The sequence below is a fragment of the Panthera uncia genome, assembly GCF_023721935.1.
Source record: "Panthera uncia isolate 11264 chromosome B2 unlocalized genomic scaffold, Puncia_PCG_1.0 HiC_scaffold_24, whole genome shotgun sequence".
NCBI classification, from domain to species: Eukaryota; Metazoa; Chordata; class Mammalia; order Carnivora; family Felidae; genus Panthera; species Panthera uncia.
In genome coordinates, this window is record NW_026057580.1 from 27,520,253 (window position 1) to 27,664,431 (window position 144,179).

Below are 144,179 nucleotides of genomic sequence, written 5' to 3' on the forward strand. Positions count from 1 at the left end.
TTTAATATATGAAATTTACTGTCAAATTGGTTTCCATACAACACCCAGTGCTCATCCCAAAAGGTGCCCTCCTCAATACCCATCACCCACCCTGCCCTCCCTCCCACCCCCCATCAACCCTCAATTTGTTCTCAGTTTTTAACAGTCTCTTATGCTTTGGCTCTCTCCCACTCTACCCTCTTTTTTTTTTTTTTTTTTTCCTTCCCCTCCCCCATGGGTTTCTGTTATGTTTCTCAGGATCCACATAAGAGTGAAACCATATGGTATCTGTCTTTCTCTGTATGGCTTATTTCACTTAGCATCACACTCTCCAGTTCCATCCATGTTGCTACAAAAGGCCATATTTCATTTTTTCTCATTGCCACGTAGTATTCCATTGTGTATATAAACCACAATTTCTTTATCCATTCATCAGTTGATGGACATTTAGGCTCTTTCCATAATTTGGCTATTGTTGAGAGTGCCGCTATAAACATTGGGGTACAGGTGCCCCTATGCATCAGTACTCCTGTATCCCTTGGATAAATTCCTAGCAGTGCTATTGCTGGGTCATAGGGTAGGTCTATTTTTAATTTTCTGAGGAACCTCCACACTGCTTTCCAGAGTGGCTGCACCAATTTGCATTCCCACCAACAGTGCAAGAGGGTTCCCGTTTCTCCACATCCTCTCCAGCATCTATAGTCTCCTGATTTCTTCATTTTGGCCACTCTGACTGGTGTGAGGTGATATCTGAGTGTGGTTTTGATTTGTGTTTCCCTGATAAGGAGCGACGTTGAGCATCTTTTCATGTGCCTGTTGGCCATCCGGATGTCTTCTTTAGAGAAGTGTCTATTCATGTTTTCTGCCCATTTCTTCACTGGGTTATTTATTTTTCGGGTGTGGAGTTTGATGAGCTCTTTATAGATTTTGGATACTAGCCCTTTGTCCGATGTGTCATTTGCAAATATCTTTTCCCATTCCGTTGGTTGCCTTTTAGTTTTGTTGGTTGTTTCCTTTGCTGTGCAGAAGCTTTTTATCTTCATAAGGTCCCAGTAATTCACTTTTGCTTTTAATTCCCTTGCCTTTGGGGATGTGCCGAGTAAGAGATCGCTACGGCTGAGGTCAGAGAGGTCTTTTCCTGCTTTCTCCTCTAAGGTTTTGATGGTTTCCTGTCTCACATTCAGGTCCTTTATCCATTTTGAGTTTATTTTTGTGAATGGTGTGAGAAAGTGGTCTAATTTCAACCTTCTGCATGTTGCTGTCCAGTTCTCCCAGCACCATTTGTTAAAGAGACTGTCTTTTTTCCATTGGATGTTCTTTCCTGCTTTGTCAAAGATGAGTTGGCCATACGTTTGTGGGTCTAGTTCTGGGGTTTCTATTCTATTCCATTGGTCTATGTGTCTGTTTTTATGCCAATACCATGCTGTCTTGATGATGACAGCTTTGTAGTAGAGGCTAAAGTCTGGGATTGTGATGCCTCCTGATTTGGTCTTCTTCTTCAAAATTACTTTGGCTATTCGGGGCCTTTTGTGGTTCCATATGAATTTTAGGATTGCTTGTTCTCGTTTCGAGAAGAATGCTGGTGCAATTTTGATTGGGATTGCATTGAATGTGTAGATAGCTTTGGGTAGTATTGACATTTTGACAATATTTATTCTTCCAATCCATGAGCATGGAATGTCTTTCCATTTCTTTATATCTTCTTCAATTACCTGCATAAGCTTTCTATAGTTTTCAGCATACAGATCTTTTACATCTTTGGTTAGATTTATTCCTAGGTATTTTATGCTTCTTGGTGCAATTGTGAATGGGATCAGTTTCTTCATTTGTCTTTCTGTTGCTTCATTGTTAGTGTATAAGAATGCAACTGATTTCTGCACATTGATTTTGTATCCTGCAACTTTGCTGAATTCATGTATCAGTTCTAGCAGACTTTTGGTGGAGTCTATCGGATTTTCCATGTATAATATCATGTCATCTGCAAAAAGCGAAAGCTTGACTTCGTCTTTGCCAATTTTGATGCCTTTGATTTCCTTTTGTTGTCTGATTGCTGATGCTAGAACTTCCAGCACTATATTAAACAACAGCGGTGACAGTGGGCATCCCTGTTGTGTTCCTGATCTCAGGGAAAAAGCTCTCAGTTTTTCCCCGTTGAGGATGATGTTAGCTGTGGGCTTTTCATAAATGACCTTTATGATCTTTAAGTATGTTCCTTCTATCCCGACTTTCTCAAGGGTTTTTATTAAGAAAGGGTGCTGGATTTTGTCAAAGGCCTTTTCTGCATCGATTGACAGGATCATATGGTTCTTCTCTTTTTTTTTGTTAATGTGATGTATCACGTTGATCGATTTGCGAATGTTGAACCAGCCCTGCATCCCAGGAATGAATCCCACTTGATCATGGTGAATAATTCTTTTTATATGCTGTTGAATTCGATTTGCTAGTATCTTATTAAGAATTTTTGCATCCATATTCATCAGGGATATTGGCCTGTAGTTCTCTTTTTTTACTGGGTCTCTGTCTGGTTTAGGAATCAAAGTAATACTGGCTTCATAGAATGAGTCTGGAAGTTTTCCTTCCCTTTCTATTTCTTGGAATAGCTTGAGAAGGATAGGTATTATCTCTGCTTTAAACGTCTGGTAGAACTCCCCTGGGAAGCCATCTGGTCCTGGACTCTTATTTGTTGGGAGATTTTTGATAACCGATTCAATTTCTTCGCTGGTTATGGGTCTGTTCAAGCTTTCTATTTCCTCCTGATTGAGTTTTGGAAGAGTGTGGGTGTTTAGAAATTTGTCCATTTCTTCCAGGTTGTCCAATTTGCTGGCATATAATTTTTCATAGTATTCCCTGATAATTGTTTGTATCTCTGAGGGATTGGTTGTAATCATTCCATTTTCATTCATGATTTTATCTATTTGGGTCATCTCCCTTTTCTTTTTGAGAAGCCTGGCTAGAGGTTTGTCAATTTTGTTTATTTTTTCAAAAAACCAACTCTTGGTTTCGTTGATCTGCTCTACGGTTTTTTTAGATTCTATATTGTTTATTTCTGCTCTGATCTTTATTATTTCTCTTCTTCTGCTGGGTTTAGGCTGCCTTTGCTGTTCTGCTTCTATTTCCTTTAGGTGTGCTGTTAGATTTTGTATTTGGGATTTTTCTTGTTTCTTGAGATAGGCCTGGATTGCAATGTATTTTCCTCTCAGGACTGCCTTTGCTGCATCCCAAAGCGTTTGGATTGTTGTATTTTCATTTTCGTTTGTTTCCATGTATATTTTAATTTCTTCTCTAATGGCCTGGTTGACCCACTCATTCGTTAGTAGGGTGTTCTTTAACCTCCATGCTTTTGGAGGTTTTCCAGACTTTTTCCTGTGGTTGATTTCAAGCTTCATAGCATTGTGGTCTGAAAGTATGCATGGTATAATTTCAATTCTTGTAAACTTATGAAGGGCTGTTTTGTGACCCAGTATATGATCTATCTTGGAGAATGTTCCATGTGCACTCGAGAAGAAAGTATATTCTGTTGCTTTGGGATGCAGAGTTCTAAATATATCTGTCAAGTCCATCTGATCCAATGTATCATTCAGGGCCCTTGTTTCTTTATTGACTGTGTGTCTAGATGATCTATCCATTTCTGTAAGTGGGGTGTTAAAGTCCCCTGCAATGACCACATTCTTATCAATAAGGTTGCTTATGTTTATGAGTAATTGTTTTATATATCTGGGGGCTCGGGTATTTGGCGCATAGACATTTATAATAGTTAGCTCTTCCTGGTGGATAGACCCTGTGATTATTATATAATGCCCTTCTTCATCTCTTGTTACAGCCTTTAATTTAAAGTCTAGTTTGTCTGATATAAGTATGGCTACTCCAGCTTTCTTTTGGCTTCCAGGAGCATGATAGATAGTTCTCCATCTCCTCACTCTCAATCTAAAGGTGTCCTCAGATCTAAAATGAGTCTCTTGTAGACAGCAAATAGATGGGTCTTGTTTTTTTATCCATTCTGATACCCTATGTCTTTTAGTTGGCGCATTTAATCCATTTACATTCAGTGTTATTATAGAAAGATATGGGTTTAGAGTCATTGTGATGTCTGTATGTTTTATGCTTGTAGTGATGTCTCTGGTACTTTGTCTCACAGGATCCCCCTTAGGATCTCTTGTAGGGCTGGTTTCGTGGTGACAAATTCCTTCAGTTTTTGTTTGTTTGGGAAGACCTTTATCTCTCCTTCTATTCTAAATGACAGACTTGCTGGATAAAGGATTCTCGGCTGCATATTTTTTCTGTTTAGCACACTGTAGATATCGTGCCAAGCCTTTCTGGCCTGCCAAGTTTCAAAGGAGAGATCAGTCACGAGTCTTATAGGTCTCCCTTTATAAGTGAGGGCACGTTTATCCCTTGCTGCTTTCAGAATTTTCTCTTTATCCTTGTATTTTGCCAGTTTCACTATGATATGTCGTGCAGAAGATCGATTCAAGTTACGTCTGAAGGGAGTTCTCTGTGCCTCTTGGATTTCAATGCCTTTTTCCTTCCCCAGTTCAGGGAAGTTCTCAGCTATAATTTGTTCAAGTACCCCTTCAGCACCTTTCCCTCTCTCTTCCTCCTCTGGGATACCAATTATGTGTATATTATTTTTTTTAGTGTATCACTTAGTTCTCTAATTTTCCCCTCATACTCCTGGATTTTTTTATCTCTCTTTCTTTCAGCTTCCTCTTTCCCCATAACTTTATCTTCTAGTTCACCTATTCTCTCCTCTGCCTCTTCAAGCCGAGCCATCGTGGATTCCATTTTGTTTTGCATTTCGTTTAAAGCGTTTTTCAACTCCTCGTGACTGTTCCTTAGTCCCTCGATCTTTGTGGCAAGAGATTCTCTGCTGTCCTGTATACTGTTTTCAAGCCCAGCGATTAATTTTATGACTATTATTCTAAATTCACTTTCTGTTATATTATTTAAATCCTTTTTGATCAGTTCATTAGCTGTTGTTATTTCCTGGAGATTCTTCTGAGGGGAATTCTTCCGTTTGGTCATTTTGGAGAGTCCCTTGCGTGGTGAGGACCTGCAGTGCACTTCCCCTGTGCTGTGGTGTATAACTGGAGTTAGTGGGCGGGGCCGCAGTCCGACCCGATGTCTGCCCCCAGCCCACTGCTGGGGCCACAGTCAGACTGGTGTGTGCCTTCTCTTCCCCTCTCCTAGGGGCGGGATTCACTGTGGGGTGGCGTGTCCCGTCTGGGCTACTTGCACACTGCCAGGCTTGTGTTGCTGGGGATCTGGCGTATTAGCTGGGGTGGGTAGGCAAGGTGCACGGGGGGTGGAGGGGCAGGCTTAGCTCGCTTCTCCTTAGGTGATCCACTCCAGGAGGAGCCCTGTGGCAGCGGGAGGGAGTCAGATCCGCTGCCGGAGGTTTGGCTCTGCAGAAGCACAGAGTTGGGTGTTTGCGCGGAGCGAGCAAGTTCCCTGGCAGGAACTGGTTCCCTTTGGGATTTTGGCTGGGGGATGGGCGGGGGAGATGGCGCTGGCGAGCGCCTTTGTTCCCCGCCAAGCTGAGCTCTGCCGTCCGGGGGCTCAGCAGCTCTCCCTCCCTTTGTCCTCCAGCCTTCCCCTTTCCGAGCAGAGCTGTTAACTTATGACCTCCCAGACGCTAAGTCGCGCTTGCTGTCGGAACACAGTCCGTCCGGCCCCTCCGCTTTTGCCAGCCAGACTCGGGGGCTCTGCTTGGCCGGCGAGCCGCCCCTCCGCCCCGGCTCCCTCCCGCCAGTCCGTGGAGCGCGCACCGCCTCGCCGCCCTTCCTACCCTCTTCCGTGGGCCTCTAGTCTGCGCTTGACTCCGGAGACTCCCTTCTGCTAATCCTCTGGCGGTTTTCTGGGTTCTTTAGGCAGGTGTAGGTGGAATCTAAGTGATCGGCAGGACGCGTTGTGAGCCCCGCGTCCTCCTACGCCGCCATCTTCCGGAACCTTAAAGTTAATTTTTAATCCTTCTTGGAAATCCTGCTTCCTAACCTTTCTTTAGCCATTATTCCACTGTTTGAAGGATGAAAAATAACAATACACAGAAAGAAGTCCCAGGGCCATAATATATACAATCCCCCTAAACTAAACTTGTTCTTCAAGTAGACAGTGGCTAAAATATTCAGATAAATATGCTAGCATTCCTTTTCCATATTCACCATCTATTCCATCTGAGTTTGCTTTTTGGGGGTGGAGTTAGCCAAATATTCTTTTATACCCCTGTATGGAGGGTCAATTGTTCCAGCATCATTTATTGAGTAGTCCACCTTTCCCCCACGGATTAATAATACCTCCTCTGTCATAAATCAAAATCCATGTATGCACAGGTCTGTTTTTAGATTCTTATTTCTTTTTTATTGGTCTTTTGCTTATCTAATTGATTGTAACAAGGACATGTTTTAATTATTCTAGATTTCTTTTTTTTTAATGTTTATTTATTTTTGAGAGAGAGACAGAGCGTGAGCAGGGGAGGGGCAGAGAGAGGAGGAGACACAAAATCCAAAGTAGGCTCCAGGCTTTGAACTGTCAGCACAGAGTCTGATGCGGGGCTCTAACTCACAAACTGCAAGATCAGGAGCTGAGCCAAAGTCGGACGCTTAACCAACTGAGCCACCCAGGCACCCCATAATTATTACAGATATCTTATAAGACTCGATAAATGGTAAGGGTACTCCTCCATATTCTTCAAAATTGTCCTGGTTCTTCTTGGCTTTTTCCATTTGAGTTTTAGACTGGGTTTTTCAGGTTCCATTGGAAGTACAATAAGAATTGCAATAACTTCACAGACTGATTTTAAAAAATCATCACCTCTATGATAAGAGGATTTTGGTATTGGTTAAGTATCTTTCTCATTTAAGTTTTTCTTAATTTGATTTATTTATTTTGAAAGAGAGAGTGCAAGCACAAGTGGGGAGATGGGCAGAGAGAGAGGGACAGAGAGAGAGAGAATAGAGAATCCCAAGCAGGATCTGCACTGTCAGCACAGAGCCCAACATGGGGCTTAATCTCATCATGACTTGAGCCGAAATCAAGAGTCAGACACTTAACTGAATGAACCACCAAGGCGCTGCCAGGATTTTTCTAACCTCTGAATCTACCTGGGCTTGGGACCCAACCTTCCTTAATTTGGTCTGCCAAGACCCTGACTGAACCTAGGCTCTGATAGAAGAATGAATTTTGAAAAGTCTCAAGTCCCAATAACTCTACCCAGACCCATCACCATTAGCAGTTAGTATTCTTGGCTGATAAAGTCCTTTCCTATCAAGAAGAATACACTTCATGGATTATATCACTCTTAAGAAATTCACATCCTCCTCCATGGGGAAGCCAAGGCTTGACAACCACACTTCTGTTTCCGCAATCAAGCTACTCATTTTCCACAAATGTGTTGCCACCAAATACCAGTAATACTGCCCAGAATAGCAAGTACTCCAATCTTCAGTCACCTTAAAATTAACTCAATATTTTTTTTAAGATTTTTTTTATTTTTAAGTAATCTCTACACCCTGTGCCTTGCTCAAACTCATGGATTTGAGGTCAAGAGTTATATGTTCTATTGACTGAGCCAGCCAGGCATCCCATGAGCTCAGTATTTTTTTTTTAAGTTTATTTATTTATTTTGAGAGAGAGCACAAGCAGGGAAGTGACATAGAGAGAGACAGAGAGAGAGAGAGAGAGAGAGAGAGAGAGAGAATCCCAAGCAGGCTCCACTCTCTGCCACCACTCACCACTATGAGATCATGACTTCAGCTGAAATCAATGGTTGGGCACTTAACCAACTGAGCCACCCAGGCACCCTGAGCTTGATATTTTTTAACTTGGGGGTCAAGTATAAAGCAAATTTTCCAACTAGCCCTCCTTTAACTGAGTTATGATTTGTGGTGATTAAATGTACTTACTTATTTGTTATGGTCTCCATAGATAAAAACTATTGGAAAAATCCTAACTCCAGTTTGCTATTATTAAGTGATTTTGAAAATTTAAGAAAATTTAATAATGAAAATTTAAGATGAAAATCATTTAAAAAGAAGTTGAAGAAAAAAAATAATTGAAGTAAAGCAGATTGGATGTCATCTTGAGGCCAATGCCCACAAAGGTATCCCAATAATACTGAAAAGAATCTGATGGTAAGCATAAATTAAATACATGAAATATTTTTTTATTTTGTTTTATTAAAAATAATTTTATGTTTATTTATTTTGGAAGGAGAGAGAGAGAGAGAGAGAATTTGAAGCAGGATCCAGGCTCTGAGCTGTCAGCAGAGTCAGACGTGGGGCTCAAACTTACAAATTGTGAGACCATGACGTAAGCCAAAGTTGGACACTTAACTGACTGAGCCATCCAGGAGCCCCGAAATATTTTTTGTTTTAATATTAATAGCCATAATGTGCTAAGTGCTCTTTACCTAATAGGTTAACTTTTATACTGCAATATAAGTTTATACAAAAAATCAATCCAATTGTAAAAGGAGTACACAATAACTGTGTTATTACTTTTGATTTGATTTATCTTAATCATATAAAACATAGGCATTATAAGGAGAAAATGCATTTGTATATACACATAGATGTATATACATATATGTAACATAAGACATAGTATAAAAAATAATATGTACATATAATTTATTTAGGAATATATATATTATATTTTTATATTGCAATCAGCAGCGTGGTTCAAATATTTGCTTACTTGTTTTAAGAAGTAAACAAACAAAAAACTAATACCTGAACATGAGTTTGCTGTCTTAACATTTTTTTTGGAAATGTTGGTTAAAGATTCCTACTCTCCAGATACACTGCTTTCAAATATGATTTTATAAATCTGGTAAGAAGCTTATTTAGGGGCACCTGGCTGGCTCAATCAGAAGAACATTCAACTCTTAATCTAGGAATCGTGAGTTCAGACCTCATGTTCGGTTTAGAGGTGACTTAAAAAAAAAAAAAAAAAAAGAGGCAGTTTCTCTTACACTGATTGCCTGAGTTGTGCTGTAAGAAGCAACAACCTCTCTTCTTCCCCTCTGCTATCTGCTCAGCAGCTGCAAAGCAGCAACTATGCATGAATGCATCTCAATCCACGCTGGCCAGGCTGGCATCGAGATTGGCAATGCCTGCTGGGAGCTCTATTGCTTGTAACATGGCATCCAGCCCAATGGTCAGATGCCAAGTGACAGGACCATTGGGAGAGGAGATGACTCTTTCAACACCTTCTTCAGTGAGACAGATGCTAGCAAGCATGTGTCCATGGCAGTGTTTGTAGACCTGGAACCCACAGCCATTGATGAAGTTTGCACTGGCAACTACCGCCAGCTCTTCCATTCTGAGCAGCTCATCACAGGCAAGGAAGATGCTGCCGATAACTATGCCTGAGGGCCCTGCACCATTGGCAAGGAGATCATTGACCTTGTCTTGGATCGAGTTCAGAAACTTGGCAACCAGTGCACAGGTCCTAGAGCTTCTGGGTTTTCCACAGCTTTGGAGGGGGAACTGGTTCTAGGTTCACCTCCCTGCTGATGGAACATCTCTCTGTCAATTATGGCAAGAAGTCCAAGCTGGGGTTCTCCATTTACCCAGCCCCCCCATGTTTCCACTGTTGTTGTTGAGCCCTACAACTCCGTTCTCACTACCCACACCACCTTGGAGCACTCTGATTCATGTCAGATAATGGGGCCACATCTATGACGTCTGTCGAATAAACCTTGATATTGAATGCCCAAAATACACTAACCTGAATAGGCTGGTAAGCCAAATTGTGTCCTCCATCACTGCTTCCCTCAGATTTGATGGAGCCCTGAATGTTGATCTGACAGAATTCCAGACCAACCTGGTGCCCTATCCCCGCATCTACTTCCCTCTGGCCACATATGCCCCTGTCATCTCGGCTGAGAAAGCCTACCATGAACAGCTTTCTGTAGCAGAGATCACCACCACCAAGACATGCTTTGAACCAGCCAACCAAATGGTGAAACGTGACCCTTGCTATGATAAATACGTGGCTTGCTGCCTGTGGTACTGTGGTGATGTGGTTCCCAAAGATGTCAATGCTGACATTGCCACTATCAAGACCAAGAGTACCACCCAGTTTGTGGACTGGTGACCCATTGACTTCAAAGTTGGCATTAATTACCAGCCGCCCACTGTGGTACCTGATAGAGACCTGGCCAAAGTAAAGTGAGTTGTGTACGTGCTGAACAACACCACAGCCCTTGCTGAGGCCTGGACTCCCCTAGACCAGAAGTTTGACCTAATATATGCCAAGCATGCCTTTGTTCACTGGTATGTGGGTGAGGGCATGGAGGAAGGAGAGTTTTCTGAGGCCCGTGAGGACATGGCTGCCCTTGAGAAGGATTATGAGAAGGTTGGTGTGGATTCTGTTGAAGGAAATGGTGTAGAAGAAGGAGAGGAATACTAAAATTAACAATGTCACAAGGTGCTGCTGTTACAGGGAAGCTTATTCTGTTTTGAATATTGGGAAGTTGTGCTCTGAACAGTTAATTTTTATGTAGCAGTGTATATTCTCATATCCAATTACTGACCTATGCTTTAAAACACAACACTTTGTTATAGATCCAAGCTGTCCATTTCTCTGATGAATTTGAATAAAGAATTCCCTGTCTTAAATGAAAAATAAAGAATGCTTATTTATTTTGAATTCATAAAATTATCTGCCCCAAATAGTGGTGTTAACTACATGAAGCATAAAATGACTTTGACTTGGTAAACATTTTGTCTTATTGCATATGTAGTTCATTACTTTTAAAAATTGTAACTATTTCCCTGTGCTATCACTAAACTGAAATTTTAGAGTGACAAATGTAAGGGGAATTAGGTAGAATAATTCCCCTTATAGGGATTGGAGCAGTTATTAGTTGTTACACAATATTATAGTATTTTTTAGTAACATTAACTTATAAAATTTTTGTCTTATAGCCTTCTACTTAAAATTCCTTTGGAATCACAGAAAATGAAAACAATGACGCAACGAATACAAAATGAAGGCTTGTGTTTAATTAAGGGATCTTCCTATTGTGCTTTTTTGGCCTTTGAAGAACACTGTATTACATTCTTTTAAAAAAAGAAAGCAAGAAGAAATGGAAGGGGAAGGAAAGAAAAGAAAAGAAATCTGGTATAGCACAAACTAATAATATTAGAAAAATAAGTAAGACCTGAATCTAACCTTGTCAGAACCCATTGTCTGCTGGGAGAGTAAGATAGCTAAAGCTTCACAATGAAAAGTGGTGAACGTGTTTTCCACTGCCATGGTAACCACAGATTTGGAGCCCAACCTCCAGAGAAAGTTCAGGAGGACATCCTTAACTTCTGATGCCAAAATTTTGGAATGTTTTTTTCCGAGTGAGCATGAGGAGAGCACTTTAATAAGTTTCAGCTATGCTCTCAATTTGTATGCTTTTGAACATTTAGGTTCCACTCGGTATTTTGTAATTATAGGTATAAAACCTTTTCATGTCCACTAAAACAGGTACTAGATTGAATGCAATTGAGAGTTAAGTGTTTTAAGCCAATTAACAAAGGTGTTTTTTTTTTTAAAGATTCTTTATTCTTTTGGTTTAATTATCTCAAGCTGAGATTGCAAAATAATTTCTGTAGTTGTAACTTACCAAATCTCAAATAGGACATTGATGCAATTAATAATGTTGCAATATCTTTTCTCTTCTAAATATATGGCATATACCTGGATTTTAGAGTTACAAAGTCTTGCATTTGGAGCCTTGCTTCATTACTAATAAGCTATTTAAACTGGAAGTTTATTTCATTTTAATTTTTTAAAGTTTATTTATTTATTTTGAGAAAGAGATACACAGAGAGAAAAACCTGGGGGAGGGGCAGAGACAGAGGAGAGGGAGAGAATCCCAAGTAGGGTCCCTCCACACTGTCAGTGCAGAGCCTGATGCGGGGCTCAAACTCACAAACTGTGAAATCATGACCTGAACTGAAACGGAGAGTCAGATGCTTAACCAACTGAGCCACCCAGGTGCCCCTGATCTGGAAGGTTATTAAACTCTATGAGTCTTAGTTTCTTCATCTCTAAACTAGGGATAATAGCAACTGTTTGTGCTTATTTCAGCACCTCAGACGTAGAAGGCACTGAATAAATCATTACAACCTGGTTGCCCTTTCCTTAAAGCTCATCCATAATTGAGTAGTCCAAGCAATGGTGTCTGGTTTTGAGGACCTAGAGTGTGATTTGCAAAATTTGTTTTTACTCTTCTTACAAACTAATAAGTTAGTATGTTACTGTTTTGTGGATCCTGGCCCAAAACACAAGACTAATGGATTAGAAAGAAAGGACTTTGTTCTTTACAGCACAGTAAGCTGCATGAGCTCTGGGTGGATGCTATGCATGCAGTGAGTTTCCACTGAGGCTGAGGAATACTGAGCATAAGGAATTCATCACTTTTATAGTAAGCAGTAAGCAAACCTACTCTTTGTCTGGGGGAGACATTACCTCATTCTTCAGGGTTACTCACTGCAAACACAACCCTGAGAAATGTCCCAGGGAAGGAACAGAAAGAGCCTTGCATTTCTGGCATACCCAGCAAGAATGTACATGGATGCTCAAGGCTCGTGGTGAATTGCCTGTCCACTCCTACCTACCTCATAGGTGAGATTGTTCTTTTTTTAAATATTTTTTAATGTTTATTTTTGAAAGAGGGAGAGTGAGAGAGAGAGAGAGAACAAGTGGGGGAGGGACAGAGAGAGAGAGGGAGACACAGAATCGGAAGCAGGCTCCTGGCTCTGAGCTGTCAACACAGAGCCCAATGCAGGGCTCAAATCCACGAACCGCGAGATCATGACCTGACCTGAAGTTGGACTCTCAACCGACTGAGCCACCCAGACGCCCTGAGATTGTTATTAAAATACAGATTGAGAGGGGCTTTGAGCTAATTTTTAAAAATTAGCAAATGTGACAACTCATAGAATTTAGCATGATACCTGACACAGTGTTTAAATGAATAAATTAATGAATAAGTGAGAAATATGCCCACGAAAATATAAGTATATGTATTAAGTTGGCTTTTGTTGTAATTTTATTTTAAAACTAAAATAAATGTTAAATGGATACAAACTTGTAAATTAAAGTAAAACTATGTATCTTGATTATGGCTGTATTTTATAAAACCATGAGATAGCCAGAGTCCTACTAGGAAATGTAGAAATCTATCTGTGAGAGATAATAACAGAAATAAAAGGGGACTTGGCTGTTTGAACAGATAAATGGCCAGAATTGACAACATCAAAGTAAATATATTCATAATTATTGAATTTGGTAATTATTGTTAACTGTCTTCAGCTATTTAAATTGTAATTTAGAGAAAGGAGTAAATACAATGAGTAACTGACCGAATATACGATATTAGAAAGTCCATAGGGCTACTCAAAACCCATAGGGCTACTCTACTAATCAGTTTTAACTCGGCGGAGCTACCTTACCTAGATATACTTTTTGGCTTTCACACCACACCACTTCTTTTTATTGTTTCAAAGCCAAGCTTCTATATCATAAGACAGCTGCTTAATTGAAACTCAAAATATCTTTGGACAACAATTCTTAACATGCTCTGATGAATTTCAGTTCTGCCTTTCTATAAAGTGCAAAATGTGGAGGGTATGCTCAATAGCTTTTGTCACCCTAAGAACAGCAGGGTATAAATTAAACAATCCATGCAGTGAGAGCAGACACTGCCCTCCACACTTAAAGTCCACACTTACAATTTCCAAAATCCTCTGAAATATTGAATGCAACTAATTGCACCATAAAATATGAAAGCTTTAACCACGTTTGAAAGGTAAAGAAAGTTGAGCCATTACCAGAAAGGAAATCTTACAGATAAGTGAGCAAAAACCTGCAAGGAGTCGAGTTCTTACTAGTCAGATCATCCTGAGTCTATTGCAGATGGGCACTAAGGCTACCTTCTCATGGTCTCTCTCTCTCTTCCTCTCCTCCCTTAAGATCCTTGTACAGTCCTTCACCCCTTCCCACCTTCTCCCTCCCCAGTCTCACCATCCTACGTCCTTTTCCCCATTCTCTGACTCAAAGTCCTTCTGATTCTGACAAACTAACTGAGCTAGAGAATGAGAAAAGAAAGTGAGGGTGGGAGGTTTGTGGGCACTACAGGCTATCAAACCCTACGCACAATGGAGAAGAGGGAAAATTGAATACCTTGAGATGAAAATCATGAAAACAACAAATCTTTCCCTTAATACAGAATCTAGTATTAGTCTACTAATTACTAATCTAGTAATTTTGCCAAAGAGTAGTATTTTTTTCTCCTACCTTGTTCTTTTTATAGTATCCCTGCTTTGGGTAAGCCACGTCTCCAGCAGAGTTGTGGGTAACTAGCCTGTCCTAGAAAAAGAATGGGAGGAAATAGAGTCTTTTGCCAAGAATACATGTTACTTTTGCACGTGGTTGGTTTATTAGCAGCATCACATAATATTTTCTTATCTCATAACTCATATTTGTCCACCCCAGTGATAGACCTTACCTTGATTTCTGAGTGTCATGGAGCACATAATGCAAACACAGCTGCTAAATTGCTCTCTTTATTATCTCCTGGATCATCTTTCCCTTACTTTTGATATCATACCCAATTTTTACCACCTGATGGTACTTATCAATTTCCCTCATATAAAAAAGGTATGTATACACACATCCTTCATATTCTCTGCTAGACTGTAAGCTAAGAACAAGTTGTATTTTTAATTTTTTATAAGCCCACCACTTGACATCTGATCAATATTAAGAACATATAAATAAAGAAATATTGGTTGAAAAAGAGGGTGAATAAACATTCTCTTTCTTTCTACAACTCTGTGATGACTGCTTTGGTTTCTCTTTCATTTGGCATCTTTAACTCTTTAGTAGTTTTACTGTATGGCTCTTGCTATAATGCCTCCATCATCTTAACTTTCTAAGGCTATGAGATCTTCTCTGTGCTACCTTTATAACTGCTGTGATATGATGACACACTTTCATAGCTTTGTACTATATTTTTAATGTCATCTCTTATGAACATAAAATGAATTCTATGCAGACACATGGCAGAAGAGGCCATTTACAAAAGAGCTCTATTTTGTTATTTGCAATCTTCCCAAGTATGACCATAGTTTAATACTTAAGTTGAGAGGAAGCTGTCTTTCAGTTATGAGACATTTTATTAAATGTGACTGAGTGGGAAGTTTGGGAGGAAGCGATGAGTTTAAATTTAAAGAAAAACTTATTATGCACTTATTAAGTAAATGTTTAAAACAGAAAATACTCTGCTGCTCTGCCCCCAGTCCTTCTAATAATTATCTTTATAGCTCCATAACTCTAAATAGTTCATTACTTCGAGATTTATCATCTTTGTTTAATATGCACTACATCTTGACCCCTAATACAAATTACTTATCATACTAATTTTCCCATCCATACCTTCTGCCAAATTAAGTTGTTGCTTTATTTCCATTATTGATCCACCATTACTAGGTAAACATGGGTAAGTTACTTAACCCTCTGTTGCCTCTGTTTTACTGACTCCCAAATAAAATCTGAGTACTTCATGTAATTGCTGTGGAAATTAAATGAGTTAATACATATGTAAAGAACTGTGTTTAGCACACAGTAAATATTATATAAGTAATGACTTCTTGTTGCTGTTTTCCTTCAAATGGTTACATTTATAATTAACATTATATTCTGAAATATTGACTTCTCATTCCATCAGTTTAGAAAATATATACTGGCTCCCTACTCAATGAGCTATTCTTGCATTTTACTCCATCTGGCCTCTGATTTTGCCCTTCCAAGTGTATAGGAATTAAAATAATTAATTTAATTAAATGTGTTAATTTAATCCAATAATTAATTCTGCTTTGTAACCAATTGAGGTTTCTGTGTTTTGTAAGGAATGATCTTAAAAATTGAACCCCTCCCCGCAAAAGACAGCATTTACATTATGGTAATGATGTGAACACTGTTTACTAAATAGTAAACTAGATGATATACATCTTTATAAGTCCAAAATCATTACCATGCACCAATCAAAAAATGATATTCCACACATTGATAAAATATTTCCTCTTCTCACATTCAATCATATATTCAAATCATTCCATATTTTAGTTTACTATATTTAAACTTGTTTTATTTTGTTTGGGGGGGGATTGTGATTCTGTTTTTTTTTTTCTTTTTGTTTTGTTTTGTTTTGTTTTTTTAGAGAGAGTGCAAGTGAGTGAGAGAGAAGGAGAGAATCTTTTTTTTTTTTTTTTAATGTTTATTTCTTAATTTTGAGAGATAGCATGCGTGCCTGAGCAGGGGAGGGTCAGAGAGAGAGAGGAAGAGAGAGAATCCCAAGCAGGCTCCACTGTCAGTGCAGAGCCCCACAGAGGGCTCAATTCCACAACCCTGGGATCATGCCCTGGGCAGAAACCAAGAATCAGCACTCAACCGACTGAGCCACCCAGGCACCCCTAAACCATTGTTTCTTTTTTTTTTTTTAATTTATTTTTTAAACATTTATTTATTTTTGAGACAGAGAGAGACAGAGCATGAACAGGGGAGGGTCGGAGAGAGGGAGACACAGAATCTGAAACAGGCTCCAGGCTCTGAGCTGTCAGCACAGAGCCCGACGCGGGGCTCGAACTCACAGACCGCGAGATCACGACCTGAGCCGAAGTCCGCCGCTTAACCGACTGAGCCACCCAGGCGCCCCTAAACCATTGTTTCTCATAAGGCTCTTACTTTTCACTGTTATTTCTAATTGCTTTCCTTTTGCCTTGCTGGTAAAAGAAACATAACCTTCCACTGTATGCTGTAGATTACCCACCTTGTACGTACTACTATCTGTTGTATTACTATCCCAGGAATCTTCTGATTTCCTGCTTCCATCTGGACAAACTTTGTCTTGATTTTCCTATGGCTTAGTTTCATTGTTTTAATGCTTTCCACATCTTTCACTTTATTCCTTGTTTTGCTAAAGTACATATTCAAGTAACGTCCTCAAAAAAAGATGATTGGGAGGTAAACTTCTGAGGTCTTGCATGTCTGAAAATGTATTCTTTGCCCTCATAATTGTCTGATAATTTAACTGGACATGAAATACTGAAATTTAACTGGACATAAAATACTGAGTCCAAAATCATTTCCCCCAGAAGTTTATAAACGTATTTCTTTATTATTTGCTCATATCCAGTGCTGCTAATTAGAAGACAGATCCCAGCTGGATACTCATTACTCTGTTAGTGAACCTGGATTTTCTTTGTGGAGGCTTTTAGAATTTTATCTTTCTTCTTGGTAAATTGAAATATAAAGAGGACATATGTGTATGTAATTATATATATAACTTTGTATTATATACATATTATATATTCTATACATAATATAGATTATATATAATATATATATTATATACATGTAGCTTACTCAATTCTTCATAGGTATTTTCTATTTAAAACTTTGTTTTCAGGGGCACCTGGGTGGCTTATTTGGTTGAGTGTCCATATTTTGATTTCGGCTCAGGTCATGATCTCAGTTTGTTAGATGGAGCTTTGAGTCCTGAGTGTTTGGTGCTGACAGCATGGAGCCTGATTGGAATTCTGTCTCTCGTCTCTTTCTCTCCTCTCTTTCTGTATGCCTCTCACCCTACTCACGCACACACTCTCTCTCTCTCAAAGTAAATTAGCATTTAAATAAATAAATAAAACAAAAACTTTGTTTTCAGTCCCCAAACATTTCTTTTCTTTTATAATTTCCTCCACCCTAATTCTTCAATTCTCTTTTTCAGAAATATAGGTTTGTCAAATGTTGGAGTTCTTGGAATGAGCCTCTAAATACCATCTTTCCATCTTTATCTTTTTCCTTCTCATTCTGGGAGACTTTCTTGCAGTCCTTCTACTGACTTTTTAAAAATAATTTTTTTTTCAAAAGTTTTTGTGTCTTCTGATTATTTTTCATAGTTTCTGGCATAGTCCATAGTAGTTTTATGAATAAAATATCATTTTGAAATTTTCAGAGAGTACAGACCCAATTTTTAAAATGTTTATTTGTTTGTTTATTTTGAGAAAGAGAGAGCACGCTCTCAAGTGGGTGGAGGGGGAAAGAGAGGAAGAGAGAGAGAGAGAGAGAGAGAATCCCAAGCAGGCTCCGAATGAGCCACCAGGCGCCCCCATACCCAAGTTTTATTAGTGTTATAGGTTCTCTATCACAAACTGGCTCTGTTTTTGCCAGCTTTTCTGTTTGTTTGTTTGTTTGTTTGTTCATCTTGCCCTTTTGCATTTAGACTGTTAATTTTCTTCATATTTCTGGGATATATATTTGTCCTTTTATATTTATAAAAGAGTAGATTGATTTATACACGCTTGCATGGGTTTCTACTGCTGTGTGCTGTTTCTCCAGTAGGCCTGACTAGTATATGCAGATGAGTTAAAGGTATTCGTTGGCCAACTTTATTTAGGCTTTTCACATAGAGAGCAAGAAGACAGTTTGGAGAACCACTAAAGAGTCAAGAGTGGGGAGGGGGTTACTTTGCTCTGGGATAGAACTCTTATACTAGAAGCCTTGGACCTCCTTAGGAAGTTCTTTAAATTTCTTTAGAAAACTGCCTCCACTCAGCCCTACTGGTAAATTCAGGGCTTTTAATTACTCTGTTCCTACAGGGAGAGTAAAGTCAGGACAAACTGAACAGCTATTTCAGAAGTGAACTTACAACTATCCTGACAGAACATGCCAATTCCACAACTAGAGCCTCTCTAGTTTCCACTGGAAAGTTCAGATTCCATCACACTATAGTTTTCTATTCCTTGTAAAGCTTCTCCAAGTATCATTTGTCAAGAAACTACCAAACATTTTCCATCTTTCAGAAGTTCATTGAAAACTCTGGTTAAGTAATCAACCACTTTCCCATTTTATTTACTGTTATGCATTTCTTTACTGTCATTTAGTTGATGATAATGGAGGGGGGGAGGAGCATTAAATAAGTGTAATCAGTCTATTATCTTTATTTACTCATTTTACAAATATTTACTGAGTGTATATCAGGTGTCAGTATTAACATAAAATTGGTTTGTTGGGCTGTAGATTTTCTCACTCTTGGAAGGCCATTTTTGGGGGAGCAAATCATTTTTAATTTTTTAAAAAAAATATACCAAAGAGTCATGCAATGCTGCCAGCATTGGATACAATCCTGGGCCACAAGTCCACACACTCCTTTGAGACTGGTTTTGCGACAGCAGAACCTTTCATTTTGTCTTTATGGTTTGCTATGAACTCCACATCCTTTTCAAAAAAAAAAAAAGAAACACACCATCTTTTCTCTGGTATGACTTTCATTGTTGAATTACCACTGTAAAATGTACCTTCTTTCTGAGGTCTAGTTTGCCTTTCTTCACTGTGGCTATCGCCATGTCACCCACACCAGCAGCAGGAAGTCTATTGAGTCATCCTTTGATCCCCTTCACAAAGATGATACACAGATTTTTGGCTCCTTTGTTGTCAGCACAGCTGATCACAGCTCCTACCAGAAGACCCAGGGAAATCTGGAACTTTGCACCCAAAGACCCATCATGTCCTTGCTTTGACATCTTGAATGCAGCCCAGGGGCATTTTTTCTTCTTATTTCATGTGTGTGAGACACAAAGAGTCCTGTAGCCTACCTCCTAACCACAGCTCCCTTGAAGAAAAACTCAATGGAGCTGATTAACTCTCTGTCTGAACCAGCTGCCAAACTCTCTCTCTCCCTTCTACCTTTCCTTTAGGTGTTTGTTACCTTTCTAAAACCCTGCCCTTCCTTTCCAGTCTGGCTTCCACATATTCTTAAAAATATGGAATAAATAGCAAGCTATTGAAAATAATTATTAGGCCAAATTTGAAGGAAAAAGCAAAAATCTACAGAGTTACTCTAAAAAGGAAGCTGCTTTTGGCCAAAAACATTTCCCAAGATCAAGAGTGAGAGTAGAATTTGACATTTTTATGGACTGCATGGCAGATAAATCCACCAGTTCTGGAACAAGGGTTTGGAGGTTGTGCTGTGCTCTAAAGGATCATCCCTGCAATAAACAGGGACTTCTTTCAAACTGAGAAAGAGCCCATGTAGAATTATAGCCCAGTCAGATTCCCTGGTAAGTCCAGAAAAAGTCAAGACATGAACTTGAGCAGGACTTATAACATGCCTGCACACAAATACTAATTTTTCTGGAAGAACATAACTTCAAAGTATTTTATTTTCAAACATAATGCCCAGGAACCATACGTAACCAAGCACCTCAAAAAATTAACTGCCATGAGCAAGAAGCAGATCCTCAGAGAATTCAGATATTGGAATTACCACATGGAGACTCTAAAAACATGATACTGACCATTTAAAGGAATGAATACAGAATCAAAGATATCTTCAGAGAGTAGAAAACTGTAAAAAGTGATACCTGGGGTTAGGTCAGTATGGAAGATAGGGCAGCCTTTTAGGACGAGACAAGTTCAGGGTCCCCATACTACTTCGCCATCTTAATTCCATCCTAGAGCAGCCTTTTAATCTTGAGAACCTAACAAGAGAGGTACTAGACCCCTAAGGGGCTTAGAAAATAATAGATATTAGCAAGAGCTGGCAGAATCTGAACACTTACTATATGTCAGATATTTTAGTCTGTTAGGGCTGCCAAAGCAAAATACCACAGATGGGGTGACTTAAACAACAGCAATTAATTTCCCACAGTCTGGAAGATGGAAATCCAGGATTAAGGTGTCAGCTGGATTGGTTTCTCCTAAGACCTCACTCCTTGGCTTGCAGATGTTTGCCTTCTGTCTGTGTCTTCACATGGCCTTTTCTTTGTGCTCTTGCATTTCTGGGGATTCTTCCTCTTCTTATAAAGACTCAGTCATAGTGGATTAGGGTCCCATCCTTATTACTTCATTTAACCTTAATTCTCTCTTTAAAGACCTTAATCAAATACAGTCCCATTGAAAGTTTGGGCTTCAATGTCTGAATTTTGTTAAGAGAAAATATTTGCTAACTTTAAGAAGAATGTTATATCAATTTTTAGCTAACAAATGTTAATTAAAAAGTGAATAATATGGGGTGTCTGGGTGGCTCAGTCAGTTCAGCGTCCAACTCTTTGTTTTGGTTTAGGTCAAGATCTCATGGTTTTTGAGTGCGAGTCCCTCATTGGGATCCACACTGACAGAGCAGAGCCTGCTTTAGATTCTTCCTCTCTCTTCTCTCTCTGTCCCTCACCCAATCGTGCTTTCTCTCTTACTCAAAATAAATAAATAAACTTTTAAAAATGTGAATAATAATAAATAATAAAGATTGCATTTTATCATCATCATAGTTGTAATCTTTGTAGAACTTTGGTAGAACCATTTGACATATTAGAATTCATAGCATCAAACAAAATAATCTTCAAGAATTGAATTTTACTTTTAGCTATTTAATTTGATTTATATTAAAAAATCTTTGAAGAAAAAAAACGCTTTGGAGAATTTTTTATTTCTGTGAGGCAGAATTAAACAGGATATTAATTTTGTCAACTCAGTTTTGGAGTTGCTTGTTTACAAACTATTCAAGCAAGATGGAATATCTGGTAGTACATATATAAAAGGCTGATGGAACCAAATAAAGCCTTTCTCATACTTTTCAGATTAAAATACAAGCATAGCAAGGTTTACTAACACCCACTAATTGCCTGTAGAAGAAGTTCATTTGCTGCTGAAGAAATAAAATGATGTTCCTGGAGAAGGCAAGCCTTTCTCACATGATACCTAGTGTAAAGATCCTCTTGTCATTTAACTCCAAGAAGATTCTGGAATTGGTATGCTTGTCATGAATGCTGAGAAGGAAATGGAAATTCAATGGTGATTCTGTTTTCCTTAAAACCAAATCCATTTCCATTGCCACAGTTTTAAATCCAAAGAATACAGACCAAATTTTTGTGGAAAGGAAGTAGTTCACAAAAATATATTTTTCAAATGTGTATCTGTAAAAGAAAACTTTTTTTAATTCACTTTTTATCCTAAAACTTTTCAAATACACATAAGAAAGAAACAGTAGAAGAAACCCTTTAGAACTGGTCACCTAAAATCTACAATTACTAGCATGTTACTACTCTTATCTAATCTCCATTCACTAACTTTTAAATCTATTTATATTTTCTAGAGTCTTTTAAATAAAATTCCAGGGGCTCCTGGCTAGCTCAGGAAGTAGAGCATGTGACTCTTTATCTCAAAGTCATGAGTTCAAGCCCCACACTGGGTGTGGAGCCCACTTAAAATAAATAAATAAATAAATAAATAAATAAATAAATAAATAAATTTCCAGATATCATATGGTTTCACCCATATGAATTTCCACATGTGTCTCTAAAAAATAAGGATTCTTTAAAAATACCAGTCAGTTGAGTGTCCAACTTCAGTTCAGGTCATGATCTCATGGTTTGTGGGTTCAAGCCCTGTATTGAGCTCTATGCTGACAGCTCAGAGCCTGGAGCCTGCCTCAGATTCTGTGTCTTCCTCTCTCTGCCCCTCCCCTGCTTGTATTCTCTTTCTCTAAAAAAGAAAAAAAATTATCATACTTATATTTTTAAATTTCATGAACACCCAGTATGTGTTCAATTTTCACCAATTACCTTAAAAGTCTTTTTTGTGGCTCAGTTATTAGTTTGTTCAACCATTTATTAGCTTGTTCAAATCAGAATCTAAATAAGGGGAAGCCTGGGTGACTCTGTTGGTTAAGCGTCCAACTCTTGATTTCTGCTCAGGTCATGATCTCATGGGTTCATGAGTTTGAACCCTTCATCAGGCTCTGCGCTGACAGCGTGGAAGCTGCTTGGGATTCTCTGTCTCCCTCTCTGCCCTTCCCGTGCTCTCTGTGTCTCTAAACAAACAAACAAATTAAAAAAATACAAACCTGTGACACTTAAGGTACCAACAAAAAACCACATTACCTGAAGATAGGTGCCAAAACTGTTTATGTTCTACTCCAGGCATGGAGGAATGCTCTTCTCCCCCTTCTACACCACACTTAGTCTTATGGATACCAAAGAAGCAGTGCTTTGTATCTTCACATTTTATGAACTCCTTCATTGAAAACAACTCCTTTGGCTTCTGCCTGTGGAAGCATTGGGACAGAATTATACTCTCCTTGGCTCATGAGACAATATACTGTTCAGACTCCACTCTTTTTGACCCCTGGCCTGGGGGATGTTGGAGTGGGGTGATTGTGGCACTGATGGGATAAAGACAGAGGAAAGCATGACTGTGAGACACAACAAAAATCCTTTTGTAGAGGCCAGTCTTTCTGCAAATCCATTCCTGGCATATTTAAGTCATCAAGTCATGGAATGTTTATTTTTTTTTTAAGTTTATTTGCTTATTTTGAGAGAGAGAGAGAGAGGAAGAGAGAGAGAGAGAGAACGAGTGGGAGAGGGGCAGAGAAAGAAGGAGAAGGAGAATCCTAAGCAGGCTCTGCACCAGCAGCATGGAGCCCAACGTGGGGCTTGGACTCACAGACTGTGAGTTCATGACCTGAGCCGAAACCAAGAGTCAGACGCTTAACTGAGCCACCAGGCGCCGCCATAGAAAATCTATTAAATTACTACTATGAGCCAAATATTGTGCTGAGGGCTAGGGATAAAGATTTGAGCAGTATATAGTCTCTGCTCTTTTGAAACCTACAATCCAGGATAGAGAAGGAACATTAAACATTTAGTAAACACATGCGTAATAAAATAATTACAAGTGGGCACAGTTAGAAAAAAGTTGAGGGGTGCCCAAGAGAAAATAATGGAGGGTCTGTGGTATAGGGAGTTAGAGGAGGTTTCCTGAAGTGATGTTTGAGCTATAACCAAAAAACTGTGTAGTTTCATGATTCCATTTACATGAAATGTCCAGAATAAAGAAATCTAGAGACAGAAAAATCAGATTAATGAAAGTGATTACTGGGTGCTTAGGACTGTGGGAGGATGGGAGTTCAGTGGTGATGGCTAAAAGATATGAGATGACTCTTTGAAATGATCTAAATCTTCTAAAACTGATTGTGGTATGGTATGCAACTGTGAATGTGCTAAAAACTATTGAATTGTATACTTTAAATGGGCTAATTGTGTGATATGTGAATTACATCTCAATAAACCTGTTACCAAAAAACAAAACAAAAAAAACACAAAACAGATCATGTCATTCCTTGCATAACAAATTCCCCAGTGGCATCTACTTTTGTTTGTAATACGTTCTAAATTCCCTGCTTTAGCCTACCAGGTTCGTGCCAATCTGTTGGCTTTCTGTCTTGCACCGTATGCTCTATTCACACTAGCCTTTTCTGTTTCTAGAGCATCCAAAATTCATTACTATCACAGTCTTGAATTAACATTTTTGTTCTCTAGAGCTCCTTAGTTGTGACCTCCTTAGTTGTCTGTTGTCACACAGTCTCATCCCCTTACTTTCTCTAGTCTTGTGAAATCGTTTTCCCTGGTCCCCCCTTCCAACTTTCCAATATGGGCTCTGAATTCCAACTTGGGATCAGTAAAGTTTTCGACATATTTCTTTTTTAATTTAAACAAATTATGTTTCTTAAATAATCTGTACACCCAGCATGGGGCTTCGACTCACAACTCCGAGATCAAGAGTTGCACGGTCTACCAACTAAGCCAACCAGGAGCTCCCCTCCCCTTTTTAAAAGTTTCCTACATATTTCCATTGATGGGACTACATGAGAGAAGTTTTCTCATAAAGCCTGGATGCTTCTAGCAAATGCTACACTTTCTTGAGGTTCTGTCTCTGTACACATCAAGTTGTTTATAATATCTTGTAACTCTGTTCTTCAGCAATAATTTTGATTCAAACATAAATTATAAACAAGTTATTAGCTTTTGGCGCTATAATTTGAAAAAGTTATAAATGGCCAACCTAGCCTAGGAATGTTAGGACTGGTCCCTACATGACTACATTTAGTCCCATAAGAAAGGTCTCTCAGACCTCATTCCAAGGCAGTCTTGCCTCATGGACCTATGTTCTGTTGTTGCTGTAATTTGCTGAGCTTCCTTTTGAACTTGCTTCTCCACTGATGGAGTGAGTGACATAGACTTAGTGCATCTTGGGAAACTGCAATGTACAGAAATGACTACCACCCCCTTCTTTATCTTGTGCTTGGTGTGTAGAGAGCTGTAAACCTTCCTGTGCTTTTGGGCTATGTACTTACCCTTTTGCCTTCCCACTGTGACCGGGCCTAGTGTAGGCAGCATAAAACTTAATCTTCTCTTAATCGCACCTGATGAATCTGGTTCTGTATGTACTCAGAGTACAAATAACAACTCTAGCAACTGGGAGATCAGTTTCTAATTGGTTGAAAGTTATAGTTAACTGCCTCTTAGCAGATACCTTTCACTGTCATTGACTTAACTGAAATTTGATATTCCCTGAGAACCTTATTTGCTCTGCAACCCTCCCAAGTAGAGGCTATATATTTTTCACACCCCTCTTACCTTAAACTAGGCTTTCCTTTCCTCAACTGCAGCTTCTTCTAGATCATTCATCTCTCTCCCTTCTAGGGAAACAAACAACAACAGACTGCTACCATTCTATCCCCCTCCTTGTTGTCATCATCTATCTCTTCCTAGTCTTTTCATGGTGGCTTTAGCTTCTAGCTCACCTTCTGCACTCATACCATCATATAATTTTCATGATGTCAGTTTTCATGTGAAGGACTCATTTAATACACTGAAGTCTCAAATCCTTGACACTCACTTTCACTTCACCTTAACTATTCATTTCTGTAGTCATATCTGAAAACTTGTCATCATCTAAAATTATACCACTTCCAAGAGACTTGATTTCAGAAATCCTCAATCTAGACACCAGCCTTGCTTTCCAAAACTTTACTTTACTATCCATAGTAACATAATTTTTCTATCTCACTCAGATGCCAAACTATTGAACCCCACTAGTTTCTCATTATCTATCATCTTCTTCTTGTCTTTATTTCCTGTGTCCCTGGTTTATAGTCCAAGGTCTGTCATTGTTATTATTCCCTAAAAATGATCTACAACTCATTGGTTCTCTCTTCTTCCACTGCACTTGTCTGGCAAAATCTCAACTCTAATTGAATCCAATTGTCCGTATTTTCAATGTGTATTGCTAAGCAGTAGACTGTTGCTGAGGGAAATCGCACAACTGGGCTAACTGGCTTCATTTTATCATCACAAACTTTAAATGACACCCAACACTACCCAAAACATCTCTTCCATTTTCCTTGGTAAGCTTTCTTTTCTACTCTTAGAGACATCAACTTCATTGCTTCTTCTTTCTCCTCAAATATTCCAATATGCCTCCTTTGCTTCCAATCAGTCCTCCATCACCTCATAACAGCAAACCAACACTTTTTTTAAGTTTATTTATTTATTTTGAGAGAGAGACAGAGAGTGCATGCACCACAGAGGGCAGAGAGAGGGAAAGAGAGAGAATCTCAAGCAGGCTCTGCACTGACAGTGGGGGTGGGAGGGTGGGATGGAGGTGGGATGAGGGGCTTGAACTCACAAACCTCGAGATCATGATCTGAGCTGAAACCAAGAGTCGGTGTCTTAACCGACTGAGCCACCCAGGAGCTCCACCAACCAACACTTTCAACTGTAGCCTTACCCACTCTTCCTTTCTTTAAAATGGGGAGCGTATCCTTATGCCTATATAAGGCCAATCTCCAGAAGTTCAGTGTTAGCACTCAAACCAGCAAACAAACTAAACCCTCATATACACAACTCTCCTTTGAGCAGATCTCTGTTGCCTCCTGCTCTTGCTCCGTTTCTAACTTAACAACAAAGCTTCTCAAATCAGCTGCTATACACTTATCACTGCTTCAATATCTATTTAGTGATCACTACTGTTTCTTCTTCTATTTCTATGGAGAGAGCTTTAGGGGAAAATCAGCTAGTTTTTAAATATCAGCTTGATACTATTCCTTTGTTTCTTATGTGGCATAGCCATCACGATGAATTATGCATCTTTTATTAGACACTGTGAGTCAAAACTGTTCTCAATTAACCTAAAATAAATTACAGAAAGAAATTTCCAGCAAAGCATGCCCTTTGTAGAACATAGTTATGAGAAGAGCAGCAGAAACTGTAGTGCTCAGGAGTGTTCAGTATGATTTGTGCTAATGCACATTGATGAAAGGTTTACATTTCAGTCTACCCAATGTTAGCTCTCAATGTCTTAGTGTGTGCAACAGCACTCAGAACATATGTAACTACATAAATATATCAATATCTATTAATGGGATGCTTTAAATATACTTTAAATATCTTTCAATATGCTTTAAATATCTCTAAAGAAAAACATTTCAGAATCAAGTAACATAAAAATCAGGGCTGTGTGGGACAACATTAACCAGAGAAGACAGACAATAAATGCGCTTACTGCTAGTGATACAGAAATGAAATGGTGTCTTGGTCCTCCAAGAGCTCAAATTCTAGGGGTGTCTGAGTAGCTCAGTGGGTTAAGTGTTGGATTCTTGATTTCAGCTCGGGTCATGATCTCATGGTTCATGAGATGGAACCCTGTATTGGGCTCTGTGCTGACAGTGTAGAGCCTGCTTGGGATTCTCACTCTCTCTCTCTCTCTCTCTGCCCCCTCGCCCTAAATAAATAAATAAACATTTAAAAAAAAAGCTCAAATTCTAATGGGAAAGACAGCAGCCTCATAAGTTCGATAGCAGAAGTGTGTACAGGATACAAAGAGGAGAGTGAAATATTCTGCTTTGGGAGGGAGACAATTAGGAAAGATTTTATGGAGGAGATATCTGAATAAGAGTTTGCCAGATAAGACTTTCCAGTAGAGGAAGCAGCATGTACAAAGGAATGGAAGCATGAGATTGCACCACAGAATTATGAGGAATTTGGTAGCTGGACTATAAGAAGCAAGAAAAAGATATTGGTGAATTGAGATGAGATCATGAATGATCTTATAAATCATGCTAAGAAGTTAAACATAGGATTGTATTTATTCAGGGGGGAACTTTGAAAGGTCACAAGCAGAGGAATAATGTTATTAAATTAGCCTTGACCTTTGAGAAAGATTACGTCCTGGCATGTGGTCAACAGATTGAAGGGAGACAAGATGGGAGATTATTTCCACAATTAAGTACAGAGGAGGGGAGATTCTGGAGATCTCTAGGGGGAAGAATGGATAGGATTTAGCACCAATCTATTCATTTGGTCATTCAAATAACTTAGTCACAACTTCAGAGGAAGTGTTCTAAATATCCAGAAGTTGTAAATAAAGTTTTACATATCCTTTAAAATGCTGCTATAGAGCTACATGATTAACTGGGAGGAATTTTTACTGTATATTGTTGATTTTTTAAAAGCAAACTTAAAGCAGTACATACATTAAAATCCCATTTGGTATACAAATCTTTGCATATTCAAACTTTTTTCTTTCTTTTGTTTTCTTTCCTTTCCTTTCCTTTTCTTTCCTTTTGTTTTCTTTTGTTTTCTTTTGTTTTCTTTTGTTTTCTTTTCTTTTCTTTTCTTTTCTTTATTTTTGAGAGAGAGAGAGAGAGAGAGAGAGAGAGAGGCAGAGAGACAGGGAGGCAGAATATCTGAAGCAGGTTCTGTGCTGAGACCCTGATGCGGAGCTGGAAATCAAGAACTATGAGATCATGACCTGAGCCGAAGTCAGTCAGTTAACTGACTAAGCCACCCAGGCACCCTCAACTTTTTATTTTCTTAAGATAAATTTCCAGAGGTTTAATTCTAGAGTCAGAGGATTAAAAGGTTAAAATACATATGGGGTGAGGTGCAGGTGTGTGTGTGCATATACATTATTATATAGAACAAAAGTCTGTAAGATATATACAATATGATTATTGAACTTGTAGATTGTTTTCAGTTTTATATTATGAGCATCCTTGTACATAAAATTTTAGAGTCCTGCTCTATTATTTCTTTATATGCAGCCCTAAGAACAGAAATTCTGCATCAAAAAATGTGCATATTTAAAGGCTTTTGATACATCTTACCAATTTTTCTCTAGAAAACTATCAATTTGTATTCTATTCTTAGTATATGACAGTTTATCCATGCCCACGTCAACACTAAATGATGACTTTCAAAATATTTTACCTATCTGCCTAATGATACATGGTATGGAGTTGATAATTTTCTGATACATTTATTAAAGATTTGTTTTCTGCTGAAGCCTTTTTTTTTTTTTTTTTTTTTTTTTTTTGAGAGAGAGAGTATGTGAGTGCACATGAGCGGGGGAGAGGCAGAGAGAGAGGGAGACAGAGGATCAAAAGCAGGTTCTGTGCTGATAGGAGACAGCCCACTGTGGGGCTCGAACTCACAAACAGTGAGATCATGACCTGAGCTGAAGTTGGACACTTCAAAAAAAATTTTTTTAATGTTTATTTATTTGCCATGTAGCAAATAATCCTCTTCTTATAGACTTGAGATGGCATCTTTACTACAGACAAAAATTTTATTTTTGTTTATTTTTCTGCTTCTTGACTTTTTTAACAGCTTTGTTGAGATGTAAATTCACATACCACACAATTAACCCATCTAAACTGTGCAATTTAATGGTTTTTGGTATACTCTATTATTAATTTTTTTAAACCATGGTAAAGCGTCTATAAAAACAGCCATTTTAACCATGTTTCAATCTACAATTCCGTGACATTAATTACATCCAGAATGTTGCATTATTTCTAAAACCTTTTCATCATCCAAATAGAAATCCTGTAACCATTAAACAGCAAATCCTCATTCCCCCTGTTCCTGGCCTTTCTATTTTGTTAATTTTTCTTTGTCTATTTTTCCTATTTTGTTAATTTTTGTGTATTTTTATTATGATAAATTTATATATTCTTATGCTTAAATTGAATGTCCACATCCCACTCCCGCACATTACTTTTTATTTTTAACTTCGCCGACTATATTAGCTTTTCCATTCTCTTAAATTAATTTAATTTTTAAAATTCTTTTTAATGTTTACTTATTTTTGAGAGAGAGATAAAGCACCAGTGGAGGAGGGACAGAGAGACAGAGAGGGAGAGAGGGAGACACAGAATCCGAAGCAGGCTCCAGGCTCTGAGCTGCTAGCACAGAGCCCCATGCGGGGCTTGAACTCAGGAACCACAAGATCATGACGTGAGTCGGAGTCGGATGCTTAACCAGCTGAGCCACCCAGGTGTCCCCTCTTAGATTAACTTTAATTTGCCAAATTATAAAAGGAATGGCAATACATTCATGGTTATTTTGAGGAGAATCGACATCTTCATTATATTGTTTTTCGCTACCTAGAACATACAATCTTTATTCAAGATTCTGTTTAAAAAAATAATAGTTTTACTGACATAAAATTTATATACCATACAATTCATCCATTCAAAGTGTACAATTTGATTGTTTTTAGGAGATTCACAGATAGGTGTGACCATTATGACAGTCAATTTGGGGACATTTTCATCACTTTGAAAAGAAACTCTACACCTTTACACATCATCCCTCTATCATCCATCCCTTCACCCCAGTTCTAAGTCCTAATCTACTTTCTGACTATAGATTTGCCTCATCTGAAAATAGGCAAATTTTACTTCATAAAATATATTTTGGGACTTGTTTGCCTATTCTGAAAATAAGGCAAATTTTATTTCATAAAATATATATTTTGGGACTGTATCTTTCAGGTAGCATAACGTTTTCAAGGTCTACCCATGCTACAGAACATTGGTACTTTATTCTTTTTTATTGCCATATCGTATACCGTTGTACGGCTATACCACATTTTATCTATTAATCAGTTGATGTACATTTATTTTGTTTCCACCTTTTGCTGTTACGAATTATGCTGCTTTGAACATTCATGTACAATATTTTGCATGGACATATGTTTTCATATCTCTTCGGTATACGTATAGGAGTGGAGTTGATGGATCATATGGTAGCTCTATGTTTAACAGTTTGAGGAACTGCCAGACTATTTTCTAAAGCAGCTGCATGATTTTACATTCCCACCAGCAGTATATGAGTGTTCTGATTTTCCATAGCCTCACCAATAATTGTTATTTTCTATCTTTTTTATCATAGACATCCTAGTATTTGTACAGTAGTGTCTTATTATGGTTTTGGTTTGTATTCCCCTAATGACTAATTAGGGAACTGAGCCTCTCATTTACTGGCTATTTGTATATCTGCTTTGAAGAAATGTGTATGTAGATCCTTTGCCCCCCTCCCCCGCTTTTTTTTAAAGTAAGTTCTATACTTAACGTGGGGCTTGAATTCATGACCCTGAGATCTAGAGTCACATACCCTACTGACTGAACCAGTCAGGTGCCTCATCCTTCTTTTTAAATTGGGTTGTCTTTTATTCAGTTTTAAGTGTTCTTTATATATGTACATTCTGGATACAAGTCCCTCATCAGATAATGTGATTCGCAAACATTTTTTCCCACTTTCTGAGTTGTCATTTCACTTTCCTGATTGTGCCCTTTGAAGCACGGAAGTTTTTAACTTCGATGAAATTCAATTTATCTATTTTTTTTTCTTCTGTTGTTTTTACTTTGGTGTCATATCTAATAATCCATTGCCAATTCTGAGATCATAAAGATTTACCCTTATGGTTTCTTTTAGGAGTTCTATAATTTTTACTCTTACATTTAGGTCTTTACTCCATTTTGAGTTAACTTTTGTATATGGTTTGAGGTAAGGGTCCAACTCCATTCTTTTGCATGCATCCATCATCCAGTTGGTCCGGTACATTTGCTGAAGAGACCATTCTTTCTCTTCATTGGATGATATTGGGATCTTTGTTCAAAATTAGTGGACCATGACACATGGGTTTATTTCTGGACTCTCAACTTTATTCCATTGGTTAATAACTCTATCCTATCTCATTAGCACACTATCTTGATTACTGTTGCTTTGTGGGTAAGTTTTAAAACTGGGAAATGTGTGTCCTCCAACTTTATTCTTCTTTTTCAAGATAATTTTGGTTATTCTAGGTCAGGTTTCCTTTTAAGTAAGGTTTTTCTTTTTCCTTATAGTGAAGAAATGCACAATTTTTTCTTGTTAGGCTGTTTAAGAGCTACATATTTTTGTTGGAATTTGTTTTCCCAACAAATTGTAACCAAGATTGCTGTTTATGGGAAACCTATTAATTTCTTTTAACTGATTTTTGAACAACTGGCCTAGTACTCAGGTAACTCCTTAATGCTAGTAGTCATTTAATTGATTCTGTTTGATATGCATTTATAGCGTATGCAAATAATAATCATTGTATCTTTTATTTTCTTATATCTATCTTTCATTTCTTCTCTGACCTTTCTGTATCAGCTAATATTGAATAATGGTAGTCATAGTCTCAGTCTTGCTCATCCCTAGCTTGAGTGGGGATGCTTCTAATATTTCACCATTTAGTTTGATGGATTCAGACAGCTATCACTGAGCTGCATCTTAAAAGGATTCAGAAGTGGGGCGCCTGGGTGGCTGAGTTGGTTGAGCCTCGGGCTGGACTCTCGGTTGCAGCTCATGTCAAGATCTTGTGATTTTGTGAGTTTGAGCCCTGTATCGGGCTCTGTGCTGAAAATGAGGAGCCTACCTGGGATTCTCTCTCTCTCCCTTTCTCTGCCCCTCCCTCACTCATGCTATCTCTGTCTCTCTGAAAATAAATAAATAAACTTAAAAAAAAAAAGGATTCAGAAGCAATCTAAAAGTGGTGGGAGGGTCTCTAGTGGTGTTTAGGGTCAGTTCAGAGGTAACAGCATGAGCAAAGACTTTAGGTTAAGAGGAAGTATGGATGTGTGTAGGAAACAGAAGTTAGATGTTGCTATGTCATAAATTTAAAAATCAGGGAATCGTGAGAAGAGAAGCTGAAGAGCTGGATAAGGACTAATCCCAAAGTGTCTTAATGGCTATATTAAGAGGTTTGGGTTTTATTCTTTTTATTTTGGAGAACCACAGAAAAATTTCAAGTAAGGAAGGGACATTGTCACCGAGGGACCTTATCACAAACACTTTCTTTGTTAAAAGAATTTTGAAGGGCTCCTGGGGGACTCAGTCTGTTAAGCATCTGACTCTTGATTTCTGCTTAGGTCATGATCTCATGGTTTGTGAGTTCAAGCCCTGTGTTGGGCTCTGCGCTGACAGTGTGGACACTGTTTGGGACTCTCTCTCTCTCCTCTCTTTCTGTCCCTCCCCTGCTCGTGCTTTCTCTCAAAATAAATAAACATTAAAAAAATAAAAGAATTTTGATTATTTCATTGATGCAATATGTCCAACCAGATAATGAAAGATTTGTAGCTCCAGAACCACACAGATACGCTAGAACTTTCTTGTCCTTGAGGGCATCTACTGTCAGAAATGCCTGGTCTCCACTCCAGGCCAGGTAAAGCATGAATACATGTCCTCTGTGCCCACCAGTGTCAAAGCACTGAATGACAGAATTGCTCCTTCCCTGTACCTTATAGTTGCTAAAGTCTGCATAGGTGCTTTTATGCCCTGTGCAGACCAGGTACATGGAAAACTTTTATTTTACTGTTTGACCCAGCCCCTCTAGGCACCCCCTGATCTCTGGTACGTTGTGCAAATTATTTACCCTGGATCAGGACATGCCCTTAGTTGGGAGCTATCTTTCTGGAGAAAGTAGGTAAAAAAACTGTGTGGGAAGGGAGCAAGCCTGACATAAGGAACAAGGTGTTCTGGGTTAAGCCTCTAAATTTCACAATGATCTTAGTAAAATGAATTCAGAATATTTTGATTCTACTGCTTTGATGTCATGTTTAAGAATAACACCATTTATATCTATTCAAACTAACGTGAAAGTGTGTCTGTGTATATAAAAAGTGTTTTCCAGAAAAAAAAGACATTAAGTATATTTGATATTTTTATTGATTTTCTATTTGCTGCAGTTAACATCCCACTTTTTTCATCTTTACTCCAGTGAACTGATACTGTAGGAACCAATGTTTCCATGATGACAAGCATTGTTCATATCAGACTTAACTTCCATACCAGCACTGTGAGCTGTCTTCCATGGCCCCACTCTCTGCCAGGCTCAATTTTCTTGGGTAAAGTTTTGCAGCATCCAAATTTTGTCAATTTTTCATTTTTCCACATGTTTTGTTTTGTTTTGGTTTGGTTTTGGTCAATTTACAATCCTATTGGTCAGTATTTGCCATTGTTAGTTGTCTTGTCTTGTTTTCTACCAAATTTAATTTTCCCGAGTTAATTTGGAGTTTTTAATGCTATCAATACAATCTGATTTTCCAATAGGTCTTTTAACTAAAACAATGTCCTGCATGCTGTGAGAGCCATTCTCAGTATTATTATGATGGTTCTTTCTTCTAGTAATCTTTTTATAGACTGGATAAAAGACAGATTGTGTTTATATCTGGAAACAAAAAGAAAAGATCATTAATGAACAAATGTGAACTGGGTTCTTGCCTGGTTCAAAATAATATGGTCAAAATTCACGCTTTGTGGTAAGCTTGTTGGCTTTTTTAGGATTAGAAATCTGTTTTGTAAATGTGACAAGCTTACCATTCCTGTACTTTTTCTTTTCTTTTTTTAAATATTTATTCATTTTTGAGAAAGTATGTATACAAGTGGGGGAGGAGCAGAGAGCAAGAGGGGGACAGAGGATCTGAAGCCAGCTCCACGAAAACAGCAGAGAGCGCCATGCAGGGCTTGAACTTGCAAACCACGATATCATGACCTGAGCCAAAGTTGGACATTCAACCGACTGAGCCACCCAGGCGCACCTGCTATAGTTTCTTTTAACCTTCATGTGTGTTTTTTTCACAAATTTACTAAAATTTCTTTAAGAAGATAAGTTTTCCCCAGGTCTTCCAAGGGAATTTTCCAAATAATGATTTTCTATTTGAGCTCTACTATATTAAATCCCTTAGGATTGGATTTTGTTCATAATCTTATTCTTTCCTAATGCTTTTTTCAAATTTCACATTGAGGTCCAGAAGAAGAGTAAAAATAAAGTTAAGGTTTATTTTAGCAATTCATCCCAGACATTCCAAGTGAGAAAAAAATTTTGATTACCCATTTCTATTTCCCTTTGTCAAAACAAAACAAAACAACAACATAAAAAAAGAGATTACAAAACCAAGTTTTGAGGGATCAATGAGTCAAGGCAGGGGATGGAATTCTAGGATTCCAGTAGAATTGGAACAATCTAAACTTCCTTTGTGGAAGAGCATTGGGTATTGGGAGTGCTCAAAATACCGGAAGACTGGAGAGAGTAAAGAACAGCTCATCACCACATGCCTGTAAGCTATTATTCTACTCTGCACAAATCTTACAATGTGGCCTAGGTTGGCATGAAGCTTAAATCAACAAGTAAAGGTTTCTGAAGAGCACAGCAGGTGCTGGCTATCATTCTTTAGTGGGTACTGTAATGTTCCTTGCCAAGAGAAGGCACAATCCCTGTCCTCAAAGGGGCTTGTTTTGGTTGGAGTGATGACTAACAACATTACCTCACAATGTTTATTAAGGGCTGAGATAGAAGTCAGCACAGACTGCTGTGGAAACATTAATCAAGACCAGTGGAGTTCAAAGGTTTTGGTCTCAGAACCTATATATATTCTTAAAAATTACTGAGGGACTTCTAAGAGCTTTTGTTTATGTGGGTTAGTTATTTACTATCGTAGGAATTAAACCTAAGAATAATAAAACACAAAATAACAAAATTCATTATATGTTATCATAAATAATTTATTATGAATTTTTTCCCAACAAAATTTAATGAGAAGAGTGGCATCACTTTACATTTTTGCACATTTCTTCAATGTCTGGCTTAATAGGTGGCTGGATTCTCATATCTCCTTCTGCATTTAATCAGCTGCTACATGTTTTGATTGAAGGAGATGAAGAAAATTTGTTAAAGAATTGACGCTCCTCTGAAAGGTCTAGGGAACCCTTCAGAGGATCCTCTTGCCATATTTTGGAATCTGTTGACTTCGACCAGGAATGATTCTTGTAGGCAACTTGAGTCCTGAAAAAGACCATCTATTTACAGAAAAGGCGAGAACGGAGGTGGTTAATGATGGGGCTGTTGTGTATAGCCAGCCGGGATTCTTGGGCAAGGGGCTCATGTACTCCCCTGTAGCCTACCATTCTTGAAAGCACACCCAATTAATGAAACGTATGGGGGGGGGCAGATTTGACTATCAATATTGCACTATGAAGCCTTAGTGCTCATTACAATCGAGAAAAATCTATCTGTGCCTCACCCCGCGAGCGAGGTAATAGCTCAAGGCCCTCAGGCGTGCCGCGCCCTGACAAGACTGGGAGCGGCGCGGAAGCGCAGCCGAGTGCTACAGCCCGGGCCCCGCGGAGGCGCGGCACTGGAGAGCCCACATTGCGCAGGCGCAGCGTGCAGGCCGCGGCCCCCGGAACGGTAAACAGTGGGGTCACGTGACGCGGCCCGGCTCCTGCCCCCGCGCCGCCGCCGCACGCCGATGGCTGCGGGGTCTCGCGCCGCCGCACGGTCCCCACGAGGCGAGCGACCCTCGGGCCCTGGGCGGCGGCGGCTGCTACGAGGATAAAAAGGGCGGCGCGGAAGCCAGGCTAGTGTCGTCAGCAGCAGCCGCTCGGCCCTGTGAGCAAAAGAGGCTGTGGCAGCGACGCCGACGTCCTGCGCGTACCCCCTCTCCTCGGCACCCACCGGGCCCCCTCCTCCTCGGCGGCGGCGGCGGCGGCGGCAGCGGCCACCATCTTCCTCTTGCTGCCAGTGGTAGCGCTCGTCTGGCGGAGCTGGGTGAGTTGCGGCTCTGGCCGCGGCCAGGGAGACGGGCAATTCTCCCCTCCCCCATCCCTTTCCACACGCACAGCGCCTCCGCGGGCCTCCCCGCCCCTCCCGCGGCGGACACTCCGCGCCTTTCTCCCGCGCAGCCGGGAAACCTCTCCGGCCTCTTGCGCAACGTCCCCGGCCTGCCCGGGCCGTGCCTCTGTCGCCCCGGACCGTTTGGATCGCGGGGTGGGAGGGAGCCGCGGCGGCGAGGTGGCCAGGCGGAGGGTCTGGACCGCGGCCTCTCCCCGGCTTCTGCTCCCGGGCCTTCCGCGGTGAGTGTGCCCCACTGCCGCCGTCGCGCGGGCGCGCAGGCCCGGAGGCACCGCGGGCGCTGCCAGGAAGGCCCGGCCCGCAGGCCCCCGGACCTGGTCCTTCGTACCTCTTCCCTCCAAGGGAGCGAGCTCGGCATCGAGCTTTGGGCCCTGCCGCGAGGCCGAACCCTGTCCCAGCTTTTGGAGAGGGGGGAGTTGGCGCTCTATCCATCCTCCTGCTACCGCGCGCTTTTGTGCTCGGGACCCAAACTGTCGACTCCTTTTGCTTAGTTTGAAAAAGGAAGCCTAGAATGTGGCTTTCGGAATAATATGAGTAATTTAATGAACCACTTGTCGATTCGTGCGTGTTAATGGTGCTAAATAACTGATCACCTGACACGGGGAGGGGGGCAGGGAGGAGGGAGAAAGAGAGAGAATGTTAGTACCGCGCATAGCCCTGTTTCCCCCTTCTTTCCCCCCAGCAATGTGTTGCCGGGTCCGATGACCTTTTCCCATCTTTGGATTTTTAAATGCCATTTTCTAGAGACTATGATTCGAGGTAGTTTGAATGCATGATTATTGGTGCTATTCAGGAATCATTTGCAGATTATGATCATGGATAATCATTAATGTAAGTGGTAACAGCACTTTGATATCTACCTTTACTAATCTTCATTACATGTAGAAACACTTAATTTGAAATGAGACATTGGTTATTGAGCCTTTCCCAAATACTACCTTATTTTAAGCCAAAAAAAAAAAAAAAAAAGATACAGTAAACTATTTAGGGAGTACTTAGTACATTGTTCTACTTAGTTACGATTTGGGGGTCGATTTTTGTTTTCCTTTTTACAAAACTGGTTGTTTGAGATCTTGCAAAACTACGCCTTCTTTACTCATTCATTTCCTACCATTTTTGGATTCTTGAATGAAGTGTTTGGGATTGTGAAAATGTTTTTAGATGTGTTTGTGGTAAAGAGACACGAGTCAAAAGAACCAAGAAGTCTTTGCAGGATTCTTCTGTTTTTGAATTTGTATCCTCATTCCAGAGCTCAAGAGGTGTTGTATAAAGATTATTCCGAATAGTAGTTTTTGCTACCACTCGACCTTTTTATTACTATTATTTTCTGTCCAGTTTTTCTGTTTATTTGCCCTATATTACGATAATGAATTTTTCCTCCATCATCATTATACCCATTACTATTTTAAAATACATACTCCATTTCCCCATGATAGTAACATAATTTCAGAGAGGACTTAGGAGCTATTATTGGTCTGATTGAGCCATACACAGTTCAATTAGTAACAGAAAGACTTCTCAACTGAACTGGGCTGCTTTTTAAGTATGCAGAATTACAACCATAGATTTTAAGCTTTATTTGATAGCTGTACTGTTAATTTGTCAAAAGGATAACAAGAGTTAGTTGATGGGACCAGTTTTCCTTTGTTCCTTGCATGCTTTATAGGTCCGTTTATTGAAGAACATGAAAACGTGATATACTGCTTTTGCATCCTTCGGGCAGGGCAGTGGACTTCCTTGTCTGTCACATTGAGTTAGTTATGCATTCTATGCTGTTGGGATGGACTTCACATAACTTTAGTTGATCCTTTGGTATACTCATCTGTTGCATGTTCAAATAAGTCAAATCTAAGAGAAGCAGTCTGTAAATGTAGGTGAAAGTTAGCATTAATTAAATGCAAATTTCAGGATAGAAAAGTGGAAAGAAAGTTGTCTCTATGTTCAAATCGTTTAAAACCATAGTATTAAAATTTAAATTGTATTCAGATTGGAATTAGTTAAGAAAGGTTGATAATCTTTGATTTATGTAATAGCTTATTAATAAAACTCTGTTGTTAAAAGTTGGAAGGCAACAAGGTGACAGTTGGATTACTGCAAAATTATCCTGAGTTTAGATTTTCACATAATACGTATTATACTTGGAAAAAACTGGTGAATGTTAATTATGCATACAATTCTTTTTTTTTTTTTTTTTTTTTTTTTAAGTACTGAAACATAATGGTTATCTTCCTTGGTAATATGGCATTGCCTTTTTAATACATTTTGCTTTCTTAAATGTGCACTTTTTTTGTTTTTGACACATAGCTCATGAAATCCTTTTTACTTAATTTTTGTCTGGAGATAAGGTCTTTTCTCCTCTTTAATGAGATAATGAGCTTCATTGATCAGTATCTCAGGTTTGTGGATTACCCATAACTACTTCACAGTGTCAGGAACTATTAGGGTTCTTGGAGTGCAGATTTCTATTTTCTTTCATCCACATTTCAGGAAATCTTTCTGATGAGGGCTGTTGGATTTCTTTCTTTTGTGGAGCAGTACATCTTGGGCTCTATTTCTCTTATTTTTTCTTGGAGCATCTCCGAGAATCCTGGAGTATGTTTTCAGAAGGATAGACATTTTATTTTTTAACTACAAATATGACTTGGCAAATTGTTAGACACTTACAGTATAGTTGCATGTTTGAGAAAGATACTCCCTTTTATTTGCTGCTCTTTGAATACTGGGAAAAGGTATTGAGGGTATTGGTTTGATTCAAAATATGTGAGACCCAGGGGCTGTTTTTATGCTCAAGAAACATTGTCTAGGTTGAGAAACAAGATTCAAAGACTCAAGATGTTAAATCATTATATTAAAGTAAAAAGATGATATTTCAAGAATTACAAAAGGCATTGTGTGAGAAATTGCCAAATGTGTAGACCGGACACTCACTCCTATGCATTGTGTGTTAATTTATATCATTAAAACAATTTTTTTTTAATGTTTATTTTTGAGAGAGGGAGTGCAAGCATGCATGGGGAAGGGGCAGAGAGAGGGAGACACAGAATCTGAAGCAGGTTCCAGGCTCTGAGCTGTCAGCACAGAGCCTAATGCAGGGCTTGAACTCAAGAACTACAAGATTATGACCTGAGCTGAAGCTGAAATGTTTAACCAACTGAGCTACCCAGGTGCCTTTAGATCATTTTTTAATGGTCAGGGAATTTTCATTTTTATGATCAGTTGTACAGTGAAGAGAAAGAATGAAGAGAAATAGTTTAATAAAAATTTCAAAATACTATCCAGAAGTTTTAATTAGTTTTAGCATGATCTAACTTTATTAGATGACGTTTTGAATGGCATAGTAGATTGTACAGAAAGGCTAAACTTAATGTTTTTTTGGTTCATTCATAATTTGTGCGAGTTGGCCATGTGAAAACATTCTAAAATTGTAGACTGTGAAAATAAATTGCAGAGTTTGTAGTCGATAACTTCCAAAATGATGTTTATACACACTGAGGATAGCCATTGTGTTTTTTATGTGTAGGGAGTAGCTAAGTGTGTATTTTCTAACTTATTTTGGAAGAAGGGTAGGCCACTTTCTTTTTAGTATTTTTAAGATTTTATTAATTATTAAGAACATAAAAATTAGTATGTGTTACACAAGAAGAGTGCATATAGTATAGTATAAATGTGCGGATTCAGTAATCACGCTGCTTGGGTTTCAGTTTGGGGAACATTACATAATGGTCTGGGCCTCAATTTGCTTGTCTGTAAAATAGAGTAATTGCACCTTCCTCGCAGGGTTGTTGGGAGGAACTAATGAGATAAGGCATACAATACACTTAGCATAGGGCCTGAAACATAGTGCATGCTAAAAGTACATGTTAGCTTGTACTGTTAGGACCTACTCCATAGTTTTAATGATGAGCTACTTCCACTGGTTGTATGGTCAGTCCAAACTGCTAATAATCAGTAGGATATGGTTGTAAACTTTGGAGTTAGTGCAGTTGGCTAGTGTAATTCTGCTTTTGCCAGATTCAGCTTGTACTTGATAGTTCTTTTTCTGGATTCTTAGGTCAGCTTTAGTCTTAGTATGGCAGACACCTTGGAATCTTACCTGTTCTTTTACCTGATTTAGAAAAGTTTCGAGCTTTGCTTTTTCTTATAGATTCTAACCAATGCAACTGGAGTAGAATTTGAAGTGTGTTTAGAGCAGTTGATTAGGTTGCATTGCTCTATAGAATTGTACTTTCTAGAATTGTGTTGTACTACATTGTTTAACCATTTAGTGATTTTCCTTTTCTCTATCCTGGAAAGATAACCTGTTACTCATCTTTAATGTTTTCATATTATGGTGGTTAAGAACTGACCTTTGTGTCAGAGCAGAATTGAGTCCCAGCTGTGTCACTTATTTATTCTATAATACTGGGTGTAACTTTGCTAAGCTTTAGCCCCACTCTTATAACTTGAAATAATAATGGTACCTGCCTAATTGTATGGTTGTGAAGATTAAGTGACATCATGCATACATTAAGTTTACACTGTGCCTGGCACATAATAAATACTCAATGCATTTTGCTTTATAAATAGATAATATAGTGTAGTGGTAAGTGCATTGATTCTTGAAGGAAATTTTCTGGGTTCAAATTTCAGCTCCACCACTTACTATAGCAAGTAATTTAATCTCTTTGATCCCAATTCTTCCCTCCCTTCGTTTCTTCTTCTTTCTTTGTTTACTGAATTATAATATAGCATTGTTGTGAGGATTAAATTAATAAATGTAGGGCAGAGTTTCTTAACCTTAGCAGTTTTCTGGCTGGATAATTCTTTGTTGTGGGGCTTTCCTTGTGTATGGTAGTATATTTACTGGATGCCAGTAGCCTGCCCTCCTTTTGTGATGACCAGAAATGTCTCCATATATGGCCAAATGTCCTCTGGAGGGACATACTCACCTCTGATTGAGAATTACTGATGTAAAGCATGTAGACCATTGCCTGGTGTGAAATTAGAGCGCATCGTTTTAGGTTTTTAGTCACTATTAGTAGTGGTACTTTTATTTTTCTACTACTAGTGCCTATTAGAAATATGTTCACGGTAAGCAAGCCTGATGAATTGACAGCTTAATTTAGACTATAGGATAGGGGCTATAAGGCACCAAGCTTCCATTCCCAGGGCCTTTGCATTTAGGTCTTTGCCTGGATTGCATTTCCTCATTTGTGCATGGATCACTCCCTCTTTTCAGGTTTTGGCTTACATGTTCATTTACCATTGTACATAGAAACACTCTTCCTCTCCCCATCACTATTACCCTGTTTAATTTTTTGTCATAGATTTTACAATCTCCTGAATATATTTGTAACTCCCCCATGCCACCCCCATACACATATATGTGAATACAGACTGCATGAGACAGAGCTTCTTCATAGTATAAACTGTTAGGGTCTTTGGTAGCTTTAATGATTTATTGTTAGGTTTATATCTATTTTTTTTAAAGGAGATGACATGATAAAACATAGTTTTACTTTGAAGATGCTTCTGAAAAGTTGAGATAGTTTCAATGTATTCTTAATTAAAAGGGGATTTTGTAGAAATATAACTTTTTTTTCTTTTTTGCTGTTGGTGTTTTCTAAATCTTTTTTGCTTTCCATTCCATGAAACAGAATACATGCTGATTTTATCAGTGTAAACTAAATTTGTTTGCAGTATAATTTTTTGAGAGTTACAGATAAAGTATTTTAAAGCGGGACATATCTTCAAACTCATTTTATTCAGAATGTTGGTAGTAATACTTATTTTTTAATTGTATTCTGAGTCTTTCTAAATGGTCTGTTAGGACCAGACTCTGTCATTCATGATTAGCACATGCTGTTCTTCCCTTTGCCTGGAGTATCTTCTGGATCTTTAGGATCCAGCTCATACATCACTTGCTTAGATATTCTTGGCCTCATGAGTTTCACCTTCCTCTGTAATAACTGTTTGCAGTCCTTATTATGACACTGTCCTATTTTGTGGTGATGTTTACATGTTGTTTATATGTCTATACTCTTATATTGTGAGTTCCTTGGATTTGAATGGTACTTGTTTCACTGGTACCTATAATAATACTTTATAAGTAGATGCTTAATAAATATGTGAATAAATGAGTAATTTTGAATTAAGTAGATTACCCAGTTCTCTGACTTAGCTGGAGATATTTTATGGTCTGGAAACATGAGACATTACTGTGATCTAAGAACTAATTCCTGGTTTCAATATATACCCAAATTATTAGTATCGATTTAATTGAATATGTACATATCATTATCCATTTAACATACACTGTAGATGGACTTGTTGTTTTATTTTTATTTATTTTTTTGAAGATTTTAAAGATCTTCTTTGTCTATCTACATTACTAGGTATCTCCTCTAATTTTATTTTTATTTTTATTTTTATTATTTCTTTTAATGTTTATCTTTGAGAGAGAGAGAGAGAGAGAGAGAGACAGAGCACGAGTTGGGGAGGAGCAGAGAGAGAGCGAGACACAGAATCCGAAGCAGGCTCCAGGACCTGAGCCATCAGCCCAGAGCCTGATGCGGGGCTTGAACTCAGGAACTGTGAGATCATGACCTGAGCTAAAGTCAGATGCTTAACCTACTGAGCCACCTAGGCGCACCTATTATTATTTTTAAATATACTTTTCAAAATTCTTTTTTTTTTTTTTAAGTTTATTTATTTATTTATTTAATTTGTACACGCAATGTGGGGATCAAATTCACGGCGCCTAGATCAAGAGTTGTGTGTTCTTCTGACTGAGCCAACCAGGTGCCTCCTCTGATTTTAGAGTAATTTTAGATTAGTGTTCATGTTTTTAAAAAGACTTATTTTTGTAATAACTTCAGACTTATAGAAAAATTGCAGACATTGTATAGAGTTTCTGTATTCCTTCATCCAGTTTCCTGATTGTTACATCTGACATAATGCTAGTGCCTTTATTAGAACTAGAGATTAACATTGGTACATTGCTATTAACTAACTTGCAGACTTTATTCTGATTTTACTGGTTTTTCTTTTACTGTCCTTTTTCTGTTTCATGATCCAACCCAGTTTACCACATTGCATTTAGTAGATAAGTGTGTTCATGTTAATTGAGTTAATATTTCTGCAGTTGACTTAACGTTTGTTTTCCAATTTAGCATGGAAAATTTTATCATTTTATTTTTGATACTGAGAACTTGATATCTGAAACTGATCTTTTAAAATGAATTGCTTTATGCTTCCATTAAATATTACTTTCAAGGTAGTCTTGTGAGATGGCTGTATACTATCATTTTTGGAATTTTTCCTTGGAATTGCCCCAAGAACCACTTAGTACTGCTTATGAAAAGTCAGTCTTACTAATTTATAATAGATTTACAAGAAAACTGGTCTTGTGATGTCTCCTGTAGAAATTGTCTTCTTTGGGTCCCTAATTTTATAGCCTATTCTGTGTTGGAAGAATCCTGGTCTTGTTGGCATTAAGATGTTTCAATGGTAACTGCTTAGTAAACATGTGTTGAATGAGTTAAAAGTATTATTAAATAAATGTAATTTTGTTATGCTAGTCCTTTTCAATATTTGACTATGGAAGCCTTTTCCCTGATGTGCTTATTTAAATTCAGATAAAACACACTTTACAAGTCATACCAGTTTGGCCAAAAAGCTGTAGTGGAAAGTTTGGTTCACCCATCTTATTTACACAATGTTTTGCTTTTTACATTTTTTAAAATTTGTCTTTAAAGACTATTGTCTACCTTCGAGATAAAAAAATATGTCACAAGCTCTTAAAGTACTTTTTGTAAAGGAGTTTTGGGATGGTTCACTAATAGTGCTATTGAAAAAAACATACTGCTTATTTAGATCACTATTTACTAAATATTGTGAATGTTATTAAATAATGTGAATGAATATTTAGAATGGGTTGGTCTTCCATATAGCTTTGTGATTTTGAGCTATATGATCATAATTTTGAATGTTCTTAATGTCTCCATCACTTGAAATCACACAACCAGTAGTAACAGAAAGATGGACTTCAGGTGAAGTTTGTAGAATTTATCAGACTCGTGTTGCTATGGGAATGAGTGCATTTTTCAGTAGATTCAGCATACTTTTTTTAGAAGGAAAGTTTACTATTTGCTTTTAGAGCTGGAATTAACCTTTTTTTCTTTTTGATTCATCTGAGAAAAAAAGATTACTAAGTGGGATGCAACTTTGAAAAGGATGTAGTCTTGACCTGTGGCTTTGGATTCCATCATATGTAGATAAACTAATTTGTCAGTAGTTTTAGCTACGTAATTTGTAAGCATTTAATAACATTTTTGTAAATTAAATACCAGAAATTTATTATACTAAAATTTTTTGGAACCTAAAAACATATTAGTGGAAGTATTGGTGATATAATTGAGCCTTTTTTAGGTACTGAGATCAGGTAGTATTAGAGAATTAAAAGTTTTCCTGAGTTTTCATCAACATTATGAGCTGTAATTTTCTTTTAATGTTACAGTTAGAGAATGCATATAAAATAGCCAGCATGTCAATCAAATCATTAACATTTTAGTGTTTTATGAATATTAATTAATTAATTTTAAAAAATGTTTTATTTTTGAGAGAGAGAGAGAAAGAGAGAGTGTGAGTGGGGGAGGGGTAGAGAGAAAGGGAGACACAGACCCCAAAGCAGGCTCCAGGCTCTGAGCTGTTAGCACAGAGCCCCATGTGGAGCTGGAACTCACGAGCCACGAGATCATAATCTGAGATCATAATCTGAGCCAAAGCTGGATGCTTAACTGACTGAGCCACCCAGGCGCCCCTATTAATATTTTAATATACGTAAAATTCCAAAATTTGATAAGAGATACTGAAATCCTTCATTTAGAAGGGGATTAACTTTTGTGAGAATGAGGAAATTTTCTTTCGTTTTTTTTTAGGATTTTAAATTGAGTTACAATAAACTTTCTACTTAAAATGAACAGATTGATGAATTCCAGTGGATGTATACATTCATGATTTAGGAAATTTTTATCATTCCCCAAAGTATCTTCCTGTCCCTTTGCAGTGTATCCTTCTGTTATCCAAGGACCCAGGTAACTACCGGTTTGTTAGAAAATTATTTTTAAAGAAGAGCCTTTAATGAGTCAGATCTAGTCAACTTCTAGTTTGGGAGCTTAGTGTGAAAGAGGAAGAGGTATGGCTATAGGCTGTGGAGCCTAGGAACCTAGGTTTGAATCTTGGCTGTTTTATGGTTTGGGGTGGGGAGATATTTACATTATTTATTTGTTTACTTTTATTATTTTTATTATAATATTATTTTTTTATTATTATTATTTTTAATGTTTATTTTAGAGAGAGAGAGAGAGAGTGAGTGGGGGAGGGCAGAGAGAGAGAGGCAGACACAGAATCCAAAGCAGGCTCCAGGCTCTGAGCTGGCAGCACAGAGCCCGATGTGGGGCTCGAACTCACGAGCTATGAGATCATGATCTGAGCTGAAGTCAGATGCTCAACCGACTGAGCCACCCAGGTGCCCCAATATTTACATTATTTAAATGAATTGTCTTGTAAAAAATTATTTGTTAAGTGTTCATTTATTTTAGAGAGAGAGAGAATGAGAACGAGTGGGGGGAGGGGCAGACCGAGAGGTTCCAAAGCGGGCTTCATGCTGATAAAAGTGAGCCCAATGCGGGACTCGAAAAATGTGAGATCATGACTTGAGCCGAAGTCAGAGGCTCAACTGATTGAGTCACCCAGGCGCCCCAGTTATTTAAACGTATTTTCTATGTAGAGTCTATTATTATGATTGGGCATAAATGGGCTAAATATGGGTGAAATGGTTGGCAGCATATGATATATACCCAGTAAATTGTCAAATATCTTTGAACTTCCTCTTCCTTCATTTTTATAGGGGAAAGAATCAAGGACAGTTTGAGGAAATTTTGGTAGATTTGGAGCCGATCTAAAAAATCTTGGAATTTTGGAACCCAAGATGTTCTGGGTTAGTTGAATTTCTAGCTAACTGAATATTATTAGATGTTTTTGCTGATGCCCTTCCTCTCCCACCTTCCAAAATACATTGGTTCCTTTTTTTCTGAAACCAGTCTTATTTTCATAATTCAACTTTTGATTAATTGAGGCTCTTCAGGGCATGAGATGACCTTTTGGAGCAGTGTGTAGTATATATAGTAGGAGACTAGCTTGACATCTGTATGTACCTCACATAACTCACTAAAATAAATTTAAATCTCTGATATATTGTTTTCTTGTCATTTATCCCATTTTATCCTAAAAGGAGTCCCCCCACTAAAATGTGTGTATGTGCATGTCTCTGCCTGTGTATGTGTGTATTTTTTTGAGTTTTGATTTGTTGGGTTTAATTAATAGTGTCTTTTCATTTCCCCCTCGACCCCTACAAACGACCTTTTTCTCTCTGTATTACCTTTCTTTAAATGATTTAAATGCTTTGTAAATGACACAAGGCTATTTTACTGTCTTAATAGGTATGGGACAAATATGATTTGATTTTGGCTCTTTTATGTGGTCTTATTGTGAAAGCGGTGTTTTATTCTTAATTTATGAACAGATTATGGTTAAAAACACACGGTTTTTATGGTTTAAGCCATGTCATTCTTTCAATTGTATCAAATTAATGAATTATATACATAGTTTTTCCCTCAAAATAATAAACTGAGTAAACATTTAATAGGATTTCTGGTAAAATGATATTCTACATGTATAATGAAGAAACATTATTTAGTAAAGATTCGTTCTACATGTCCAAATGTTTATTCTAACAACAGTGAGGGTTTTTTTTTAAAAAACAATTCAGAAATACCTAAGTGTGTTCTTAGACTCAAAACTATTAAAATAATTTGGTTTTAGGTGATTATCAATTGATAGCTTTATTTCTTATGGTATTTTTTTTGTCTTTCTATAGGGCTGAAAGACACACAGAAGTCTTCATGGATATAGTTGATACATTTAATCATTTAATTCCTACTGAACACTTAGATGATGCCCTATTTCTAGGATCCAACCTGGAGAATGAAGTCTGTGAGGATTTTAGTACAAGTCAAAATGTCTTAGAGGACTCGCTGAAGAACATGCTCAGCGATAAGGATCCTATGCTAGGATCTGCAAGTAACCAGTTCTGTTTGCCTGTTTTGGATAGCAATGATCCCAATTTCCAGATGCCTTGTTCAACAGGTAATTCTTACTTTTTTTTTTTTTTTTTTAGTCTGCAATTTAAAATAAAAAGAATTTTCAGCAGCATCTTTTTTATTCTTTTTCTTTTTTTTCTTTTTCTTTTTTTTTGTTTTTTTGTTTTTTGTTTTTTTGTTTTTTTGGTGAGGGTAGTGAATTTAGGATTCTTTACTTTCAATTTAGAGCTGCTGTTCTAGACATCAGAATTAGACTTTAAATTTTCTTCCAAGGAGTGTGGAATTATCTTTGAGGATATTATGGATATGGATAGGGTGACCATATAATTTATTATCCAAAGGGGGACACTTTTTGAGAATTACAGAGGTGCTGTTTATTACATTATGACAAAAAGTATAAGTTGGGACTCTCTCTAGTATATAGGGATTGCTTAGCAAATTGGAACATTATGTCACTATAGGCCTGCTGGAGTCAAGGGGAAGTGCTGAATTGACCTTTCTCAGTACCCCTCCCAGACCTTCATATTTAATATATTGTATACTTTCATTTCAGATATTTTGGTATTTTGTACATGTATCTCAAAACCAGAGAAAGAACTCTAGACCTGTGCTGTCCAGCATAGTAACTACTAGCCACATAAAACTGTTAAATCACTTTAGAGGAGTGCAGTCTTAACTGAGATGTGCTGTGAAGTCCACATTAGATTTGTTTGTTTAAGTAGGCTCCATGCCCAGTGCAGAGCCCACTGTGGGACTTGAACTCAGGACCCTGAAGTTAAGATCTGAGCTGAGATCAAGAGTCAGATGCTTAACTGACTTCAGCCACCAAAGTACCTCCTGCACATTACATTTTAAAGACTTAATATGAAAAAAGAATATCAAATATATTTTGTCAGAGGGTTTTTTTGTTTTGTTCTGTTTTTTTAATGTTTATTTTTGAAGAGAGAGAGAGCGGGGGAGGGGCAGAGGGAGAGGGAGAGCGGGAATCTCTGTGCTGACAACACAGAGCCCTATGCAAGGCTCAGTCTCACAAACTGTGAGATGATAATCTGAGCCGAAATCAAGAGTTGGATGCTTAACCAACTGAGCTACCCAGGTGCCCCATTGGAGTTTTTTAATGTTGATTACATTTATGATATTTTGTATACTTTGAGTAAAATAAAATATATGGTTAAAATTAATTTCATCTCTTTTTACCTTTTTTTAAAAGTGGCTACTTGAAAATTTAAAATTACATATGTGGCTTGCATTATATTTCTATTGGATAGCACTGATCTAGGTTCTGTAGTTGAAGTAACTGGAAGATTAAGGATAGCAACTTTCTGTAAAGCTAACCAAATTCTTAATATGAAATTATCTCAGATACATTAATATGTGGGAAAATATGTAGGTTTTCTTTTATAAAGCAAAGCAAATATTACAGCAGACTTTGGGGCAATTAGCTAGCTATTCTGTAAGCTAAAATTAACTAAAGGAAAATCAGCTTCACTGGAGAATTTAGGCTTCCCATCACTGTTCCATAGAGTAGTTCACAGGTTTATGTGGTGTTGATTTGCCTTTCAATGAGTCTAGACTTCTGCACTACGATTTTTCAGAATAATTTTTGTTTCGTTTAATATTTTCTGCCTAATATTTTAATATAACAATATTTAAATTTATATTAGGCTGGCCTGCTATTCATCCATAAATTTTTCAGATTACTCTGCTTGAAGACCTCAACATTTTGCCTACTAGGAATCTTCATTTTAACAGCTCTTTAATACTGAGGTCTTTTGAGTTGTTTGCTAATGGTATATCTCTGAATTACATACCTGGTGTTGTGTTATTGCGTAGGTTTACATTGTTTTTGTTGTATTTTAAATGTTTTAAACCTTTTAAAATTTTGTTTTATGTATGCACTGTTCAAGTTTTTTACTTTGGTTCCTGTGTCAGTACAGTGTACCTAATTATCTTTATTGTCAAGTGCTTTTGACAGTTCTTGGTTGTATACAGAGTCGCACATCTCAGTCTAAATTCAGGAAAAACATTTATTGAATACTTATGTGCTTATTACTGGAAATATGGTTACTCTTTAGGATGTTAATTGGTTCTGAAATTAGCAAATGTATCATCTTGTTAGACTTCTTTATTTATAAAATTTCAGCCCTTTTATAATACCAGTATTCCTACTTGCTGTCCCCCTTTTTTAAAGAATTGATTTTTATTGATCTGAAAACTTTCTATTGTGAAAAGTCTCTTCAGTTTGGTGAACATTTCTTTTCTTAATAGAAGACTGAGAACATCTCTACTGAAGTACTTAACAGTTTTTTGAGGTATAATTAATACTTGTTTGTGATTCTGTTATCTTATAAACTTTAACTTTTTTATTTAAGAACTTAAGTAGAATTATTTTCTAAATTTATTTTAAATTTGTGTGTTATAATTATTTACCTTGGCTCTGAAGTGGAACTGTTTTTATTAATGTGTATGTAGTATATATGTTCTTAAGATAGTAAGGGAATTTGTGGAGGAAATTTTAAGTAATAAAGCTCTTCTGTCTAGGATCGTTTAGATTTCTTTATGCGGTCAGGTAGGGCATTTATCTTGATTGCTTCAGAGTTCCATTTGCCCTTTGGGATATTTGGTTGAGTAAAAGGCCTATATATTTTCTAATGATAGCAAGATGGACATCATTTAAATTTTTGAAAAGTTTGTTTTGACATAATTTTAGATTTCAGAGACAGTTGGGAAGAAGAAATTATATTATATACCATTTAGTGAAAACCTTATATGGATAATTTTTATAAGTTTCAGCTATTCACATACCACTTCAGCTTTTTGTTATAAAATAAAAAGGATATAGTTTTTATCCAGATGTTTTGTACATGGGTCTGTATGCTTTTATTAATTGTCTTACTGGATCTTTAGCAGGGAAATGACCCTGTCACTATTCCTCACATCAATGACAGTTATAGATTGTGGTAATTTTGTAACTTTGGTTTTGACAGTGCTAAAACTAGCAAACCAATAACTGCTATGTCTTGTTCTCTACTATGCTTAACCAAGTTGATTTGCTGTAGTTGTTAAAGACCAGTTTTTTGTTGACATAGTTGAATGGCTTGCATATATTTAATCTGTATCCGGAAGTCATAGAATAGCTTTAAAAATTACAAAAATAGGAAAGAAATGTTGAAGATTACTTTTAGGGCTCTGTTTGAGGCAAAAAAATTAGGATTCTGATCATTTCATGTTGGGAGATCACCAATAGATTTCTGGTCTGTTTTAGAATGCTTTGGACTCCAAAGTATTTATGTACATAATTGCAGTATTTGCATATGGTTTTTAGATTGCCCAGTAAACTTTTTTTTTTTAACTCCAGTGAGGAAAATCATTAAGTATTGGAGAAATGTCTGATCTTGATAATCACAACAGTTATCGGAATTCTTTAAAAATCTTGTTATCCTTTGCCCAAGTAATAGGTTGTTGATACCAAATATATTGTATATACCACTTGAATATATTGTTTACATATACCACTTGTTTATATATACCATGTATGTAAAATCATTGAAATGGTTTTTGAAAAACTGGCAATACATAGTGTCAAGGAGAAATATTTTTTCTCTCCTTTTACAAACATGTTCCCCTTTTACATGGATGGCTCTGATTCATAAATGTGAAGGAAGTCTTGTATTTAACCATTTCTTTATATGGTATATTGAAAAGAAATGTTTAGTTGCTGTAATTTGATTTATTTAAGACCAGGAAGACAGATATATTGTAGATATGTGGGTACGCAGAATACCTTTTATTCAAATAGTACTTACTCATAGCTCTTGTGCTCTTCAGTGAAACCAAGGTGTTCTTTGCAGGCTACGTCATGGCTTACAAAATGATCATTGACTAAAATAAGAGGAAGCCCCTCCTGTACATGGTTTTTGGAGATTAAACATTTTAGAAAGTCATTAAAATCTTACCGGTATCTTGTATATTTGCTAAAAATTGATTCATATTGTGCATTTAAGTACTTTTTTCAAATGTAAAGGAAAATTTCTAGTAGCATGCATATGTGATAGTCACTTTCCTGTCATGAATGACATTCAAGCAGTTTTGTTTAGTAAGAATTTTAGTTTGTGCTGCTTTCCTCACAGCAAAGTATTGTAATACATGTTAAGACTGGTTTTATAAGCCTCTTAGCAATGTGTGATTTGGTCCCTTTTTTGGCACACAAGTTTTAACTTTGGTCATAGCTCATAGTTTTGGGGCATCTTCACCATTAGAGGCAGAATTCATCTATGTAAAATCAGAAAAATTGTGTTGTCCTGACACTTGTCCTGAAAAAATTGGTGTCTTAGTGCATTACTGAGATTTATTAAAAGGTGTTTACAAATTTTTTTGTTTTTTCAGTTTATTTTGATTTATTTTGAGAGTGACAGAGACAGCACGAGTCAGGGAGGGGCAGAGAGAGAGGGAGACCGAGAATCCTAAGCAGGCTCCACACTGCCTGCACAGAGCCCAATGCAGGGCTGGAACTCAAGAAACGGTGAGATCATGACCTGAGCTGAAACCGGATGCTTAACTGACTGAGCCACCCAGGCATCCCTTTTTAAAAATGTTTAAAAAGTATTTATTTAAGTAATCTCAGCACTCAGTGTAGAGCTTGAATTCAAACCCAACAGCCCAAGATCAAGAGTTGCATGCTCCCTCTGACTGAGTCAGCCAGCTGCCCCTTTTCACAAGTTTTTATGGCTTCATGCTTCTCTTGGACAGCATTTTCAATCAGACATTACATTTAACTAAACACAGTGGACCTTTGATCCAATAAAATCCTGTTTTCAGATTTTAATTATTCTTCTTCTTATTCATACTTGATTTGTGGGGGTGGCAAACTGTTCAGATTAATTAGAAATGTGGATCCAGCTACACATATAAATTCATTCCATATTTGCACTGGGGTCTTTTTTCACTGTTTTTATTATTCTGAGTGGTAGCTTTTTTTTTTTTTTTTTTTTTTAACCTCTTGTGCCATCACAAGAAGTCACAATCAGTGAACCTCTTGTGCAGTTTATCTTATTTTTGAGAATTGGCATTTGAACAAGAAAATACAATACATGTAAGCAAAGTAGTAATACAAATGTGATGAAATACTAAGACAGATTGTATACTGTTAATTGTTAGAGTAACTGATCATCCTTGTAAGAACATGCATAGCCTTTAAGAATAAAACATTTCCATAAGTGATGGTTAATATTAAATATCATTTTGAGTTATAATTTGAGTGATTTTGGTGAAAATGAGTATGTTTAGAAGAGAGCTAACAGAAAAGAGAGGCAAAAATTTGTAGAATTAGAGATGTAACCTTAGTGGAGGAGAGAAAATGCTGGAAGATGGAAAGAGTAGGATATAATAGCCATAGATCCTTGAAAGTTTGTCACATTGGCAAGAGATTTGACTTTTTTTTTTTTTTTAATGTTTATTTATTTGGGGGTGGAAACAGAGAGAGAGAAGAGAGAGAATCCCAAGCAGGCTGTGCACTGCCAGTGCAGAGCCTGGCACAGGGCTCGATCCCATGAACTGTGAGGTCATGACCTGAGCTGAAATCAAGAGTTGGATGCTTAACGACTGAGCCACCCAGGTGCCCCAAGAAATTTGACTATATTATGAATAATGGGAAAGAGCTTAGATCCATTAGGGAGCAGTTAGAGAGAGGTACAGTTTGATTGGCTAAAAGGAAGAACTTAGGGTTCATCAGATAGAGTAATAGTTCCCTGGGAATATGAAATTTACACTTTTTTTTTTTTTTACATTTGACTTTTGCTCTCTTTAACTTGATGTAATATAAAGCCAAGTATATTTTAATTTTACTTCGCGTTGAACATTTAATTTTCTGTCTTAATTTAAAATCTGAAAATTAATCATGTCTTCATCATTATATCCCGAAGTAATGTCTTTCAGTTTATTCCTTTTATCTATTACTTAAAATTCATTTCATTATTATTTCTGAAGCCCATTGCATATTTCACTTAAAATACAAACCTTGGATCAAGACTAGAACAGTTTTTATTCTTTGGGTTACTGAATCTTTTAAAATTTAACTTGCATATGTGTGTTCTCATAACAGGCTTCTTTTCTCAAGATCTGGGATATTTGGTTCTATTCAATCTACCTTTTTTCTGGAAATCCCAGAGCCCTCTGTCCTTATCTTTTCCTGTCTAGGCTTGTCATTCTCTTGACCTGTTGAACATCTGTCATCCCTGAGCTTCACTGCGCTCCTTGAGTAGAGCTATTAGAGCTATTACTTTTCTGTATTTCATCTGTTCCCTCTTAATGACATCCTTAGTCAGTTTCTGGTCATACTATATTTGAGTAATAATTTGCTTTTATTTGAATACCACCTTTCTTAAAATTTTAAGGCATTATTTCTTAGCCTTCTAGCATCTAGTATTGTGGTTAGGTTGCCTGATTCTTTTTTTTTTTTTAAATTTTTTTTTTTTCAACGTTTTTAATTTATTTTTGGGACAGAGAGAGACAGAGCATGAACGGGGGAGGGGCAGAGAGAGAGGGAGACACAGAATCGGAAACAGGCTCCAGGCTCCGAGCCATCAGCCCAGAGCCTGACGCGGGGCTCGAACTCACAGACCGCGAGATCGTGACCTGGCTGAAGTCGGACGCTTAACCGACTGCGCCACCCAGGGGCCCCATGGTTGCCTGATTCTTGTATGAGACTTTTGCTTTGTTAGGTGGCCATTCTTGCACTCCTGCTTTAGAATCTTTTCTGTATCTTTTGGTGTTTCATCTTTAATTTTTGCTGGGCCCTTGGTGGGTTTTCAGTTTGGAGAGTGATCCCTTCAGCTCTGTGAAATTTTCTTCTGTTTTCTCTGCAACTCCTAGTAGACAGATTTTGCCCTTTCTAGAGGACACATTTTTCATCTCTTTCTTGAATATTTACCATCTTTTGCTTTATGTCTTTTTAGAGAGTCACTGTCATATTTTCCATTTCTTTGAATATTTAATTTTGACAATTGTATTACTGTTTCTAAGAACTCTTATGTTCATTCATACCATTTTTAATTTTTAAATTTATTTATTTATTTATTTATTTATTTATTTATTTAAATTAAGCTTTATACCCAGTGTGGGGCTTGAACTCCACCCTCAAGACAAGAGTTGCCTGCTCTATCTACTGAGCCAGCCGGGTGCCCCTATTCATACCATTTTTAAATAGTATTCTGTTTGTTATAGGGTTATAGTGAGAGTCTCTTTATAGTCTGAATTAATTTTTTATTTGTATATTTTGGTCTTACTGTGTTGTAAGCTTTTTCCAAATGTCTAATTATTTTTGGTTTGTTGATGTTTAAAATGGGAGAATAGGAAATGTATGTCAGGTTTGCTGTGGGATAAGTGAGTATTCGTTAGATAGCCTGCAGTTATTTTGGGGAACTTCTGAATACCAGGATGAGAAGCACTTTATCATTAGGTGTTCATTCGGTTTCACTTCAGGGTTAAGAAAAGATTTTCTTGCTTGCAATTCATTGCTTGGCTTTAAGCCTTATTGGGTAGTATTGAAGTCAGGGGAAGGGATGAGGTTGACCTCTTAGTATGTTAGTCCTTAAGGTAATTCTTTTATTTTCTAGCCCAGGTCACTGCCAATACCCTTTGTTGGGTGGGGTTGTTCCCTCTTAAGTTACAGCTCCCTTTGGCTCTAGGTTGTAACTTTTTCATGCTCTGTTTCATTAATCTATTCAGGTTTCTTTTCATCTTTCAGAAGTGTGTTAAAATCTTTCATCAGCTTTTGGGCTTCCTTTTATTCTTTGTTATTATGGGCTTTTACCTTTTATTCCTTTATTCTCATTTTAATGGGATTTAGGGAAGAATAGGAGATAAAATTTGGCCCTAGGGAGCCAATGACTTTTTTAATTAGGTCAGGTAGAAAATTTCTGATACCCAGTAATTCCTTCTTAAGAATTTTGGAACCCTTAGTATCCAAAATCTATGAAGGACTTACCAAACTCAACCCCAGAAAAACAAGTAATCTGGTGAAGAGATGAGCAGAAGACATTAACAGACACTTTTCCAAAGAAGACATCCAGATGGCCAACAGATACATGAAAAGATGCTCATCATCAGGGAAATACAAATCAAAACCACACTGAGATACTACCTCACACGTCTCAGAATGGCAAAAATTAACAACTCAGGAAGCAACAGAAGTTGGTGAGGATTTGGAGAAAGGGGAACCCCCTTCCACTATTGGTAGGAATGCAAACTGGTGCAGCCACTCTGGGAACCAGTGTTGAGGTTCCTCAACAAATTAAAAATAGAATTACTTTACGACCTAGGAATTTATCCAAAGGATATAGGAGATGATTCATAGGGACATATGTACCCCAATGTTCATAGCAGCTCTATCAATGATAGCCAAATTATGGAAAGAACCCAAATGTCCATCAACTGATGAATGGATAAAGATATGGTATACATATATAGTGGAATATTTCTTGGTAATGAGAAAGCATGAAATCTTGCCATTTGTAACAACACCGATGGAACTGGAGGGTATTATGCTAAGTGAAGTACGTCAGTCAGAGAAGGACAGATACCATGTTTTCACTCATATATGGAATTTGAGAAACTTAACAAAAGACCATGGGGGGAAAGGAAGGGGGAAAAATAGTTTCAGAGGGAGGCAAACCGTAAGAGACTCTTGAATACAGAGAACAAACTGAGAGTTCACAGGGGAGGGTGCGGGGTAGGGGAAATGGGTGATGGACATTGAGGGAGGGCACTTGTTGGGATGAGCATTGGGTATTATATGTAATTGAAGAATCATGGGAATCTACTCCTGAAGCCAAGAGCACACTGCATACACTGTATGTTAGCTAACTTGACAATAACTTGTATTTAAAAAAAAAAAAAAAAAAAAAGAATTTGGAACCCTCTTATTATCTTGCCTTTGTCAGTGTTGAATTTTACCCTGTTGTTTATTTCTTCCATGGTCGGTTTGTACTTGTTCTCTCCTTTTTAAGATTTCTTAACCTATTAGTAGTATTAATCTTAATTGCTAGTTTTTTGTTAGTAACAAAGCTATTAACAAACTTCTTAGAGTTTGCACGTGTGTTAGAATTTTCCAAAGAAGAACCAATAGGTGTGTGTGTGTGTGTGTGTGTGTGTGTGTAATATAGGGGGAGACAGAGATAATGAAGTTAAGATTGTTTTATTTTAAGAAATTGGTTTATGTGATTGTGGAGGCTGGCAAGCCCAAAATCTGCAGGGTAGGCTGGTAGACTGAAGACCCAGGGAAGAATTGATGTTGTGTCTTGAGTCTGAAGACAGAATTCCTTCTTAAGGGGACCTCCATCTTTTTTCTCTTAAGTTTTTCAACCGATTTGTTGGGGTGCATCCATGTTATGGAGGATAATCTGTTTTATTCAGAGACTACTGGTGTAAATGTTAATTTCATCAAAAAATATATTCACAGTAACATTTAGACAGGCATTTCACCAAATAACTGGGTTCTGTGGCATAATGAAGTTGGTACTTATTACCCATGAGAGCAAGGTACCAAACTCAGAACATGATAGATTATTCTTTGAACTATTACTGCTAGTTTATATATGTTGTCATGAAACTGCTTTTTTTAAAAAAAATTTTTTTTTAACATTTATTTATTTTTGAGACAAGGAGAGACAGAGCATGAACGGGGGGAGGGTCAGAGAGAGAGGGAGACACAGAATCTGAAACAGGCTCCAGGCTCCGAGCTGTCAGCACAGATCCCGACGCGGGGCTCGAACTCATGGACCGTGAAATCATGACCCGAGCTGAAGTCGGCCGCTTAACCGACTGAGCCACCCAGTCACCCCATGAAACTGCTTTTAATCTCAGAGTTTCATGGGGAGTTTGCAGGCAGAGGAGCTTATAAAACCCCCAGTTCTTTTCTTTTATAAGGGATTATATATAAAGGAAGTTGAAAAATAGCTAATATGTGTGGATGTTAATGTAACAGGTACTGCACAAAAGTACTTGGCCAACATTATTTCATTAGTTTCACAAAAGCCTTAAAAGCTGTAAGTAACTATCAATCCCATTTTATAGCTAAACTGAAATTTTGAGAGTCGGTTAAGTGATTTGCACGTTCACTAATACGTAGGTCATAGACTAGAAAAGATTTTTAGTCTTCTTGTCATCAAGCACATGAGTGTTCTTAAGATCAAGGCTCTAAAACTGTATCCCAAATTTCATTTGGCTTCATAGTCAGCAAAATTAGGATGAGGAGTGGTTTTAAGTTCCGTTTTTAAAGGACCAAAGGGGATAGTTCTCGTCTTTCCCTTTCAAAGAATGTATGCATTTTTGCATTTTTATAAGATTTATGAATGCCTGATATGGCTCTTCATTATTAAAGACTACATGTTTTAGAGAGAGAGTGTCATTGGCCAGTCTAACGTCTTCTCATTTTGCAGTTGAAGAAATTGAGACTTAAAAATAAACATTAACTTGAAGAAGGTTTGTTAAAAGTGGGTTGTTCTGGTTTTATTCACTTACTGAGTTGTGTGTTTCATATCAGGTTGTGCTTAGTTTCTCTTTTTATGGAGCTTAAAGTTTAGCATGGATGTTTTGATGTTTTATGATGTTTTGAGGATGCTTAGTAAGTCTAGTTATTTATTTAACATTCACTTACTGGGAGAGGTGGCCTCCCATGGGTCTTGTGTGTTCTTGAACATTCCTGCTGAGTGTGCCAAGAATGAAAGGTCTTGATCACTCTTAAACTGGGCCATTTTTTAGGGTTGTGTTTGAAGCAAACAACTTTGAAGAATAGGATAACACTTGCTCCTTCACCCGATCACCTCTTACCCCAGACAAATTGCAGACTTGTGTACTGCTTGCAGTGAAAGTGATAAATTCCCCACACTGTTCCTCTCTTGTATCTCACCCCAATATGTAGGCATCTGTCTAGGCCCACCTGTTGCCCTGTGGAACTTGGGGTGGTGGTGGGGGCAGAGAGAACTGATATAACATCATGGTCATGCTGCTTGCTCTGCCACAATGATAGAATTGTCTCTGACCTGGTAGTCTCCTGTCAACACCATGTATTAGTAACAAGCTAGTTTGTTAGTTTGCAAGTAGGGTAAAAATCACGGACCCTTCACAGTTCTTAGCATGACTGTGTTAAAGTTCAGAAATGATATATGGGGGCTTACCAAGCACTTTAATTATTAAAGATAAAAAAATTATTCCATGAAGGCTGGGATAGCTCTGTATATAGTATGTTGTTCATATAGGCATTAGAGTAGTACCTAACCTAGCACATAGTAGGTGCTTAGTAAATTTTAACTGGGTGGAGGGCAATTCAAGGAAAGGGAAAAACTAGGGCCAAGTAGTGGAACCAGAAGTTAAGATAGTAAACAATGTTTGCTGCAGGTGGGGCACAACTTTGGCTCTCAGATTTCTAGCAGTCATTGTGGAAGAGGAAAACATTCCAAGGGGAAAAATTACTGTCCTTAAAGTGAAAACAAAGTCAAAGTACCCAGGAAAAGGAAAACCTTTTCTGATAGTAAAACTAGAAAGAAATATTATCCATAGTTTTGTCCTAGTGTGTGATACGCTAAAAGAAAATCCTTACCAACATACTCTCAATGAACATGAGCTTTTTGTTACAGTGTCACTCAGTATGTATCCCAGTATAAGCTGTATTATAGGGACTAATATAATGACCTGACCCAATCCTAGGTTAGATTTTATGTTATCTTTCAAACAACTTTCCTTGGATATCATTTCTTATATCAGATTGTTAAATGTATTGATGGGAAGGTGAGTTACATGACACTGTCAGAGAACTGGTGGGAATGCAGTTCTCACCCCTCCACACCCCCCCCCTTTTTTTTTGCCAGCCAAAATGCATAGACATCAGCTTTATAAATACACAGGGATGTGTATGGAATTATGTAAATTTAAAAGCTCTCATGGGGGATTTGTTTGAATAGGATGCTTCTCTGCCCTCCCTGGGAAGAGGAGGACAGAGCCATTATTTTCCTCAGAAAATGATTTTGGGATCCTGAAAATGATTTTGCATAAATGGACAGTAGGAACCTCATAATTTCAGACATAAATGAAGATCATTTTGGCACAGATAATTTTTGTTCTAAAATTTTTGTGTTTATTTATTTTGAGAGAGCATGCATGGATATCTGAGGGAGGCACAGAGAGGGAGAGAGAGAGAGACACACACACACACACACACACACACACACACACACACACACACACAGAGTGTCCCAGGCAGGCTACTCGCTATCAGTGTGGCAGGGCTGGAACTCAGGAATTGTGAGATGACCTAGCTGAAATCAAGAGTTGGACACTTAGCTGACTGAGCCACCCAGGCACCCTGATAATTTTTGTTTTATAGCCCTTGTTTTAAGTCGCAACTTTTGTTGAGTAAGATTCTACCCCCTTTAGTTCCATTTGATTATTGCTGTTTTCTTCCAGTTATGGAAGGATTGCATAATCCCTTAGTGCCATTTTCACCATTATCACTGCCTTGATTTCTATGGAACTCTTTAGGTTTGTTCGTTTTACTTCTGTCCCTTGTACAAATCCCTCCATATTTACTTGCCTTAGTTGGAAAATGTGCTTGCTTAGAATTCTTTTTCTCTGTCCCTCCTCTGAATGTGTGCATAAACTTTTAAAAAAGTAATGTCTGATAGTTATTCAGTTACATTATGGTTATTTTAGTAGTTTTTAATTTTTTTCCTTGTTTCTTAAATGTTTGTTTGTTTATTTTGAGAGAGAGCAGGGGAGGGGCAGAGGGGAGAGAGAATCCCAGGCAGGCCCTGTGCTATCAGCGCAGAGCCCCACATGGGGCTCAAGCTCATGAACCTTGAGATCATGACCCAAGCCGAAATTAGGAGTTGGACACAACCTACTGAGCCATCCAGGTACTCCAGTTTTTAATTTTCTTAAATAGGAGAAACATCATATCTGACCAATCTCATTGGAAGACTATTAGATTGGAAAACTAGTCTAAAACTAGATTTTTGTCTATGATGATTGGCCTACCATCACCTACTGGTGAGAGGAGGAAAAGAGAATACCTTCTTTTTGTTTTGAGTAAGAAAGTCAAGGTATATTTTTCTCATCCCAGAGCTAAGTTTAGTCTTAATTTTATAACTTTCATCACAGGAAAGTTATTTTAAAAATGTAAAATTTATAAAATATGGCTGGCATAGTATTTTGAAGAGAATAATGTTTGAATAATCCTAATTGTATTAGAGTATAGTTAAAATGAAGAACATAGGAGTCTGTTCTGATCATACATAAATTTGAATTTACTTTCTCATTAATACGGTTAGGAATGGTCACATTTTCATATTAGCTTTCACATGCTTTATGAACCCATACTCTGGGTTCAAATTTAGAATAATAATAGAGTGAACCTGACTTCTGAGTCCTGGTTTTGTGGGGAAGTAGGAAGAGAAGTTTTTTTTAAACCCTTCATCTTGTGCATTTTGAAAATATGTAATATGTTTATTTTTGATCTTATATTTTTAATATATTATCAATTCTCTCACCTTCCAACCTCTTTCTTCCCAGCTGAATTCCTTTCAGCCTCATTCTTTATCTGTGAGGTTTTTTTTTTCTCCAGAATTAACTGCTTACTCTATCTGTAATCAAAATTTGTTTCTATACCTTGTCTGTGATCTCAGCTCAGAATTTAAACAAGTAAGTTTATCACATTATATCTAGTTAATTTAAACACAATTGATAACTCGTTAACAGTTCCAGAACTGTTTATATCATTGGGGTGCCTGGATGGCTCAGTTGGTTAAGTGGCCTACTCTTGATTTAGGCCCAGGTCATGATCTCACAGTTCATGAGATCGAACCCTTAGCTGGCTCTGTGCTCATGGCACAGAGCATGCTTGGGATTCTCTCTCTCTCTCTCTCTCTCTCTCTCTCTCTCTCTCTCTCCCCCTCCCCTGTGCATGTGCTGGCACACTCTTTCTCTGTCTCAAACATTTTAACAGAAGAACTATTTATATGATTAAAAGAGGATGTTTTCTAGTGTAAATCATCTTGCATTTATTGGATGTTTGTACATTTTAACGTGGGTAAAAAAGTTTTTTCTACTGTATGTGGGTACAAAGTTTTTTGTAGTATATGTAGTGGGTAGTCTTTGGACAGGAAGGCTAATATTCTATGATTTTGCAGTTTAAAAGAGTAGGGTTCTTGATTTGACAGTTTAATGTGGTAGCAATTTGATCAAATATACTTATTTCTCATAATCAGAATATTTGTTATAAGATGTGTGATATTTACTTATTTTAATCAACATGAGATGGTTTATGAACAGCTTTTTAATGTTTAAAGCAGTAAATTATTCTACTTTGTAGTTTTAAAGTAATTATGGTGTAAAGAAAATCAAGGATTACTGAGGAAATGCTTCTTGAGGAAATACTTCTTGACTTTGGTTTTGCTCTTCTGTTCCTTTGTTTAATTAACTCTATAATTTTTATTCTTACCATCTTTTTCCCATGGAAGAAAAATGAATAATGAAATATCTCTAAACCCTGTATTTTGTTGTGTCTTGAGAATGTTGACCAAAAGGATTTCTGATAAAAGAGTGAGAGCTGCATTTGCAGTTGTTATGGGATCTCAATGATGAGACAGTTTGGCTGTTAGTGGCTCAAGAGACAGAAGCTTGTTTTAAAGGCCCTATCTCTTACCCATCTTCCCTGTCTTAGGGATTGGTGTACCTGCCAATCAGAGAAGTTGAATTTCATAATTCCTTGGCAGTGGCAGATTCCTGTTATTAGAGAATTAGGAAAGCCTAATTACCTGGATTTCCCAAATCATAGACCTAGGCATCCTTGGCCTATTGGCTGATCTCAGAAATACTTTCCCTATTCTAGGCTCTGTTTTCTCTAGTTTGTTGCTGTGATAGATTTGGTTCTCATGGATTGTGACTTATTGGGGCATCTTAATAAAAATTTTTGGCTTTTTGGCCTAGGATTAAGTTCAGCTGGGAGTGACAAGAAAACTCCAAATAACAGTGGTATGAAGAAACATTTATTTTGTTATATAGTAGCTCAGAAGAAGGTGACTGAGAGTTGGTGTGGACCTCCAGTGTCAGGGACCTAATAAGCTCCTGACACTTGTGCTATCTACATCTACCTTGTGCTATCTTGTATGTCCCTAAATCGAGGTTCACCTCATAGTGTGAGATGGCTTCTCCAGTGTCCAACTAGAAGTTGGATTCTGGTCAGTAAAAGAGAAAAGGGGAAAGGAAGGTATGCCCCCCTCCTTTTATGATTATATCCTGAGAGTGTATGTACCATTTCTCCTTTCATTTCATTGGCTGTAACTTAGTGGCCATAGCTAGCGGTAAGGTACATTGAAAAGTGTTGTCTTTATTTTCGGTGACCAATACTCAGCTAAACAACAAATTCTAGTGAGTGAGGAAGGGTGGCTGAATGGATATTGGGCAACAGTTAGCTAGCCCTCTCAAGCACAGATTCTGTAGTTCACTCTGTGAAGAGGCTAAGATCAGGACTTTTTTCTTGGTAAGTTGACCTCAGCATACAGGTTATCCTGGGAGGTTTGATTACCTGGCTTGTTTTCAGAGTTGATTCTGCCTCACTCATCAAAGACTTTTCTAGGCTGCATTATCTATTTCTTACCCCCAGCTAATGGAACCTGGGTCACAGTTCATAAAGTTCCAGGTCTCTGTTCATAGATCATGATTGCCAGCTTTTATCAAAACATTTAAGGGATATTAAATTCTTGTCTTGTTTCACTCTGAGGTGGGGGTGTCAGGATTGCTGCTTCTATATCTGAGGCTTCATTTCATTAAGATAATGGTGTCCAAACTTGACTATACATGTTTATCAGCAAGACATTTTACTTGTATGTGTATTGATATACTTGTCCTACTATACTAATATATTAATGTTTATTATATAGCATATATGATAGATACTTGAAAATATGCCATAGATAACAAATGATATTTACACTTTAAAAATTATTGTCAATTGTACAAGAACTTTTTTGGAGTGCAGTATGATTGATCATACTTCATTATTGTTGAAAAATTCATCTTGTCCTTTAGATAACAATGTTGTATGTTTTGGTTACAAGTTGAATTTATTTTGATGCTTGATTTTAATGGCTCTTCTGGATGAAAGCCATAATACAAGAAAGAGACATGTATTTACATGGAAGAAATTCACTATAGGCTCTACATAACGAATTACAATCCTAGATTTTTGTTCCTTATCTATCAGGTGTACAAAGGCTTTTATTGCAGCTAAACTAGAACATTTTTTGCCATCTTCAGTGTGTCTGTTCTTTTAAACCAATAAACCAGTGTGTCTGTTATTACCTTTTAAAATATTTACCATTTGAACTCAGAACTCACTGAATCTTTTTATTTGGAAAAATTTTAAAGTTTCCAGATAAGAGTTCTTTAGGTGCTAAATTTCATTTTTAGTTACAAATTACATAATAATGAAAGTATTTCTGAACTTCTGTTTTCTTATCCCAAGTTTTTTCTTTTAATTCCAGTGTAGTTAACATACACTGTTATATTAGTTTCAGGTATACAATATAGTGATTCAACAATTCCATATATCTAACCAGTGCTCGTTGCAAGTGTATTCCTTAATCCCCATCACCTGTTTCACACATTCCCCTCATCCACTGACCCCCTGATAACCATCAGTTTGTTCTCTATAGTTAAGAGTCTGTTAGCTCACATATCTTTTTGAAAAGCAAGTAATTTCTTACTCATTACTAAATGTTACCTTTTATCAAAAAAGGACAGATTAAGGGTGCTTATTTTTTCATATGACACATCGCTTAAAACTGCTTATAATAGAAAAGGCCAGCATGTTTGTAACACTTGTCTCATTTATAAAACATTGTATTATTAAAAAAAATGTATAACTCATCCTTAAGTGTAACAGTTCTTAAGGACTTTGCTGTGAATTAATGGAGAACCTTTCTGTAATACACAGATTTTAACAGTCCTTTCCCATTTTCTGAAAATTACTGTAAACAGTTCACTCTTTTTAAAGGTATTTTTTTTTTTTTAATACAAAAAGAACTGTGTTGATGATATCCTGTAACAATGCAAAACGTTGAAGGTAGACAAGTGGTTTAAGGGTGCCCAGTGCCACCACATTATAGAATTCTCAGTTTTGCCTCAGGATATTTCTCTTTAGATAAATTATGACTGACATGAATTGAGCAAGGATCGTAGTGTCAGTTTGATTAAGTATTGGTGAAGTTTAATTTCTTTTTAGTTTTTGGATAACCGTTAATATACATAATACTATTTCATTCCTGGACAGAGATTGTGTTTACACCCCGTTAGATCTATATACTTCCTTAAGAGACTGTCTACTTAGTGCACACTTAAAGTCTAATGGAAGTTGTTATAAGGGTGTCTATTGAAATGGTATTTTATTTGAGGCAGTACCTTTTTAATGTATACTGCCCATTTTTCATATTTTTCTTTCTAAAGAGTTTTGATAAATACCTGACAAACTTTGACTTTTAAGCTTCATAAAATATAAATATTTGTAACTCATTCTGGGTACTTAATCATCCTTGACTTCATCTTAGTTTCTGTCCCATCTTTTTCTTTAGTTTTTCTTTTTTTCTTTTTACATATTAGCTTACGTCATATATCTTTTAGAAGACTACTTTAAATCTGTTTTGGAACAAAATAGCTTATAAAACAAATGTATGCTGTTAGATACTTGATTAAGGGTATATTTTATTTTGAGCTTCTCTTTTTTTTCTTTTTAAAGATTTTGCTTTTAAGTAATTTTATACCCAGTGTGTACCTTGAACTTAAAACCATGAGAACAAGAGTTGCACACTGTATCAACTGAGCCAGCCAGGTGCCCCACGCTTCTCTTTTTTTCTAAAAATTGAACTTTGGATTTTGAAAAGTTAAAACATACTGAAACAGGAAGAATAGTACAGTATACACACATTTACCATCACCAACGTAGATAGCTGTTAATGTTTTGCTGTATTGGCTGCATCCATTTATCTGTCTGCCACATCATCCTCCCACTCCTTCCATCTAATGAGTTTAATTTCACCATGCATCTCCGGAAAAAGGATTTCTACATGACAATGTTATAAGCATACCTGAAAAATAGGTAATTCCCTAAAATCCAATATCCTGTCCATATTCAGGTTTGTCATTTGTCCACAAAATACCATTTTCATTTGGCTTGTTCAAATCAAGATGTAATTAAAGGACTTAAGTGTTGTATTTAGTTCTATTTCTGAAGCCTCATATTTTCCAGTGATACTGATTTTTTGAAGAAATAAGACCAAATATTTCTTGATGTCCTAAGTTTTGGATTTTTAATATCATTTCTTTATGATGTTAGTTAGCTTGGTATGTTGCTTTTATGTCCTGCAAATTGGAAGTTAGATTGAAAAGCTTAATTGGATTCTGGTTATACATTTTGACAAGATTCCTTCATAGGTGAATGTGTGTAGTTAATATAATACCACATCAAGAAGTTTTACAGTGTTTGGTTTTGATGTTAAATTCAATTACTGGATTTGGCAAAAGCCAAAACTCTGCTTCCTAAATACTTGAGATAGCAAGTAATTTGTAGAGATAAAACTTTGGCAACATGAAAATATTAGTTCTTCATTGACCTTTCCTCTAATGGTTTTATGCATCCATTGATGATACTTGGTAGAATCAGTTGTAGCAAAGTGATGGTTTTTCGATTCTGTCTTTTCCTTTACATTTATTTGTTGGCATTCGTCTGGCAAAGAAACGTTTTCCCTTATTACCTGGTTATTAACTACATTCCTATTGAAGAGGCAGATTAAAGGAAAGAAGTAACATTTGACCATCAGTTTCCAGATCACATCCAGTGCCAGAGGTGGCAGATTATTTTTTTGGCTCTTTCCTTTTAGATTGTCATAATGGATGCATAGATTTTAAAAAATACATTGTGTTACACTCTTTTTTAATGCTTAAAGTGCCCCAGATGTAATTAGTGAGATGGATGGAGTACCTTTAAATGTGTGTATTCATGTCCAGTTGTATACATTTACGCAGGGAGAATTACGTACATTGGCATTGTGGAGTGCTTCTTAAAGCACTTACTGATTTCTCTTTAAATTTGGAGATTAAATATGATTTAAATTTTGGCCTTAGAACCATATTTTCCTGTTTACATGTATAATTACAGTCAATTTCTTTATGAAAGATTTCCTGATAAGCAGCTTTACAAAAGTAGATCCAAGGAGGTCATTTTGGTAGCTTATCTGTTGATAGGGTTTGGTAGAAAAATTTTCCTAGGTTTAAGGTTTAACGTTGATAAAAATGCTTTAAATCAAATTTGATACACTTTGGTCACAGTAGGAAAATTGTCAAATAAATGACGTTGACTAATGGATAAGCAGTATTGTCTCTAATAGAGAAACATTCATGTGATGTTTTAGGAAAGCAATTTTCCTGTATAGTATTTTCCAAGAAAGAGATAGTTTTAAAATGATTTTTTTATTTTAACCATTTTGGGTGGGTCATTTTCTAAAACATGTTAGATAAGTCTTTTTTAAAAAATAGTGAACATAATGTAACTTTTAACTGATGATTGAATTTTCTTAGGAAATAAATTATTTTGTCATTCATTAGTAGTGATATCCTTAGGTACAATTTTAGTAGGTGGGGCTTTTGGTCCTTACATACTTGTGGAAAAATTTTTTTTAATGATTTATTTTTCCTTTTAAAATAACAATGTTTTTAGAACCATCAGTGTATCTTTCTGAAGATATATTTTGTCTAATCTCAGGAAAGTGAGATTATTAGAAATACATGAAATAAAAGTAAGAGGATACATGCTTGTAAATTAAGGTATGTGTGTGTAACACAGATAAAAATAAACTTTATTAACGTAGTTCTTCACTGAAGCCTGCTATTTACTTTTCCTTATGAAGGGCTTTAGAATTAGAATCTTAACTGAAATGAATTTGAGTGATTGGAATCATCCAGTCCAAATTGCTCATCCAAATTCCTCAATCCATAGAACCCAGAGAGATTTAATGAAATAACAAAGTATGTACTGATTCCTAAATCTACATTATGAAATGGAAGGAGATATGTTTCACTATATATACAGTTGCTTGAAGATTGAATAAATAAATAAATTCTTGTTTTGCTCATTGAATCAAGACCTTTAGGTATGTTTATCAGGTATTTTTATGTTCTCTTCTTGTGTTTTTCAAGTTCTAATAATTGTCTTGTATGTTCTAAATTTATTGCAGAGTTGACACTTTTATTCTATCAAAATTATATAGTTTTTAAAAATTTCAGTGTTTTTGAGGTATAATTGGCATGTAAAATTGTAAGATATTTAGAGTGTATATCATGGTGATTTGTTATACGTATATTTTGAGTAAGGATTCCCCCTTGTGTTAATTAATACATCATCACATTGCATATTCATGTTCATATTTATATATTTATTTTATGAGAACATTTCACTTCTCTTTTAGCAAGTTTCAGTTATGCAGTAAAGTGGTATCAATTATATCATGTTTTACAGTGGATCCTCAGACCGTATTCATTGTATAGCTGGAAATTTGTACCTTTTACCTACCTCAACCTCTTCCTATTTCCCCCACCCCCTAGCCCCTGGCAACCACATTTTTACACTCTGTTTTCATAGGTTGGACTTTTTTTTTTTATTCCACATATAAGTGATACTGTGTAGTATTTGTCCTTCTCTTTTTTTGACTTCTTTCACTTAGCATAGTATCTTCAAGGTCCGTCCATGTAATCCCAAATGGTAGGCTCTCCTTCTTCCTCATGGCTGTATAATATTCCTGTGTGTGTGTGTGTGTGTGTGTGTGTGTGTGTGCGCGCGCGTGCGTGCACACACCACATCTTTATCCATTCATCTATTGATGGACACTTGACTATTGTGAATAATGCTGCAAACATGGGAGTACAGGTATCTCTTTGATACCTTCTTTTCATTTGGTTTGGTATATACCCAGAAGTGGGCTTGCTGGATCATATGTTAGTTCTATTTTCAGTATTTTGAAGAACCTCCTTACTCTTTTCCATAGTGCCTATACTAGTTTACGTTCACACCAACGGTATGTAAGGATTCCTTTTTCTCCATATCCTCACTAATAATTGTTCTTTTTTGTCTTTTTGAAGGTAGCCATACTAACAGGTGTGAGGTGGTATTTCATCCTAACAGGTGTGAGGTGATATTTCATCATGGTTTTGGTTTTGATTTGCATTTCCCTGATAAGCAACTTTCATATACCTGGCCATTTGGCCATTTATTTGTATTTTTATTATTGTTATTTTTTAATGTTTATTTTTGATAGAGAGAATGAGTAGGGGAGGGACAGAGAGAGAGGGAGACACAGAATCTGAAGCAGGCTCCAGGCTTCGCACTGTCAGCAGAGCCTGATGCGGGGCTCGAACCCAGACTGAGAGATCATGACCTAAGCCGAAGTCAGACGCTTAACCAACTGAGCCACCCAGGTGCCTCATATTCTTCTTTGGGAAAATGTTCAGTCCCTCTGCCTATTACTTCATTGGATTGTTTGTTTGCTATTGAGTTCTGTGAGTTCTTTATATACTTTAGATATTAACCCCTTATCAGATACTTGATATGCAAATATTTTCTCCCATGCTGTAGGTTGCTATTTCATTTTGTTGATGGTTTCCTTTGCTGTAGAGTAGCTTTTAAGTTTGGTGTAATCCTGCTTTTGTATTTTTGTTTCTGTTGCCCATGCTTTTGGTGACAAAATCCAAAAAATTACTGCCAAAACTGAAAAAAAGAGCCTACTGTCTATATTTTCTTCCAGGAGTTTTATGATTTCATGTCTTACATTCCAGTCTTTAATTCATTTTGAGTTGATTTTTGTGTATGGTATGAGATAGAGGTCCATTTTCATTCTTTTGCGTGTGGCTATCCAGTTTTCCCAACACTGTTGATTGAAGAGAATCCTTTCTCCATTGTATATTCTTGGCTCTGCTGTCATAAATTAATTGACTATGTATGCATGTGTTTATTTCTGGGTTCTCTATGCTGTTCCACTGATGTGTGTGTATTTTTGTGCCAGTACGATATTGTTTTGATTGCTATAGCTTTGTAATGTAGCTTGAAATCAGGGACCATGATGCCTCTAGCTTTGTTCTTCCTTCTCAAGATTGCTTTGGCTATTTGGGGTCTTTCATGATTCCGTACAAATTTTAGGATTGATTGTTCTGTTTCTGTGATAAATGCCATTGGAATTTTGATAAGGATTGCATGAATCTATAGATTGCTTTGAGTAGTTTGGGAGTTTTAACATTAATTCTTCTACCATAGAATATCTTTCCATTTATTGTTGTCTTCATTTCTTTCAGCAATGTCTTATAGTTTTCAGTGTAGAGATCTTTCACGCCCTTTGTTAAACTTACTCCTGTTTTATTCTTTTTTGATGCAGTTGTAAATGGAAGGTTATATCTTTAATCTTTAATATTACTTGGCCAAAGTTCCTTTTAGATAGAGACTTTAGCAGTTCTACTCTTAAGAAGATTTAGTTCCTATGCATATATCCTGAAAAAAAGCTACTAATTGTATCTTTTTGAGTGAGTAGATGTTTTGTTGTTGTTTAGTTCCATGGTGGGATACTTCTGATCTTTGTTTTCTAAACTGTTAGCATTCTTACTCCTGAGTTCTGGAAGGTACTGCAAGGGGACAGTGCACTACTGTGATGGAGTAGAGGTGTTTTATTCTGTTTCTTTTGCTTGTTAAGGGTAATTCCATGATTAGAGTCTAGTTTAAGGTGATAGTTCTAATCTCTTGAGATAGAAACTTGGGAACAGTGACATTTGTGTATACTTTCATGTAGTTGTTCATTTAAACTGCTTAAGGCTGAACACTTGTATGGTCTAGCTGTGTTCAAGGAATTAGGGATATATTAGAAAGCATAATGACAAATTCCTGCTCTCATGAAGTTTATGTTTTATTTAATATTGTGTATAATACCATTAAAAGTCTTTTCTTGGGCTATTACAGATTAGTGATGTTAGTCTTAACCTACTGAAAATTGTGTAATCCTCTGAGAACTTTTAGCTTGGCCTCATTTATGTTTGGTTTCCTATTATATTTGAGTAAAAGTGAACCAAATGTTATGGAACAAAGTGCATAATTGGGATCTGATTCATTCAAATGGGAAACTCAGTAAATAATGGTAAGATCCATATTATAAGACAGTTAAGTTGTATTTTTTTTTCAAGCAATTCTTGTTTTATGGTATCATTCTCATTAGATACCATTCCGGGCATCAACAGCTTATGGTATGGCTCCTCAATTGTGAGGTATAATAACTTGCTTTGGCATAAAAGTGGTTGGTACTGTTTGTTCATTTAATAAATACTTATTGCATACCCATCAGGTACCAGACTGTTTCCAGTGCTGGAGAGTACAGTTTTGTTTGAGACAAATAAGGCCCCTGTCCTCACGGAGCTCACAAAAAATGTAAGGTGATAGAGAATGTCTGGTTGTTTGGTGGTGGAGGCCATGGTGTATTTGAGTTGGGCTGGTCAGAGGAGGCATCTCTGTGAAGGTAGCATTAAAAGTGGCAGTGTTCGAGGGCTGCCTGGGTGGCTCAGTCGGTTAAGCGTCTGACTCTTGATTTTGGCTCAGCTCATGGAATTGAGCCCCACATCAGGCTCTGCACTGACAGCATGGAACCTGTTTAGGATTCTCTATCTCCCTTTCTCCCAGCCCTTCCCCCCACTGTCTCTCAAAATACATAAATAAATTAAAAAAAAAAATTGGAGTATTCATAGAGACATGTAGTGGCAAGCCTTTTGAAGATCCTGGATTCCTGCATAAGTAAAGTACCTTCCTTGTAGAGAGATAGCAGATGGAAAGTATGCATTGATTTAAGTGGTGGTTAGTTAATCCTTTTGTCAGATTAAAGTAATCCACTGTTAATAAATAATTCTTGTATCATCTTGGATTGTGATTATATGATTACATTCATATTTAGTTTTTTACCCAGGAGAGTCTGTAATTGGTAGAATATATAAATGAACTAGGAGACAAAGATTTTCTTATGTGCTATCCCACCAAAAAAGAAGAACACTAAGAAATAAAAATAAAATTTAGATAACCAAAAACAATCCTTAAGCAACTAAGTACTCCTTAGTACTCCATAAACACTCATGTTAACGTTGTTTACCTGGTCACTGTAAATTTTCCAGATTTGGCCAGTAGGTGGCCAGGTGTCTCTTCTCTGTGCTTGTTTTTAGAAGAACTGGATGGAGCTAATCCATTTGAAAATTTGTTATGTGTGTTTTGATATTTTCCTTAATTTCATAATAAATATTTCCTGGAAGTTAAAAAAAGCTTTCTTATGATTTCAGCCCTTATGTCTTGTATTTAGGTACATATTTAGATACTTATGAAATTAGATTTTCATGTTTCAAGACTAAGTTTTTATTTTCTTGTTTTCCATGGTCATGATTTGTAGTTAACATGATGGGATATCCACTCTACTTTTTGTTTTATCCGTGCTTGGTAGAATTGAAGGGTATATATACTCTGCCAAAATCCTTACAGTTGAATTTCAGTGTTATCACACATGATTTGGAAGTGCATTTTGTATACATTTATATATATATATATATATATATATATATTTATCATATATCTGTATTACTCTATTCTTTTGCTCTTTGCTTATAGTGCAGCTTCTGGAAAGAATTCTCTTGTGTTCTTTATCCCCAGTATCTTTCTTCCAGATTGTGACTCTGCTAGATCCCAAGGCTGTTTCTTTTCTTTCTTTTTCTTTTTTCTTTTATCAGTGGCTTTCTATCAGTTGATCTCTGTCTTTTGAAATGATCTGTTCACTTGATTGGAACTCCTGTTATTTTGTCACCTGCCTGTCTTCTTTCTCTCAGCTTCTTCTTCCTCTTCACTTTCCTGACCTCTAAGCACTGCACTATCTCAGCGTTCAGGGTTCAGATTTTAGGTATCTTTTCTATTTTCTACTCACTGTTGTGCTGATTTTATCCAATTTTATAACTTAAAAAACTCTTTACGGGATACCTGGCTTGCCTGGTCGATAGAGCATGTGACTCTTGAACTCGGGGTTGTAAGTTCAAGCCCCATGTTGGGTGTAAAGATTACTTAAAAAAAAAATCTTGGGGCTCCTGGATGGCTCAGTTGGTTGAGTGTCCATCTGACTCTTGATTTCGACTTTGGTCATGATCCCAGGGTCATGGTATAGAGTACTTCGTTGGGCTTGGCTCTGAGTGTGGAGCTTAAGATTCTCTCTCTCTTTCTCTCAAATAAAATAAAATAAATAATTAAATAAATAAAATCTTTAAAAAATACTCTATAATTAAACTCATGTATGTATTTGTATATGTATGTGTATTTTTAGACTCAACTTCTGGTCTAAACTCCAGACACTTGTGTTAATGTCTTTGGCTGTCTATTGGGCATCTTAAACTTAATGTCTGAACTCTTGTTGCCTATTTTCCCACCCCCCGGTTCCCTTAGTGCCAATTCTTCCTATAGTCTTTCCCATCTCTATAAATGGCAAGTCCTTTTGAATTGCTCAGCAAAAAACTTTGAAGTCATTATTTTACTTTCATATTTTCTCTTTCATATTTTCATATTTAGTTGGTCAGCAAATCTTGTTGGCTTTATTTTCAGGATATATCCAGAATCTGGCTACTTGTACTTCTCATTTTCTTCACTACCATTGTGGTCTTAGCCATTTCCATCTCTCACCTGGATTATAGCATTAGCCTGTAAGTGGCTTCCCAGCTTCTGCCCTTTGGGATTTGTTACAGTCTGTTCTGAAAAGAGTACCAAAGTAATCCTTTACAAAGTTAGATCATAATCATGCCTGTGTGTTCACAGTGCTCTGGTAACTTTCTGCTTCATACAAAGAAAAAAAAACTAAAGTCATTGTAGTCTAGACCCTTCTTAGTTTCCCCTGGTACCTCTGTATGTAATATTATCTGCTGTTCTTCTCACTTTCCCTAATCTAGCCACAGAGACCTGCCCCCAATCTATTCTGATATCCTAGTCATGTTCCTTCTTCAGGGTCTAGGTATTTGATATGCCTTCTAAAAAGCTGTTGTCCCAACTTGTTCAGATTTTTCTTTCTTTTTTAAAAATGTTTATTTATTTTAAGAAGGAGAGAGAGAAAGACAAAGTGTGAATGGGGAGGGATAGAGAGAGAGGGAGACACAGAATCCGAGGTAGGTTCCAGGCTTTGAGCTGTCAGTGCAGAGCCTCATGTGGGGCTTGAACCCACGAACTATGAGATCATGACCTGAGCCAAAGTCAGATACTTAACTGACTGAGCCATTCCCAGGCTCCTTCCAGCCCATATAGTACTTTTTTAGGAATTTGAAAAAGACATCCTTGGGGGTACCTGTGTGGCTCAGTTGATTAAGCAGCTGTCTCTTGATCTTGGCTCAGGTCATGATCTCACAGTACTGAGTTCAAGCCCCACGTTAGGCTCTGTGCTGGTAGCGTGGAGCCTGCTTGGGATTCTCTCTCTCCCTCTCCCTCTCTCTCTCCCTCTCCCTCTGCCTCCTGTGTGTGTATGTGCATGCACGTGCTCTCCCTCTCTCTCTCAAATAAATCAACTTAAAAAAAAAGTCCTCCTTTTCTCCTATGTAAGCTTGGAGAGTAGACAGAGGCCTGGATTTCAGTCTTCACTTTTCCTGTAGGCCAGAAGCTGTTGTGCAGTAAACAACCGGTACAAGTATCCCTGCCTTTTGCTGGCTATTTATTAAATTACAAATCATCCTTCATTCCTCTCTCCAGGCTATTACTCTTTCCTTTTAATTGTTAAGACTTATCATGTAACATGGTGTATGTTTGTCCCACCCTCATTTTAAAATGAAGCTTTATGGAAACAGTTTTTAAAAAATTTTATATTTTATGGAAAACATCAAACAAAGAAGAGTATAATGAAGCTCAGTGTACCTGTTACTTAGCTTAAACAGTTAATAGTTGGTTTTATTTCATTTATACCCCACTCCTCCTTACCTGCCCCCACCCCAGGATTATTTGAAGCACAGCCCAAAAATCATGTAATTTCATTTGTAAATATTTCAGCATGTATCGCTAATATAAGAATTCTTTATTTTAAGAAATAACCACAGTAATATTATCCAAATATTAAAAGAACTTTAAAGATAGTTCTTAATATTTTCAAGTGTGCAGTCAGTCAGCTTCCAGTTTTACCCAGTTCCCTAAACATTTTTTTTTTTTTAAGTTTGAATTGGAATTGAAGTAACGTCAATATATTGAGTTGGTTAGTATGTAAGTATATATCAGTCTGTATAAGTCCCCCCATCCAGTCCTTTTTTAATATTGTTGAAGAAACATGGTCATTTTGTCTTTGAGTGTCTAAAATAATCTGGGCCAGCATGTGACATACAGTAGGTACTCAGTAAATGTTTTTAAAGGCATTAACTGAAAGGTAAATATAGTATTCTAGGATGGAATTCAAGTGTTAAATTTTTAGGGAATGATTACCATCTCACTTTTATGTTAGCTTAGTAGAATGATCTTGGCAATAAGAGAAATTATTTAGACAGTTGAGAAGGGATCACATGAAGGGCACTTAGGGCTGTAGAAATTTATTTGAAAAAAATCTGCCAAGATATACTTAATAACTGCTACCATTTAATATCTTGTTATTTGCCTACCAAGCACTGTATTAGAAGCTATATTAGCTAAAAAAAAAAAAAAAAAAAAGTGATATTAGTTAATTCAGTTTTCACAGCAACCTTTCAATGAAGGGTTTAATTTGTCTTCATTTCCCATTGAGGTAATTAAAGTTTAGTGGGGGAAGTGGAGGAGAAGTGGGTGCTTGACATTAATGTTTTTCTTAACAAACTTCATGAAACCAGACACCACTCCTTAAAACCTTGTGCATGGATAACTTTGATAAAAAGGAAAAAAATTAAAAAGTGGCATCAGTAATACTACTTATTTCTACATAGAAAACCTTTGTTTAATGTGTCTCTTTTTAGCTTCATTTTCTAGGCAATCACAGATATTTTGGAAAAATTTTTTTAACAGAACTATTTTAATGTGAGATGGATTAGGAAATGTAAGAAGAAAGGGAAAAATCTCTGAAATAACCATTACTAGCATTTTGGTGTATGTTTTTTTAGTATGTGTGAATATAGAACTTGGGAAACAGTTGTATTATGCCACGTGAAGTTCTTTCCCTCCTATAATGCCCGTTTAGCATATTGAAGACCGAAGATCTGTGGTGAAAAAACAGTTCTAATTGCTTTAACCCAGTGTCTGTCTTCTAGACTTCTTTGTTCATGGAAATATTTGTGCACATTTAAATATAAGGCTTTAGAATGTATTAGATTATGGCAGAAAGGATGGATAATTTGATAGTATTGGAGTAACTGAAGGTAACATTCTAAAGAAAAGTTACCTTAGATTGACACCAAAGAATACTAAAATAAAATAAGGGAAAGTATTTGCATCAAATAGGTAACATAGATAATTACATATAGAATTCTAATACATTAAAAACACCTTCACACCTGAGTGGGAGAGTAGGCAAAGCTAACAAATACAAAAAGGCAGTATACACATTCTGAAGTGTTCAAGGTTTTTTAGTAACTGTGTTTCTTTTAAAACTCTGAGACTCAATGCTAGTGAGTTCTTAATATGAATCTCTTTACACTGTAAATTGTTTGTAATCCCTTTGGAAAGCCATGTGATGAGATATATAAAATAATAAGATATGTATATTCTCATTCTTTGACTCAGTAAACCTATGTGTTAAAGTTTATTGTAAAGAAGGAACTGAGAAAAAAATATGTGTGCATAGTAGCGGTATTTGTATTTTTTCAAATTAGGAACATCTAATATCTAAAATGATATATTCACCCAAAATGGTTAATTTTATGTAACATACAACTTGATGTATATCATGCCACAGCCTCTTTGAGGAATGAGAGTATGAATCATCCATGAAGGAAATAACTTTTCCTAAAGGGAGTCCAGGTAGAGGCTGGGTGGTATTTTGCAACATTAGAGGAAAAAGCTGTGGGGGCTCTGTTAGGAGGATGTAACCATAAAATTTCTTTTTCTACTTCAGAACACAAGCCTTGTAAAAAGATATCTAACCTTTATTATTGTGATGCTGCAACATCATGCTCTTTAGTTTTTTCTGAAGTCTGATACTTAATGTCAACTTTTTTTTTTAAGTTTACTTATTTATTTTGAGAGAGCGAGCAAGAGCACTAGCAGGGTAGAGGCAGAGAGATGGAGAGAGAGGATTCCAAGTAGGCCCTGCACTGCCAGCATAGAGCCCAATGTGGGGCTTGAACTCACAAACCAGGAGGAGTTCATGACCGGAGCCAAAGCCACGGGTTGGACACTTAACTGACTGAGCCACCCAGGTGCCCCAATGCCAACTTCTATAAAAGAGGAAACAGTTGTCCTAGAAATAGTTGAGTTTGGCCTTTTGCACTGCCAGCATGAATTAAGGCATGTCAAATGTGAAGAATTTTATACTGTACTGTGGTTCTCCCTTTTATATGGTATTAGAGTGATTTAAACTAATCCTGTTCTTGAGAAATTCAGTAAGTTTAACTCCAAATGGCTTGGTTTTATTTTCTTTATCTCATTTACCTCTTTTTCCCAAAAAGATAGATTAGAAGTAAATGGTCTGGAATAAAGTAATATTAGTGTTGGGAGGATTTCACATAGACTTGACTGACCTCAGAACTCAGATTAAATTAGGGCCATTTGCAGGTGAGGCTGGGAGGAATTTTAATGTGATCTAAACTCAAGCTCAGGGATTTCTGAGTATGATGATAGATTTCATGCCAAAATTTCAAAATGAGAGTGACCTCTAATTCTGGAATCTGGGAGGGATGAAAAAGCATATTGTTTTTTTCTGTATGGCATAGCCATACACTTGTCTTCTAAAGAGTCCGGGTCATAGCACTGTTTTGGTAACCCAAAGTTTCCATTTTAGTGAATTTAAAAAGTTGGGATGTCAAATATTAAATCTTGGTTAGCCTTGTGGCAGAAGGAGGGGGAGATGTGGGAGGTCCCTGAAAATAGGTAGTGTTCTGAAAAGAACCCAGATTCTCCTTTACTTCTATTCATTTTCTTAGCACAAACAGTTGGATTAAACTCTTTAAAACACAAATACCTAATTTGGAGGGTTTTGCTAGAGATTATTCATTCTGCATTGTGAATTACCTTTAGTTAGATGAATAGATTCAAAGAAAGAAGTTTCAGATACATTTAAAAATTTGATTTGTTATGGGGAGAGTTGAGGAAAAGCAGTGAGGGGAAGGAATATATAATTTTTGAGGGTGAATACATGAGCAGGGAGACTGAAACAGAAGCTAAGTGCCAGATACTGTTCTAAGCATTTTATACATATTAATTTAATCATCACAGCCACCCTCTGAGCCACTAGTATTTTCTCCATTTTATTGAAGAATTTGAGGCACAGAGAAGTTACGTTAGGTGCTTTACTTGTTGGGGGCATTGTTTAGATGAGAGCCCTGGGTATGTTGGAAACCATGTAGAGCTTGATTTAATGTAAAGATGCACTTCTTTAAAAAAATTTTTTTTTTTTAACGTTTAATCATTTTTGGGAGACAGAGACAGAGCGCAAGTCGGGGAGGAGCAGAGAGAGAAGGAGACACAGAATATGAAGCAGGCTCCAGGCTCTGAGCTGTCAGACAGCACAGGGGCCAACGCAGGGCTCTAACTCATGGACCAGACCCGTGAGATCATGACCTGAGCTGAAGTAGGACGCTTAACCGACCGAGCCACTCAGGTGCCCCTAAAGATGCACTTCTTTAGGTAAAGGAAATGTGTCAGAGCAGGAGTACAAAAAAGGCTGCATTCTTGGAAATGTCAATTCTGAGAAACATCTCAAATGCAGTCTTAGATGTAATTGTAGCTTGTTGCCTTAGGAGGTTTGTGTATGATGATGGGATCTCAAGGCATCACTACCTTCCAAGTTATTTTCCAGCATACACGCAAACCTGTGGAGATCTTTGTTGATTTTTCCCTCCTCCCCTTCCTCTCTCCATCTCCTTTCTTCCTCTTCTCCCTCTTTCTTTCTTTCTTTCTTTCTTTCTTTCTTTCTTTCTTTCCCTCCCTCTTTTTCTCCTTCCTTCCTTCCTTCCTTCCTTCCTGCCGCATTCTCTTTCCCTTCCCATTCCGCATCTCCTTTTGTAAAGGTAATTCTCCCTACCTCACCTCCTTACATTTCCCTTCCCCATTTGTCACTTAAATAGAGAAATCGTCTTTTGTCCCTTTAACTTCCTTTAGTTGATTGTCCTCCTTTTCTGTCTTTTACCATTACACTTCTTAAAAATAAAAGACTGCAGTTGTCATTCTTTATTCATTCACTTTTTAACCTTTGTCATCTGGTCCTCTGTTTCTGTGTGTCAAATTAGTGGATTTTCTTCCTTCCTTTGTTTTCTCTTGTAGCATTAACCTTCCTGATCCCTACTTCATTGAAATTTTCCTTACCCTTTTTTTTGTGATGTTTTATTACCTTGATGCTTCTTTGCCTGCTCTTTTTAATGTCATCAGTATATCCAAAAAGTGAAGTCACTACTTCACTTCCAAATTTGTTCTTTCCAACTTCTGTCTTCTGGTTAGTGAAAACCTTTTCTCACTTATCAACATTTAAATTTTCCTGGCCTCTTCTTTTCCCTAATTCTTTTGCTCAACCAATATTTCTGGAGTACATCTTGTATACCAGGTCATTATTCTATGTTCTGGAGTTTCAGCATTGAACGAGAGAGAGAGAGAGAGAGAGAGAGTTCTGACTTGTAGACTTACATTCTAGTGGAGAAGATAGTTATTAAACAGATATTAATCAGGTAGTGTGAAACATGTTTTAAAGGATAAAGTACACTAAGGGTCTTCAGGCAGTGATGAGAGTGTTGGGTAAGATTGTTAGGAAAAGTTTCTCTGAGAAGGTGATATTTGAGTAAAACTCGAAAGAAGCCAGAGAGGGAGCCATATGGATATCTGGGAGAATAGCATCCTAGCCAGAGGGAATAACAAGTAATAGAAACCCTGAGATCTTATACTTTCCTGTATTAAGAAAGGTTTGTGTGACTGGAGTGGGGTGAGTTATAGAGTGATAGGTGAAAAGTCAGAGAAGTTGGCTGGGGAAGATCTTAGGATCCTGTGGGCCCTGGTTAGGATTTTAGGCATAAATCTAAGTGTGGTGGTGTGGTGGCAAGAGTTTGGAGGGTCTTGAAGAGAAGAATGGTAACAAGATAAGACTTCATATTTTTGAAGGATCACTGTGATGACTGTGTGGGGAGTAAACTGTATGTGTATGTGGTGGGGGGGGGTGGTGTGTGGCAGTAGAAGAACCTGGGACACTATTACAGTATGGTCTTGATGAGAAATGATGGTAATTTGGAGTACAATGTTGTGGAGATGGTAAATGGTCAGATGAGTGATATGTTTTATAGATAGAATTAGCAGGATATGCTGATCACTTGGATGTGGTATATGAGGAGAGAAGAGCTAAGGATAGTTCAGGAGTTTGGGGTTTGAACAACTGGGTGAATGGAGGTTCCATTACCAGAAATACTTTAGGAGGGACAGTTTTATTTAGGGGAGAGGGGGAATGGGTGGAAGCAGTGTTTATTTTCAGTATGTTAAGCTTGAGGTATCTGTTAGACAACCTCGTGTGGAGATGTCAAATTATCCTCTTCCAGAGGTTAAATGTGAACTTGGGGCTGGAGAAAATAATTTTGGGAGTCATACAAATGTAGATGGTACTGGATGAGAGCACTTGGGGAGGTTTGAATGTAGATAAAGATGAGAGGTGGGAGGATTGACTCTTAAGTCCTCCAGCACGTAGACATCTGCAAGAAGAAGAGGCTCTGTCAAAGGATATTGAGAAGTGGCTAGTGAGATGGGAAGAAGTGTGATGTTCACAATTGAAGTGAGGGGAAAGGGATTCAGGAAGGGGAGATGGGTCAGCTGGGTCAGAAGCTACTAGCAGATGGAGCAAGAGAAAACATAATAATTGACCTTTGGATTGGGCTTGCTAAATCCCATTGATTCTGCATTGCAATATATAGCTCTAAATTTCAGAACATAAGTTTTCACTCCCTGCCAATAAACACTGTTAATCGGGCTTTATTTGCTTTTCTGTTGGACTATTTTTATCTTTTGAACTTTTTCTTTCTCTCCTGATTACAATACAGAATACATGCTGATTGTAGAAAAGGTTGGAAAACAAAGAGACAGCGTGACAATGATGTAAAAAACCTAAATTCCTTATCTACCTTACCACTAGACCTAATCACTGGTAATACTCCAGTGCTTCCCCCCCCCCACCTGTCCATTTCTATCTATGCATATTTGTAATGCATAAATTGTATACATGCTTTTATATAAAATTGGGATGAAACGTCTTACATTTTGTTTTTTTAAATGAATGTTAAAACATTTTTGAGAATGTGTGTGAATTTGTGGCAACACAAGTATTTCATCATGATGGAATAGCCTTCTAAACTGAACTCCCTACCCATTTCTCCCCTAATTATATCTTAAATGAGTCCTGATGAATTTTCCTAAAGTATGTTCTTTAAGGTTTTAGTGCATAGGAATAGTGATTAAAGCATAGACTATTTTTGAGAGTGATAACATGCATATAGCAGGAAATGTGGAAAACAGGAAATAAATATATTTTATAGAATAACCATTATTATGATTTTCATCTTTTTGCTAATCTTTTTTTGTTTGTCTGAATGTACATGCACATACATTTCGTTTTTTTTTTTTTTTTTACTAACAAAGATCACACTGTTTTCTAGCCAGCTTTTTTTCATAATTTATTCTTTTTATAATTTATTGATCAAAGTATATAAGCAGTTTCATTGTTCTGTTTGTTGTCAAAGTGCTCTTCAAAAAGATTGTACCATTTGAAAGTATATTTATAAAGAATTTTGTTCTCTTTAAATTTTAGGATAGACCACTATCTTGTTGAGCTCTTTTAATTGAAGTTCTTCTTGGATACAAAGATGAGGACTAGATAACTTCTTGAGGTTCCTTCTAACCCCTAGGATGAAGATAATAACTAACATTTGTGTAGTGCTCTAAAGTTTACAAAGTGAGTTCTCATACATCATCTCACTTGATCCTCACAACAGCCCTGTGAGGTAGGTAGGACAGGTATTGTTATTCTCATTTTAGAGATAAAGAAACTGATAGAGAGGTTAAGTGACTTGGTCAAGTTTTATTTAAGTGTTTTAGTTGGGATTTGAATCCAGGCCTTCTGATCTAAATAATCACATTCTTTTTACAAGATTTCATTCAACTGCACATTTAGAATTGCTATATGTCAGCCAGTTAAGTGAAGTAAATTTGTTATTATAATTCAGAATATACAGTGTTTATATTTTCTTCAGTGTCCTCCAGTCCTTTTCCATATCTCCCCCTTCCCATTAAATGAAATGCTCTCTCTTTTGACTAGAAGGTAATTTAATTATATAGCTATATTAACCCCCTACAATTTTACCTGGCATTTGAGAGAGGGGAAAGTTATATTATATTTTTCATTTCTGTGTGTATATTTTTTCGCTACCTCTCAAAGGTATACCTATATTACTTTCACACATCCAGCATAAAGTCTTGAATAGAATTACACTTAGAACTAGAATCTTTTGCATCTAGCATGAACTCAGAATCACAAGCTTTTCAGAGCATTAAACTTTTGTACTACTTTAACCAAAATTGGGATAATTGAGTTTTCAGGTATAAGTGCTTATGATAGTCACAGAGGTACAGTGAATATTAAGTGAGAGTGACGGCACAGGCCAAATCAAGAACAATTGTAGCTATTCTACACTAGTTACCTCATAAGGTAAAAGTTTGTAAAATTGAATTGGGAGCTTGATAGTGGCAATATCACACAATAGGAATAGAACTAAGTTTTCATGACCCTATAGGGTAGTATTGCATTAAACTGTCTCACAGTGTTTTCTGTACTGCCTTTATATACTTAAGGTCCTCGATATTTTTAAAATTAATTTTCTTGTTGTTTTTATTTTTTTTTCTAGTTGTTGGTCTTGACGATATTATGGACGAAGGTGTTGTTAAAGAAAGTGGCAATGATACCATTGATGAAGAAGAACTGATTTTACCTAACAGGAATTTGAGGGACAAAGTAGAAGAAAATTCAGTGAGGTCACCAAGAAAATCACCTCGTTTAATGGCACAAGGTAATCCTTCCAGAGAGGTTCTAGCTAGAAAATCAAAGGTATAGAGACAGATGTGATAGGTCATGACCTTGCTAAGCAGAGATATATTTTCATGGTGCTTGCTAATCTCAGCATTTTGATAATAATCAATTTTGAGATTATATCAATTTGTTGGTATAGTTTTTAAAATTTTCATTGAAATTATATATTTACAAAATTTATTTAATTTTAGTTTAGTTTAATTTAATTTTAATTTAATTTAATTTTAGTTTATTTTATTTTAGTTTATTTTAGTTTAGTTTATTCATTTTTGAGAGACAGAAACACAGCACGAGTTGGGGGAGGGGCAGAGAGAGAGAGACACACACAGACTCCAAAGCAGGCTCTAGGCTCTGAGCTGTCAGCACAGAGTCCAGCACAGAGCTCGACACGGAGCTCAAATTCACAAACCGTGAGCTCATGACCTGAGCTGAAGTTGGATGCTTAACTGACTGAGCTACCCAGGCACCCCTATATTTACAAAATTTAAAGGGTTCACTAATTCTGTAAGTTTCTAATACTTCTTTTTCCCCAGAGGAAATCATTCTTTCAGCTGGTATTATTAATTTTTTGGTATTTAGTTTCATGTCTCTAAGTAACATATTACTACTTTTTGATTATTCTGATATAAGTATTTTTATTGACTTCCCACTCTGGATGATGAATTTAGTGTTTTTTTTCCTCTTGTTCTCATCACACAAAAGTACATTCTCTAATTTTGTTATGTCACTAGTAATTATGTTATTGTGACTCTGTATGCTGTTAGAGATGATCGATTTTAATAAACTGAGGTTATTTTTCCTATACAACTTTTTGTCTTTCTGACTTAATAGTTGTTTTTGTTGTTCATTTGCTTTATAGTTTTGTATATTTGTACATAGCTTTCTTTGTACATATCAGTAATACCTCAACTACTCTGCTGGTGTCTAAATCTTTCCTAAAAATACTTGTGCATATCAGATGTTCTGTCATTTTCATTTTATTGAAGAAACTGGAGCTTTCTGATCTGCTCCCATGTGCACTGTATAAGCCTGATGCATAGCTATTATCCAGGGATCTCCCTTTTCTATTCTTCTGAGGATTCTGTTTGGTGTTATAGTTCTTATTTCCTCCTTTTTTGGCTTGCCTACTTCATTTTGGTGACACTTTTTCCAGTAGTTTTGTGTGGAAAAAGAACATGGAGACATATTATTTTAAAACTGTATGTCTGCAGATATATTTAATCTGGTCTTCTATTGGAATTACAGTCTGGTTGAATGTAGGATTCAAGGTTGAACATAGTTTTCCTTCAGAAATTTGAAAGTTTTCCTCTATTTTCTTCTAATTTCAGTGCTGTTGAGAAGTTTATTCTGATTCCTTTTAAGGAATTCCTTAATTTCTTTTAAGTAGAGTGTTAACCTACTTTCTTTTGGAAGTTTGTGGAGTCTTTCTCTTCAGCTCTAGTGTTTTGATATTTCTGATAATGTGTCTTAGGGTAAGTGTATTTTATATATTGAACTCTGGGTACTCCATATTTCCTTTTAGTCTGAAAAGGACTATTATTCAATTCTGGGAAAACTTTTTGTATTATTCATTGGTAATCCCTCTATTTTCTTAGTTCTTGCTTTCTTGAACTCCTTATTATTCAAGTGTTAGAAAGGACTGATCCTTCCATTTTCTTGATCTTGCCTACTTTCTATCTCTTTATCTTTTTCCTCTCCTTGGTGAAATTTTCACATGTTTATCCTCCAACTTTTCCGTCAAATTTTACATTTCTAATTTTTGAATGTTTTTTTTTTTTTGTTTCGGGATAGTCCTTTTCGTAGCATTGTGGTCTTGTTTTGTGGATGCAGTATCTTCTGTCTTTTCTAAGGTACTTGTGCTTTAAAAAGTGTTTTAAAAGGTGTTTTTGGTCTCCTTTCATAGTTATAGTTTCTTTTTTCTCCATGTTGTCTTTTTTTTTCCCTCTCTCCATCTTTCATGTTAGGGACTTTTCTAAAATGTCTGATCCTTGATTGCTTGCTCATGTTGAAGAGGTTAACACTCAAGAGCATGTGGGTTGGGTTTTGTCTACTGTGAGCTTCACTGTGTGGTTATCTGGCTATGCTTTTTATTTTTATTATTATTATTTTTTTATTTTGAGGAACCCCTGTTGTCAGAATTGAGGTTATTTATTCCTTTAGGCTCAATTAGATTGTGTAATGGGAGTCCTTCAAGGAAGCTGACAGGGTGTCTCAGGTATATAACTTCACTTAATATCATACATTTCAGTGTACTTTCCTGCCACTTTTATCTGTGCCTGATGTTCCTTAGTCTAGAAACCCTGATTTATACTCTTCCAGAGAGCAAGCCTCCAAATCTTGGATTAGGACCAGGAAAGGTCAGTTGCCTGGCAGATGGAGTCAGGGAGAGGGAGCTAGTGGTCTGACTGCTTCTTAAACAGCTTTTAACTCCTCTTCATTTTAACTACCTGTCTTCATCCTCATTTTAGAATCATCTGGGGTCACCAGTTCCTAACCCTTTTGAGGTATTAATGCTATTGGTTCTTGCCCACGTTGCCATCTTAGGGTTTATCTCCTTTGGGTCACTTCTTGATCATCTCTTGTTTGGCTTCCAAAATTCAGGTTTTCTCCTGTTCTTCCATTCATTTTAGATTCATGCCTTTTGTATAGTTTTAGTGTGGTGTTTTGAGAAGTGGATTAAGTTAGATGCATGTTATTTACTTTTATCATCTTTTCCTCAATATATATTTTTAATCAGTTTTTAAAATCAATTATTTGGTAATACTTGTAACTTAAAGCAATGAAAAGAATAGGATGAACAGTATGGACAGGTAATGATAATGTTTGGCCTATACAGCCAGGATTCCAACTAAGGCAGTTTATATTTAGAGGAGAAAAAAACAACTTGATCTTTGGCTCAATAAATCAGTTACTATTGGAAAACTTTTTTTTTTTAATGTTTAAGAGAGAGCGAGAGTGAGCGGGGGAGGGGCAGAGAGAGTGGGAGACACAGAATCTGAAGCAGGCTTGAAGCTCTGAATTGTCAGCACAGCCCTACGTGGTGCTTGAACTCACAAGCCGCAAGATTATGACCTGAGTCGAAGTTGGATGCATAACTGACTGAACCACCCAGGCGCCCCTGAAAAACGTTTTTTTAATCTTAATTACCTTTATGGTTGAATATGCTATTTATTTGTGACAACGTAGGTAATGGGTGTTAAAAGTTCCTTTACTTTATTTCAAGGCAGATGAATAAAGTAGAAGTGTAAACTATTACAAGCTGTCTTCAAAGCTTAAAATGCATAAAATACATAAAAATCTCATCCAGATATTGATAATGAACCATTAAGTTCTTAGTTATTTAAAAATGTTATATATCTGAGCATGTGGTGAACAGTTAGTAATCCACACAATAATCCACAAAATTTTTAAAAATTGTTGGGTGCTTACCTAATGAAGAAATACTGTGCTGAGTCCTGGGGGAATTAGAAAGGGTCTCTAAGATTGGGACAACCAGATAGTTTTTTGTTCAAACTAGGACACTTTTGAGAATAAAAGAATGTACTATTAATAATCACATCAAGACAGTAGGCATCACCAAGGACTGTTAAAGACAAGTGAAGACACCTGATACCTTCTTTAAAAGTTTAGTGGTAGGGGTACCTGGGTGGCTGTCGGTTAAGTGCCTGACTTCGGCTCAGGTCATAATCTCATGGTTCGTGAGTTCAAACCCCGCATCGGGCCCTCTGCTATCAGCTCAGAGCCTGCTTCAGATCCTTTGACTCCCTCTCTCTCTATCCCTTCCCCACTCGTGTTCTCTCTCTCTCTCTCAAAAATAAATATTAAAAAAAGTAAAAGTGGTATATGACAAATAAGCAGTGTTTAAGTATTGGTGCATAGTGGTGTTTTGCACTGAAGAGTAGGAAGGAGTCTTTTTATTTTTGGTAATTGATAGTATTTAATTTTCATGGTGTTTATTTGGAGGTATTGGATATGCATAGGCTTGGAAATAGTTTATTTTCTATTTCATTTTGTGGGTTGTTTTTCTGATTAGTGAATCTACTTTAGTTCTCTTTCTTTCTGTTTTCCTTGCACTCCATATGTGTTCCTTTTCTTGGAGGTGTATTCAGATAGGGAAAAGAGGAAAAACTCAAATAGTAGATTCTTTGTTAGGAATATTGTTAAAGGTGGGAAGCTTTGTTCAATTATTTTCATACTTTCCCCATTTTCTTTTATGGTATATTTTCCTGGCTTAAACTTCTTTAGTTGTAATTTCTCTTTATCTGTGGTACTATAGCATATACTTCATTTCTTAGAAATAGCTTATATGCTAAAATGGTGATATAAGTGAAGCACATTCATAAAGGAGTTTGAGTTGTGAGGCTGTGTTTTGAAACTCACACAGATCCTGTTTGTTATAGGTGGTTTAGTTCTTATTATATTGGCACCTGAATTTGTTTGGTATTCTTTATTTAAAGATACTTAATGTTTAAAACTGTATGACAGTCTTGCTTTATGATGGGCATTACTGCAAAGGAAACTCATTTATTTTGCTCCCTGCTTATTTATTATAGAAAAGAAACTTGATGAAAACATTCTTGTCTTATAGTAAAGTATAATATCAGTCTGAATTTTCTAGAAGTTTTTTCTCCTGTCAGAATTTATAGAACTTTGATAAATGTAAAATTTAACATGGAGATATATACATATATATATATATATATATATATATATATATATATGATCATCATGAGTAACTTTCAGTACATTTTCACTGAAATGAGCAAATTTATAGCTCAGAATAAAGAAGTGATGTATTCTAAATTGTATTGAAATAAAAACACATGGCAAAATAGCTAAGTTATTTTTATTTGTTTTTTTCCCTTGTGATAGAACAAGTAAGAAGTTTGCGACAAAGCACTATTGCCAAGCGTTCAAATGCAGCACCTTTAAATAGCACAAAAAAGGCATCTGGGAAGACTGTATCTGCCCCCAAAGCAGGGGTGAAACATCCAGAAAGGTGTCAGATTAAAGAAGTTTCTGTATCACCAAAACCTGAATACCATAAAGAGAGCAGAAGGAGCAGCCGACATATTGGACAAATTGACGTGGTACCAGAAGTATCAGTGTCTTCAAGTCATTCTTCAGTGTCGTCTTGTCTTGAAATGAAGGATGAAGCTGGATTAGATTCTAAGCAGAAGTGTGATAATCAGGGAGAAGCAAATGTGCCATCTCATGAATTAAATTGTTCACTCCTTTCAGAGACTTGTGTTAGTATTGAAGAGAAGAAGAATGAAGCTCTGATGGACTGTAAAGTCAAAACTGTTAGTAGCCCACTGTTTAAGTTTTCAGATAAAGAAGAACAGGATGATTCTATTTCAGTTAAGATGGATGGCACTGTGGTTGAAGAAGGGAGGGAAAAAGGAAAAGTTGAACAAGAATCAAATGAGACAGTAAAATTATCTCGTGAAGATGACCAAATTATTGAGGAGCCTGCATCTTCTGCCTCTCCTTCTGATGCTGCTGCTTGTACAAATCCAAATAAAACAGAAAAGAACCTTACAGGTTTGTCTGGTTCTGTGGATGAAGTAAATGAATGTAATATGGAATTGAAGAATACCCTGGAAGTTGCTGATAAAGCGAAGAACTCCTTTCAAAGAAATGAAATAGAATCTTTGGGTTATTGTAATGACACAGAGTCTAACGATAAGCAGTTGGAGAGTACAGAATTTAATAAATCAAACTTAGAGATGGTTGATGCTAATGCTTTTGAACCAGAAAGTAATATTTTAGAAAATGCTATTTGTGATGCATCTGACCAAAATTCAGAACAGTTGAATGTTGTTGAAAGTATTAAAATGGAGTCTCATGAAATAGCAAACCTTCAGGATGACAGAAGCAGCCAGTCAAGTAGTGTTTCTTGCTTAGAGTCAAAAAACATAAAATCCAAACAAACAAAACCTGTAATTCATTCTAAGCAAAACATGACCACAGATACTCTGAAAAAAATTGTTGCAGCAAAGCATGAACTAATGCATAACAAAACTAAGGTTAATGTCAAAAGCGTGAAACGAAATGTTGATGAACCAGAAACTCAGCAAAATTTTCATAGGCCAGTCAAAGTGAGAAAAAAAGTTGATAAGGATTCAAAAATTCAGAGTTGCAATTCTGGGGTTAAATCTGTGAAAAATCAAGCTCATTCTATATTGAAAAAAACATCACAGGATCAAAATTTAGTGCAGGTTTCCAAACCCTTAACTCATTCTCTGAGTGATAAACCTCATGGTCACCCTGGTGGCTCTAAAGAACCCCATCATCCTGCACAAACTGGACATTTATTACATTCCAGCCAGAAACAATGCCATAAGCCCCAGCAGCTGGCTGCAGGGATGAAAACCAATAGCCATGTGAAGGAAGAGCTTGAACATGCAGGTGGTGTAGAGCATTTTAAGGAGGAAGATAAACTGAAACTAAAAAAACCTGAGAAGAACCTACAACCCCGCCAGAGAAGAAGCAGCAAAAGTTTTTCTTTGGATGAGCCACCATTGTTCATTCCAGACAACATAGCTACTATAAAAAAAGAAGGTTCAGACCATAGCTCTTCATTTGAAAGCAAATATATGTGGACTCCCAGCAAGCAGTGTGGGTTTTGCAAAAAACCACATGGCAACAGGTGTGTGTGTGTGTGTGTGTGTGTGTGATATGTGCATTAAAGAGAAATTGCTTTTTAGGGTAGGGTTATTTGAGAACTTTTTTATAGAAAGAAATTATTTAATATACAAAGACTTTTGCAGAAACAAAAAAACCCCTCATCAATCCTGGATAAATAATAGATGGAGCTACTGAATTTATAAATATGTCATCCTAGAACATTAAAAAAAAAAAAAAAAAAGCGTAGCCTGACCAACTGCTTGTATATACAGAAATGTTTTGTCATTGTAACCAGTTAGAGTGTGTGATTTAGTTGTTGCATCTGAAAGAGAAAAAAAACTTCCTGATCAAAAAGTTGTTAACACTGCTTTGGGTCTGTAAGTTTTATTTTATTTGGCTTGAGAAGAACTAGTAATAAAATGTAAAGGTCATAATGGAAATTCTATTTTTCTTTTGAAGATATAAAAAAAAAATTCTAGTAAATCAAGCACACCATCACTTCATAACTATCAAACTTGACCTTGGAATGAAGTTTGATAGCTAAAACAACTGTTAAAATTACCTGGGTAGATTGTGTATGTAACATGGAACGGAGTGAAAACCTGTATTTCTCTTTTGAATGTTTTAGTGATTTGAAGGATTTCTCGTGAATTCCGATAGAAGTGATTTTAGGATTCAGTGTTTTATAGCTTTTTGACACTGCCAGACCCCCTTCCCCCACCATGTATTTTTTATTTGCTAGTGTTTTAAGAAAACAGGAGGTGAAGTGGAGTTTGCAGCTGCAAGATTGTCCTGTTCGTGTTGAGATTGCTGTTGGAACTTCTATCAACACTGACATGATGAAAGAACATTATAACTTGCACTTTGTAATATTATCCTCACTCATTCATGAAAGTAAATATTAGGATGAGTTTTCCCAGCACTATCAGGTTACATTAAAATGAAGCTTTTTAGGTAGGGACAGTTTAGTAAAGTATGTTGTGTAATTATTTTGGTGTGGGAGGTGGTGGTTGGGCAGAGTGGGTGGGAGTTGTTGGAGCTATTCTGTAAAAAACTTAAGTTTTATGTCGAACTGTTATGTCAAAGACATAACAAACTTTCATGCCTTTATTTGTGATTCAGTCCATGTCCTATTTTTAGTGTCGGCGGTTATTCTTTATAACCACATATTCCAGTTTTTAAAAATTGTGTCTTTGGATATTGTGCTACATTTGTCCTCACATATGTGTTGTAGTTTTTTTTTTTTTAATTAAATTTAATAGAAAACACCTTATTCAGATATTCTAAAGTGGGCTTGCTAAATTTTCAGAATTAAGGGCTGGGTGGTGCTTTTAAGTGTTCTTTTAGGCCAGCACTTTTTTCTCTGCCAGAATCTTTTAAAAATCATTACATGCTGACATGTGGTCTGAGTAATGCAAGAGGAGCCTTAGCTTGAAGGAGTTTCTAAAATGAAACTTGAGCCTAGAGTTACAAGCAGTGTTAAGTGTGTTACAGTGTAGCTTTGTTGCAGATAAGCTACTCTTCTGATGGTTTGGCCCTCAGGAGTTTGCCAAGGCTTTTTAATGATGGCTCACTTTACCAACATCAACAGTTATTTTCCTAAAATGAACATTAAGTGTTAATGTTAAATCCTGCTGTTTTTTTGTTTTTAACCTAATGCCACCTTCTGTATCTCTTCTATAAAACCTAGAGTTTCTTTGCCTCAGTGTGGAAAATGACTTAGAATAATACATATGTAGGGATTTTGAGTTTACTTTATGTAATTAACATGCATAATATATAATGACATTGGAAACAATTGGGAAGCAACATTTCACATTACATTTTGTGAATAAAGAAGCAAGCCTAAGTAATTGATTGTTTTTTCTTCACATATTAACTAGCCTTCACTACTTTTTTTGATACATCATGCTTGTATACATTTTTACTCAAAAAATGTACCTGTCATACAGCATGTAATTTTCCTATTTTAATCCATGTATAAATAAGATTATGAATTTATTAGGAAGGGCATATCTGGAAATAATTTTTGTCCATTTCATGCAGTAGCCATATGGAAAGCTATTTGTTAATATGACATTTTCTTGCACTTGTGACAGCTTTGCTTCTAAGGACTGTTTTAGAACTCTTTTATAACTCTTAAGCATTTTACATGTATTACAACTAAAGTTAGCTTCCTGTGTGTGCTTCCAGTTGGAAATTATATTTTTAAGTATGGATTTGTACATGACATCACCAAATGTAATAAATATTTAACCATAGGCAACACTATACATATCCTAAAGACAGTAGGTATTGACTTAACAATTTACACATCAAACTGTTGTTTTTGCTTCCATTTATTTTCATCAGCCTTACAACACAAGCATATTCATTATTTTAAAAACCGGACTACTTAATACTCCCTTTAAAAAAATCATCTTTGCACTTGTGTTTACATAAACCAGTTGGCATTTTGGAAGGAAGAAGTGTTAGTCTTTTCATAGTATCTATCCTGTAGTTTCTAGTTTTTTCCTACGTCTCCAGGTGTTTGTATTTTTAGTTTGTATTGCATTTTCTTGCCCAGCAATAGATGATTAATACATTGGGTGAAATTTAAAAACAAAAAATCTCCATAGCATGATGGCTTTATACTCAAATTGTTTTTCTGAGAAGGAAATTTTCTTCCAGAATAAGATTGTTTTTCTCAAGATTTTAAGAGATTGACAGATAAGTATTTTCATCTGCAGATGATTGTTAGTGACAAAAACTGATTTAATATTTATGTGGAATAGAATCATTTTAGAAAAGAGTGAGTACATATACATTTATAGTAATATGGTCTAGATTGTCACTTAAATACTTAATCAGAACTGAAGACCCATCTTGTAACAGCTCCGTTGTTGGTGATTGTAACATGAACATGCTGAGAACAGTTCTCATTGTTGCTTGCCTCTCATTTACTTTAAAGAAACTTTAAACTTTTCTAAGAATATATTTTGGCTTATGCCAAAAAGGTTAGAATTTTAAATTGGTTTTTATCTTACACTAAGTCTAGTTTAGCTTTTTACTTTTAAACTTTGTGTATGAATATTTAACAATAGGAGATACATATTTCTGAACTCATCCATTTAACTGATGCATGCCTACTTGGTTTACTTAATTGATCCAGAGGTAAACTCCATACAATATTTATTTATTTATTTATTTGTTTATTTTTAATGAAATATTTAACATTCAGGTTATATAGTCTTTTCTGTAAATGATTTTGCCTATTAATAATCAGAAATTCAAGGCTAGAACAGAAGATGGGTAGTAATTCTGTTAGCTATGTGATTCATACTCTCTCCCCTGTCCCTCACATTTTTAAATCATGAGGAATAATACAAAAAGGGAAGAAAGTAATACTCTCTTTTTGTGATAGACCTTTTCCCCCCAATATAAATTTTCCCCAATATAAATACCCATAAAATTTGTAGTACTCTAAGTTTCAGACCTAAAAATGATCCAGATTTACATTTTTGTAAAATCAGTTTTACTTTCAAGTGAGTTAATTTATTTTTTCCCTAGAACATGTGGAAATTATTTTTATCAATGACTTTTTAGAATTTTATTTATTTTTCTATATAAAATCCTAAACTATTAAGATAATCTGTAGATGGCGCTAGAGATTTGCTTTTCAGAGACTCACATTTGAGGAGACCTTTCCAAAACAGACTTGAAATGAGGCGTAATGAGTTTTGTAACCATAAAATAAGTTCCCTGATGAAATAAAAATTTGAAATTTAAAATCCATGCTTTATAATATTTAAGAGTTGAATTTGGGGTAAAAGCATAGTCATGGTCATAGTGTGTAGGTTTTTTAAGTAGTCTCATTGAAACTTAGTCTAGACTTGCTAATGTTGCTCTGATAGTGGAAATAAAGGGAAATGACTACTAGCTTTCCTTCGCTATTTCACAGACATATTACCTGCTTTCAAGAAATAGTTCTTATGACTTTGAAACCTGAAGTAGAAAAGCTATGCACTTGGATTTTTCAAACTTATTTATTCTGTTGGCTGGAAGATCTGTATCATTGAAACATGGACCCATCTAAAATCTCCCCAAGCCTAGACAGACAGACCATTTCTATCTTGCAAACAAATAACACATTGTTTGAAAGTTTTGTTGTTGGCTTATGAATCCAAAACATTGTGTTTTGTTTTATTTTAACATAAAACAGAAGGTTTTCTTGTTTCTGTTTTTTTCCTTGTCATGTTGGGGAGATAATGACTTATTTGATAAAGATAGCACAGACATTACCAGTTAGGGTAAAGAATGGTGAATCATAGGAAGAAGTCAGGTTTCCTTAATGGACAGCAGTAGCCTGATACACAATAGAAAGGGATACAAAGAGAAAAATGTGCTGCATTTGAGGAATGAATATTTGCTGTGACTTTTTTCAAGACCTCTTGTAAGGATTAAATGTTGTTTTTATAGTTTCAACCTTCAAACAGAACCTCTGGTATATTTTGAGAGTTCGCTGTACCACCCGTTGAATTACCTTAAAACATCTTCCTGTTGGTCCACAGGTTTTTAAAATGGGTTTGACATTGTTGGTGCCACTGTTACCAAAATCAGCAGAAAGTCTTTAATTCATTAAAGAATAGACCTAAATCTCTTTATCGTAAGCTTTCAAACATATCATGAATTACCAACTTGAAGAAGAAAGGAAAATGTTAAACATGATTAAGTGAGCTCTCTAGTTTTCCTGACAGTGGGGTAAAAAGTATTTTAAAAAGATAATTTCTCTCTCAAATTGCTGTTTGTACATCTGATTTACCATTCAGAAGTAATTCCAGATATTTCTAAGTTAGGAAAACAAGGTTTTTAGAGTCCTTAATCTTGTATCCATCCATAGGCTTTTTCGTTGGTTAGTGAAGTTAGATAAAAATCCGTAAAGGCAAACTTGTAAGTCGATTGGAAACTTTAAAAAATTCAGCCTGAATATTAATATCTTCATGTTAAGAACAATGATCTTTATTTGGAAAAACAAGTGTAGTAAGGAAGTCCACACTCAAAAGTACATACAAGATTCTTCAGCTTAATATAATCACTGTTATACCATGAAACCAGAATATTTTGACCTCAAAGTATAGTTACATAGTTAAGGTGGTTAATAAACAGTGTAAGTCTCCATTATGTTAGTTTTTGAGTTTTATATTTGTTGCTGTCTCTTTTTGTCATTTCAGTATGATTCATTGGATGAATGATTGTTGAGTTTTATATATATCAGGTGTGTGGGGTAAATGTAATGGTAACTTTGATGGATTGTCTGTGATCACACTATCACAGATCTTACCACCCTTCTCAGTGGAGAAACGTTACTCTATGCTTTGTTATTGTGTGTAGTATGCTAACAAAGTTCAGTTGCACTTGATTTAACCATTATGGTTTTTTGTATTTTCTCATTCATACAAGTGGGGATGTATTTGACTTCTTAAAAGTTCCATTTTCATAGAATATTCTTTGAAAACTTGCTCCATGTTGAACTGACAGAGTGAAAAACAATGTCAGAAAATGATTAACTATTTAACTTGGGCATTTTTGACATTGGGTTTTTAAAAAATGTATTAAATCAAAGTTTTTTCCCTTCCTCCAGGTTTATGGTTGGCTGTGGGAGATGTGATGACTGGTTTCATGGTGATTGTGTTGGTTTAAGTCTTTGCCAAGCACAACAAATGGGAGAGGAAGACAAAGAATACGTGTGTGTGAAATGTTGTGCTGAAGAAGATAAAAAGACTGAAATAGTAGATGCAGATATTTTGGAAAACCAGGCTAAAGTTGAAGTCCATAGTGAAGATAGGACAATGGAATATGAAAAGCTTGGGTTATCAAAGCACACACCAACAAATGAAAAAACCAAATATATAGAAGATACAGTGAAGCACAAGGTCAAAATTTTAAAGCGGGTAAGGTGCTCATTAATGCATTCTTTTTATTTAAGAACTTTGTATGGACTGACAATTGGAAATTTCTTTGGGGTCTCCTGGATGGCTCAGTTCGTTGAGCATCTGATTCTTGATTTTGGCTGAGGTCATGATTCCAGGATCTTGGGATCAAACCCCGCATTGGGCTCCATGCTGAGTATGGAGCCTGGATGGGATTCTTCCTCCATCTCCCCACTGTCCCTTTTCCCTGCCCTCTCACTCTCTCGCACGTGCTCGTTCTCTCAAATAAATTTCTCTTTGGGTTTCATTGTTCTAAGAGTACCTTTTCAAATTTATTTTTCCATAAAAATGAATGGAATTTTATTTAAAATATTTTGGCAGTCTTGATGAAACCAGGTGGTGAAATCATCAAAACACACAGATTTTATTTCTAACAGTGTCTTATGCAGTTTCTAGTCTCTAGTTTGGTACTTGGATTTTCTGTGGTAGGATGTGTATGTGATCTTGTGGCATTAAGTGGTAATAAGCTCTACAGTGTACTTGCTAATAAGCTTTTTAAAAAAAGTTTTCCAGCTCATAAATATCTATCTACTAATTCTTAAACTATATTTGACATTGTCTTCAGGTAGAAGAGTTATTTTGTCTCTGTAAGGAAAAGTAAACTTAATTCTTTTGACATTGTCCCAGTGTTTGCTTGGAACCTTCACTTAAGAATTTCTATCTTAGAGTTGTCAGTTTTCCCTAATCTTATATTTTTAATTGATTTCTGAAAGTATTTCCTAAATAGAAATTTCAAGATATTTAATCTATTACAGGAGAAATGTATAAAAGATTCAGTGCTATATCTGATTGAATTTTTATGTTTTATTGTCTGCCTTTTTGTTACCTATGAATTTTCTATTCTTATAGAAATTTGTTGTTTTATAATGCTAGCGAAGAGTACAGTGGCAACATATATATGTGGATAGTCAACTATAATAATCCAAAAGACAGTGAACATGAATTGGAGAGTTAAGAAGGAAGTTTGGAAATCTTTTAGTTCAGCCATTTAGATTGAAGAATATAAGCATGTTTTCTCCAAAGTCATCTCCATTATTTACAAACTCAGTTTTTTGAGACATTCTTTATATAACAAAACTGGATTAAGTTGCAGTTTGCCAGTACTTGTAGCACCCAGCAATTTCTGTCTGACCAGACTTTTTGAGAATCAGATTATGTCCTTCTGGCATTTGCTATTGCTTTCTCTGTTGATTTGATGAGCGCCAAAGTCACTGATGGTATAGAATTGAGAACTCCATTGAGAATAGTTTATAGCACATCTTTGGAAAACTTCTGTTAATCATTAACTATTAATCATTACTTCTTGGATATAATATTTTGACCATTTAGAAATATAGCTCATTGTTTTGTCATTTAGCTAAGTTATTTCCATCCTGTCTAAAAAGACATAAAACATTGTAAATGTTTTGAGAGACCACTCTGTCCACTCTCTGTGTCAGAAAAGAAGTTGAGGTTGGTCTGATTTTGTAAATACATGTGCCCTTCAGGTTATTACTGCTTCCTTTTCTTTTTACTGATGAACTCTGTTGAATTTTGTTTGCACTTGTCTGATTTGAGTTTCTGGAATCTGCTTTTTAAGTTATCACTTCCTATCCCTAGATTTTATGTTGAACCATGTGTTGAGTTCCTATTGTGTGCCAAGTGTGGTACCAGACTTGGGTGTATAGCACTGATTAAGATATGTTCCTGGTCTCAAGTAATTCTAGTTGGAAAGATAGAAAATGAGTAAATAAAAAATGAGAGGATTCCTAGTCTAGAGAAAATTAGTGTTTTTTTTTTGTATGTACTCTAATTAAAACCTATGATTATATATGCCTATACACAGGGTTCTTCTCCCTGTCTTTCAAACACTACAATGATGTGATTAATTACTTTAAAGGGTTTTAGAATTCTAGTTCTGTAGTAGTTCTTTGTGGGCTATAATCAGGATGAGAATAGCAGGTATCCTGATGGTTTGTTCTACTTTATGGGAGCTAAAATTGCTAATAGATACAATGAGAAAAAATTGAACACTTGCTGTAGATGGATGTGATTTCATTTGTTTTAGAAAGTGGTGAAGAACATAGATACCTATTTCTCCACAATCTCTCCCTCCTTTTTCCATATCCACAGCTAACTAAGAGAACTCTTATTATCTTGTATCTAATTTTCTTGCTAATATCACTATCTGGAAAGTGATATCCATGTTTTTTAAGTTTTCCTTTATAGGCTATTATGTGTTCTGCAGAAAATAGGTGCTTGACAAATGGATTTTGAATGAAAGGGCAAATCTCCTTTTTGCTACTAATTGAGAGTTATTTGTGTACATCTTTAAAAATAACCTTTTAAGTATTGGGCTAAAGAATATAATGTTTGCTGGGGTGCCTGGGTGACTTAGTTAAGCGTCTGACTTCCATTCAGGACATGATCTCATGGTCCGTGGTTTTGAGCCCTGTATCAGGCTCTGTGTTGATGGTGTGGAGCCTGCTGGTTTTCTCTCTTCCTTTCTCTTTCTGCCCCTCCCCCATTCACACTTTCTCTCTTTCTCAAGAATAAATAAACTTTAAAAAAAAAAAAGAATATAATATTTGCTATCTTAATGGATTGTAATACTAATTAGGTTTAATTTTTTTTTTTTTATCAATATACTCTTGAGCCTTGCTTTAGTAATTTTCATTCTAATGAATTAAATACTTTTTCCCCCCCCAGGAATCTGGTGAAGGCAAAAACTCATCAGACTGTAGAGATAGTGAAATAAAAAAATGGCAGCTAGCTCCTCTTCGAAAGATGGGACAACCGGTTTTACCTCGGAGATCCTCAGAAGAAAAAAGTGAAAAAATACCAAAAGAACCTTCAACTGTTATTTGTACAGGAGAAAAAGGTTCCAAACAAGGTAGTAAGATTAATAAAAATTATTATACACTAATAAAGCTATATTTATTTTATACACTATCAATTAGTATATTTAGGGAAATTTAACCATTTTAATATTTTAATGACAACAAAAATATGTGATTTACCTTTCTTGAAATTAAAAACTATTGCTCTAAATTCTGGGAAGTACAAATGAATTTAATAAGACCCCACCCTCATGGCTCTTAAATACGAATAGTAGAAGACAGATGGTGTGCTCTATCACGGCATTTAGGCACTATGAAGAAAAAATATAGTATTGGGGTAAAGAATTTTGATTTTGAAAAAAATCAAATGAGGTTGAAGTTGGTGAAGGAGGTATTGTTGGATTGTGAAGAGAGGAGAAAAAGTGTAAAATAATGTTTGGGGAAGTGGGAAAACAAGTTTACCAGGAAAACTTAATAGGATTAGGGCAGCAGATTGAGTTATCTACTTCAGTTTTGTGGTTATGAATTTATAGGGAGATCTGTTAGCATCAGTGTTTTTTCTCCAGTTGCCTTCAACTGTTTGTAGGCTGTTTGGGTGAAGGTTAAGGCTGGCTTTCACCAGGTTGTGGTTTTGCAAATACAGATGTTTAAAGCAGAGAGGATAAAGGTGTTTTGAATGCAAGGGTGTGGTAACAATGTTGGACTGTTTAATTAAAGTTGGTTATGTGGGAAAATGAGGACACAAATGGTAAAAAATGATAGATTTAAGTTGGGGCACCTTGGCTCAGTAGAAGAGCATGTGACTCTTGATCTTGGAGTTGTGAATTTAAGCTCCATGTGTAAAGATTACTTAAAAAATAAAATCTAAAAAAAAAAAAAAGAACTGTTGGAATGAAGAGATTCTAGAATAAATAAGTCGGTATGGTAGAAGGTCAGAGTACTGAGATGTTTCACATAGAGACTTTGGAGATGTTACATGAATTAGTAATGTTGGAATGAAAAATCATTTGAAAAGCTTAACATGTCAAATTAACAATATCAAGCACAATTGTTTTAAAACCAGAGATTCATCAATTTTGTGGTACTGGAAAAATCATTAAATTATCTGCTCACCTAATAAATTCAGATCATATTTTCTAAATAGTTTTTAAAATTTTTGTTTTTGAAGATTTTATTTTTAAGTAGTCTCTACACCCAACGTGGGGCTCCAACTCACAACCCCAAGATCAAGAGTCTCACGCTCCACTGACTGAGCCAGCCTGGAGCCCCTTAATATTATATTATGTGAAAAGAAACTAGCTCTAAAAACCATTATCTAAAATGGGAAAAGGTGGGGGTGCTTGGCTGGCTCAGTCAGAATAGTGTGTGACTCTTGATCTCAAGGTTGTGAGTTTGAGCCCCACATGGGGTATAGAGATTACTTAAATTAAAAAAATAAAATGGGTAAAGGGCATATGCACTTCATAGGGCCACTTTTTAGTCACTTAATTTATAATTAAAATTCATTTAAATTAGAATTTTTTTGGTGAGGTATAATTGGCATATAACATTAGTTTCCAGCATATGACAATAATTTGATATTTGTATGTATTGCAGAATGGTCACGATAAGTCTAGTTAACATGTCACCATATGTAGAATAGAATTTTAATGTCAGGAATATTTCAATATGGGTTCTGATGTTATTTCTATTTTTTAAAAAATGTTTATTTTGAGAGAGAGTGCGCACGTACATGTGCACAAGCGGGGGAGGGGCAGAAAAAGGGAGAGAGAGAATCCTAAGCAGGCTCTGTGCTGTCAGAGCAGAGCCTGTTGTGGGGCTCAGTCTCACCAACGATGAGGTCATGACCTGAACCAAGTTAAGGGTCAGATGCTTAACCGATTGAGCCACCCAGGTACCCCCTGATCTTATTTCTAAATAGTGATTTTTTAATCAGTCAATTTTGTTTAGAAGCTTAACAGTATGCACTAAAAAGGAAGATATCTTTTTAAAAACAGTTTAATGAATTTTGTTATTTGTTTAAATTAGGGGCTCATGAGAAGCAAGAGATAAGAAAGAAGAAAATTGAAAAGGGAGTGCCTAATGTGCATCCTCCTGCTACTTCTACTTCCAAGCCTTCTGCAGATCAGATCAGACAAAGCGTCAGACATTCTCTTAAAGACATTCTTATGAAAAGGTAACACACGTTATTATTGTAGAGGATTGAATCACATATGCTTACTATATGCTTATTATTGTATTTGAAGAATAATTGAATTATTCTAATTTTAAGACTTACAGAGTCCAATTTGAAGGTGCCAGAGGAAAAAGCAGCAAAAGTTGCCACAAAAATTGAAAAAGAGCTTTTCTCTTTTTTTCGGGACACAGATGCTAAATATAAGAACAAATACAGAAGTTTGATGTTTAATCTGAAAGATCCTAAAAACAATGTAAGTATGTTTTGTTCATGTCTATACCTGTTTAAGCTTCCAGCTTTCCTGAATATATTGGAATTTTAAGATTATAATACAACAGATCTATAATTTATTTCTTAAAGTGAGAATGTGTCATTTTATTTTATTTATTATTTTTTATTTAAAAAAATATTTTTTTAACATTTTTTTATGTTTTGAGAGCGAGAGAGAGCATGAGCTCTGAGCTGAAGTCCAACACTTAACTGCCACCCTGGCACCTTGAGACTGTGTCATTGTTTTAAAAAATTTTTTTCAGTATTTATTTTTGAGAGAGACAGAGTATGAATGGGTGAGGGGCAGAGAGAGAAGGAGACACAGAATTCGAAGCAGGCTCCAGGCTCCGAGCTGTCATCACAGAGCCCGACACGGGACTCAAACTCACGAACTGTGAAATCATGACCTGAGGTGAAGTTGGACACTTAACTGAACTGAGCCACCCAGGTGCCCCGAGACTGTGTCGTTTTAATAGTCTTTCGCTACTGCACTGAATTATGAATTCTGAATAGTGGTAACTAGTGTTCTATAATGAGTCTATTAAAATGTAAACTGCTAAGTCTGTCTTAACCTGATTTATGTGAATTTTCTTTCCGTTATGTCCCTTATTTAATCCAATTTATTAAAAATTTACTCAAATGTATTCTTTAAAAACTCTGTTAAGCTAAAATTCATAACAAATACTGTAATGGTACTTCTTTTTGTTTGTTTGTTTATTTTTGAGGGTAGGGGAAGGGTCAGGGTGAGAGGGAGAGAGAATCCCAAGCAGTCTCTGAGCGGTCAGCTGAACTCAGGAATTGTGAGATCATGACCTGAGCTGACACCAGGAGTTGGATGCTTAACTTATTGAGCCACCCAGGCGCCCCACTATAATGGTACTTCTGATTTGAATCTAAAAGCAGAGCAGCAATACTTAAAAAAAAAATTATGTAAAAAATACTATTTTAAAACGTTTCGTTGGGGCATCTGGGTGCCTCAGTCAGCTGAGCGTCTGACTTCAGCTCGGATCATGATTTCACAGTTCACAAGTTCCAACGCTGTGTTGGGCTCTGTGCTGACAGCTCAGAGCCTGGAGCCTGCTTCAGATTCTGCCCCTCCCTCTCTCTCTCTCTCTCTCTCTCTCTCTCTCTCTCTGCCCCTCCCCCACTCGTACTCTGTCTCTATCTCTCAAAAATAAACATTAAAAAAAACCATTTTGTTAATTCAAATAAGACTTTAATTCTAAATATCTTTTAGCAGTGAGGCAAATATTAATTGAACTGTTAATCATTTTCTGGCATTTCTTGTTCGAGACTTAGAGGAAATCTAAAAGCTATGTATATGAATGCAAACTCCTTACGTATTTGCTTAAGTTTTATAAGATTTTCACATAAGTGATAACAGTTTGTCAATTTGTATAATGATAGTTGCAATAGTATGTGATATGAGGTATTTTCTTAAAGTATATACTAACAGCTACTTAAGAGAAATCTACATTGTATAATCTGTCATCATAGTCCAGGGGATCAGATACTTCTTGAATTATATAGTCTGGAAGCTTTTCTTCAGTAAGTAAACATTTATTTCCATTGGGTTTCTTTCTTGCAGTTGGTTCTTTGCTCTGGAGTCCCTCCCAAGCCTGTTAAAATTTAAACTATGAAATCTTAAAAATATGAAAGACCTCACATTCAGTAAAATTCTTTTATGTGGTACCTTGCTATTTACTACAGGTTGGCTATTATGACAGAGTGTATCACTGGGAATACTCTGAGACAGAATCTTCTTTTGGGGGAGGGTGGGAGTAGGGGAACAGTTTTAATACAATTTTTGGATAGATGTTGTAATGGTTCTACTGTACCTGTTTCTTCACTATGTGTTGATATTTTTACATTTATTTTTTAAATGTTTATTTATTTATTTTGAGAGAGACAGAGGGAGTGTGAGTGGGGAGGGTCAGAAAGAGAAAGGGAGAGAGAGAATCCCAAGCAAGCTCTGCATTGTTAACGCAGTTTGTGATCCCACGAACCAAGAAATCGTGACCTGAGCTGAAATCAAGAGTCAGATGTTTAACCAGCTGAGCTACGCAGGTGCCCCTGTGTTGATTTTTTTATATGAAAGGTGTGTTTGTTACCTTAGATGAGAAGTTCCTAGAATACAAGGTTGTCAGTAAATCTCTTTGTAGTAGATGATTTATAAATAGACATTTGTAAATCCGGTTTAAATATTGCATCTTTATTTATTACAAATTTTTATACAGCAGTTCCATTTTCTTTTAAAAATGTTTTCTTCCCCTTTTATTCCCATTTTTAAATATTTCCAGATATTATTTAAAAAAGTACTGAAAGGAGAAGTAACCCCTGATCATCTTATAAGAATGAGTCCAGAAGAACTAGCTTCTAAAGAGTTAGCTGCTTGGAGACGGAGAGAAAACAGACATGTAAGATTATCTATGAATATGTGTTTGGCTATATCAGAACCTGTATTTCTCAGCCATAGGGGAGAAATTATATATATACACAGAGGTAATTTAACAGAGTGCGCAGTAATACACACTTCCTGTTCTATGCTTCTTCTAAGTTACTTATCTTCCATTAACTGAGTTCTTAAATTTAATCTTTTGTTTTCCCTATCTCTGCTGCTTTTTTCTCATTTTCTTCAGTTAGAAGGTTACATAATTAACTTGTGTTTTGTTATATTTCATAAATCAGAAAGATGGGAAATTAGGCACATTTTTTCTTAATCACGTCTATACTTTTCAGAAGCACGATTTGAAGGTATAATGAATATTGGTAATTTGTAGTGCTAGATTAAGTCAAAATGAAAATTTTACAGGTTTATAATCCCTTATCATTCAAATTTCAAACACCAAAAGGTCAGAAAAACAAGGATTTTTTTCCCTTAACACATTTATTGATAAAACCTGACCCAAATTGTCACATATGAATGCTCTTATTTACAGAAATGTTGTGGGCTTAAGTAGCTCTGTCCCAGGTCTGACTGAGGTGTTACGTAACATAAATAGTATGTGCAGCATAGTCCATTTTTAAAATTAGAAAGTTCTGAAAGTCACCAGTGCCAGGAGTTTTCATTTAGGTGTTGTGAACTTGAAATAACCTTTAAAGATTCATTAAGTGAATGTGTGACTTAGGGTTATTGTGGCAGTGGGATAACCACATTATCTACTAGTTTGATTACAGTGGCCTCAGAATATTGGCTTTTTAAAATTTACTTATTTTTTATTTTTGAGAGAGAAAGAGCATGAGCAGGGGAGAGGGGCAGAGAGAGAGAGAGAATAGTAAGCAGGCTCCATGCTTAGTGCAGAGCCTGACGTGGGGCTCGATCCCATGATCTGAGCAAAATCACGAGTTGTAGGCTCAACCGACTGAGCCACTCAGGTGCCCTAGAATGTTAGCTTTTCATTCTAGAAAGTATTGGTTATTTACAGTTCATAGGAATTCTACATGATTTACCTGATTCTTTTTTCCATAATACTTGCATCTCAGGTATTAAGCCTCCATGTGGATCTTCTGCTAAATCTAGTTTGAAGCACAGGGCCTTGATTTCTTTTTTTTTTTTTTTTTTTTTTTTTTAAATTTTTTTTTAACGTTTATTTATTTTTGAGACAGAGAGAGACAGAGCATGAACGGGGGAGGGGCAGAGAGAGAGGGAGACACAGAATCAGAAACAGGCTCCAGGCTCTGAGCCGTCAGCCCAGAGCCTGACGCGGGGCTTGAACTCACGGACCGCGAGATCATGACCTGAGCCGAAGTCGGCCGCTTAACCGACTGAGCCACCCAGGCGCCCCGGCCTTGATTTCATATATTACACTTATTCACATGTTTCTTCACTTTCACCCTGTGTAATTTTTCCTCTTAATTTGAAAATAGTATCACCTCATCTTTCTCTCCATGTCCCAAATATGTACACGCCTCTCTTCTGCATTGAAATGTGGCTGCAAGTATTACCTGCTTTGGAGACCAGCTTGTTCTTCCTTTAGGCCATGTATCTGATTTCTTTCTTTAAAGGATGATTTGCATATAACAGGCAAAATAAATGACCATCTTTACCTTTCTTAACCTGTTCCACTCTCAGCTACTTTTTACTATACTAGTTTTTGCTACACTTGCTTATTATTGTGTTGCCAGGCTTGTTCATCGTCACAAAGTAATTAGGTCAGGAGAAAACTGATAGGGGACTACCTGATAATTTTTGGTATTTGAATAAACTTTCACTATTTGGGGGAGTGTTAAGAACATCAAGTTAGGAATCTGAGGAAAATAATTCCCATTTCCCTGTGGCAGCTGCTACTATACTAAATCAGAAAGCAGGTAAATATCATGTTTCAACCCTTTGCAAATTACATTGCACTTTAGCTCCTTCTGGTTAATTTATGTGTGAACTTCTCATGGCTTATAAACCCAGCACTTAAAACAGTCTCTGACATTTGTAAGTACTCAGTGTATATTTGTTGTTTGAGAGACCACCTAAAGATTAAAAATCATCTATGATGATTTTTTTCATTTTTAGATAAGCTCTTACTATTTAAAGTTGTACATTTGGAAATATGTATATTTCAATTGTGAAATGTTTCTTTAAAATATTTCCTTTAGACCATAGAGATGATTGAGAAAGAGCAGAGAGAAGTGGAAAGACGGCCAATCACAAAAATAACTCATAAAGGTGAAATAGAAATTGAGAGTGATGCCCCAATGAAGGAACAGGAAGCAGCCATGGAGATTCAGGTAAAAATTATAATAGTGTCATGTTTGTAGTGCTCAAAACATGAAGATTCAGTGATTTATTTGCCTCAGATGTTCTTTAAGTTGAAAGAAGATTTTTAAAAATATATATATTTTAAAGTAGTTTATTTCATTGGTTTCATGGTTTTTTTGAGAGTGTTTACAGTATTGTTTCTCTGTGTGTAAAGTGCAGGCTATCTGCATCACAGGCATCTCTTAAACACTTGTTTAAATGTAGATTCTCAGGATCTGTAGGACTTCGCGAATTCTTCAGTAGGCCTATAAATCTGTAGGTGCTTCTTAGACTGGTTTGAGAGTGTAGTACAGCTTTTCTTATTTTCAAATATCAGTGAGAAAATAATAGGAAATCTTGTTAGAGGCCTTAAAGAATGAAGACTGAAGAATGTCTTGAGTTTTTGCTCTGCTTTAAGTCATAATTAATATCTAGCATTTATTTTATAAAGAAATAGTGAAAAACAACCTGTGAATGGAATAGCTTTCATGTATCAATATGAAATATAAGTTGATTTTTAATAATCGGGACAAAATTTTGTCTGCTGAAACTTTTTATTCCTTTTTTAGGAACCTACAGCTAACAAGTCATTGGAGAAGACAGAAGGATCTGAAAAACAGAAAGAAGAGATTGATTCTATGTCTAAAGATACCACTAGTCAACATAGACAACATCTTTTTGATCTTAACTGTAAAATTTGCATAGGTAATTGGAAATTTTTCCTTTCTTCTTTTTTTTTAGTGTTTATTTTAGAGAGAGAGAGAGACAGTACGAGTTTGGGGGGGAGGGGTAGAGAGAGGGAGACACAGAATCTGAAGCAGGCTCCAGGCTCTGAGCCATCAGCACAGCCCAACATGGGGCTCAAACTCAGGAACAGTGAGATCATGACCTGAGCCGGAGTTGGATGCTCAACTGACTGAGCCACTGAGGCACTGTTGGAAATTTTTCTTTCTGAAATGTTGCTTTCACTTTGAAAGGGGGATACTTGTATTTGTAATCTAAATAGGTTTTTGTTTTCTCTGTACTGGTGGTGGGGTACCTGCTCACTCCTTTTGAGGAGTAGCACAGTTTTAGAGTGACTGCTCTTCAGAGTTGAGGTATAGTTTGATACTATCATATAGTTTGCTAACTAGAATTAATTGTATTATGTAAGATCTGAACTTAACCAACTCAGAGTCAAAAGACTAGAATTTAAGCATTAGAGTAGGCATCAGAACTGTTGCACAGTTGTGATGGTATTGTCATTTACTAGGTGAAGGAATAAAACAGCATTCATATTTTATTATTATATATAACAAATGAAACAAATCCCAAAATATCTCTTCTCTAGTATTCTTATATCTGGCCATTCATTCAGTAAATATTTACTGAAATCTTTTTTGCCGAGCACTTTCTGGTGCAGTGAACGAGTCAGATATTATACAGGCTTTAAGAGAAACCATAAAGCCTAGTGGGAAAGACAGGTAGGTGATGATTTGAGTAGAAGTACAGTCATAAGTGTCTTTAGCTAGCAGGAAGACTTAGCCTAGAGTGAGGCATTGGGGAGACTTGAATTGATATGTAAGCTGAGACATGAAGACTGAAAGGGGAAGACCATTCTGAATACTGGGAATGGCATGAGCTTGAATTGAATTCAAGAAGAGGAGAGAGGCATGTGATTTGTTTGAAGAGATACTTTAGTGATCACATTTTGTATTATTGCCTTTCGAACTTCAGATTGTGACTTCTTAGTGAAATCAAGTTAGTAAGTAGTTACTAGCATTTCAAAAACAAAAACAATATGAAATACCACAGTGAATTACTATTATAAAGATGTGTACCATTTTGTGAAACTTTAATTCTGGTTATTTATATATAACCAAAATAATACACACATACACACACGTGTATATACACATACATACACAGATGTGTTGAGTGTGTGTGTGTGTATAAGTAATGGATCATGAGATAAAATATGACTTTACAGATCATGATCAGAATACTGAAAATCTACTTTTACAGCCACATTTAAGATTTTGGTCTTTTATCTAAGAGCAGTGGATACTGATTGAAGGGTTTTTTAGCAAGGGAATGGCATGATCAAATTGGAATTTTATGAAGATCTCTCTGACTGTGGTGAGAAGGTATTACAGTGGGAGAAGCCAAGGGAGGAAGGAGGGAAACTCGATAGGAAGCCTCTGCACTAGTCCAATGTGAGATGAAGATGTTTTTTTTCAATTTTTTTTTTTTTCAACGTTTTTTATTTATTTTTGGGACAGAGAGAGACAGAGCATGAACGGGGGAGGGGCAGAGAGAGAGGGAGACACAGAATCGGAAACAAGCTCCAGGCTCTGAGCCATCAGCCCAGAGCCTGACGCGGGGCTCGAACTCACGGACCGCGAGATCGTGACCTGGCTGAAGTCGGACGCTTAACCGACTGCGCCACCCAGGCGCCCCGAAGATGGTTTTAATTAGAGTGATTAGAGCAGTAATTGGAGATGGAAGTAAGTGGAGGCTTTGAGATAATCACGTTAGGTAATATTGATAGATGCTAGAGATGGGCTAGATTTAGGGCATAAGAAATAGGGATGTATAAGGAAGAATTTAAATTATATTTAATCATATCTTCTCAAAATCGTGTTTATATATTTTACCATCTGTACAAGATTAAAGACTTAAAGGGCAGAGAGAATGTTTTTAGACTTTGTTGTTCTTTTTTTTAAGTTTATTTATTTGAGAGAGACAGAGATGGCTCAAGTGGGGGAAGAGGTAGCAAGAGAGGGAGACAGGCTCCTCACTGTCAGGTTGGAGCCTGACATGGGGATCGAATCCACGAAAACCTGGGAGATCATGACCTGAGCTGAAATCAAGAGTCGGATGCTTAACCGACTAAGCCACCTAAGTTCCCCAAGACGTTACTATTCTTAAAGAAAGCTATCCATGGTCTAATAGTATTTTTAAGTTCACCCATGTAGTTCTATCTTAATAAAAAATACTTAGTGATTTCTATTAACTTTAATAATTTCCATGGTAATATTTTAGTAAATGTAATGTTAGCACACAAAAACATTTGTTAAACACTACTAGACCTAACCTATTTTCAGAAAGTTTGAGTGATTTGTTTCCTTCTTGGTGCTATAGCCTAAAACCAGTGTCATTTTTTAAACTTTACTAACATTTTTCATGTTTAGTAACTGTACTATGCATTTATGTTATGAGGTGCTGCTATATGTAACACAAAGTAGGATACAGATTTTTTTTTACTCAGTTCTTTTTCAAGTAACTTCTCTTGGAATTTGGTCTAATTTAGTTTAAAATTGGTAGGGGGTCACCTGGGTGGCTCAGTTTGTTGAGCATCTGACTTTTGATTTCAGCTCGGGGTCATGTTCCCAGTATTGTGGGATTAAGCCCTGCATCTGGTTCTACGCTGAGTGTGGAGCCTGCCTGGATTCTCTCTCTCTCCCCGCCCCGGCCCCCTCCCCTGCTTGCCTTTTCTCTCTCTAAATAAAAAAAAAAGAAAAATTGCTAGGGAATCAAGAAACTTAGTTTAAAAATGTTTGTTTATTTATTTTGAGAGAGATAGCGATAGCACAAGCAGAGGAAGGGCAGAGACAGAGAGGGAGAGAGAATCCCAAGCAGGCTCCATGTTGTCAGCACAGAGCCCGGTATGGGGCTCCATCTCAGAAACCGTGAGATCGTGACCTGAGCCGAAAGCAAGAGTCAGATGCTTAACTGACTGAGCCACCCAGGTATCCCAAGAAACTTATTTTAGATTCTAGTTATAATGTTTCCATTTCAGCTTATCTAAGTTGCTTAATATCCTTTTTCCCTAATTTTTCACATCAATTAGAGAGATGTAATATAACACAGCATGAGAAATGATGATAGTTAAAAATTACCCCAGGAAATCTAAGGTTATGCAACAATTCCATCAGAAACACTGAATAACTCTTGAAGTGAAATGGATGAAGTTACAGGAATTTCAGTTTACAAAAATGGTTTGTTTGGTGTCATCTGATGTTAGGTCGAATGGCACCACCTGTAGATGATCTTTCTCCAAAAAAAGTTAAAGTTGTTGTTGGAGTATCTCGTAAACATTCAGATAATGAAGCAGAAAGTATAGCAGATGCACTGTCTTCAACCTCAAACATCTTGGCTTCTGAATTCTTTGAAGAGGAAAAACAAGAGTCTCCGAAATCAACATTCTCTCCTGCCCCACGGTAATTTTCTCTTAGCTGTAACTTCAATAATTATTATAGATCTTTGCCAAATTATACTTGGATGTCTTCAAATATGGAAAAGTGACATATTTCTTAGGAACCTTTCTTTTGAGAAAAGAACTGTACCTTCTTAAACATTAAACTAATTGAGATAAAAGAATAAGACTTAAAATTAATTTAGAGATTTGAGTCTGTGTGTGGGGACTTGACTTTAAAATTCCTTTTAATTATGTTGGTCCCAAGAGGTGGGAGATAGGTCATTAAATAAAAATTGCTCGCACCTCTCTGTACCTTCATCTGAGCCACCCGTGAAGGATATTGTAAGTCATGACTATGTAAATATGAACGTACTTTCATCTTTAATCAATAGCCTTTATGTATTTTGGCTTTCTTGACATGCTAAAATAGAAATAATTGATGACTTAGTAGAAAATGTATTTATTCATGACCATATCTTTAGGCTGAAAATTTCTAATGTCCTGTTTTAGACCAGAGATGCCTGGAACTGTTGAAGTTGAGTCTACCTTCCTGGCTCGATTGAACTTTATCTGGAAAGGTTTTATCAACATGCCTTCTGTAGCAAAATTTGTTACCAAAGCCTACCCAGTATCTGGTTCCCCTGAGTATTTGACAGAGGTACTGTGAACTTTTCTTGCCGTTTTCTGCTTGGGTTGACATATGTGCTTCCAAAAGAAGTAGGAGAGAAAATGATATTATAAATAATAATGTTTTATTTCATTCATAAGTATGTTGACAGTGATGCTTAGAACCATTCAATTAATGAAATTTTGAGTTCACAACTGAAGTTTTTGAAATGTAGATAATTGTATTCTGAAAGTTTTCACCCTACAAATCCTGTACTGTAAGATGTATGTCAGAGAATTAAAAATTAATGAGAGTCTGCATGGATATCATGAGTTTTTCTTTAAAGGATTGACCTACTTAGTATGGACTTCGAAGGTGTTAGCCTGTCAAGAAGATTTTTTTCCATGTTAACAAGTCTAATTCTCCTGTTGCTTATGTTTCCCCTACTGCATGACTACAGCTCTTTTCTGCCTCTATCTGTGAATGAGATGTAGGTGATAGTTGAAACATTACAGTAAGGTGACAGTCCCATGAGACCCAATGATCATAGTTGCTCCAGGTACCCTTGGTTGGTTTTATACCTGAAAGAATTGGATGGAACTGTCATGCAACATTTATGGAAAATAAGCAGTTACAGTATTATATTATGAAAAATGAGAAAGTATGACATTTTTGAACTATTTTGAAAAGTTGTGTTTTTCTTTTGTTTTAGGAAGTAGGAAAATAATTCAGTACATGTACTGTATTTTTGTTGAGATTGTATTTTCTGTTATGTTTGTATCTAAACTGTTGCATCCATTCTCAGTCTCCTGATCATGAAGGCAAAAATTAAAAAAGAAAAAAAAATTCTTTCCAGTATTTCAAAAGTCTTAAATTGTATATATGCCTATTTTTCTTTAAAGACTAACAAACTTTTCTTTATATTAGGCTGAAATTAGTTTAAGTGTAATGGTGCCTAACGTTGATCAGTTTATTTGTTTAGCATTGTGTTTTAATAAACAACCTAATTATTACTTCTACATTTAGTTTGCTTGGCAAATAATATTTTAGAAATGTTGATTTTATAAGAGGAAAATTAAATGGACCCATGATGCTTTTCTTTTTGAACAAATCTCTTTAGAAATTTAGTCTTTGATCAGTCCGGGTGAAGAGAACTCTTCTTTTAAATTGGAAAGAAGTCCTGAATTATGGAATTTGAATTTAAACAAAACTATTCTCCTTTCTTAGTTTCTAAGGTTGCTTTCCAGAATTCCACCTCTGCTTTTTACTACTTTTAGTTTAGGACTAAAGTCCCAAATAAAATATTAAAGCAATTAATAATTTAAATACACTTAAATCAAATTTACTATCAATTAATTATGCTTTCTATGAATTTTTTCAGCTTCATAGAAAAATAGAAATACACTGATTAAAGTTTTAAATATTTTCAGTTACATAGTTCTTCACTTAATTTAGGTATAGTCATCTGTTTTCAGAAAATTCTACTGTTAAAAAAAAATGAACTTGCAGTATTACAGTGTTCTGTACCGTGGAGAAGTACACTCTATAATTATACTTGGTAACTTCTGAAATCCAGCTGTTAATGATTAAATGATATCCTTGCCCACTACCACCAAAAAAGGGGTGAGGGGGTAGGAGTGGGCGGAATAGAAAAACAATCTCTAATATTCTGAAATCTGTTGTACTCTTCCTGGATTGTCGGTGTGTCTTTTGCTTGCCACTGCTTCACTTTCCTGTGCCTGTTTTTCCTACTGGGAACTGACATGACCTCAGATTCTATCTCACATGTATCTTGGGCACCAACCTTGGTTATTTGAGGTTGACAATTGAGGCACACAGCTTGGTTATTTGAGGTTGACATTTGAGGTAAATCCTGATTGCTATCCCTGTACTTTGTTATGTTCTATGATGCAAATCTTTTTATTTACTTGTTTTTTATTACCAATTTTAAATTACTCTTAGAGTAAATTATGAATATTACAGTAAAGATATTCTGTATATACTGATCACCTTCATTTTTTACTATAGGATCTACCAGATAGTATTCAAGTAGGTGGCAGGATATCACCTCAGACAGTTTGGGATTATGTTGAAAAAATTAAAGCATCAGGAACCAAGGTAAGGAAAATTTCTTTTGTTACACCTGCATGAGAGAGCACTTGAAAAGTAAATCATGAGAGTTCTTATGCAGGGAACCCTAGGGGGTAGGAGCCACTACAAATTCTGAATCTACATAGTGTGCTTGACAAAACTGAACTAAAGCCATTTGCTAAAGCTCAGAACAGCTCAGCATTCTTCCTGTGGGTTTTTCTTTCCTTCTGGTATGCTTTCTTAGTGATTTCTGTCAGTGTTTTGAAAGAAATGTTTTAAAGTAAGTATTGAGATTCCTCCTGGGATTGTGCCTTGCTTTGATTATAGACATTTGTTTAGTTAGGGCATAGGCTAAGAGACCTTAAAATATAGTGGCAACAAAGAGACCCTAAAAATATAGTGGCTCTAAGTATATAGAAGTTTATTTTTATTAAAATTTTTTTTAATGTTTATTTATTTTTGAGAGAGAAAGAGAGGGAGAGTGAGAGCGACAGAGCGTGAGCAGGGGAGGGACAAAGAGAATGTAAAGCAGGCTCCAGGCTCAGAGCTGTCAGCACAGAGTCTGACGTGGGACTCAAACCCATGAACCATGAAATCATGACCTGAGCCAAAGTCAGATGCTTAACCAACTGAGCCACCCAGGCGCCCCTATTTAATTTTAAAAGTTTATTTATTTATTTTGAGAGAGTGGGGAGGGGGGAAGGGGAGGGTCAGAAAGAGAGGGAGTGAGAGAGAATCTCAAGCAGGTCCCTCACTGTCAGTGCAGAGCCTGACTTGGGGCTCTAACTCATGACCGTGAGCTCATGACCTGAGCCGAAACCAAGAATCAGATGCTCAACCAACTGAGCCACCCAGGCACCCCCTGAAGTTTGTTTGCTTAAAAAATTTTAAAGTTTATTTATTCTGAGAGAGAGCATGAGTGGGGTAGGGGCAGAGAGAGAGGGAAAGAGAATTTCATGCAAGCTCCACACTGTCAGTGCAGAGCCTGACGTGGGTCTCGAACTCCCGAACTGTGAGATCATGATCTGACCTGATACAAGGGTCAGACGCTTAACCAACTGAGCCACCCAGGCGTTATGAATATATATTTTTCAATATAGGTTTTAGAATTTAAATTAATACAGTATTAGAATACAAAGAAACTTTGAAGCATTGTAGAAAAGTTACAACACTTATTTGCTATCACTTTCTCATGATAGTAAAAGTCATAAGAAAGCATTGGGGAGGTATTCCCTTGGATATTTTGGGAATCATTCTTGGCCTACCCATATACTTCTGCCCAGTATTTTATAATATGCCTCCTTCCTGAACTGACTGAAACACACCCCTAAAAGAGGACAGTTTAGATGACAGACCTTTTATAAGAGAGCCGTAGTTTAGCTCATTTACATGTTCTGTATAGGAACTTCTATCAATTTAGGCTTTGTAGCAGGTCTGTCTCTCTTCATTTTGACTATGTATGTTCGTGAAAAGACATCTCATTTTTTTACACTACCAAATTGATACTACACTGGGATTCTCTTTTCTATTGGAAACAAATTCTAGAACCTAGAGGCAAGCAAATAAGTTCCTGAGTAAACCAAATGATATCATAAAACGTATGGCTTTTATGTATTTCAGTTCTTTTCACCCAGTCTCCATTCTGGATTTTCACTGGATTTGAGTTTTTTTGTGTATGTGTACATGGCAGGGTGGTATTAATTTTCAGTATACTGAAAACACAGGCAACCATTTGTGGAGATTATGAGATAGGAAATAAGGATGTAGTGTAGATATCAAAGGACTCGGGTTTAAATACCTTCTCTGTTACTGACAATTGTGTCACCTTGAGCAAATTAATTACTGTGGGACTCAGTGTCTTATGGGACACCTTCAGATAAAACAGATCTGTCAGTGGGTCAGCAAACATCTTTTCCTAAGAGTTCCTTCCTTTTACTATTTTTATCTGCATTTAAGTTGGCAAATCATGTTTTTCAGTAATCATCATTATAAAATTTACTGGATTATTACTAGTTGAGAAATGATATTTAAAACCTATTAAAAGCTGTTCTTTAGGTTATTATTTTAAACAGTCATTTATGATTTTCTTGAATAGGAAATTTGTGTGGTTCGCTTCACACCTGTAACTGAAGAAGATCAGATTTCTTATACTTTGCTGTTTGCATACTTCAGTAGCAGAAAGCGCTATGGAGTAGCTGCTAACAACATGAAGCAGGTTAAGGATATGTACCTTATTCCTTTGGGTGCCGCAGATAAAATTCCACACCCTCTTGTGCCTTTTGATGGACCTGGTAGGTATACATTTTAATAATAAGAGTATGAATAAAAAAAAGTGGGAGGTGAGACCAGAGTGAGAAGACAGACTCTGCTTGCATTCTTGGGTTTCAGCCCTCTGGAGCTGACTTCACAGGGACAGGCACCCACCTAATAGGCTGTAATAAGCTAGATGCAAAAATGTACCCTGTGTTGTAATGGTTGAAAATGACTATTCATTGATGTTTTTTATTTTATACAGGGCTTGAACTGCATAGACCCAATCTGTTGTTGGGCTTAATTATTCGTCAAAAACTGAAGCGGCAACATAGTGCTAGTGTTAGCACTAGTCATACAGCCGAGACTTCTGAAAGCATACCAATGGCATTGCCACCTGACAAAAAAAGTAAGATGGAAGTTTCCACAGAAGAAACACCAGAGGAAGAAAATGACTTTTTTAATTCTTTTACAACTGTATTACACAAGCAGAGAAATAAACCTCAGCAAACTCTTCAGGAAGACCTTCCAACAGTAATTGAACCTTTAGTGGAAGTCACCAAACAAGAGCCACCAAAACCTTTAAGATTCCTTCCTGGGGTATTGATTGGCTGGGAAAATCAGCCTTCTACTCTGGAATTAGCAAATAAACCTCTTCCTGTGGATGATATACTTCAGAGCCTTTTGGGCACTACTGGTCAGGTATATGAACAGACTCAATCAGTGATAGAACAAAACACTCTTAAAGAAATTCCTTTTCTAAGTGAGCAAGCTGACCCCAAAGCAGAGAAAGTAGATAAAGTGGAAGTAACTGATGGTGAAGCCAAGGAGGTAAAGGTCAAAGTAGATGATCTTTCAGAGTCTACAGGTAATTCAGTAGTAGGAGAAGAAACATCAGTAATGGGTTCTTCTTCCATTTCTCCTGGACCTTTGACGAGTCTTAGCCTCAGAGGTAAACCACCAGATGTTTCTACAGAAGCATTCTTAACAAATTTATCAATTCAGTCGAAACAGGAAGAAACTGTGGAGAATAAAGAGAGAACGTTAAAAAGGCAGCTGCTGCAAGATCAAGAGAATAATTTGCAAGATAATCGGACTTCAAATACTAGTTCTCCATGCAGGTCTAATGTAGGAAAAGGAAACATAGATAGTAATGTCAGTTGCAGTGAAAACATTGTTGCTAATACAACAAGGTCCCCACAGTTTATCAACTTGAAACGGGATCCTAGACAAGCAGCAGGACGAAGTCAGCAGATAACTGCTTCAGAAAACAAAGATGGAGATATTTGCCGGAATGGAGAAAAACACACCCTGCCTGGTCTGTCACACAAGGAGCACTTAACAGAACAAATCAATGTAGAGGAAAAGTTGTCTTCTGTAGAGAAGAGCTCGTGTGTTCAGCAGGGTGATAATTCAGGGGTTGCACAAAACTCACCGTCAGTAGAAAACATACACACTTCTCAAGCAGAACAAACAAAACCCTTACAGGAGGATATTTTAATGCAAAATATCGAAACTGTGCACCCATTTCGAAGAGGATCCACAGCGACAACATCTCATTTTGAAGGTGGAAACACATGTCAATCAGAATTTCCTTCTAAAAGCATCAACTTTACTTCCAGAAGCACCAGCCCCAGAACAAGTGCAAACTTTTCACCCATGAGGCCACAGCAGCCCAACCTTCAGCATCTCAAGTCTAGCCCCCCTGGATTTCCATTTCCAGGACCTCCTAATTTTCCCCCACAAAGCATGTTTGGATTTCCACCACATTTACCACCTCCTTTACTTCCCCCTCCAGGCTTTGGCTTTGCTCAAAATCCCATGGTTCCCTGGCCACCTGTTGTTCACCTGACAGGCCAACCACAACGTATGATGGGTCCCCTTTCACAAACATCAAGGTATATAGGCCCACAAAATTTTTACCAGGTTAAAGACATTCGAAGACCAGAAAGGCGCCATAGTGACCCTTGGGGTAGGCAAGACCAACAGCAACTGGATAGGCCATTTAATAGGGGTAAAGGGGATCGACAGAGATTTTATAGTGATTCACACCATTTGAAAAGAGAGCGACATGAAAAGGAATGGGAGCAAGAGTCTGAAAGGCATAGACGCAGAGACAGAACCCAAGACAAGGACAGAGACAGAAAAAGGGAGGAAGGGCACAAAGATAAAGAGAGGGCACGGTTGTCACATGGTGATCGAGGAGCAGATGGAAAAGCAAGCCGGGATAGTAGGAATGTAGACAAGAAACCAGATAAACCTAAAAGTGAAGACCATGAAAAGGACAAAGAACGAGAGAAAAGTAAACATAGAGAAGGAGAAAAGGACAGAGATAGGTACCACAAAGATAGGGACCACACTGACAGAGCTAAAAGCAAAAGGTAAAATTTGCAGGCTGCTTCAAGATTACATTTAAATAACTTAAATGTTGTATCTTAAAAACTTTATGATTGCCTGCTAGGATTGTGCCATCTTTTAAATTTTTAATATTGGTGGTTTGCAGAACAATAAAATCTGTGTGTTGGTGCAGAGTGCTCTCTGTACCAGTGCTCATCATCCCTTCTTCATACCAACTGTCCCTAGTTCTAGGAATTTAATATTTTTAAAAGTTTTACATTGCTGTATATTCAAAGATTTGTTTTATTAATATGCAATAAAGGCTTAGAAATTTTAGTTTTATTCCTTACTTGGTAAATATGGTTAACTATGGAGTATATTTACTGCCTCTAGTGAATGTCCTTTATATAATGACTAATTTGAGAGTAATGTGTGCTCTGTAAGTTTGTTTAAATTGCACTGTTTTTAAAGAAACTGTAGAGGAGAAACAGAACGCCAAGCAACTTCATAATCAGATTATATTAATCATTTAGTTGAGCAGTTTTTGACCAAGAATCAGACGCCCAAGGAGTACATTTCTTGCTTTAATCTGCACTCATTGAAGGCATTTATTACCATTACTACAACTTTGTGGTAGGCCATTTCTTTCCTTTTCATTTTTGGCTCTTTGGAAACTTGAATACTTAAGCTTGTACATGATCTTGTGTTTTGCTATCCTTTTTACTGTAAAATGTAAATATTTTAAGGGATATTTTGATTCTAAATATGATAAAAGAATTTCTCACCTATTTTGTGTGTGTGATTTGAAATTCAGTAGTCAAAGTATTCTTTAAAGCTTTAATTATCATCAGATGCTAAACCCTTACTCCACCAAGGGCATAGAGCCATAGCTCTCTAAATCAGGCAATAGATGAGGGAAAAAACGATTTCTGTACCATAGATTACAGGCTATTGAGGTAAATCATGTAGTTCTAAAGAGGCTATGGATTAAGAACTAATGAAAAACTGTTGTAGCTATAGCTCACTTTATAGGTATGTTTCTGAAAACTTGTATACCATCAAAATTTGGTACACTGACTGATCATTTCAGAACTTTTATTTTAGAGAAACATGTGAATCTCTTTGGAACATGTGTAATTTGTTGGTGGAGGAGAGGGGATAACTACAGTTTTGTATGCTAGTACTTCTTGAAATAGAAAACACCTGGAGGCTGTTGTTAATCCAAATTTAAATTTACTTACACCCTAAATTACCTACTGTATTGATTGCTATAATTTAAACCAATAGCTACCAAAAGTTACTAGCACTTGAGGCCAAAAAAGAAAAAACAGTATTTTTGCTCCTCTGTATTAATGAAGAAAAATATAAATGACTTTACAGAATTAAAAAGATAAAGTTGATTTTCTTAAAAAGTATAAAGATTACAGTTAAAAATAGGTTTTGAAAATGAGTCAGCTTTGGTGTTCTCACTGGAGAGAAAAGGAGCTGAAATTCAAAACCAAACATTTTGTCTAACTTGCAATAACTTGCAACCCTTTTTTTTGTCATCCTTATCCTCTGAAATTAATGATCATAAAAGTTCTGAAACAGAGGACTTGTATTTAAATAAAGTTTGTTTAATTTTGGTCTACTTTTCTTTTGGAAATTAACTTGTTAGAAAACTAGTCAGTTTGCAAACAAAACTTAAGGTTGGTCATCTTTTGCAGCATTATGAAGAAATTGTTCAGGGTTTTACTTAAAAAACAACAAAAACCAAAAACAAATCCCTCAAACCAAAAAAATTACCTTTTTGATTTCAACTATGTATGTTAGTAAGTCTGCTTCCCCTGATTAATCTGATAGGGGTGGTGGTGGGGGAGTTGAGTAGACATTGAATTTTTGTTTGTTTGTTTGGTAAGGTAAAAATGGGTTAACCAATGGAAGAAAGCCTTTAAGTTAGTTTTTTATTACTTCTTAGCCAGTAGTTTCTTATATATATTGTGATGCTTTCATATTTCATTGGAGCTTGATCTCATAGAGGCTCCTATTAGTGGTGGCCATCTCCTGAGATTACAGGGCTACTAAGTGTTAAAACCAGGTCTCTTACCCTTGTTGACTGAAACATTGTGGTGATTAGGGGGAGTATAGGCATTTTGACTGAGGTTTTAACTTGGGAGGGAAGGGAAATGAGAAAAATTTTCAGTGAGTAGTAGATCCAAAGCCATTCTCAGTCTTTTAAAGTCTTACCTACAAACCAGCCTTAACACAAATGTGAGTTAAATGAGGTTCCTCTTTGTTTCTCCTGTTTTAAGGACAGCTTAATCTTCAAAAAATTTGATGCTTTTTAAAATTTAGAACCATCTTCAGACAGATTCTACATACCTCTCTTAAGTGAAATGTACCAGGGTGTCTCAATACCAAAAAGTCCACCTCTTGTCATCCTTGCAATAAGAAAGCCTCTGTGAGCCCTCTGTTATGTCAGACCTTGTGTGGAGCACTTTATATAAACCTTGGGCAGCCTGAAAGGTGAAGACTGACTTACCTCAGAGGTCTCTTGAGGAAACTTGTACTTAGGGGGAAAGAAAAAAAAAAGTGCCCAAGGTTAGACTGCTATTGTCAGAACTGGAATTTAGCTCAGTTCCACTTTTCTTCAAAGTCTGCATGCCAGTTGTATGAGAATTGAGAACAGGAGAGAGGGACAAAAGCCTGACTACCGTATATGCCTTTCGTAGCCCTTTTCCTCTCTATTCCACCAGCCTGTCTGTGGTGAATAGCCCAACTCCTCAAAGTGAGCAGGAAGACGAAAAGTGTGGGTTCCCTTGTATAGATCTGCAAAGTTTATCTTCGTTTCAAATCCTAATTCTCAAGTTCTCTTTTATTCTCTATTGGTGCTGTGACAAATTATTAAAAAGTGGCCTAAAACCACACTTTATTATCGTACGTTTCTATAGATCAGAAGTCTGATGCAGATCTCAGGTTGAGATCAATGTGTCCTTCTCTGGAGGCCTTAGGAGAAAAATCCATTCCCCTTGTCTTTTCCAGCTTTTAGAGGCCACTCACTTTCCTTGCCTCAAGGTCCCTTCCTTCAATTCAAAGCCACCTCTGATCCTTCTGATTCCCTCATCCACTTTTAAGGGGCCCTTGTGATATATTAGGCCCACCCAGGTAATCCAGGATAACCTTCCTATTTTAAGGTCGCTGATGAGGAACTTGAGTTCCATTTGAGATCTCAATTCCCTCTTGCCATATAACCTATTTATAGGTACCAGGGATTAGGATGTAGACAGCTTTAAGGGACCATTCTATTTACCACAATTCTTGACTTGCTGATTGTAACTTACTTGTGGGTGAACTAAGTTTTTGGAGTTAAAACACATCTAGGATCATAGTAAATATGTTTAAAAGTTAAGAAAAATACCAACAATAGATAAGAAAATGGAGTGACAGTTAAACCACTTGGCTATATAAAACTAGTTAACTGCTAAATTTCTAATCAGGTATGGTCTTAGTTTTTAATTGTAGCTATGTTTTTAAAGAAGGATATGAATCAAGTTAAAATGCATTATGAGAGCTTGCTAATGAACCAGATTTTATTAAAGCGAATAGTTTACTTAATTTTAACATTTAAATATACCAGTTGCACTATTTCAGTCTGCTCAGATCCCTTTAAAACACTGGTCAAGTTACCACTTACTAATGACTACAAAGGACAATATTTGTAATCAACTATTGACATTTGTCTCCCAAGGCAAATCTTGAATAGAATTGGTTACTACTTTTAAAAAGGTGTCAACCCTGATTCTTTGATTCCTGTTTCATAAAGAATTTCAGTAATTCATGTATAGAGCAAGAAATTTTAGGTTAAGAGCTAGAAAGGTCTTGAAAACACGAGTCTACTTTATAGATGCAGAACAGAGTCTTTGGGTGGGGGAAACCGGAGTACTTAAAGAAGAGGCAGTGAATTCAATATAACTACCAATATCCCTAAATACCTTTTTCTGTGAAGTAATTCAGTGTGTGTATGGACATATCTGCCCAAGCTGTAAATTAAAAATATTCCTTATTTTAAAAGAGAATACTTCCCTCCTCTGTCCCCAAGTCAATTTTTTGCAGCAACTTTGTTGAATCTTTTAAAAGATAAACATTGCCTTAATTTTTTTATTTAAATCAAGTTAACATATAGTGTAATAATGGTTTCAGGAGAATTTAGTGATTCATCACCTGTAACACCCAGTGCTCATCCCAGCAAGTTCCCGCCTTAATGCCCATCACCCATTTAGCCCATCTCCCTGCCCACCCTCCCCTCCAGCAACCCTGTTTGTTCTCTGTATTTAAGGGTCTTATGGTTTGCCTGCCTCTTTGTTGTTATATTTTTCCTTCCCTTCTATGTTCATCTATTTTGTTTCTTAAATTTCACATGAGTGAAATCATATGTCTTTCGCTGATTTATTTCACTTAGCATAATACCTTCTAGGTCCACCCACATTGTTGCAAATGGCAAGATTTCATTCTTTTTGATCGCTGAGTAAATACTCCATTGTGTGTGTGTATACACACACACACCACATCTTTATCCATTCATCAGTGGATGGACATTTGGATTTTTTCCATAATTTGTTGTTGATAGTGCTGCTATAACCATTGGGGTGCATGTGCCCCTTTGAGTCAGCGTTTTTGTATCCTTTGGATAAATACATAGTAGTGCAATTGCTGGATCCTTAATAGGGTAGTTCTATTTTTAATTTTTTTAAGGAACCTCCACACTGTTTTCCAGAGTGGCTGCACCAGTTTGCATTCTTACCAACAGTGCAAAAGTGTTCCCTTTTTTCTGTAGCCTCATCTGCCTCCTCTATTGTTTCCTGTGTTAATTTTAACCTTTCTGACAGATATGAGGCATTCACCTTACTATAAAACATGTTTGCATTCAACACTTTGTGTTTCAGAAGCATTGTAATGTTTATAGTAAAGTTATCTTAAAGGGTTTCTGTATCAATTACTTCTATTTTGTGCTGGAAAAACATTACAGGAAATCTTCAACACTATCATCCCAAAGATAGCAAAAATGAATAATGATAATTCACATGAAATTTAAAAATTTTTACATGTTTTATTTATTTTTGAGAGAGAGCGCGGGAGTTGGAGAGGGGCAGCATGACCCGGAGATCATGACCTGAGCTGAAGTCTGATACTTAACTGACTGAGCCACCCAGGTACTCCCACACATGAAATTTTAGATTTTACAGTTAAAAAAAAAAAAAAAAAAGTTTTCGAGTCATTTTGATTTATAGGAAATTGGTAGATAGCAGTTTTAAATTCTTACTTATTTGGTGCCTATTCTATTTGGTGCTTGATTCTTGGAATTGAGTGGTGAGCAGTACCATTCGCCTCCAGTCTTGGAGCTTGCAGTGTAGTGCAGAAGACAAGTGATCACATCTTCATGTGAAAACTGCAGCTGTGAGAAGCAACTTTAACAGTAATTCTCAAACTTTTTGGTTTCAGGATCTTTTTACTCTTTAAAAAGTTATGGAGAACCCAAAAAATGGGTTGTATCATTTAGCATATTAGAAATTAAGATGTTATAATTTACAAATAATTAACTTATTTAACACTGATCCTTATGTTAATGTAACATTTGTGTGAAAAATAACTTACACTAAATTTGGTAAGAATGTCATGGTTTTCATTTTTGCACATCTCTGGATTCTCTTAACTGCCTCTGCATTCAGTGTTTTGCAATATGTCATCTCATTTGATATATATGAAGAAAACCTGGCTTCACATGGAATTGTCATTGAGAAAGGAAGTACTCTGTGGATCCCCAGAAGACTTACGGGCTCTCAGAGTTCCTTGTTTTACACTTAAGGAAGTGCTGCTTTAAGGATAGGCACTTTGTATCATGAGAGAACATGTGGCCTATCATGGGGGTGTGGTTCATTGGAACTTTGGTAACCTTTGAGAACAGCTTTATTAGCTTTATACATAAAATATATGTAAAGTGAGATCTAATTATCAGCCATCAAAATGAATTTTTTAAAGATCAGTTATTCTTATGATCTTAATATCACCAAAGTTAGATGAAATGGTATGGGCCAAAACAAATTTAGGTCCCAGTTTTTCAGCCAATATTGTTGGATGGAGTTTTCTTACATGGTTTCTGTTAAAAAACAGAACAACACACACACACACACACACACACACAGCCTTGGAATCAGTAGACATTCTGTAGTTCTACCTTACATTATATTTTGCTCATACACTTTTTCTAATGTTCATATACCCGGGGGTATGTTGTGTGCCATTGAATGGTGCCAAAGTTCTTAACTTTAGTTCTGGGGCCCTCCAATAGTATCTGTAGCCTTCTGATTGCAATGGTGTAGCAAAAACAAGTGCCCCCCTGCAAAAAAAGTTTTTTTAATTCTTCAAATGATAAATTGCTTAGTTTCTTTGTATAGACTGGAACCTGTACAGGCAGATTTTGCTTAATAGCAATGAGCAGCTAACCATGCACCTGCCCCTTTATTTGTAAACCATTTTCTCCATTTAATAATTAACGTATCTTTCCTTTCAAACTTCACATGTTGCTTATTACCAAGGTAATATTTTTTATCTCCAGGTATAGTCATACCTATTAGTGTATTGTGTCAGTCGTGTCGTCATTTGCTTTCTTGGTGGCCAAATTGTCATAAATACCACACTCTAAAAATGCTAAATAACAGCAGCGATAACTACTTCCCAATATGCAATGGTGGGGTGGGGGAGAGAAAATGCTATCTACAATTATATCAATAACTGGTGATTGGGTAAAAGGAATTTTCTCAGGTTACTATTTTTGATGGCATAGATACAATCAGTACAATAATTTTTCAATGGCATTATTCAGAACCTATTTAATGCCCAGTTTTGAGATCTGTAGACTTGAAAATTTAGGTGTAAATGAAGTTTAATTTTTAAATTTGATCAGTTATGTAAGAACATGGCTTAAAAAGTCAAGTAATTTTATAAGGTTTGTAAACAAAACCCAGCAATGTTTGCACTACTCCTCTCCAGAGGTTACTATTTTCAGTTTAGATATTTCTTAGGATATGTGTCTTCATGTTTGTGACATGTATGCTTTAAAATAGGTTGCAACAATTGTATCTATTAATGTCTTACTGTGGGATTTAAATGTTTAACCCTCACCAGCCAACTCCTTTCCTCCACCTTCCATCTTCCCACATTCATGCAATAACTGATTTTAGTCCATATTTAAATTTCATATTATTGCAATCATATAAATATTCATAACTGAGCCATACAATAGAATATGATTGTGTAGTTTTTTTCTTATATAATTTTTATTTTTCCTTCGGTTAATTTGCTTTTTATTTTTCTTTGTATCATTTAAAACTAATTCACAGATGAATAAACACTACATGAACTAATGGAGTGAAAACTTTCGAATCAACATGTTTATAGATATTGGATGTAGGAAAACCAACCAAAATCATTTCTTTAGCTATATTTTATAAGCTTATAAATACGGTATGTTAGCATTTAGACTATTTCAGTTAATAGTAAATAGCTGATTTCTAGTAAACAATGTGCCACAAATAGCTATCAAAATACATTTACATATATATTTTGTATATCGAAATTACCAGTATTTATGTCATTAATTTTGTTCATCTCCATTAAAAACATTATATCCTTCTGATTTAATTAATTCAATTTTTTTTGAGTCCTGAAAAAATACATCTTTAATTTTGCCAACAAAATCTCTTTTAAAAATCTCTTGAGTAACAGTATTTACCTTTCGGCCATATTCAAAGCCCCCTAGATAACTAATGCCATCATAGTTTAAATCAACAAATTTTTTGTGTGGATCAATATCCTCCAAGAGAATCAGGTTGTTATCTAGGTAGGCCTTAATAACAGTCTGATTTTGAATTACACTTACATGGTGCCATTTATTACAAAAGAATGTGCCATTGCTATAGATCATAGGCACAGATATGCTTTTTCCTAAGTTAACTGCTATTTTCAAGGACTGATTATGGAGACCAATTGCCAGAAAATCATTTTCTTCCTTTTGAGCTTTTCCTATCCATACAATTAAGCCTTCTGTTTCAGTAGTACTGAAATTTAAGGATATAGTAGTGAACTGAAGGTTTCTCATTCTGTAATCTGGATCAATGTATTTAATATAAGAATTACCCATAAATTTTGCAGTTGAAAATGAAGTTTTGTTTTCACAATACTTTCCCACCCAACCCAAAGCACAGAAACAATTGTAAGAAAATGATTGGTCGGGTATACATAGAGATTGGTGGAGACAAAGATTATTTGAACAGTGCACAGACTGGTTACATGTATTTCCAGTCCAATGTGGCAAACATTTGCAAGAAAAAGTTGTGCCATTTACTATACATTCACCCCTATTTCTGCACACCTTGTACCCACAGGGGGTCCCATCACAGTCACCTACATTTGCTCCGCTTTTTGCTCCTAATTCAGTTAATTTTAACTCTTGATTATTTATAATAACTTCTCGGACACAGCCCTGAAAACCTGTAGGTTCATTTGCTATTGACATAGGATTTACAAGATTTAAAGATGGCATTCCTCCAACATAGAAGTCAGTATTTGTGTCCAGGGAGCTCATTTTTGCATTGGCTTTTTCTGTTACATTTATCCCATCCAGATCCAGGTAGCCTTCCGCACCAACTCTTCCTGCTTTAATCACATGCCAAATACTTCCATTAATAGTCACTTTTTGGAGAGTTTCTAGAATGATAGTTCTGTCACCAAGGTTGTAGCGAAGTTGAACAGAACCATTTACTAAGGAGATACATAAAAAATCACCTGTTGAGAAAGAAAACCAGTTAATTAGTAACAGGAAAATGTTACTCCATTAAAAACTCTTGCCCTTTTTGGCCATTTGAGTAAGTTTTGGTTTTGGGCAAAAAAAGGCAAGTCTTGATCACAACGTTAGAGAATTTTATTTCCATCTACAGATGAAAATAAATGGGTATTTATTCATACATATATCCTGTATTATTCAGGAATTGGCCACATAAGCTTTTCCTAGTTGTAAATATTTTACATTGAATGAAATGTATTGTGGTACTAAGTTAAAGTGAAGTTTACCTTTAATGATTTTATCTAGTTAAGGATGAATGTGTAAAAAGTTTTTAAGACGTTTTACTCCAAACATCTGATTCTGCTTTTTTGACAGAGATTGAGGCAGTAAATAAGAGAGTTAAGAACAGTTAATACGGGTGCTATGAAAAAGTTTCAGCCATGTCCTTGGCATCAAGTTCTGTCTACAACTACACACATCCCTAGTTGAGATCTCTCTAAATTTCGTATCTCAGTTTGTGAACTTTCTCCCATACACCTGGCATCTTCCAGTCTTTGCAAACTCAGTGAGTCACTCCCTCATCCTCCAGTTCTTCAAACTAAAAATTTAGCTGTGATCCCTGATTCCATATATTTTTTTGTTCCACACAGAAACAGATTTATTAACATTTTGGTTCACTGCAAACATCTTGATTCTGTCCGCCTTTGCCATCTTCATTAGATTCACTAGCTTTATTTCTAGCTCAATCTATTTGCTAGAGCCTCTTCACTCTTCCTTCCTAACTGAATTTCCAATCTAAACTGAAGCTAAAGTGATCTTTTCAAGTGAAAAGATCTGGTCATTATACTACCCTTCAATGGCATTTGCTGTTACCATAAAAGCCTAAAATATTTAACATCTACAGAGGCTCTGCAGGTTTCCCAGCCCCTTTCTCCAGCTTCACCTGGAGTGTATTCTCCCTCTTCCTCCACTCTCTTTACTCCAGCAACACTGACCTTGTTCTTGCCTCCGAACGTTTGTGCACATTTTCTTTTTCTGGGAACACTCCACCTCATCCCATCTCATCTAGGAAACTCCTATCCTTCAGGTCTGAGATCAAATGCCACTTCCTCAGAGAACTGTTCTGTGATTCCACAGAGCTGGTCAGGTTTTTTATTTTATTTTATTGATAGCACATTTCTCTCCTTCACAATGTTTACCTCATTTTATAATTATATAGTCATCTGGGAACAAATATGAATAAATATCTAGCCTGTGTATGAAGCTGCAGAGAGGCATTCAAAGGAAAAGTAAATGCAGCTCTCTGTGCCAAGAAAAGAATGTGGCCCTTCAATGGCAAAGCTGCTTCAAGAAGTTAGCAAAGTGGTTTACATAACAAATCCTGCAGATGTCTTCCTCAAGATAGCATTTTCCCTTCTCCCTAACATTTCACAACCAATAAAATTTCTTATCCAAGGAGATTTCTTGGCACATGCTGTTCTTCCTTTTCTCCTGGGGCAGTGCAACACTGCCTCACCTCTCTCCCACAGTGTCCTTTCCTTCTACTCCCCTTTGTGGTCCCCTTCCCACCATTATTCTAAGAAGACTGGAATATGTAGCAGGTCTATAGTCCTACACCTATGATTTCAACTTGAGAAAACTATATGAGCCCATGCAAAGTATGGTTCTCTGAATCATTTTCCTCAGAATTTCTAGTGACTATAATCTGTCATTACACCTGTGATTATTTAATAGGTGCCTCATCCACTAGCTCGTAAGCTTCATGGAAACAGGGTCTGTGTCTGATTTGGCCCAACGGTTTATCCCCAGCACCTAGCACAGCACCTGGCACATAATTAGATGCTAAATAAACAATTATTGAATTAAGAAATCACCTTTAGGAATGGCTGGGTGGCTCAGTCTGTTAAGCATCTAAATCTTGATTTTGGCTCAGGTCATAGTCTTGGGGTTGTGAGATCGAGCCCCATGGGGGCTCCATGTTGACTGTGGAGCCTGCTTAGGATTCTCTCTCTCTCTCTCTCTCTCTCTCTCACTCTCTCTCTCGCTCTTGCCCTCACTCTCTTTCTCTGCCCCTCCCCCACTTGCACACGCTTTCTCTCTCTCAAAATAAACTTAATAAAACCCAAAAAACAGTAAAAAATGATTAGGAAAGCTAAAGTTGCAATCTATAATATCAAGTTGCCAACTCTAAGAGGAAAGAGAATAAAGGAAGGCTTATTTTAATGCAGTTTTGCTGGTATGTTGTCTTATGAAGAACTGACAAAAAGTGTTTTTCTTTTCCCCCTTTGTGTCCCTGGAAGCTAAGATTGCTCTTGTAACTGTACTAACAGATTTTGTCATGCAAACCTTTTATTTTAGTTGACTAGAATATGGTGCTGTAGTCATGGGTTGTGAGAACAGATTGGCATTAGGATAAGTATATGTTAGAAATTGATCCCTAGTGGACAGTCCTTACAAGAAACTGAACTCATAAATGGACTGAAGATCATAAATGAATTCACTGTTGCTATTGTTCTTTAAAAAAATTGTTTTTAATGTTTTATTTATTTTTGAGAGAGAGCACGAGCCGGGGAGGGGCAGAGAGACAGGGAGTCACAGAATCCAAAGCAGGCTCCAGGCTCTGAGCTGCCAGCACAGAGCCTGACAGGGGGCTCTAACTCACGAACCATGATATCATGACCTGAGTTGAAGTTGGATGCCTAACTGACTGAGCCACCCAGGTATCCCTGTTGTTATTCTTTTTAATGTTTATTTTTGAGAGATTCGAAGCAGGCTCCACACTGAGAGCGGAGAGCCCCATGTGGGGCTTGAATTCACCAACCTCAAGATCATGACCTGAGCTGAAGTCGGACACTAAAGGGACTTGAGCCACCCAGGCGCTCGGGATGACTAGGCTTTTTAAAAACATATTTGTGAGGCTTATAGCTATAGCAAGATGAATTCAGGCTATCCATGATCAATTTGTGCTTAACATAATATTGATAATTTTTATGTATCAAAACACTTTTTCCTAAAGATCGCAAAGGGTGATCTCTCTTTTTTTTTTTAGAAAGGGTGCAAGTGAGCAAGGGGCAGAGAGCGAGAATCCCATGAGGTGCAGAGAGGGAGAGAGAGAATTGGGACTCACCCTTGGGGCTCGAGCTCACCTGATATGGGGCTTGAACTCATGAACCGTGAGATCATGACCTGAGCCAAAGTCTAATGCTTAACCGACTAAGCTACCCAGGTGCCCCACATTCACTTTAAGATATTAAATTCTTACCAGCAATGGATAAACAGGTGCCAAGGATTTCTTTCTTTTTTTTTTTTTTTTTAAATTTTTTTTTCAACGTTTTTTATTTATTTTTGGGACAGAGAGAGACAGAGCATGAACGGGGGAGGGGCAGAGAGAGAGGGAGACACAGAATCGGAAACAGGCTCCAGGCTCCGAGCCATCAGCCCAGAGCCCGACGCGGGGCTCGAACTCACGGACCGCGAGATTGTAACCTGGCTGAAGTCGGACGCTTAACCGACTGCGCCACCCAGGCGCCCCAGGATTTATTTCTTTAAAATTTATTTCCAAAATGAAAGATCTAAAATCAACTAGCATAATTTTGAAATTATCATTTTGTTTCAAATTTTATGTTAGATTATTAAAATTATTAACCTCAAAATAGACACAGATACTTTATTAATTGAGAATTTGGTCTTCTACATATGAAAACCTAATTGGTTCTTGACGTCTAAATTTGTCTTTTTTTACATTGTGTACTAAGTGGGCACTTTTTACTGAAAGTTCCTCTTAGCAGAGAATCAGCTAGAAGACTTAGTTAAGGTTACATTAAGCATAACTCATAAAGAAGGTAAAAAGTATGAGAACATCACTTGTATTTTATGCAACCTTAAATAAATGAAACATATGTTACCACTTCATTACACCAATTGAACACTAATAAATAAGTTTATGCTTTTCATCTGATAAGTACCTTTTGGCTAATCTGAAAATGTAAAGCTTAGATTTTTAATATTTTACAGTTTTCGTGATTTTCCTACATAAGTGTCAAATGCAGCACCAACCATGACATGAAAGTAATAAATCTATTTTTATCTCTTTTTGTAAACAGTGTCTAAAGCAGAGAAAAGGAAAATCTTGACTGACATGAATTGAAATACAATGCCACTTAATAACAGATGAAAGAAAATGTGCTCTTGTCTTCCTACATATGTTAATACGTACGAGCTTTTTATTTTACATACATAAACACAAATATGTATCTAGTGTACTAATTATAAAACTATAGTACAACATTCTTGGCCAGTACTGTTCCAAATATATCTTGATTTTATGCCCTTATCATACAAAGGTTAATCCTGAGGTTTTTTTATAAACAACATAACTAAAACTGATTGTTTTTTTTATAAAGTTTATTTATTTTGAGAGAGAGACAGAGAGAGCACGAGTAGGGGAGGGGCAGAGAGAGAGAGGGAGAGAGATAATCCCACACAAGCAGGCTCGACCTGTCAGCACAGAGCCCTACGTGGGGTGGGGTTCGAGCCCACAAACCATGAGATCATGACCTGAGATGAAATCAAAAGACGGATGCTTAACCAAGCTAAGCCATGCAGGCACTCCTAAAGCTGATTGTCTTTTAATGTCTCTTGATTTATAAGTATAAATTTTCTGTTTATGTACAATTCTTCCTTTTAGCATTTTCACAGGGAGATTTAATCATGAATTTAAAATAAAATATCAACTCTCAGGAAAACAGATCTAATGTATATTTTGTAGCTCAATCATGTTATCTTTTTTTTTCTTTGAAATTATCTTTTCTCCTTGAAATTATTTTGAAGGTATTTTACCAGTGCATTGAGATGGAAACACTTTAGTCTAATTCCCTGAATTCTAATCACTTAGCAACATATTAAGACACCTTTAAAAGAATACTTAGATTACATTGTGAAAATCAGGAAACCATTTTTGTTGACTATGGGAAACTAAGTAAGCTTATTTAATTATTTCCCAATACCAAAATTTCATTTTCTGAGAAACAAGATGAAAGAACAGCCAAATATAAAATTTATATATTTTGCAACAGAATTATAACTATAAAACCAAATGTCTTTGTCAAAATTCGGGAGAAAAACCCATGAAAATGGAAACCAACAGTAAAGTAATAAAAACTCAAAAACAATTTTTCAAACTGGAGCATACTACGTGGATATTTTTATTCCATATTGCTTTGCAATGATTGTGCTACTTTTAATAGTTAAAAATATTTTGGGGCGCCTGGGTGGCTCAGTTGGTTAAGCGGCCGACTTCGGCTCAGGTCGTGATCTTATGGTCCGTGAGTTCGAGCCCCGCACTGGGCTCTGTGCTGACAGCTCAGAGCCTGGAGCCTGTTTCAGATTCTGTGTCTCCCTCTCTCTGACCCTCCCCCGTTCACGCTCTGTCTTTCTCTGTCTCAAAAATAAATAAACGTTAAAAAAATTTTTAATAAAAATATTTTTACCAACTTATTTTGGAACGTGAATCCTAGGTTTACTATTTAGATAACAGAATAACTTAAAGAAAATTTTTGGAATTCTAAATGTGGGTGGATTTACTGCAAACACATCATTCATGCCTTCCTTTCCTTTATTTTTTATATACATATTTTGTTCCTTTTGACATAGGGCTATTGTGCTTGGCTTCAACCTCTTTTTTTTTTTTTAATTTTTTTTTAACGTTTTATTTATTTTTGAGACAGAGAGAGACAGAGCATGAACGGGGGAGGGGCAGAGAGAGGGAGACACAGAATCTGAAACAGGCTCCAGGCTCTGAGCTGTCAGCACAGAGCCCGACGTGGGGCTCGAACTCACGGACCGCGAGATCATGACCTGAACAGAAGTCGGCCGCTTAACCGACTGAGCCACCCAGGTGCCCCTCAACCTCTTTTTTGATGGGACGGTTATACAGTTGAGAATATACTGTATGTGAATTTTGCTAACTTCAATTCTAACATAACTCTTGCTATTTTATTTTTTTTTAATTTATTTCTTATTTTTTTAATGTTTATTTATTTTTGAGAGAGAGACAAAGCACGGACAGGGGAGGAGCAGAGAGAGAGGGAGACACAGAATCTGAAGCAGGCTCCAGGCTCTGAGCTGTCCGCACAGAGTCCAATGCGGGGCTCAAATCCAGGAACCATGAGATCGTGACCTGAGCCGAAGTCAGATGCTCAACCAACTGAGCCACCCAGGTGCCCCACCTCTTGCTATTTTACTAAAATTTATATTTAGGGAGTCAATTCGCAAACATTCACTTGCAGCGATAACAGAACATTAGAAGTATCAAATGTTTACATATTTTATAGGCTAGGTGACTTAAAGAAATAAAAATACTCTATTATATATTTCTTAATTAGGAATTCATTACGATTTTTCCCCCTGCAAATACCCCACCAACTTTACCTGATTGTGCTTTTAAGTGCTGTGCAACATAAAATAAGATGCCATCTGCAGAAAGAGGCTGAAACTGCAACTGAATATGTGTCTTTTTCTGAATACGGAAGGAAGCAAAAGACATCCAGGATAATTCATGGCTTCTGAAAGATGGATCACTTATAGATAAAGCTAACAAAACAAAAACATGAATTAAAAAAAATTAGTATTGCTCATATATACAGTATATTTAATTTTATCATTTAAGAACTTACCTTATCTTCCAAGAGTTGCTCCTTGCTAAATAAACTGAACCATGGTAAACTTGTTCTAATCCCACTAAATGTGGGCTTATTGTAATGGGGCCAATTACTGAAAAGCCTTCTATTCTGGTAACTCTGCTCCTTTTGGCTGGTACTGTGTGGCATAGATCCTCTGCTCTAGATCGATTATATTATAGAGAGGCATCATATGCATAGATTATGAGAATGTTTTATTCTTATCTCACAAAATTGAGATTCTTGGGAATGTCTTACATTAAAAATGCTTCCAAACAGATGATTCCAATTGTGCAAGATAGAAGATACCACTGTATGAATTATTCTTTAGTTTTTTATTTCTGATTAAAATGTAGAATGTAATCAAGTCAAGGTATGTTTAAAGTGACTATGTAAATGGAAACAAGTATCAGTTTACTTGAGAATAATTTAGATCTTATCTCTTCAGAAAGTACTAACCTTTGGGTTTTCCTTTATGGTAAGTCTAAGTAAATTCATTTCAGTATAAATTGAAGTAGAATCATTATATAGATTTATAATGTCTCATATATTACTTGTTGCTTCTGTGTGTTTATGAAAGGAAGAAGGAAAGTTCTGAACATTTGGCAGTATTTGTCTCTCTGGAATCTATAGATTCTTTGTACCTCATTTTATAATGTGACAGTGCTTCTTAGCTGGTTCACCATATATCATTGACCTAGTTATTTTGCCTATTCCCCCTTTGGACCAGGCCTGTATTGTTGTCCTTCGGTTGACCGGTAACTGGTAGGTGTTTATTCAAGAGGTGTTGGCATTTGCTGATTTCTAAGCAATACACCATTCATTTTGACTTATTGCAGTTCAAAATGGTAGAGGTTAGAATCTCCCAGTATGACTCGTAAGAGTGTAAAGTCCTATTCCTCACTCCTAGACCAGACCCTTAATAGAGCTGAGATGGGGTCTAGGAAGTATATTTTAAAAAAACACCAAGGTGTTTCTGGCATAGGTGTTACTTGGACCATATTTTCAAAAACACTGAATTAAGGTTTAAGAATACAGGGGTAGTTTAAAAAGTGAAAGTCCTTTTGAAGTCATTTTTGTAAGTATTACTAAGGTAAACATAATCATTATAAGACATTTAAACACTATGGCAGAGGGGCGCCTGGGTGGCTTGGTCGGTTAAGCGTCCGACTTTGGCTCAGGTCATGATCTCACGGTCCGTGGGTTCGAGCCCCGCGTCAGGCTCTCTGTGGACAGCTCAGAGCCTGGAGCCTGTTTCAGATTCTGTGTCTCCCTCTCTCTCTGCTCCTCCCCTGTTCATGCTCTCTCTCTGTCTCAAAAATAAATAAACGTTAAAAATAAAATTAAAAAAAAACACTATGGAAGAACGTAAAGTAAAAAGATGAAATTCCATTGTTCTTTCTCCTCTCTTAATTCCCATAAGCCACTGTTAACAGTTTATTGAATATGTAGCCAGTTTATTTTCTGATGCACATATAATTAATGTGTGTGTATATCTAACATCTGATTTATTTCACATAAAAGAAACCATATTATATACAAACTATGCATAATGTATTTACTTTTTCTACTCAACAATCTATCTTCATGAGACTCTGATATTAGCATATTTCACCTATTGCTTCTTATGCTATTATACTAAATGTTATTGCGCAGTATTTTTAAAAATAAACTGTATCTTTAGGGAAATTTTAGGTTCATAGCAAAACTGAGCAGAAAGTACAGTTTCCATATACTAACCTGCTCTGCATATATAATCCCACATATATAACCTCTTCATTATCAACATCCTGCTATGGAGTCATACAGTTGTTACAACTGATGAACCTACATTGACATATAATTCTCATCCAAAGTCCATGGCTTACATTAGGGATCATTTTTGGTGTACATTCTGTGGATTTTGACAAATGTATAATGACATGTACCTACCATTATAGTATCATACAGAGTAGTTTTACTGTTCTAAAAGTCCTTTGGGAGCACCTGTGTGTCTCAGTTGGTTAAGAGTCTGACTCTTGATATAGGCTCAGGTCATGATCTCACGGTTCATAAGATCAGGCTTCACTGTCAGTGCAGAGCCTCTTGGAATTCTCTCTCTACCTCTCTCTCTCTCTCTCCCCCTCTCCCTCTGCCCCTCCCTTGATCTCTCTTGTGCACCCTCTCTCAAATTAACGTTAAAAAAAATCCTCTGCTTCACCCATTTATCCCTCCTTAACAACTGGTAATCACCAATATTTTTATGGTCTCCATAGTTTTGCTTTTTCCAGCATGTCATATAGTTGGAATCACATGGTATGAAGCCCTTTCAGCTTGGCTTTTCTTCAGTTAGTAATATGCATTTTAAGTTTCCTCCATGTCTTCATGTCTCATTTCTTCATAGTTCATTTCTTTTAATGCTGAATGGTATTACATTGTATGGATGTACCACAGCTTATTTATTCATTTATCTACAGAAGCACATCCTGGTTGCTTCCTAGTTTTTGCAATTATGAAGAAAGGTGCTATGAATATCTGCATGCAGGCTTTTTGTGTGGACATAAATTTTCAGCTCATTTGGTTAAATATCAAGGAGTGCAATTTCTAGATCATTGGTAAGAATATGTTTACTGTTGTGAAACACTGTCCAACTGTCTTCCAAAGTGGCTGTACCATTTTGCATTTCCATCAGCAATGAATAAGAGTTCCTGCTGCTGCTATACCCTTGTCAGCATTTCGTGTTGTCAGTGTTTTGGATTTTAGCCTAAAATGGTGTGTAGTGGAATGATATATGTTGATACATCCTAGAGAGAAAAATTAGGGTGTATGCACGTGGAATTAAGGGAGGTGATATTTGAATAAAGAACTCATGAAGGTGAATAAATGACCTCTGTGGATCCTTGGGGAGACAGAAAATAATGAGTTCAAGGCCCATGAAGTGGAAACTTTCGTGCCATGATCAAGTGTGACTAGAGAGGCAATAAAGAAGGGGAGAGTTTTAAGAGAGAAGGTCAGACAGGTTATTGGACCAGATCACATTGTCAAAAAGTGATGTGTTTCAGAGTTTTCCTACTGGCAAGCTAATAAGTTAGTTTGCCACATTTCATAGATAATTGCAGAAAACATGAAACACCTGGTTCAGAGACAAAGGACAGTTTATGACTCATAGCATAGCAGTACAAGAGTATCATAAATTTTGTGTCAGTTTCAGGAACCCCTATTCTCTTAGAAAAATGTGAAGAGGACCAAGTAACACCTACACACACATAAGTGGGTTGCTTAGAGAGGAAATCTGAGCTTAGAGGTCCAAGTCTTTTATAATGGGCAGTGAGCATGCCTGCTCTTAGCTCTGAAGGAAGACACCGTCTCTGTCTTCCAAAGCAGGAAACAAACTGGCTCTTTTCTTCAAAGTTAATATTATCAGTAGTGAGATGGATGTACATGTGTACTCTTCAAGTGCACAGAATCATTTTCTCAAAGATTTGTAGTATTTCCGTATTTCTGCAAAGATTAAATGATTTGAATCTGGTAATACAGAAACATCAGATGGATCTAAGTGGAAGGTCACTCTACAGAATACTCTCAAGGAGATGGAAAACAGATAAGATAGAGAAACTGTTCCAGATTGAAGGAATCTGAAGAGACATGAACACCAAATGGAACATACATTCCTAGAGGGCATCCTGGATCACAATGAATAAACATATTGTTGGGGCGGTTGATGACATTTGAATTGGGTCTGTGAGTGGGATGGTAGTTTGTACTAAGGTTAACTTCCTGATCTGGAGGTTTGTATGCTGGTTATATAAAATAATATCCTTTTGTTTGGGGGAAATAACCACAGGGATGTTTAGAAGTGATGGGGCATCACATCCTTAGATTGCCCTTGAAAGGTTCAGAAAAATACTAATAATGACAAATGGTGTGTGGGCATGTGTGTGTGTGTGACACACAGAGAGAAGAAAATGAAATATAAAGGAAATAATTGGAGAATATGGATGAGGGAGATATGGGAATTCTTTTTATTACGGCAATTTTTCGGTAAGTTTAGAAGTATTCCAAAGTAAATTATTAAAAATTATTTTCTTTGTTGTTTTCATTATATACTTCTTTAAAAAAAATTAATTAATTTATTTTGAGAGAGAAACACACAGAGAGAGAGGAGGGGAAGAAAGAGAGGGAGAGAGAGAACCACAAGTAGGCCCCTGCCCTGTCAGTGCAGAGCCCAATATGGGGCTCGATTTCACGAACAATGAGATCATGACCTGAGCCAAGATCAAGAGTCAGATGCTTAACCAACTGAGCCACCCAGGTGCCCCATACACCTCTTTTTATAAGCACTTTCAACCCTTAAAGTACCTTTGTGTTAATTGGACAAAATGACTTTTTAAACACCTCAAAACTAAGCTCAGATACAGCAAATAAGGTATGGACTAAAAAACCAAAACAAAACAAAAGCCTCAAAGATGAAGATTAAACTGATCAACATTAAACTGATCAGCATATGATCTAGTCCTACCTGTTACTGATGGGAAGGCAGGATTACCTTGTTTTTCCTCTGAATTATAGCTTTGTACAAATCTGTAAATGTTTATATAATATCATTCATTCCCTTAGCATTTACTGTGGTTGTCTTATGGCCTAGTTAATATTTGTAAATGTTTCATAGGTCTTTGACAAGTATGTGTATTGGGAAATGCTGTATTCTTTATGCTCATTATGTCAAATGAATTGATTGTTGTCTAAATCTTCTATATTCCTCAGTGATTTCTGTCACTTGACCTATTATTGAATTCCAGATCATATATCAGCCTACTCAGCTACCCCCATGAAAGTTTAAAAGTCATCTCAACTGTGTCCAAACTGAGCTCTTCATTTCTCCAAAAATATATGCTCCTTCCATAGTCTTCTTCATTTTAGTTAATGGCAACATCATCCTTCCAGTATCTCAGGATAAAAACTTTGCAGTTATCTTTGACTCTTGTCTTTCTTCCTTTCACATGTGATCTTTCAGCAAATTGGGTATGTTGCATTTGGTTGTCATGTCTCTTCAGATTCCTTCAATCTGGAACAGTTTCCCTATCTTATCTGTTTTCCATCTCCTTGACAGTATTCTGTAGAGTGACCTTCCACTTAGATCCTTCTGATGTTTCTGTATTACCAGATTCAAATCATTTAATCTTTGCAGAAATACAGAAATACCACAAATCTTTGCAGAAAATTATTCTGTGCACGTGAAGAGGTACACAATGTACATCCATCTCACTACTGATAGTACTAGCTTTGATTACTCCTATTTGTGTTTGATAGGTTTCTTAAAAAAATTTTTTTTAATGTCTACTTTTGAGAGAGACAGAGTGTGAGTGGGGCAGGGACAGAGAAAGAGGGAGACATGGAATCCGAAGCAGGCTCCAGGCTCTGAGCTGTCAGCACAGAGCCTGACGCGGGGCTCGAACCTGCCAACTGTGAGATCATGACCTGTGCCAAAGTCGGATGCTCAACCGACTGAGCCACCCAGGTGCCCCATGTGTTTGATAGGTTTCTTTACTTTAAAGTCACTCAGAGATGGTCTGGTGCCAAACCAGATAAAAACATTTAGACATGGTAACAGAGTAAACTGGAACAGCAGTACAGATCTCTTGAGGACCATACACTACATGGCAGTCAACTAATGGATTATGTCCTATTAATACAGATTTTGGGATGTCACTGTCACAACACTGAATAATAACAAAAACATATTTTCAATACAGAAATCTCAACAGCTTTGCTTGCAGCCATTTATTTCCAGGTACTGTTAGATTTGTAATATGATCAGAACAGCTGACGATGTCTCTGGCTTTTGACTCTGAAGCTGCAATTACTCAATGTTACCCTTACTGCACCCTTATTTTTCAAATAGGAAACAAATCTTTCCACACAACCTCCTGCTGTCTCCTACTGAATGTATGGTAAGCTACAACATCAGAGAAGGTGCTTCCTTTCTGGTAAGTATGAACGTATGTCAGCATGGGCAGGGGTAAGGAACTCAGACTCTGATGTGCTGTGTTACGGTAGGTCAGAGAGGCAGGGAAGCATGATTTAGTGTTGGGTGGCTGGGAGGTAAGGGGGGAGACAGATTTATGAGAAGTGGTAATAATTAACAAACTACAAATTACAAAGCCCTATGTAATCTTACCTAATCCTAAAAACGCTGAGATAAAATCTATCATTGCCTCTATTTTATAAATGAGGAGGAAATGGAGGATCAGACATGTTAAGCAACTTGTCCTGCATCACTTTCAGTAGCTGGCATAGAAGGAGTAGGTTCCCAAAGAACAGAAACACAGACAGTGCAAAACAAATGACATAAGGTAAGAACATGCTAAGAGCTATAGGAATCTTCATGAAAGACGGGGCACTTGAGCTGTGGCTTGATAAAAGACAGAATTTGGGAAAAGTCCAGGTTCTCCAGCAACACATACAAAGTTGTTCTGACAGTGAGTCATCTTTAGGAGACTTTAATAATCAATATAGGTTAATTAAGAAGAAAACACCAACACCCCTCTTCTTGGATAAATGATCTAGTGGTTCTGGCCAACAGCCTGAGGGATGGTCAGTATGAGGGGCAGTTACAGAGGGGACAGTTTTTTGAGAGGAATAATAGCTCATAACTCAAGTGATTTTCAGATTACACAAGCTTCACTCATGGCCATCACTTTTATGACCTCGTTTATTATAACTAGGATTCCCTGAGAAATTACTAATATCTATATTTACCACTGTTTAACAATTGTGGCATTGACTGGCACCAGGCTGGTTTAAAAAAAAAAAAAAAGTAGAATGGGCTGACTAGTGAAGTAAAAACAACTTGGATTGCAATGATGCACAATCTAATTTAGAGAATCCATAGATTTCTAAAACAAGCAACATTTTCGTTTTATCAGAAACTGCCAAACTATTTTCTAGAGTGGGTGGAGATACAAGTTAATATGCTCACCGGCATGTGTGAGAGATCGAATTTCTCTACATTCTCACCAGCATTTGGTATTGTCAATATTTTTAAATTTTAGTTTTTTCAGTAGGTGTATAGTGATATCTCATTGTCCATAAACTATTTTTAGACTTGTGGGTATATATGACACATTTTGTTCTCAGCTTTGAGGCCACAGCAGAAACAGACAACCAGAAGAGTCAAAAGTAATCTCATTGCACAGTGATTCCGATAACCTCTGACTTAATATCTTGCCAATAAACACATTCATGCCCCCAGATTCTCTGTGAATAATCCTAAGGAATTTTAGAATATTTTCTCTCAGAGGAAGAAAAGAATGTACAAAATTAAACCAATATTAAGGGGCCCCTGGATGGCTCAGTCGGTTAAGCATCTGACTTCAGCTCAGGTCATGATCTTGCGGTTTGTGAGTTTGAGCCCCGTGTCAGGCTCTGTGCTAACAGCTCAGAACCTGGATGAAAACTGCTTTGGATTTTGTGTCTCCTCCTCTCTCTGCCCCTCCCATGCTCATGCTCTATCTCTGTCTCTCAATAATAAATACACGTTAAAAAAAATTAAAAACAACAATAAAAGAAACAATATTAAACCAATCTAGGAGAACAGAATTACCAATTTAATCAAATTACTGCATACTTTCTTTTTAAAATTATTTTATTTTTAACCCTCTTGTTATTTTAACCCTCTTGTTTGGAAGTATTTTTTAACTTATAGAAAATTGAAAAAATAAAACAAAGAATATTGTACCCATACTTATCTTTTGTTGATTTTCAAGCCCCTTTATCTAGCTCTATCTAGCTATTGCTGTATTTTTTTCTGAATAATTTGATAGTTTGTTCCATACATCATGGCTCTTCTCTCCTAACAACTTAATAGATATTCTCTTTATATACAGTCACGGTATAGTTATTGCCTTTAATAAATGTAATGTTAATGCTATACTTTTATCTAATATTCATATTTAGGTTTTTTCAGTTGATAAAATATCCTTCATGGTATTTTTCCCTAAAGTATAAAACTGCATCTAAACTGAGATGTTGCATTGAGTTGTCATGTCTCTTTAAATGTCTTTTAACCTAGAATATTTCCACAGCCTTTCATTGTTTTTATGACTTTGACATTTTTGAAGAATATTTTCTTCTTCTGTTTGAAAAGAACGTTCATCATTTTGGATTTGACTGATATTTCTTCATAATTAGATTCAGGTTATGCATTCTTTGCTGAAATACTTCACAGATGATGATGGATTCTTCTCAGGGTATCACATATGGTGGCACATGATATCTATCTGTCCCTCATTGATGAAGTTAATTTTGCTCACCTTGGTCAAGGTGTTGACTGATTTTTTTCCATTGTATAATATTCCATTGTATAATTGTGGCTTTATTTTTTCTTCCTTGCAACCCATATGCAGTCTGTAGAGAATACTGTAAGACCATGCATATCTACTACTCATTTAAAAATTTATTTTTAACATTTTTATTTTTGAGAGACAGAGCACGAGCAGGGAGGGACAGAGAAAGAGGGAGTCACAGAATCGGAAGCAGGCTCCAAGCTATCAACACAGAGCCCAACGCGGGGCTTGAACTCACGAACTGTGAGATCATGACCTGAGCCGAAGTTGGCACTTAACTGACTAAGCCACCCAGGGGACCCATCATATCTACTATTCATTAAAACTACCCCCTAGATTCAACATCCACTGGTGATTCTAGCCTGAGTAAGTCTTTACTTGGAAGCAAAATGATAATTTTTCGGATCTATCAGTCTTTCCACAGTTATGGCCTGGGTATTGTAGCTTCTCAGATGATCTCTGGAATTCTCACAGAGGTATGATGGTCCATTTGTTGTTGTTAACTTAGTGTCTGTGTGAGAATGAGAGCTTATGGCTTCCTAGTCTATCATCTTGTTGACCTACATCTCTGCTTTTAATGCATACATTTCTCTTAAAAAGCTCTGCAAGATTCCCATCATGCATTAAAAATTTTACCACCTCCCCACCTTGAATGTGACAACTCTTTTGTTTCTTTAAATGCACTTATAGTCACTTTAAATTGAACATGTCCCATTGAAGGTTGTTTTACTACCAAATGTTTCTGTTCTCAGTGGTGGACCTCAAGATTTCTAAAATAGATTACTTAATTCCCAGAACATTATTTGTCTTGATGGACTCAAAGCATAGTCTATTCAATAAATAAATAAATAGCTCTCAGTCTCCATATCTTATAAGCCTAAGAGGTGAAACTAATATTCCTCACTGATGCACATCTGCTTTGTTCTTAGCAAGTTACAGATTTAGGGTTCTCTATTTTATACTTTTAATTTCATTATGTTTAATGGAAAAGATTTTGATTTTAGCCACAGCTCTTCTACTGTACCATAGCTGTGTTCTATTCAGTTAGTAAAGACAAAAGAGATAAAAATAATTTAAGACTTTTTATAGTATTTATTAATCTATTATTTGCCTTTAAGGTCTATGGACAAATGCATATGACTTCACTGTAGCTTCTTAATTTGTTAGAATCTAATGTATAGAAGTCACTTTTTTTCCACGCTTAACTATGTGAAGTCTTAAGTACTTACCTCTCCATTTTAACTTAAGCAATTGGACAAATTTTAGAGTAACTAAGTACACACCTTGTTATTGTAGTAAAAATGGAAGCTAAACATCCTTTTTCTCTGCTAGATTATTACTAGAGTCTACTGGGAGTGGTATGAATGAGCAATTGGACCTGTTGGTTAATTGCTAACAGAAGGAATGGTTAAGTATCAGTTATCAAAAAAATAAAATCATCCCTTTAGGCGGACTTTCTTTAGTACCCAGATGGATAATACTGAATAACACTATTTAATTGTTTAAGTCATTTAGTTATCTGGGTGGCTATTTGATTCTAAATGATCTTTGGAGGCCCATCAAGATGGAGTGTTGCTTAAAAATTAAGTATTCAATAAAGTCACAAGATAGTTTTATGATAGTGAGAGACATCTGGTAGTTCCTGCTATCAAAATCTTCTAGGATGAGGTGTTCTACTGCATGATTTTTAGAGAATTTTGGGGTTTGAACAGATGTCAAATTAAACTTTTTAATTTTCATACTAAAACACCAACTTTTATCACTTATAAATCTGAAAAATAAAGCATGTAAATGAAATAAAGCATGTAATAACATGTAATTCAATTAATAACCGGGATACCTAGACTTTTACAGAGATCTTAATTTTTAATTTTTTGCTATGCCTTGACTGTCAAAAAGTTAATTGATACCCAAAAGTAATGGTTTATTTATTTAAAATTTATTTTGGGATAAAGAAAGAAAGAGTCCACACTCACAGGGGAGGGGCAGAGAAGGAGGGAGAGAGAGAATCCCAAGCAGGTTCCACACTGTCAGTGCAGAGCCAGATGCTGGGGCTCAAACTCATGAACGGTAAGATCATGATCTGAGATGAAGTCAAGAGTTGGATGCTTAACCAACCGACCCAGGTTCCCCATAAATTTCCTTTCCAGATAAAGAGGTTTACTCACATTTGTAATTGCATCATTCCATTCTTCCCCATGCTTTACTGCAGTGGTTCTTACTCTTAGGAAAGCTACCTTACTATCCTGTGAGTCTATACAGATCTTACCTATTCTTTGATACCTAATTTAATTCCATTGCTTTTTTTTAAAGTTTATTTATTTATTTTTGAGAGAGAGAGAGAGAGAGAGAGAGAGAGAACGTGAATGGGGGAGGGGCAGGGGAGGGGGACAGAGGATCCGAAGCGGGCTCTGTGCTGACAGCAGTGAGCCTGATGGGGGGCTTGAACTCAGGAAACATGAGATCATGACCTGAGCAAAGTCAGAGGGTCAACTGACTGAGTCACCCGGATGCCCTAATTCCATTGGTTTTTAATGACTTTTCAGGTCTCAGTAGCTGGAAATAATGCACATATTGGTTTAAAATATTTTAACTTGGAGAGGAGCCATGATGGCAGAACAGCATGGAAGTTTTTTGTGTGTCTCACGTCCATGAAATACAGCCAGACCAACACTAAACCATCCTACACAACTAGAAAACTGATTGGAGGATTAACACAACAGTCTGCACAGCCTGAACCACAGAATTCAGTAGATACGCAGCGCGGACAAGTGAACTTGGGGAGCAAGAAGCCGCAGGAAAGGAGGTGCTTTTGCTGGCGGAGAGAGGATGTCTCGATGGCGGGGAAAAGCACCCCTCCCCAAAAGCGGCTGGAGAGAAAGTGGAAAATTGGAAATAGCCGCAAGGACTGAACTAAAAAGGGAGAAAGAAGAAAGGAGAGGGTTTAAATTCCATTAAGACTGTAAACAAGGGGAGAGCAAAGTCTGCAACTCAGCAGCTCCATACCTGGTGGTGCTCTGGTGGGAAGCGCTGGTGGGAAGCGCGAATGCCCAGGAACAG

The 144,179-nt window shown here is 36.5% G+C and overlaps 2 protein-coding genes and 2 pseudogenes across 8 annotated transcripts in view; 2 read left to right on the forward strand and 2 right to left on the reverse strand.

The window, feature by feature from the left end:
* Positions 1-9,032: 9,032 nt before the first annotated feature.
* LOC125938601 (tubulin alpha-1B chain-like) lies at positions 9,033-10,426 on the forward strand (annotated as a pseudogene).
* An 8,702-nt stretch (positions 10,427-19,128) lies between these two features.
* LOC125938108 (60S ribosomal protein L23-like) lies at positions 19,129-19,559 on the reverse strand (annotated as a pseudogene).
* A 17,080-nt stretch (positions 19,560-36,639) lies between these two features.
* PHF3 (PHD finger protein 3) lies at positions 36,640-117,636 on the forward strand. Of its 7 annotated transcripts, none has more exons than XM_049653865.1 (17): positions 43,519-45,887; positions 46,703-46,792; positions 47,732-48,000; positions 83,058-83,219; positions 88,112-89,891; positions 95,490-95,799; positions 98,527-98,710; positions 100,686-100,833; positions 100,930-101,086; positions 103,404-103,520; positions 105,694-105,825; positions 106,405-106,540; positions 109,842-110,037; positions 110,526-110,673; positions 112,651-112,740; positions 114,809-115,004; positions 115,229-117,636. In XM_049653865.1, exons 3-17 carry the CDS (start codon positions 47,757-47,759, stop codon positions 117,346-117,348), a joined length of 6,120 nt encoding a protein of 2,039 aa, XP_049509822.1. In that variant the 5' UTR covers positions 43,519-45,887; positions 46,703-46,792; positions 47,732-47,756; the 3' UTR covers positions 117,349-117,636. The 7 variants fall into 7 exon arrangements, with proteins under 7 accessions (XP_049509823.1, XP_049509828.1, XP_049509827.1 ...); XM_049653868.1 differs by having other exon boundaries at positions 43,522-45,887; positions 47,824-48,000; XM_049653866.1 differs by lacking the exons at positions 43,519-45,887; positions 46,703-46,792 and adding an exon at positions 36,640-36,729.
* A 7,079-nt stretch (positions 117,637-124,715) lies between these two features.
* The window catches only part of EYS (eyes shut homolog), a 1,624,793-nt gene continuing 1,605,329 nt past the window's right edge, over positions 124,716-144,179 (reverse strand). Inside the window, 2 exon segments of the mRNA XM_049653864.1 lie at positions 124,716-126,120; positions 132,548-132,709. Coding sequence (XP_049509821.1) covers positions 124,931-126,120; positions 132,548-132,709 — 1,352 coding nt within the window. The 3' untranslated portion in view covers positions 124,716-124,930.

Coding starts and splice junctions, on each gene's coding strand:
- PHF3 (XM_049653866.1), top strand. CDS start 47,757: ATGGATATAGTTGATACATTTAATCATTTAATTCCTACTGAACACTTA. Junction 83,220..88,111: donor ACCTCGTTTAATGGCACAAG/GTAATCCTTCCA, acceptor CCCTTGTGATAG/AACAAGTAAGAAGTTTGCGA. Junction 98,711..100,685: donor AGAAAAAGGTTCCAAACAAG/GTAGTAAGATTA, acceptor TGTTTAAATTAG/GGGCTCATGAGAAGCAAGAG.